Source organism: Alosa alosa, chromosome 11 (assembly GCF_017589495.1).
Source record: "Alosa alosa isolate M-15738 ecotype Scorff River chromosome 11, AALO_Geno_1.1, whole genome shotgun sequence".
NCBI lineage: Eukaryota > Metazoa > Chordata > Actinopteri > Clupeiformes > Clupeidae > Alosa > Alosa alosa.
The window spans coordinates 31,194,787-31,314,270 of record NC_063199.1 but is presented as its reverse complement, the minus strand read 5'-3'; the positions used below and the strand labels follow the sequence as shown (position 1 = coordinate 31,314,270).

Below are 119,484 nucleotides of genomic sequence, written 5' to 3'. Positions count from 1 at the left end.
GAAACAGTATCTGGGCGCTGAGAGCTACAGAGATTTAACAAGGCATCTCTTGTTAGGACGACTCCCCGGGTTGAAAACTTTCACATTTCATAAAATGTGTCTGCGCAGGTAACTGAAGCCCTATAATCCCAATGATTGATGATAAGAAAGCTCAATACATTACTCCTGCTTTAGAGAATGTGTTTAAGCAGCTCACTTACAAAAAACAGTTTATATACAGTGTGTGTGCGTGTCGTGTGTGTGTGTCTGTCTGTATTGTAAAAACATTGGCTTAACCTGTTCTAGTAAGCAGCAAGTTAGCAGCAATAAATGATTACAATCTAAAGTGAATCAGCCAACTACTTGAAAGGCATGCAGAAACCTTGCATCCATCAAAAACAGCAAATTGGCACTGATAAAGGCTCTGCAGCATGCTAACTGGTGTTTGTTGGGAAGATAGGTGGTGAAATTATGCGCTGACAGCTCTACTTACATTTGTGTGTAGGGTTCACAGTCAGACACAGACAAGAAGACATAACTACATAGTTTAGATGAACAAGTGTCTTTCACATGGCCAAATGCCATCAAAACAAACAAACAAACAAACAACACCAAGGGCTGTATTTTGCACTCTGGCACATGGCGTAAAACTTGTTTTCCACCAGCGCAAAGTTTAATTCGGTATTTTGCACGTTTATTTTTTAAACAATGCGCCCAGGGGTGTGGCAATTAACAACCTAGGGAGGGGCCTGGCGCATTGTCTAAAAATCGCTATTGTACACCTGGTCAGAAGTCTATGGTGAGTTGTTTATATGTTATTTTAAGAGCGCATTGTCAACAGTCATATTGGCAGGTGCACGCACCATCCATCATTCATGAACGCACACCAGCACACTTCCATGCAAAACATTACAAATTGCACAATTACAATGGGAAACATAATAAGATTAAAGACATTACGAAATACTGTACATCTCATGATGAGTAGTTATTCACCATCATTTGCAAATTGGTAATGACGGTTAAAAGTGATTAGGGGAGAGGCGAGAGACACGTATGGAGCACAGCTGAAGACGCACTGTCACGAGATATAAGCAACTCCTCTGCAGGATAAATGTTGTTTTATTCAGTATGCAGTAGTTTTATTCAATATTAGGGTAAGTGTTGCTTTTTCCAGCCTATGTTTTCGATGGTAACATTAACATGGTCAGTTAATAGTGAAAGTAACTGCATATAACTGTCTTGTCGTTGACTGACACCTTGGTGAAGTTAGTTTCACTTTGCCAATGAGTTCAAATAATAGACGAGTGCAAATGCGTGAAGGCTATGCTAGGTTTTAGTAAAGCATGGTTTAGGAATGACTATTCCATACGGTCTCGCAAGCAGCCTCCTTCAAATGCACCATTGAATGCCAAAATACCGATGCATTTATTTGACATATCGCGCTTTGCACCGTTAAAGGGAATGACAGATGTCATTCTCATTGGTTTAAATGATGTTACGCCCCAAACACACCCATATGACTGATTAAAAAACCTAGGAACACCTTGTTGCGCCATGCGCTCCACGTTTGATAAAGAAACCCCTCCCAATGTGAATTGGACATACTACTAAATTTGAATAAACTTTTGACGAGTGACGTTGCGCTTTAGAATGTTATGATAGGGCCCCAAGTAGTTGCTTGGAAAAGTACAGCAAACTGTTGCTTAAAAAAGGTTTTGTGAACAAATATCTGTGAACAAACATTGATGGAATAGGAAATCTATGTACTGTATTTGTGTGGCTGCTTGCTTGTCTGTCCATCAATCTATCCACAAGCAGCAGGCTCTGACTGTAGAAAGGGAAAGTGTGATGAATAGCATTATGACCCAGTGCAATCATGGCCGTCACCGAAAAATGCTTTGGGAAAGCCACAGCTGAACTGGCCTTATAGTGCACAGTATAGTCTTACACTGATATGAAAGGCAATCTTCCTATCCGTAAATATGAGACGATTATACATCTGTATGTATACTGTATGTCCACTGGACTTTAAGCAGTGTTGGGGGAGCAGTGAACTAAATAGAAACTAGTTATAGCTTCTAATACATTGTCCTATGTTACTATTCTGTCACTATGAGTCACATATTCAGACAGTGTGTTAGGAGTCCATAAACTCTCTAATTTGATCCATACACCAGTAACCTTAGATCAAGACCAGCTAGTTGCTTATCGTTACCTTCCTAAAATAATGGCATAAGTCATTTTTTTGCCTAAATCATCATTCAATTTTTGGTTAACTTTTTGTGTTTTCTGAAAAACCTGACCTGTGCCATTATTTTATGAAGGTGACGTTATTAAGGATTTACCAAGAATAAATGATGCTTAGTAGACCTTGTTGTATTAGTAATGTAATAATGGTTAACATGCGTTGATTCTAGTTTCTGGAAGGCAGTTCTCTGCCTGATTGATATTGTATTAAAACTGTATAAAAGTTGTCATTCCTTGTATATTTCCATGACTAATGGATTCTTTTTTATAAATAGGTTGAACTATTTCTTGTAGTCTTTATACAACAATATAAAATGCTTTCCTACAGGGTATCTTATGTGTAGTCGTTGTGTGTTAAACACTTACAAACAATTACAATTGGCAGCAACCTTCAAAGTAACTTCTGCAGCACTGACTGTAAGAAACTTTAGATCAAACCATCCTCTAAGAGTAAATACAACAATGTCTTACTGAATATGAATGCAGAGGGTGGCTGACACTTTCTCTTGCACTGGCACTGACCAACTGGAGAGCAGTCACCAGAATCACCTGTTTAGAGTGATGCCGCTATTGGCATATGGAATCTATCATCTTATCTTGTGCACAACTATACACAACTGAAATAAGAAACACACGTGGGTTCAACGTTCTGCAGCTAGCTCATAAATCTTCATGGCTTAGGACCAAAATACATTTCTGAAATGCTTAACAAACATGCCACTTCTAGATGAAGGAAAGATCAGGTTGTAGTGGCTAGTTTAAAAAAAAAAAAAAAAAAAAAACTAACGATGAAGCAAAATGTACTGTAGCTGTTTAGTCACACAACGGAACTTCCCTGAGATCATTACAGATTATTTTTAGGCTAGTATTGTTGTTAATGTACAGTAATTGTTTTTAATTACTACTTACTAAATGGATTTAGCTCTAGATCTTAAAATGGCTGCCCCCAGTTTCTGAAATGCTGACTCTTAGCAGGGGCTTTAACTTGATACATCTCAGTGTCTGTCCTGCTATGTGGTATGTTTGAGTAATGTAATAGCAATGCAATAGCAACATTCAAGAACACATGTTCAAAATCGTAGCCTTACATTTTTAGACTACAGTTCATCTCTCATTTTTAAACATCATAAAGAGAAATCACAACTGTGGACTACTATGCTGTAGCCTACATTTTAGTGTCCTTTAGAATGTATTATTTGATAAGTTTTGTATTCAGTCAGAACCTAATGTCAAAGCAAGCAATAGCACTTCCATTTGTAAGCTTCTAAAATCACTCCCATTAAAACAACATAATGCTGGAATTGATCTCTTCCTGTGGGTTGGTTTTATATGTAACTGGTCAAATGTTATCTTCAAATTCATTTTTATGGGGTATAATTATGAGGGACATTATGCAAATTGTAGTTCTATGGAAAAGCTTCCTTAGCAGTTATCATAATAGAAAGCTTTTATCAGTGCCAACTGTGCTCTTGATGGCTATTGGTCAAGTTTTGGCAAGTTAAAATTTTAATATTTGAGCTGAATATCATCATAAAATATGGTGAGTGAGTCTAATATCATACCTGTAGATCCTCCATAGACCTTCTCCATTTCTTGCATCATAGACTTTGCCCCTCTTTTTTTATAAGATCCAAGAAGGTCATGCAAAGCATCTGCAAATTGGATATATTGCACAGTAAGGGAGGCACTTAAATATTGTAATTTTGTCCACAAAAAGTAGAAAAAAGTAAAGAAACTCACCATTTCAGGATTTTTTGGGGAAATCAAATATCAGGGCTATCATCTACCCCCTGGTAGCTAGTTTTCAAAATAGACTGAATTTCCAATCAATTATGGCAAATAGACTTCAATGCAAGAAATAAGGAACAAGAAAAAAGAATCCCCTTGAATCTTTTATTGAATGATTGTAATCTGTCAGAAACATACACTGGCAAACAGTATAGTGGTAATAATTATATAGATACATAGATATGACATCATCTATGACACCCCATAGTCCAAATGCTAAGAAGCATGTTCCGAGATCTCTTGAACATTGCGGGGTAAAAAGAAAGTCCTGGCAAATGTTGGCCTCAGCGCCCCCAATCTGTTTTTCTTGTCATCAGTGCCAGCCTTGTCCTCAATATTCTTACATCCGTCACCAACATCAGCAGTCTGGAGAGATATGAGAGTAGATTACTATTTAGTGCTATATCATTTGGCATTCAAAAGGCTTAACAATCATTCAAGACAACTCATATGGTTCAGTGTCAATAGTGTCTACTCACCTCTTCCTTGCTGCAGAACAGCAAACAAACAGAGAAAGAGGCAGCAATTGCTGGCTGCATTTCACCACGGAGCTGCGTCTATGTACGTAACGTTTCACTGTTTATTTGAATGTTCTAATTTTTCAATCAAAAACTCACCTCTCAAATTTATGCCTCAGCGCCCTCAAACATCTTCTTCCTGCCACCCATGCCAGCCTTGTCCTCAATGTTCTGACGCCAGTCACCAACATCTGCAGTCTGGGAAGATATGAGAGTCAGATATGTATGTGTGTGTGTGTGTGTGTGTGTGTGTGTGTGTGTGTGTGTGTGTGTATGTGTGTGTGCTGTATGTCCTCAATGTTCCGACGCCAGTCACCAACATCTGCAGTCTGGGAAGATATAAGAATCAGATATGTATGTGTGTGTGTGTGTGTGTGTGTGTGTGTGTGTGTGTGTGTGTGTGTGTGTGCTGTATGAACCCAGAACACTCACCTCCTGCTTGGCCTCCTTCTTCACCTGCTTGTGTGTGTGTGTGTGTGTGTGTGTGAGTGTGTGTGTGTGTGAGAGAGAGTGTGTGTGTGTGTGAGAGAGAGAGTGTGAGTGTGTGTGTGCCCAGAACACTCACCTCCTGCTTGACCTCCTTCTTCACCTGCTTCAGGTTGGACCTCAAGTCCATGGTAACCTTGTGCTTGGAGCCCAGCAGAGCCTGAAGCATCTGATCGGCAGACATACGTACTTTCTTCAGAGCTGGCTTCTTCATGCCCTTCATCTCTGTTACCCTGAACTTGAGCTCGACAATCTGGGATGAGAAACAAAAGTCCTTGAGATCTTTGCCATCTGCAGAGAACAGGATCTCTCCATAGGTAACTAAGTATGTTAATGACAATCACCTCTTTTTCTCCCTTGACGATTTTGGCCTCGGCATCGTACCTCTCCTCATCGGTCTTGTCGATTTTCTGGTGCAGCTCTCTGCACAGTTTCTGAAAACAAAACAAACTTGTACATGAACTCAACCAGCATCAAACTTCCATGGATGCAAATTTCCTACAGCTACATTTTACTTCATTAGAACTCGGCTCACTTACATAATGAAGACCCAAAGTGTCTCTGTTATTTACTGTGATAATAGATGAACACTATGTCATGTCAAACATACTAATTATGAGGGTATGAACCACATCAGAATCAAAACAAGGCTTGTTGTAGATAAATAGCCTATGGTAGTAACCCTCACTGCTGTAGTTCCTTTCACCTGGAACTTGCAGCAAGAAAGCCTATTCCTATATACGTGAACAGGTGTTCCTCTGCTTGGCTTACCAGCAGGTCCTCCAGAGAGCAGGAGTCTGGGATGGGAGGGCAACTGTCACTCAGGTGCTGCTCCTTGGCAGCAGCAATGTCAGCGGCCTCATCTTCCAGCCGCTGAGCGGCAATCTGAAGCATCAGGCTCTGAGGAAGAAGTGGAGGAAACCAATTTGATTAATCAGATTAATTAATCTTTTTAAAGCTCCCATCTCAGGTTCAGAAAGCATATTAATACTTTTACCACAGAGAGTTTCTAACTGAAGTTAAATAAAAGCTTATTATAAGACCTATTTGTGAAATAGTTAGGTATGTCTTCTAAAGCTTGATCCATCAAAAAAGTATGATCTAAAATGACAGGTATACATATCCAGATTACCCCACAGAGACACAGCAACCAAATGTTTATTTGTTTATTTGCCTTATGGCGTAGTCCTGTAAGCTACTAGCTGACTTGTAAGGGTATAGTGTACCATACCCTGCAATAATTCTGACTCAATAATACAAACATAAAGTGAATATCTGAAAGTTTCTCCATAATTTCGCAGCAATTATGTACAAAACATTGGTGCATAAAACTTGTCCTCAGGTAATGTGCTTTCAATATTACCTTCAGATGATGCCTGCGGCTTGATGTCATCTTTTTGCTGTGTGATTACAGAATGCAGAACATTTTGTTAGAGAATGACAAGTATTTAGTATTTTTTAGCAGATTTTCTAAAATAAAGAACAGCTAAATACTTACTCAGACATCTTGGCGTCTGTGGTTGGTCACTCCCTTAAGAGAAATACAAAGAAACAGCAACTATATTTAAGTCATGGTTACAGTTGTTTTCCCTAATCAACACACTAGTACGCATTAAGCTTCACCAAGTATGGCTCCTCTTTTACACAAAGAAAGCTGGCTTCTGCATAGTACATTAATGCATAGAAGAATGCTTAGAAGAAGAGATAAGTACTATTGTATTGTACTATCTTTTGAACTTTTTTCATGAATTGCAACAGCCATTAAGTAAAAGAGCAGTTTAAAAGCCAGAGCCATAATTAGAGTTTCTTTGAGTATGGGCCGAAACTATCTGATTGACACCTCAGCGTGCACAGCGACCTACTCCTGGTAACATTAGGAGTCTTTCCACTGAAGGGGGAAAACGATGCTGCATGGGTGTAGGGTAACAAACAGGGACATAATCCCACAACTTGATGTCTTGGAGCAGCCAGGCAATCTAAAAAATCCAGGTCTAAACTTTTCCCAAAGCCCCAAAAATCTGATCTGCATTTATATTTCTCTCAGATGGTTGGCCCTTGTACTTTGGGGGAAGCATCCCCTGATATATCAAACAACACAAGCAAGTGAAATTCCAAAGGCAGGGAAGGATCTGACCTGAAGCCACAGCATTGTATATATAAAAAAACAATCCTGATACATAGCCCTGTTCAGAAGTAAGGTAAAGTGCAAGACTTGTATGTAAAGTAAAAAACCTCTGGAAAGTACTCCAAATTGCCAATAAACCTGCTCAATTTAAATGTAAATGAATGCAAATTGAGTTATTATTTATAGCTTAACTGGAAAGCTGAGCAAAAATAATTGTCTAAGTGATTGGTCATAATGCCTTTCATTTATGATATTTTAGACATCACCAACCAGCCATTGGAGTCACATAGTATTCCCAAACCAAAAACATCTTAATCCATTTCATCCTCAAACAGCATTAAATAAATGTACTCTGTTCAGTCATATAACATTATTTTATTGATTCTACTCTTAAGAAATCACAAGAGCGGCAGCATTCCAAACCACATACATCTATGAGAACAGACAGCTGCACCATAGATGAATAGCAACTCAGAACACTCAGTACTGCGGTAAACAACATAGCAAAGTGTTAACCCTCACCTATGAGTAAGTGGACGATAGAGAGGCTCGACAGGTGGAGGACAGAAGACGGAGAAGGAGTGGCACGCAAGTAATGGTCAGATCTGGTATATATGGTGGACTTCCTCCGCCGCTACGTAAAAACCTCCCCTCTTTATGGTAACGCTAGACATGCCTGGTCCCCATACATACAATCTTTCTCCGCTTTCCAGAAATACTTTCTTTGCTTAAAATAGACTCGGGAGAATTCTGCATAACCAGATGTGAAGACGACAGACGATGTCATGCTCAGGGAAGACTTGTTACATAATTGCAAAACAGGATCACACTTTGTTAACACCTTGGTCAACAATATCAACCTGAGATCAACTGTGATTTCGGGCATTCTAAAATATTTAGTATTAGGTATAAGTTGCTATATTCCAGCATGTGGCCATGTAGTATATAGCCACAGTACTTGACACAGCAAAGAAACTTCATGACTCATGGAAAATAAAGTAACTTCCTGTCAATCTTTTCAAAGTATTTTGCAAATACAAATAAATATATATATGTATTGTATATAATATATACCGGTATTGTATATATGACATGAAAACAAAGTCTACTATGAAACATAATGAAATATTTATCAATGGTCAACATGGTCAAGTAAACATGAGAGCGGTGTAGGATGTCACCCAAAGCAAAGTTTTCTGCTGGACACAGGGTAAATAACAAGTAACAAAGTTAGTACTAACATGTACAGTATGCACATATGAGTGATTTCCTTACTTATTACGTTGACAGAAGGGTAGGTGGGTGGGTGGGTGGGGGGGGGGCGCTGTGACTGCCATCTTCCTCTTCTTCTTACAGTACCATCTTTGTCAGATCCCAGCTGATTGATGCCACCATCTTTGTTAGATTCAAGGAGATTGATCCTAGCATCTTTATCAGAACCCAGTTGAGTGAATGATCCAGGTCTGCTTCAAGTATAAAAAGATCATGCTTGCCTGATCCCAGCTTCACCTAGGAGATGCAAACATTTTTAGATATGATTGCCAAGTGGGGAGATTCTACAGAGGAAAAACTTACTTACTTCAAGTACTTACAGTACTTGATATGAATTGTGCATGACTGCATACATAGATTAATTAAAAATAAATACATAGATCAAATGTTTTGCATGTTACTGCAAAGTTTGGTAAGTGTACGTGTAAGAGTATTTAGTTGAATTTTAAACTAATTCTGAACATTACATGCAAATGGTCTGTTTTTTGTTTCTGTTTTGAATGTGAACTTACCATTGGAACAATGCAACTGGGACTAGGTGAACATTCTTCGTCGCTTTCACTGACACAGCAAATATGCATTACTAAATAAGAACTCAGCAGTCTCTCATTACCTCAACAAGATGGGCTTACATTTCACTGTCCTTAGCGAAGACCCCACGAGGAGATGAGAGAGCGAGAAGGGGAGGAGGAAAGGGTGTGTATATGTTGGTATGTGTGTGTATGCATGTCAGAGAGAGAGAGAGAGAGAGAGAGAGAGAGAGAGGGAGAGAGAGAGAGAGAATGTTTGAACTCTGTTGACATCTTGTGGTGGAAAGGCCTATAACTAGGCCTATGAAAAGCCAGAAGAGAAAGTGATCTTAAAAGTGATCTTTTAATGACTTGGCTGTAACTGAGGTACATTTGCTATGTACATTTGTACAACAAAATGCATGTTTCAACTCAAAACAAACAAAAAAATGGTGGAAAAAAAATTGTGGAAAAGAAAAGCCTCAATGTCCTAACACATCTTCCTTCTGCCGTCCATTCCGTCCAAACGTTCACAGTTCTGGAAGTCACCAACTTCTTGAGGCTGCAGAACAGTAAACACAGACAGATGCTAGTCTTGCATTCCACTACAAAACTGTCTACATGCACCTTTTACTCCTGAATCTGAACGGCTGGACTTGTAAATGTCTACTTACCAAATTTACGCCTCAGCGCCCTCAAACATCTTCTTTCTGTCCTTCTTGTCCTCAACGTTCTGGCGCCAGTCACCAGCAGCTGCACTCTATACATTTCACATATCATTAATATATGTGTGTGTGTGTGTGTGTGCCTATGTGTGTGAGTGTGTGTGTGTGTGCTGTATGAACCCAGAACACTCACCTCCTGCTTGACCTCCTTCTTCACCTGCTTCAGGTTGGACCTCAAGTCCATGGTAACCTTGTGCTTGGAGCCCAGCAGAGCCTGAAGCATCTGATCGGCAGACAAACGTACTTTCTTCAGAGCTGGCTTCTTCATGCCCTTCATCTCTGTTACCTTGAACTTCAGCTCTTCAACCTAATGGAGGCAACAACATTTATTTTTTTGCCAATCTCTGGCAAGCACATTTTCTTTTACATGTATTTTTCACATCTGTAATATTACCTCCTTTGTCCCCTTTGTGACCTTGGCATCTGCATCATATCTCTCGTCGTCCACTTTGTCAATCTTCTGATGGAGTTCTTTGCACAGTTTCTGAAAAACATATAGAAACATCACAGATAGATACACAGTTCCTTACCAATCACATGTTACAATTGGTGAGCATATTTGGTCTTTTGCACTAATTTTGTAAATACAGTGGTAATATTTCAACTTTTCACAAAACTAACATTTTGCATTATGTTACTTCATTGTGATTAAAATGTGCTGCTTACATTTAAGTTGCAAAATGTATATGTAACAAAACATGGATCATGGTTAAAGTAACTAAGCGGTCCAAACTATATCGGTCACAATGCCATTCAGGCATTAGCAAAAACAGTGTTTCCTAATATTGCCATTAAATAATTATTATTATTTCATAATTATTTCATTAGTACAGGATCCTTGGCCAGCCCACCTGAAGGTCCTCTATGCTGCTGGGGAGGTCCAGGGGGGGGCAGTTGTCATTCAGGTAGGCCTCCTTGGCTGCTGCTGCATCAGCTGCCTCTTGGTCAAGCCGCGATGCAGCAATCTGAAGCATCAAGCTCTGAGAAAAGGAAGACGATGAATGAGATTGATGGACACGACGAAGAATTCCACAAATGTAAAGAAATGACTGGACAGAAAGGGCGAGTCTTGAATCCAAATCCCATTGAAAGAGCAGGTTTACCTTCAGATGATGCTTGCGACTCGATGTCATCTTTTTCCTAAGGGGAAATGCAAAATGCACAGATTAAAACAGACTGAGTGACTATAGGACTACAAAACACCAGCAACAGGCAACATGGGAGAGTACTTACTCAGACATCTTGGCTATTGATGTTTTTCTCTTTACCTAAGAGGGAAAAATAAATATATATAGGCTATTAATCAACTAAGGTAACAGAATGTTTTATCTTACAGATTTGGTTCTTGTAATGTATGTTTGTATAATAAGTGTCTTGATAATGAACATATATTTAAAAGATAGCACCACCTAATCCTATGCAAGACTTGATTCATACTGGATTACAAAGCTATGCCACTTAGAACTTTGTCGATTCAATCAGCTTTTTCACATTTCTTTTAAATAGCATTGACAACTGGTCTAGTAGTGTGCTGTGACTACTGGCCTTGTGTCGTATTTGCTGTGGTATGCAAGGCCCTCGTGAGCTTTTTTATATGGGCATTACCATCAAGAGCAAACCAAAATGACACTGAAAGTGATCGGTTCAGCCTGTCAGCCTAATATCATGTAGCGAAAACTGATCCCGTGACATTTAAGCCGCTGTCACTGTGCTAAGTTGATTAATTGAAATCTTCTAAAACCTCATCAGGGAGGAGATCCACAAATGTTTAATTCCGGAAAATACTTTTTTAAAAAGTGGCTGCCCAAATGCCATTAAATTATGTCCATTAAATGTTAAGCTGATTTTCAAATCTTTTATTAGTAGTCAACCATTCTCAGTAGCACATCAATTAATACAGCTTTAAACATGTTCTCTGTAGAAGTGAGCTGGTTCTCAAGCTTGATTTAAGGCATAGTCACGGGTCACATTACATTTTACATGTGGATCTCTGTGTTTCTATATAGTAGTATGATACAAGGAAGATCAGGAAATGTACATACTTCACTAGGGTTGACTATAAACACATATAGGAACATACTGGAAAGTCATGTATAAATCTTGAAATCCAGAAATGAGCAATGAACTACTATTTGTAGTTAACACTATTGGTATGTGAACAAAAAACAATGACCAAAGATATGTCAGAGTAAAGTGGCAAAGTTGTATAAAATATATGGTATATACTGGTTTGATTACATAGATTTTGCACTTTTGACAAATGTTTTAAGAGTGGTAATTAGGTTTTAAAGTTTTCCCTTAGCTTGTGCTATCTTTTAAGAGTGCAGACGTCCAGGACAGGACAGTTTGTCATGGAGTGTGTTTTGCTTGAAAGATGACAGACACTTGATCCTGGGCATCTGCAACAATCTTTAGATAAGCTACAAAAAGAGACCGACCCAGAGTCTCAAGTAACAGAAAATTAAGCACTCAAGGTAAGATACTGTAGATAGACAGATAGATACTTTATTGATCCCCAGGGGAAATTCAAGTGGACACTGTCTCTAAATGTTTCTCTAACACCTTTTAATTAATCTGATCTGACTCATCTCAACCATCTTTTAATCATTTTTTTAGTTATATGTATTTGTATTGCTTTTTTAAAAGGATCTTTTTTTTATTATTCTTTGTATCTCGTCAGTTACGAACATAGGTTTTCATCCATCTACAGCCTATTTTGCAAGTAATCTTCGTATTCATGTCATTTGTGTGTATTTACAAAAGGAATTGTCTTTTTCCTCATATTCTAATCAAATAATTGTAAGTGTGATCTTACTATAAAAAATAAACAACAGATTAGAAAAAATATGACAGTAAACGAAAGACTTAAGAGTAGGGAAAAGAAGGCTCATGAAAGGAAAGTGTTCATGATGTTTTAATATAATTATTTCCCATATTAGTTTAACCTTTGGAACCCTGTAACATGACCTACACATTAATACACTGAGATACACAGCACAGGAGAAAACAGAAGAATAATCAGCAAGATAGCAAAGGAAACAAATCTCTCACCTGACGAGAAACGTGGACAAATAGCACTGGGTGGTGTGAGAGTTCAAGGGTAGAGGCGGGCAACCACTAGCATCGATGCAATCCTTAGATCTGGTATATAAGGCTGGCAGCATCCGACACCAGAAAAGATCCTTTCCTCTTTATGGTCATGCCTCTCCTGGCAGCACCCACCCACAGCAGCTCTGCTTTAAATAGACAGAATACCGGCATTTCCAGATGCCTGGTTAACGACAATTATTAAAAAGATGCATAGTAGGCTTAAGGACAAAACAATGACCACTTTTGATGGTGGTACACAAGAATAACCCACTTTTTAAAAGTAAAAAAAAAACTACAAAAAACATGATCTGTTTGTTTCCGCAGGTCTTCATAAGTATTTTGTATGTGATTTCCAAGGAAGGGAGAGACACAGCAGAAATCACGTGATGTGTGAGGAGGACGGGCTCCCCACTTACAGACGTTACGTAGCAGCATCCCCAATGCTGCTACAATGAGGGGCGGAGCAAGTACGAAAACATGGATGTTCAATGGGGAGAACCAATATGCTTAGATGTGTATGATTATAATTAGCTTATGTGACAGCTCCAACTAGAAACAACACACATTTAGATTTTGCTGCATCAGGAAGCATTTGCAGTATCCCAGTACTGGCCAATAGCCACCAAGGGAAAATATTGAGAAGTTGAATATGGAAAATGTGGAGTGTGTGTGTGTGTGTGTGTGTGTGTGTGTGTGTGTGTGTGTGTGTGTGTCTGAGTGATAGTGGTGGTGGTTAGGTGGCTAGTAGTGTACCTGTTCTCTGGGGGGTGAGTTCTTCAGGTTGCTGTTCTATGTTTGCTCCCTCTCTGACCTCATCCCCATGTCTTTGCTTTTCTACTGCTGGTCTCACCCATCCTCTTTGGCTCTGTTAGGAGACAACCTCACGACCAAGTTTGCTCAAAAACAAGTCACATGCTTTTACATTAGAATCTACATGCCACAATGTTTAAACATTGTAAATAAGCAGGAGATTGATACAATGTATTTAATTAATATAAAGCAATATTTAAACTACATCCGAACAAAACTTCTCCCTTAGTTAGACTGCTAGAGCATGACAGGGAGAGAGAGAGAGTGACAAAAAAGAATGTGTTTACGGCATGCGTGCTTGTGTCTCTGCATGTGTGTGAGAAAGAGGGGGGGTAAGACTGCGAGCTCTGTCACCACCTTGTGGGTGGAATAAATCAGCTTTGAAGCTGAATGCCAAATATGTGTCAGCAAAAACATTCTGCATAAAAAACCCAAAACAGTAGGTACTTTAAAACACATTGTTTAATGAACATAGTCTGTAAGTGTAACAAGTACTGTATTTTGATAAACAAAGGCATTTGTTTCTGTTCTGTTTCTGTAGGGAACATAAAAAGACATGAAGCAAAAGTATAAATGGCCTCAATCCATCTTCTTGCTGCCTGTTCAATCCATCTTCTTCTGTCCATGTTTACAATATTTTTGAGGTGGAAAACAACTTCTAGGGGACACGCTCTAGGAAAGTATAAAGAAGAGATAACTAACCTTTTTTGTCTAGAATTATTATTCATCAGCAGATTATAGACATGGGCCCTTCAAATCCAACCTTAATGATGTGGAGTTCATAAAAACTCACCTCTTAAATTTACGCCTCAGCGCCCTCAAACATCTTCTTTCTGTCCTTCTTGTCCTCAACGTTCTGGCGCCAATCACCAGCAGCTGCAGCCTATACATTTCACATATCATTAATGTGTGTGTGTGTGTGTGTGTGTGTGTGTGTGTGTGTGTGTGTGTGCTGTATGAACCCAGAACACTCACCTCCTGCTTGACCTCCTTCTTCACCTGCTTCAGGTTGGACCTCAAGTCCATGGTAACCTTGTGCTTGGAGCCCAGCAGAGCCTGAAGCATCTGATCGGCAGACAAACGTACTTTCTTCAGAGCTGGCTTCTTCATGCCCTTCATCTCTGTTACCTTGAACTTCAGCTCTTCAACCTAATGGAGGCAACAACAAACAATAAAACATTTATTTTTTTTCCAACCTCTGGCAAGCACATTTTCTTTTACATGTATCTTTCACATCTGTAATATTACCTCCTTTGTCCCCTTTGTGACCTTGGCATCTGCATCATATCTCTCTTCATCCACTTTGTCAATCTTCTGATGGAGTTCTTTGCACAGTTTCTGAAAAACATATAGAAACATCACAGATAGATACACAGTTCCTTACCAATCACATGTTACAATTGGTGAGCATATTTGGTCTTTTGCACTAATTTTGTAAATACAGTGGTAATATTTCAACTTTTCACAAAACTAACATTTTGCATTATGTTACTTCATTGTGATTAAAATGTGCTGCTTACATTTAAGTTGCAAAATTTATTTGTGACAAAACATGGATCATGGTTAAAGTAACTAAGCAGTGGTTCTACATGAAGTTTGTTAGGGCTTAACAACCTCAAACAGCTTGTATACTATATCGGTCACAATGTCGTTCAGGCATTAGTAAAAACAGTGTTTCCTAATATTGCCATTAAATAATTATTATTATTTCATAATTGTTTCATTAGTACAGGATCCTTGGCCAGCCCACCTGAAGGTCCTCTATGCTGCTGGGGAGGTCCAGGGGGGGGCAGTTGTCATTCAGGTAGGCCTCCTTGGCTGCTGCTGCATCAGCTGCCTCTTGGTCAAGCCGCGATGCAGCAATCTGAAGCATCAAGCTCTGAGAAAAGGAAGACGATGAATGAGATTGATGGACACGACGAAGAATTCCACAAATGTAAAGAAATGACTGGACAGAAAGGGCGAGTCTTGAATCCAAATCCCATTGAAAGAGCAGGTTTACCTTCAGATGATGCTTGCGACTCGATGTCATCTTTTTCCTAAGGGGAAATGCAAAATGCACAGATTAAAACAGACTGAGTGACTATAGGACTACAAAACACCAGCAACAGGCAACATGGGAGAGTACTTACTCAGACATCTTGGCTGTTGATGTTTTTCTCTTTACCTAAGAGGGAAAAATAAATATATATAGGCTATTAATCAACTAAGGTAACAGAATGTTTTATTTTACAGATTTGGTTCTTGTAATGTATGTTTGTATAATAAGTGTCTTGATAATGAACATATATTTAAAAGATAGCACCACCTAATCCTATGCAAGACTTGATTCATACTGGATTACAAAGCTATGCTAATTTTTTTGCTTTTTACATTTCTTTTAAAGCAACACCAAAGAGTTTTTTGTACCTTAAAATAATGTTTCCAAATCGTTTCAGTGGTTCATCAACTCATAACAGGGTGAACGGCACTTTGTGCATTCGCTTCGCAGCCCTCTATCGACTATAACCGCACTATGTAAGTTTGCCGGATCGGGTAGCGGATCTGTAGTTCAATGGAATGGGTCCATAACATTTAGGCTGTTGTCAAATCATTAAAGGAGTTTGGTGTTGCTGTTTTTTGTTGCTTAAATTCAAAAAGACCCAAACAATAGTACATATAAAAATAGTAACAAAATGTGAAGAAACAACTGTTTTGGCGCAATGCCAAATATGTCTATGCTGTGTGCAAACCAGCTAGCACTTCCGGGTCTCTTGTAATACCACTTTACACCACAGGTGGCGCTGTATAATACAGTGCAAGTCCATGGAAGAGAGCCGTCGTACACATGAACGTGCATTCAAGGCAACTGAATACTACACTTCACATTTTTCCAGAACCCCATCAGGCCGAGGATCTCAAATTAACATTGAAATCTGTAAGCATGTAAATCTCTCAGTTTGATTCTGCCTGGTTTCCAGCCTCACTACGTCATTTCAATTTGTGAATAGAGTCTGGCCACTCACGATTGGGAAACGTTTCCAATCCTAGCATTGGGGCGTAGAACTTATATTAACTTTGAAATTATTTGTCCAGCCTAACCAGTCATATTGATCAGTGATTCCCAACGTCATCCTCGTTGCTGGTGGGCAGGGCCAGGCTATCTATACAGCAGGAAACTGAAGGAGGGAACTGGGAAGGGAAGAGTTTCCCAACTGAGCTGTGAGGTTATTTTTGGCTGCATATTAATTTAAGTTGACATGAATGCACATCATGTTCTTGTTAAATTTACACTTGACAATTTGCTGAAATTAAATTTATACATTCATTTTGTTACATTCTTTGTGGTGGACAGTATGATTTTTTATGTGATACAATTATATTGCAATGCTGATGAAAGATATGGAAGGCCGATGTAGCTTGGTTCGGTTAAAATATTGTTGAGTTGTTGAATACTGGATGTTTTACTTTTCCAAACCATGCACCTGCAGTGTTCATTCATTGCCATATAGTATATGTATATTTACAGCAGGGCAATTTGTTTTCCTGGCTTGTGTTGGCTTTCATGAGTGGCCTAGTATAAAATAGTTTGGCATGGAATCGTGGAGTCGGCCTCACTCCAAAGTGAACGACACTTGATCAGGGGAGGCTGGATCAAGTCTCTCCTACCTCAGCAAATCAAATGTCCCAGGTGAGAGCGGGGACAAGATCACTGAGTGTTTCACCAACACCTTTTATTTCAACCTAGCATACCTTAACTCTTACAGTCTAATCATCTCCACAGTTATGTATGCAGATGACCTATTTCTCACAATTTTACACAAATTTTTGGTATTTCATCAATTACAATTATATCAACAATTTGTCATTTAAAATCGCCATTACTAACATAACTAAATTAATCTGTTCCATGTTTTGCATGCATTTCTATACGCATGTCAAATGTGTTATGTCAAGAGGAATTCTCCATTTGCATTTAATCACATTGTTTAAAAAATAAACTGTAAGCAAAAACAAAGACCTATTCAGATTAAACAATCAGGAATGCTGAGTACAAGGACCATGGAAGACATGATCATACAAAAAGGATAAATGTTGACTTTATATAATTATAAATATACCATATATCTGGACCCACTTTATAATTACACACAGCACCAGAGGAACTATAAAATCCATCAGCAAGATAGTAAAGGAAAAATCTCTCACCTGACGAGAAACTGGGTGGCGAGAGATCAGAGGCGAGAGTTCAGAGGCAGAGGCGGGCGACCACTAGCATCAGCGCAAGAGTCAGATCTGGTATATAAGGCTTGCAGAATCCCACAGCAGAAAAAAGGACCTTTCTCTTTATGGTAATGCAAACCGGGACAGCATCCAGACTTAGCAGCTTGGGCTGACAGCACAGGGCTCCTAAAGGTCGTCTAGGCTGGTACTGAAAGGTCATTGGTTCCATCCCCTGTGCCTGGGGGGGAGCAAAAATGACAGGGGGTCAGAATGAACTGCACTTTCCCCTCCCACAGCATCTATGGCTGCAGGGAACTTAATCCACGCGCTGTCGCTGTAGTGATTGCCCACCCATCTGTGAGTGTGTGTGTGTGTGTGTGTGTGTGTCAGGGATGGAAATTAGCACCAGCCACCAGCCAAATGCTGGCAAAATATGAGAGTGGCTGGTCAATTTCAGACACAAAGTAATATTTTAATATTGAGTAGCTTTTAATATTGACCAAAAATATGCAAGTGGCTGGTAGATGTACACATTTTCAAAATATTATTTGTGTATGTGCATTCGCTACCCATACTGCCCATTTTCAAAGTCAAAGTCAAAGTCAAAGTCAGCTTTATTGTCAATTTCTTCACATGTTCCAGACATTTTAATCACTTTCTGATGTTCTGTATGTGTGTGTGTGTGTGTGTGTGTGTGTGTGTGTGTGTGCAGTATACCTGTAATATCAACATGAGTCAGAGGGGGAGATATTTTTTTGTGTTGCGGTCTTGCCATTGACTCACTCTCTGGCCCATTCCCATGTCCTCTTGACCCTTTAAAGGAGACAACTTCAGGACCAAGTTTGCTCAAACACACATGTAACGTTTCTTTACAGACTGAATCAATGTATTTTTCATGTATTTCATATAATCAGAGACATTATTGTTTCATTCAAATAAATAATTGTTTTGTCAGGGAAAGTAAAGTATAACTCACCATTTCACCAACTCATGTTTCCACTTGCACTGCTAACATGCATTACAAAATAAAAATGATATGGCTGCAGTTACATTACATAGAGAGTGTATATATGGTGTGTTTAGGGTGTGTGTGTGTGTGTGTGTGTGTGTGTGTGTATGTGAGAGAGAGAGAGAGTGACGAAAGAGAGCGTAGTCATGATGTGTTTAGGGTGTGTGTGTGATTGGGGGGAGACTGTGTGGGAGGAGATCTGACAGATCTCTGTCGACATCTTGTGGAAGGAATCAGACTCATGACTCAATACTACTGACCGTGTGTAAAAAAAAAGGTAATGCATAAAAAAGTCAAAACTAAGGGGTTCTTTAAAAATCATTGTTTAATGATTGTAGTCTATAGCAAACTATGTCTGCTTTATAAACAGCATATGGAGTACATTTGAGAATGGAAGGCATTTGTTTCTGTCAAGAAAAAAGTACAGGCAACATGAAAGCACAAAAGTTGGTCTTTTTCTTCCATCCACATTGTCCATGGTTACAATGTTTTGAGGCTACTCCTGGTGCCTGTGGGAAAGTATACAGGAGAGATAACGAACCTTTCTGGCTAAAGACAATATAACAATATTAGACAATATATTAGACAATATTAGACAATATATTAGACAATATTAGACAATATCAAATCAGCAGAGTATGGGTGCATATGAACCCTGTAGCTCCAACCTTAATGTCGTGGAGTTAATGATGTGGAGTTCATAAAAACTCACCTCTTAAATTTAATACCTCAGCCCTCAAACATCTTCTTTCTGTCCTTCTTGTCCTCAACGCTCTGGCTTCAATCACCAGCAGCTGCAGTCTATACATTTCACATATCATTAATTTGTGTGTGTGTGTGTGTGTGTGTTGTGTGTGTGTGTGTGTGTGTGTGTGTGTGTGTGTGTGTGTGTGTGTGTGTGTGTGTGTGTGCTGTATGAACCCAGAACACTCACCTCCTGCTTGACCTCCTTCTTCACCTGCTTCAGGTTGGACCTCAAGTCCATGGTAACCTTGTGCTTGAGCCCAGCAGAGCCTGAAGCATCTGATCGGGCAGACAAACGTTAGTTTGGTACTTTCTTCAGAGCTGGCTTCTTCATGCCCTTTATCTCTGTTACCTTGATATTGAGGTCGCCCATAAAGATTTTGCTATCTGAGGACGCAATACAAACACTGATTTTTTTTTTCTTTGTATGTCTAATCTTTCACAAACATATTTTCTTTTTTGGCTCTTGTTTTATGTCAACTCAGTCGATGTTTGAAAATCTCTCCACCTGATTTTAGAGGTTTTATATAGCTACTTCCAATACTATACAATCATTTTGATTCCGGAGACAGATATGCACTTGTTGTACAAAGCATATAATTGCCATATTTCACTCATATTTGGGATTCTTCTCCCAAAAGAAGAAATAATACAATTATGAAGTGGGAACGACTGGTTGAGTTGACACGGGATGACATGATAACAGAATCACCTCCTTTTGTCCCTTTGTCACTTTGGCATCTGCGTCGTATCTCTCCTCATCCACTTTGTCAATCTTGCCGTGGATGTCTTTGATCAGTTTCTGAAGAACATTAGACATCATGAAAACAAACAAGGGATAATGGATGACATGGCGTTCAGGTATCAAGAGTGATAATGCACGTTTGATGTCGGCCACAATACAAAGTGAAGATAAATAACCTAGATAAATATTATATGTGGCCAAACATATTTGGTCTCTTCTACTTAATTGAATTAATACAGCGGTAACATTTTCAAGTTACCATGTCATGGTACCAAAATTGTGCTAAATGGTGTTTGATTGTGAAGACTGTACTGTATGATCTTGTATGGCATGAAAATTATTCTATAAACTATGTATCCTACTATTCATTATATTTTCATTTTGTGTTTGTCACAGGGCTACAATTTTACCGGAGACCGGACTGACCTACCTGAAGTTCCTCAACACTGCCAGGTAGACTAAGGGCAGGGCAATGCTCCTCCAGGTAGGCCTTCTTTGCTATTACAATCTCAGCTGCCTCTTCTTCAAGCCGTGTTGAAGCAATCTGAAGCATCAAGCTCTGAGGACAGAAGAACCATGAGAGAGAGAGAGAGGATGATGGGCCTTCAGAGAATTCAACACATGTAAACAAATGACTGTAGACCAGTGTGCCCAATGTATGGGCTGCACCATTAGTCCTAAACGTATGTCAATTGCTAGGAATTTCTGTCCCAACCAATTTTTAAAGGTTAGCTGCAGTTCATTATCTGACCACAGTTTTAAATGTGGCTATGAGGGGGGTAGGGCGCCTGGGGGGTTGGGGTTGGGGGGGTCAACAGATCCATGACACAAGTGAATACAGCCAGGGTCACCACTCATGAATCGTTGTCCATCACCATGGGGATCAGCATGGAGGCAGTGGCATACTGACAAATATATGATGCATCGTAAAGTCACATAACTTAACATATTTTTTTATCCGCAGCCCTTCACCCAGATGCAACTGAAAGGACTTACCTTCAGATGATGCTTGCGACTCGATGACATCTTTTTGCTGAGGGGAAATGCAAGGTTTAGTACAACAGACAGAAGGACTAAATGAAATACATAGGCTAATACCAGCAAAATGTTCTTGGGATATACTTACTCGGACATCTTGGCTTGGTGTTGTTATCTTTATCTAAGAGGGAATAACAAAAAACAAAAACATCCAGTGTAATCTAAGTGAACTGTCAGGCACATACTGTAGATCATATATGCTTTGATAATGAACATATATTCAGAGAATACAGTGCTATCTAATTATGTGTAAGAATTCATTACTTTTGGATTACACATGTATGGTTATGATTTTGGTTACTTAGCAGACACTTTTGTCCAAAGCAACTTACAGAATATGAACATAAAATAGTTACAAAAAAGTATATATAGTATAGTATATGAAAAATTACAGCTTTTGTTATAAAAGCCTATGTTAAGCAAAATAGTATTAATAACAATTACATCAATAAATGTAAATAATGAAAATAAACAAAATCATAAATATACAAACCATAACTCTAAGAGAATTAACTAAATGTAAACCCCTCTAATGTAAACCACCTAAAGCTTTGTCCATACCATAAATCAATCCAGTTTGATAGCTTTTTTGTTACTTTGTTTTCTCTAAAGGCATTAACTACTGGCCTGGTGTGGCCCTTCCAACACCAGTGTGGTGCCCTTCGATGTATGGAAGGCCCTAGTAGCAATTAGGTACAAACAAAAATTACTTTGAAAGTAATAACACTGTATAACACTGCATAGTAAAAACTGAGCCGGCAACATTTAGGTTGCTGTCCTTTTGCTAAGATCCGATCCTCCAAAACCACCAGGCAGAAAATCAAACCAGTTGGTATCTTGTAATACCAAGTGGTACCACATGTAGGCACTGTATTACATAAAATGCCAGTTGATGGAAGAGTGACGTGGCTGCGTGCAAGACAACTCGAATCCTACTGAATGAGGTTGCAACTAATATAAAAATAATAAAAATAATAACATGTTTTATTTATTCAATTATTTACATCGTTGATTAATGTGTCAATTATTTTTTGATTGGTCAATTAGTTATTTGCTATGCTTATGACATTTGGCAGATGATTTTGTCCAGAGACAATATACTGCATGAACACTAAATAAGTTACTTCGTTTCAAATAAAGTTGAACCTACATTAAGTATAATAGTAACAGTAATAAGCTGTTTTCATATCAATTAATAAAAACTTGAAAATCCCAAAACCATCACAAGATTTGTTTTGTTTTATGTATGACTGATAAAATGTCAGAAAATTGTGAAAAAAATGTAATCAATGTTTCTCAAATATTATGGTTTCAATAGGATCTCATAATTATAACCAGTCCAATATTTCATTAACATTTATGTTTACATATTTACAAGGAAATTTAAATAGTTCACATGATGTTACATGAGATTATTGTTGATGGGATTTCAACTCCCATAAATAAACCAGGTTTTAAAGTTTTCCCTGAGCTTGCACTTGCATTTTAAGGGTCCAGTTGGTTAGGCAATGGTCAGCCAAGAAAATGTGTATCACTTTAAAGATGGCAGACACTTGATTCCTGGGCATCTGAAATAGGGCTGCCTTGTACCAGGCCAGTATTGCAGGAGGACACTGCCTCTGATGCCCCTCTCAGTTATCCGACATTACTGTTAGAAAGTTACCATCTTTAAAGTAATATGTATGCAAACAACATTTTGAACATCTCTTTTTATTAAATTAGTTAAAAACACAGGTTAGCACTTGAAAATGGTTAGAACATGACCAATTCAATCTACTGCATATTTCACATTGATCTTTGCATTCACATCACTTACATGTAGCTATACAAGAGCACAGCTCTTTCTGCATTTCATCAAATCAAAATATTATTTGAATTTAATCAATTAAATGTCTTATTTTGATTATCAAGACAGAAGCAAGATAAATCAACTTTTAAGATATCAGAAATGTCAAGTGAAAAAAACATACATTTCTGTTTTTATATTATAATTGTCAGTCATACTTGATTAACACACATCTTGACCCAATTTACAATGATCCATTGAGATACACAGCAGTATATCTACTACTAAATTACTCAGCAAGATAGCAAATAAAAAAACCCTCACCTGATTAGAAGTTGAACTTAGAGGTGTAAGAGTTCAAGGATAGAGATTGGCAAGCACTGGCATTAGCAGAATAGGCAGGTCTCGTTTTTATGCCTGGTAGCATCTGATGCTACAAAATATCCTTCCCTGTTTATGGTCATGCCACTCCTGCAAATCCAGCTCAATTTAGCTTTGCTTAAAATAGACATAGAAAATGAAACACAGAAAAATGTGTCATTATTCTAGATGTCTGACTAACACGCTTACATCTTACCTCTATCTTAAAGATATTCAAGATATTATTGTGTATCATGTTACAGACAACTGGACCATATTCTCTATCAACACAAGCTCCTGGTGCAAGTAGGGCAACTGGGATGCCAGTGTGACAATACTTGCTGCATCTTTAGGAAGTTGTTGTGTCACAAAATCTAAGGGATTATTCAGGAAATATGGAAAGATGTTGTACATGGAAAGTACTTGAGACTATGAGTGTGTATATGCTGAAGTGACCTTGAAACAGAGGGGAGGAGCATCTCCTCAAGTTGCTGTATTCCATTCGGTCACTCCCTGCCACCATCCTTATGTCTTCAGCTGTCTACTCCATATCCCTCCTCTTTAACCCTGTTAGGAGACAACTTAGGAGACACACATGTAACGTGCCTTTGTAGATTCAATTGATGTGTCACACTTCCATACACTTCATAAAATCAGATATGTGATGTCTTTATACAATAATGACACTGAAGTTACATTCTTTAAAAGATTTTGTCAAGGAACGCAAAATATAACTCACCAATGCACCAACTTGTACCGAAGTGTTAACTTTTGAGTAGGCTTCCACTGCACTACAAATGTGTATATGTCGATCCCAATGAAATGTGCTTAAACTTGTCCCCAATTAAGACTGATGGAGAGCATGTCAGAGAGAGAAAGACAGAGTGGCAAAAAAGATGTGTGTATGGTGTGGGTTTGTGTGTTTGTGTGTGCCTAGGTGGGTGGGTTAGATGGGGGGTGGGCAAACTCGATATCTTGTGAAATAAATCTGTTGCATACTGTAGTTGAATACTAACTCAAAGAGTCAAATCTGTCTGCTAAAACATTATGCACAAAAAGCCAAAACAGTAGGAACTTTAAAGTCCATTGTTTAATATGGTCTAAAACAGTGACATGTTAGCTCTATCTAAATTCAGTGGATTTTGAGAATGAAAGGCATTTGTTTCTGTCAAGGTATAGGGAACATAAAAAGACATTAAGCAAAAAGAACAAATGTCCCCAGTCCATCCATTTTGTCCATGTGTACAATGCTTTTCTTCTGGCAGATGTCTGTAGGAGAGTAAAACAAAGAGTTAACTAAACTTGTTTTGTCTAGAATTCATCAGCTTTAGCCTAAATGTTGTGGCATTCATAAAAACTCACCTCTTAAATTTACGCCTCAGCGCCCTCAAACATCTTCTTTCTGCCACCCATGCCAGCCTTGTCCTCAACGTTCTGGCGCCAATCACCAGCTTGTGCCTGGTAAAAAATGTGAAAGATGTATTTTTGAATGCTATGTGAGACATTTGGCTTTCATGTTGGGATCAACCTCAGTAGCCTATACATTTCACACATTTTTTATTAGTGTGTGAGTGAGAGTGAGTGTGTGTGTGTGTGTGTGTGTGTGTGTGTGTGTGTGTGTGTGTGTGTGTGTGTGCTGTCTGAACCCAGAACACTCACCTCCTGCTTGACCTCCTTCTTCACCTGCTTCAGGTTGGACCTCAAGTCCATGGTAACCTTGTGCTTGGAGCCCAATAGAGCATGAAGCATCTGATTGGCAGACATACGTACTTTCTTCAGAGCCCTTCATCTCTGTTACTTTGAACTTCAGGTCATCAATCTGAGGAAGCATAATAAACACTTATTTTTGCCTTATCTTTTACATGCATTCCGACGGAAGCTCATTGCATTCACATGAGTAAAAAACAATATCACGTTATCTCATAATTAGATAATTATTTCATTATTGAGATAAGGATAGGATCCGTGCTGAGGATCTAAACAGCCTTTCAATAAAAGCAAGCACTTATTTCCTACTTTGAGAGATTAAAGATGTCTTTGAGTGGCATAAAACATAAGCCTGTCAAATCACCAACAACCCCAAGGGCAACAAATCTTTCTTGAATTTCCCCTTGGGGATCAATAAAGTATCTATCTATCTATCTATCTATCTATCTATCTATCTATCTATCTATCTATCTAATTGTTGTAAGTTCACAGTCCAAACCAGTAGGTGGAGGTATGTGCATGTCAGTATCTCCCAGTGCCTCATTCCAAGGAGGAAATAACGGAAGATAGCAGCAGTCATCATTACCCTACTACTTTGTGGTGCCTCCTATCACTGAAGATACTTATCTCATAATTATGAGATATTATGTCATAATGAGATACTAACTTGTAATTAAGTATAAGTAAGTATAAGTATACTGTTTTGATCCTGTGAGGGAAATTTGGTCAATTCCGTGAATATTTCAAATCCCTGAATTAGTGAAACACACTCAGCACACAGTGAACACACAGTGAGGTGAAGCACACACTAATCCCGGCGCAGTGAGCTGCCTGCAACAACAGCGGCACTCAGGGAGCAGTGAGGGGTTAGGTGCCTTGCTCAAGGGCACTTCAGCCGTGCCTACAGGTCGGGGTTCGAACCGGCAACCCTCCGGTTACAAGTCCGAAGCACTAATCAGTAGGCCACGGCTGCCCCCAAATCTCTATATATCTCATAATGCAATGAGCTTCCGTATATTCCACACACATTAATTACATTACATTACATTACATTTGGCTGACGCATTTTTAGCCAAAGCGACTTACATATGTCAACTACAGTATATTACAAGGGATCACATTGTCCCTGGAGCAACTTGGGGTTAAGTGCCTTGCTCAAGGGCACAATGATGGAAGGGAACCGAATGATGCACGCTAGCCCATTTCCTTAACCACTACACTATCATCACTTACAGTATAGACATGTTAAATAAATCACACATTACTTATAGACATGTTAAATAAATCACACATTACGTATAGACATGATAAATAAATCACACATTACTTATAGACATGTTAAATAAATCACACATTACTTATAGACATGTTAAATAAATCACACATTAATTATAGACATGTTAAATAAATCACCTCCTTAGCCCCTTTGGTCACTTTGGAATCTGCGTCGTATCTCTCCTCATCCACTTTGTCAAAATTTTTATGGATCTCTTTGCACAGTTTCTAAACAACATTACAGACATAAAAAAGACACACATCTTAATGTAAAATAATTCAAATGGATCTCTAGACAAATAATCCTTCAAATGTCTCGAGTGTCTAAACATATTTAATATTTGGTCTCTTGCATTGTTTTTGTCAATGCAATGGTAACCCTTTCTCACCCTTGAATGACCAAACATATTGTTTACTAATATTTCCATTCACTGTATTTATTTTACATTCCATGTGAGGCTTTTTACTGTCTTTATTCTCACAACTCTCTAGATCAAAGTAACAGTTGCCATTTTACTGGAGTCCTGACTAACCTACCTGAAGCTCCTCAACACTGCCGGGCAGAGAGAGTTCAGGACACTTCTCATTCAGCTAGGCCTCTTTGGCTGCTGCAATATCGGCCTGTTCTTTCACCATACGCTGCTCAGCAATATGAAGCATCAAGCTTTGTGAACAGGAAAACAATGAGAGAACTGGACACGTGTTCACAAATGCCAGTTGACAGAAGGGGTCAGATACAGAAAGAGCGGGCTTACCTTCAGATGATGCTTGCGGCTCGAGGTCATCTTGTGCGACATCTTGGCTTTTTATGTTCTCCTGACCTAAGCAGGAATAACCAACATAATACATCCCAAGTGAACTGTGTTTTATCTTCCAGATGTAGCTCACACAGATATATCACACCAGTCTTGATAATGAAGATATTATATCTTATTATATTTGAAGATATTCAAAAGATATTCTATGCAAAAACTATACCTATACTATAACTATACTATAAGCAACTAAACTATAAGTATGCATTCATACTGGATTACACATCTATGCCACTAAGAACTCTGGGCCAGGGGGTATTCCAGAAAGAAGGTTTAACAAACACTGAGATAAACTCTAACCTCTAAATTGTCTGAACCTGTGATAACTAAACCCGAGCTGTCGGTTCCAAAACACCGGTTACTAATTAGTTCAATCAACTCCTTGTTGGTTCACCTAGAGTTGTGTGCGTTCTTGGCAAACTCATGGACACATCATCTATGAGAGTTGAAACAATGAGTGAAAACAGCGAAACGAAGAGCACCGTGTTTTTCAGAGGCGGAGCAGCAAGTTCTCCTCGAGGCTTCCGAGGAGGAGAGAGCTGTAATAACAAAAAAGAGCAATACTTGCACGTCTGCCAAGGAACAAGACCTTGCTTGGCAGAGAATAGCCTAACTGACCGCTTAAATACTAAGTTTAGGATAGCCTATTAATGGCAAAATCACAATATATCAAATAATTCAGTGGACATTACGTAGGCCTATTGACTGCTTTGTATAATACTTTCTTAGACTAGAGACTACCTTGTCACAGATTGTGTGGGTCACAGACTCCTTGAGAATCCCAAATGTCATTCCTATTTTAATGCAGGTTCAGCTGTGGGCCAAGTTAAATCTTGTTTGCGCTCCAGCATCAGAGGGTAAGCTACGGGGTGATCGGAAGGTATGGGTATCCTCTATCCCCTAGTCAAGTTGTCCTGTAACTGTACATATAACATTAAGTTAGACACTACACATTAATTAGCCTGTGGTTAATCTGATAATATCCTTCAGTTAGTTGTGATAGCGGATATAGGATAGGAATAGGCCTAATGCACCCTGTTGAAATGTGTTGCTAAAATTAGATTCCCAGTAGGCCTACATCCTGGCATCATGTACTGACACTGGCCATTTCACCTTCACGTTTGTGATAAGATGTGAAGCATCATATATCATCTGGCAATTATTAAAATAAAAATGTGCTTTTAACACCAACACCATTAAGAGAGCATCCAAAAATAGAAGTGGCCTATAGCCTATCCATTAGACCTACTTGGACATGTAAGCTGTAGAAACCTATTGACATAATCTGCCTCATTTATGGATGACACTTTAATGGGCACTTGCATCCCAAGCCGATGATGTTAGGAAAGCCTGAAATAGCCAAGGCCCATTAATTGAAACCTCACCAGCAAACTTGGAAAACTTAAAATAAGTTATGCTGACCTGCCATTTGGAGAAAAAAAAGAATGGGAGAGCGATGAAACATAAAGTTTATCCCAAAGGCCATCAGCATTATTAACCAAACACACTGACAACACACATACCCAACTGAACTGCTTTTTTACAGCCTAGCCTATTTAAATGTATTTATTCATTTTCTATATTTTTCCCTTTTTTACTGTAGGTCTACTTGTTTTAATGATGTCTTCAATGTGTCAGATGTTGTCTGTATGACCATCTGTCTTGTATGTCTGGTGAGCTGAGGAAAAAGGACCACCAGGGTGTAGGCTACATTAAAGATTTATTTTATTATATTCTATTCTAATTGATCTACGATGCGTAACATTAGAAATGTAGGGATGTGTGACAAGTATCAAAGTAGCTGCCTTGCGGAACGTGCACTTAAAGGAGCATTTCACCGTTGGGAAGATGAATGTGTATTTAAATTAAGTAATTTTATGTATTAGAAATGTGGAGTCATCATTGAAGTCAGTGCCTTCTTGACCGAGAAAAAGCCAAAAATGTATTTTTGGTTCATGCTGGATTAAAGCCAACAACTCCCAGAATTCCCTGCCTTTCATTGCTCTTCGCTGCCCTACCAAGCAACTCCCCCAGGAAGTAGCCAATGTAGTCTCCAGAAAATGATGATTTTTGCATCATCTGAGGTTTTTTTCCAGACAAAAAATACAGATATGAGGGAGGGAAGACATGAGGGAGGGAAGAACGGTCATTTGAAAATACAACCAGGTTTCTACTAATACAAAGCTTAATGCTAAATGCTTAATGCTTAATGTTAATGCGGCCTGTTTGTATAGGGCCTACACCTCGCCATAGAGGTCTGCGGGGGACTGATTTTTCAGTCCCTCGCCCGCAATATTCTGTCCCGCTCCTGCATTAATGTGTCATTTTTAGTCCTGCTCCCGCCCGCATCTGTAGCATGATGTCCCGCTCCCCCCACTAAAGCCCGCATGCAGGAGGGATAGCTTATTCAGCTTTTCTTTCTGTCTCACGAAATGAGCACACACACCTGAGAAAGACTTCAGATGTCAGTTTCTTGGTTCTGAATGTAGACTAACAACTGAAGTAGGCCTAGTCTGGTGCCATCGCGAACATGAACGTGCATTCAAGACAACTAAATACTACACTTCACATTTTTCCAGAACCCCATCAGGGCAAGGATCTCAAATTATGTAAAGTATGTAAATCTCTCAGTTTGATTCTGCCTGGCTTCCAGCCTCAACTACGTCATTTCAATTTGTGAATAGAGTCTGGCCTCCCACGATTGGGAAACGTTTCCAATCCTAGCATTGTACCAGGCGTAGAACTTATGTTAACTATAAAATTATTGGTCCAGCCTAACCATTCATATTGATCAGTGATTCCCAACATCATCCTCGTTGCTGGTGGGTGGGGCCAGGCTATCTATACAGCAGGAAACTGAAGGAGGGAACTGGGAAGGGAAGAGTTTCCCAACTGATCTGTGAGGTTATTTTTGGCTGCATATTAATTTATGTTGACATAAATGCACATCATGTTCTTGTTAAATTTATACTTGACAATTTGCAGAAATTATATGTATTCATTCAAACATTCATTTTGTTACATTCTTTGTGGTGGACAGTATTATTTTTATGTGATACAAATAATCATATTGCAATGCCGATGAAAGATATGGAAGGACAATGTAGCCAGGTTTGGTTAAAATATTGTTGAATTGTTGTTGAATACTGGATGTTCTACTTTTCCAAACCATGCACCTGCAGTGTTCATTCATTGCCATATGTATATTTACAGCTGGGCAATTTGTTTTCCTGGCTTGTGTTGGCTTTCATGAGTGGCCTAGCATAAAATAGTTTGGCATGGAGTCGGCCTCTCTCTAAAGGTGAACGACACTTGATCAGGGGAGGCTGGATCAAGTCTCTCCTATAGACCCTTTCAAGAGAGTTCCATTATCAGCATCTTAGTTGGCCCCACAAGGCTTCCGTTTTAACATTCCATATGTTATCTTAATGCAGAGGAAGTATATTGGGAACCAAATAGAACGTTCAAGCATTGTTTTTCCAAACAGTGCTTCACCAACACCTTTTATTTCAACCTACCATACCTTAACTCTTACAGTCTAATCATCTCCACAGTTATGTATGCAGATGACCTATTTCTCACAATTTTACACAAATTCTTGGTATTTCATCAATTACAATTATATCAACATTTTTCATTTAAAATCGCCATTACTAACACTAAATTAATCTGCTCCCTGTTTTGCATGCATCTCTGTACTCATGTCATTTGTGTTATGTCAAGAGGAATTCTCTATTATCTAATTCTCAAAAACAAACAAAACCAATTACCGGTAAGCCTCTAACCTCTATAGTCAAGAGAGAGACCTATTTAGATTAAACAATCAAGAATGCTCAGCGCAAGGACCATGGAACAAATGTTCATACAAAAAGCATAAATGTTGTCTTTATATAATTATAAACTATAAAATATATCTGGACCCACTTTACAATTACACACAGCACCAGAGGAACTATAAAATCCATCAGCAAGATAGTAAAGCAAAAATCTCTCACCTGACGAGAAACTGGGTGGCGAGAGATCAGAGGCGAGAGTTCAGAGGCAGAGGCGGGCGACCACTAGCATCAGCGCAAGATTCAGATCTGGTATATAAGGCAGGCAGAATCCCACAGCAGAAAAAAGGACCTTTTTCTTTATGGTATTATAATCCGGGACAGCATCTAGACATAGCAGCTTGGCCTGAGAGCACAGGGCGCCTAAAGGTCGTCTAGGCTGGTACTGAAAGGTCATTGGTTCCATCCCCTGCGCCTGGGGGGGAGCAAAAATGACAGGGTGTCAGAATGAACTGCACTTTCCCCTCCCACAGCATCAATGGCTGCAGGGCTTTCTAGGAAAGCATGTAACCCACAACTCTTACCCACATGCTGTGGCTGAAGTGGTAGCTCCCCCATCTGTGAGTGTGTGTGTGAGTGTATGTGTGTTTGTGTGTGTGTGTGTGTGTGTGTGTGTGCGTGTGTTTGCTACCCATACTGCCCATTGTAATCACTATCTGATGCACTGTAGTGTGTGTGTGTGTGTGTGTGTGTGTGCAGTATACCTGTAATATCAACATGAGTCAGAGGGGGAGATATTTTTTTGTGTTGCGGTCTTGCCATTGACTCACTCTCTGCCCCATTCCCATCTCCTCTTGACCCTTTAAGGAGACAACTTCAGGACCAAGTTTGCTCAAACACACATGTAACGCTTCTTTACAGACTGAATCAATGTATTTTTCATGTATTTCATATAATCAGAGACATTATTGTTTCATTCAAATAAAGAAAGTAGTTACATTCTTTGAAATAATTGTTTTGTCAGGGAAAGTAAAGTATAACTCACCATTTCACCAACTCACAGGTTTCCACTTGTATTGCAAATATGAATTACAAAATAAAAATGATGTGGCTGCAATTACATTACATACCAGAGAGAGTGTATATATGTTGTGTTTAGGGTGTGTGTGAGTGTGTGTGTGTGTGTGAGAGAGAGAGTTAAAGAGAGAGTGTGACTAAAGAGTGTAGTCATGGTGTGTTTAGGGAATGTGTGTGTGGTGGAGAGACAGAGAGACTGTGGAGGAGGATATCTGACAGATCTTTGTCGACATCTTGTGGAATAAATCAGCCTCATGACTCATGAATACTACTGAGCATGTGTAAAAAATGTAATGTCCCAGGTGATGAAATAGCCAAAACTAAGGAGTTCTTTAAAAATCATTGTTTAATGATTGTAGTCTATAGCAAACATGTCTACTTTATAAACAGCATATGGAGTACATCTGAGAATGGAAGGCATTTGTTTCTGTCAAGAACAAAGTACAAAGCACAAAAGTTGGTCTTTTTCTTCCATCCACATTGTCCATGGTTACAATGTTTTGAGGCTACTCCTGGTGCCTGTGGGAAAGTATACAGGAGAGATAACGAACCTTTCTGGCTAAAGACAATATTACAATATTAGACAATATATTAGACAATATTAGACAATATATTAGACAATATTAGACAATATCAAATCAGCAGAGTATGGGTGCATATGAACCCTGTAGCTCCAACCTTAATGTCGTGGAGTTAATGATGTGGAGTTCATAAAAACTCACCTCTTAAATTTACGCCTCAGCGCCCTCAAACATCTTCTTTCTGTCCTTCTTGTCCTCAACGTTCTGGCGCCAATCACCAACCTCTGCACTCTATACATTTCATATCATTATCATTGTGTGTGCCTGTGTGTGTGTGTGTGTGTGTGTGTGTGTGTGTGTGTGTGTGTGTGTGTGCTGTATGAACCCAGAACACTCACCTCCTGCTTGACCTCCTTCTTCACCTGCTTCAGGTTGGACCTCAAGTCCATGGTAACCTTGTGCTTGGAGCCCAGCAGAGCCTGAAGCATCTGATCGGCAGACAAACGTACTTTCTTCAGAGCTGGCTTCTTCATGCCCTTTATCTCTGTTACCTTGATCTTGAGGTCGTCTATCTGAGGACGCAATACAAACACTGATTTTTTTTTGCTGATCTTTCACAAACATATTTTCTTTTAGGCTCTTGCATGTCAACTCAGTCGATGTTTGAAAATCTCTCCACCTGATTTTAGAGGTTTTATAGCTACTTCCAATACTATACAATCATTTTGATTCCGGAGACAGATATGCACTTGTTGTACAAAGCTATGGTTAGTTTGGTACATTTCACAGGGTTTTTTGTCAGATACATCCTCTCAAAAACAGGAATCAAGTAATTGTGACAGATTGTGAATTTCATTTTTTTCTGAAATCTTAAACCTCCAAGCCTCAAAAGTATAAAACAATCCAACTCATTTTTCATTTGTTGCTGTAAAACAACAGCAGGGTAACTGTGCACTTTGAAGGCCAAAGGTGATTTGGAAGAAACTGGCCCATAAAGATAACAACATGTATATAAAGCTTATGGCACCTCTAAACTCACCCCCAATCCCCTCCTAACTAGAAAAAGATTCTTCTTCCGAAAGAAAGAAATAATGAAAGTATGAAGTGGGAACGACTGGTTGAGTTGACACGGGATGACATGATAACAGAATCACCTCCTTTTGTCCCTTTGTCACTTTGGCATCTGCGTCGTATCTCTCCTCATCCACTTTGTCAATCTTGCCGTGGATATCTTTGATCAGTTTCTGAAGAACATTAGACATCATGAAAACAAACATAGGTAAGGGATAAGGGATGACATGGCGTTCAGGTATCAAGAGAGATAATGCATGTTTGAGGTCGGGCCCGATGCAAAGTGAAGATAAATAACCTAGATAAATATTATATGTGGCCAAACATATTTGGTCTCTTCTAATTATTTGAATGAATACAGTGGTAACATTTTCAAGTTAACATGTAATGGTACCAAAATTGTGCTAAATGGTGTTTGATTGTGAAGTACTGTATGATCTTGTATGGCATGAAAACTATTATAAAAACTATGTATCCTAATATTCCTATTCATTATAGTGGATGGAATCCACTATCTTGAAATCTCCTGGCTTCTTCTTCTTATTATAACCTTTTCTTTTTACCTTTTCAAGAATGAATGCGACTCTAACCGCTTAACGTACAGACATGTTGAAATAACCGTTCTGAAAGTCTGGAGTGGGGCAAGAGGGTTATTATTTCATTTTTTTAAAAGTTTAAACTTTTTGGGAAATAGGGGATTAAAAATGTTAAAAAGCAGTTTTTTCCCCCCATAGACTTGAATGGCTGTGATGTCATAATGGCCTAAAGCCAGCTGCGCTCCCAGAGTAGTTCCCGGGCTAATCAGAACCCTGGCAAGGGTGTCACCTGTGAATCCAACTGTCTCAGCTTCTAATGCATACAATCTGGCGCTCCCTAAAACTACACATCCTGTTTAAGTGTTTCCCGTGTGTCAAAATAAAAGTCACAGCCATATCTCATGCTTTTATTATATATCTCCAGAACGGCTTGACGATATGCTTCAAATTTGGTACAAGTGTTTGTATGGACTCAAAGATGAAGTGAATTGATGTTGGAGGTCAAAGGTCAAATGTCAAGGTCAAAAACACCTTGAGTGTTTTATCTCAAGAACGCCTTGACGCACAAGGTTTTTTGGTACGAGGGTTTGTATGAACTCAAAGATTAAGTGATTCAAAGTTTTTTTTCCAGGAATCTCCCCACCAACATTAAGCCAGCAGCAATCCATCCACTATTGTAATTCCTCTGGCATTACATTTCTAGTTATATTTTCATTTTATGTTTGTCACAGGGCTACAATTTTACTGGAGACCTGACTGACCTACCTGAAGTTCCTCAACACTGCCAGGTAGACTAAGGGAAGGGCAATTCTCCTCCAGGTAGGCCTCCTTTGCCTTTGCAATCTCAGCTACCTCTTCTTCAAGTCGTGTTGAAGCAATCTGAAGCATTACGCTCTGAGGACAGAAGAACCATGGAAGAGAGAGAGAGAGAGAGAGAGAGAGAGAGAGAGAGAGAGAGAGAGAGAGGATGATGGGCCTTTAGAGAATTCGACACATGTAAACAAATGACTGTAGACCAGGATGCCCAATGTATGGACTGCACCATTAGTCCTAAATGTAATTGTCAATTGCTAGGGGAATTTCTGTCCCAACCGATTTTTAAAGGTTAGCTGCAGTTCATTATCTGACCACAGTTTTAAATGTGGCTATGACGGGGGTAGGGCGCCTGGGCGGTTGGGGTTGGGGGGGGGGGGTCAACAGATCCATGACACAAGTGAAAACAGCCAGGGTCACCACTCATGAATCGTTGTCCATCACCATGGGGATCAGCATTGAGGCAGTGGCATACTGACAAATATATGATGCATCGTTAAGTCACAGCCCTTCACCCAGATGCAACTGAAAGGACTTACCTTCAGATGATTCTTGCGACTCGATGTCATCTTTTTGCTGAGGGGAAATGCAAGGTTTAGTACAACAGACAGAAGGACTAAATGAAATACATAAGCTAATACCAGCAAAATGTTCTTGGGAAATACTTACTCGGACATCTTGGCTTGGTGTTGTTATCTTTATCTAAGAGGGAATAACAAAAAACAAATACATCCAGTGTAATCGAAGTGAACTGTCAGGCACATACTGTAGATCATATATGCTTTGATAATGAACATACAGTATATTCAGAGAATACAGTGCTATCTAATTCTGTGTAAGAATTCATTACTTCTGGATTACACATGTATGGTTATGGTTATGGTTACTTAGCAAACACTCTTGTCCAAAGCAACTAACAGAATATGAACATAAAATAGTTTTAAAAAATGATATATAGTATAATATAGTATATAGGAAATTACAGATTTTGTTATAAAAGCCTATGTTAAGCAAAATAGTATTAATAACAATAATATCAATAAATGTAAATAATGAAAATAAACAAAACCATAAATATACAAACCATAACTTTAAGAGAATTAACTAAATGTAAACCCCTCTAAGGTACAAACAAAAATGACTTTGAAAGTAATATGACTGTATAACACTGCATAGTGAAAACTGAGCCAGCAACATTTAGGTTGCTGTCCTTTTGCTAAGCTCAGATCGTCCAAAACTTAGTTATTTGCTATGGTCATGACATTTGGCAGATGCCTTTTTTCCAGAGACAATATACTGCATGAACACTAAATAAGTTAAAAATAATAGTTTCAAATAAAGTTGAACCTACGTTAAGTACAATAGTAACAGTAATAATAGCTGTTTTCATATCAATTAATAAAAAACGTTTTGCTGTTTTGTTTTTATGTATGATTGATAAAATGTCAGAAATGTTCAATCAATGTTTCCCAAAGCCCAAGATTATGGTTTCAATAGGATATCATAATTATAACTGAGCTGGTTATTAACTACTCAAGTCTAAAGAACAGCCCAATATTTCGTTAACATTCATGTTTACATATTTACAAAGAAATTGAAGTAGGTCATGTGATGTTACATGAGACTATTGTTGATGGGATTTCAACTCCCATAAATAAACCAGGTTTTAAAGTTTTCCCTTAGCTTGCACTTGCGTTTTAAGGGTCCAGTTGGTTAGGCAATGGTCAGGACAATTTGCCAAGAAAATGGGTATCACTTTAAAGATGGCAGACACTTGATTCCTATGCATCTAAAACAGGGCTGCCTGGTACCAGGCCAGTATTTCAAGTTGTATACAAGCAACATTTGTATCATCTCTTTGTATCAAAATTAGTTACAAACACCTGTTAATCTACAGCATATTTCACACTGATGTTTGCATTTACATCACTTACATGTAGCTATACAAGAGGACAGCGCTTTCTTTATTTCAAATATTATTTTAATTCAATCAATTAAATGTCTTATCTTGATAATCAAGACAGAAGTAAGATAAATAAACTTTTAAGATATCAGAACTGTCAAGAGATGGAAGAAACCTTAAAAAAAACATATATTTCTGTTTTTGTTTTAATTGTCAGTCTTACTTGATTAACACACTTGACCCAATTTACAATGATCCATACAATGATCCATGAGATACACAGCATTAGAGGAACTACTAAATTACTCAGTAAGATAGCAAAGAAAAAAACCCTTACTTGATTAGAAACTTGAACTTAGAAGTGTGAGAGTTCAAGGGTAGAGATAGGCAAGTACTGGCAGCAGAATAGGCAGGTCTTGTTTTTATGCCTGGTAGCATCTGATGCGACAAAATATCCTTCTCTGTTTATGGTCATGCCACTCCTGCAAATCCAGCTCAATTTAGCTTTGCTGCTGACATAGAATGACAGAAGTCATTTTTCCAGATGTCTGACTAACAAGTTTACATCTTACCTCTATGATATACAGATATATATATATATATATATATATATATATATATATATATATATATATATTGCTGCATCTTTAGGAAGTCACAAAATCTAAGGGATTATTCAGGAAATATGGAAAGATGTTGTACATGGAAAGTACTTGAGACTATGAGTGTGTATATGCTGAAGTGACCTTGAAACAGAGGGGAGGAGCATCTCCTCAAGTTGCTGTATTCCATTCGGTCACTCCCTGCCACCATCCTTATGTCTTCAGCTGTCTACTCCATATCCCTCCTCTTTAACCCTGTTAGGAGACAACTTAGGAGACACACATGTAACGTGCCTTTGTAGATTCAATTGATGTGTCACATTTCATAAAATCAGATATGTGATGTCTTTATACAATAATGACACTGAAGTTACATTCTTTAAAAGATTTACGCAACATATAACTCACCAATGCACCAACTTGTGCCGAAGTGTTAACTTTTGAGTAGGCTTCCACTGCACTACAAATGTGTATATGTTAGATCCCAATGAAATGTGTTTAAACTTGTCCCCAAGTAAGACTGATGGAGAGCATGTCAGAGAGAGAAAGACAGAGTGGCAAAAAAGATGTGTGTATGGTGTGGGTTTGTGTGTTTGTGTGTGCCTAGGTGGGTGGGTTAGATGGGGGGTGGGCAAACTCAATATCTTGTGAAATAAATCTGCCGCATACTGTAGTTGAATACTAACTACAAGAGAGTCAAATCTATCTGCTAAAACATTATGCACAAAAAGCCAAAACAGTAGGAACTTTAAAACCCATTGTTTAATATGGTCTACAACAGTGACATGTTAGCTCTATCTAAATTCAGTGCATTTTGAGAATGAAAGGCATTTGTTTTTGTCAAGGTATAGTGAACATAAAAAGACATTAAGCAAAAAGAACAAATGTCCTCAGTCAATCCATTTTGTCCATGTGTACAATGCTTTTTTTCTGGCAGATGTCTGTAGGAGAGTAAAAAAGAGTTAACTAAACTTGTTTTGTCTATTATTCATCAGCTTTAACCTAAATGTTGTGGAGTTCATAAAAACTCACCTCTTAAATTTATGCCTCAGCGCCCTCAAACATCTTCTTTCTGTCCTTCTTGTCCTCAACGTTCTGGCGCCAGTCACCAACCTCTGCACTCTATACATTTCACATATCATTAATTTGTGTGTGTGTGTGTGTGTGTGTGTGTGTGTGTGTGTGTGTGTGTGTGTGCTGTATGAACCCAGAACACTCACCTCCTGCTTGACCTCCTTCTTCACCTGCTTCAGGTTGGACCTCAAGTCCATGGTAACCTTGTGCTTGGAGCCCAGCAGAGCCTGAAGCATCTGATCTGCAGACATACGTACTTTCTTCAGAGCTGGCTTCTTCATGCCCTTCATCTCTGTTACTTTGAACTTCAGGTCATCAATCTGAGGATGCAATGCAAACAGATATTTTTTGCCAAACAGAAATAGAAACAATTTCTTTTTAATTTTTTTACAAAATTATCTCATTCATTCCCTTCTGCAACTAATATTAACATATGCAATTAATATTTTACTTGCTGCTGTAAAACAAACTTTTGAGGGTATCTATGCAGTATCGGGGTCAAGGATGATTTAGAAGAATTGGCCTATAAAGATATAAAGCTTATGAAACCTCTAAACTGTAATTTAGGTGTTGATTGTAAAGTCATGACACATGAAACCTAACACCTAACCCTAACCCTAATCCTAACCTCTAACCCCAATAACCGAATCACCTCTTTTTGTCCCTTTGTTGCTTTGGCATCTGCGTCGTATCTCTCCTCATCCACTTTGTCAATCTTGCTGTGGAGTTCTTTAATCAGTTTCTGAAGAGCATTACAGACAACATGAAAAAAATACATACCGGTAATACATGATCAAAAAGATACATACTACATGACATGCATCAAGATAATCAATATACTGAAGCTATGTTGTGAAAAATCCCAAGCAGTCAAAATGTCCCCTTACCTGCAGTCCCTCCACATCACTAGGCAATGAGGGTTCTGGGCATTGCTCATTCAGGTAGGCCTCTTTTGCAACCTTCAAATCAGCCACTTCTTTGTCAATCCGATCTGAAGCGATTTGAAGCATCAGACTCTTGAGAGAGAGAACAGAATCAGTAAGAAGTGTAAGATTGTGACCACTAATTAACAAAAACAAAATCATTGTGTAATGTCTATAACAGTATTGATGATGATACAGATAGATAGATAGATAGATAGATAGATAGATAGATAGATCGATAGATACATACATACATACATACATACATACATACATACATACATACATACATACATACATAGATAGATACTTTATTGATCCCCAGGGGAAATTCAAGAGGTTATGATGAAAAAGAAAAATGATCACAGTAAGACCAACCATTTTCAACCATGACACGTATTGCAATTATACAGTGAAAGCATTGTGAATAAGCATTACTGTATACCTGTGTGTGCATGTACTTGTGTATTTCTTGTGTCTTTGGTCTGTATGCAGAAGAGTATCCTTGAATGGTTAGAATTCAATGGGAGCCTATCTAGAGACCTTTTGTTTATTCCCAGGTGTGATTCTAATTAACTTTCTCTGTGGGGGCCTTTTTAGTATAATCCTTGTATAGCTTGTCTCTCTCCATTGATGTGCATCACTGAAGAAAAAACCCTGTTTCCTGATTGACTTTCATCCTGACTGAGTTTCCAGATAAATGTGGTAGTAAAAAAATTGCTATCAACAGTTTCATCATTTGAAGACATTAAAGGCCAAAGAAAATAGATGGGTCTTTAAATTTGATTTAAAGCTACTGATAGTGGTACAGGACTTAATTTCTATAGGGAGATTTTTCCAGAGTCAAGGGGCAGCAAAAGAAAAAGCCCTATCGCCGTTCGTTTTTAGGATTGCATTGGGGACTGAAAGAAGATGTTGCGAGGAAGACCTTAGTGGCCTAGAAGGACAGTAGGGACTTAAAAGGTCACAGATATACTGTACTGTGGTGCCATCCCATTTAGGGCTTTCTAAAGAATAATAATAATAAGAAAATAATAAGAAAATCCCTTGTAACTCATCTTAAACTGATGTAGAATGTAGTTAAGTAGAGTGTATTTTAGCTTCTATAACCTATTTATGGTTTTTAACTCTTTTGCTCGCTCAGTGTTTTAAGCCCCCACCATCGACTTCAAGGCAGCGCTGTTACCATTGACTTCAAGGCACCTAACCCTAACCCTGTGTAAGGGTCCTGTCGTGTTTTGTTTTCCATGTTTAGGGTTTTCCTTCATGTCTGCTCCTCTTGTTTACTTTCTGTGTCCTGTTTCATGTGTTCCTTTGTTTGTTTTGCCATGTGTTTCTGTTCCCTGTGCCTGTGTCTCCACCCCTCACCTGATCTTGTTAGTCTGTTAGCTTAATTATGGTTTCCACCTGTCTCTTGTTTTACCTTGTTCATTGTCCACCTGTGCCCTGTTACCCCTGTGTATTTAATCCCTCAGTCTTCGTCGGTTGTTAGTCAATGTGTGTTGTGTTACACATGGTTTGTTCAGTTGGGAATAAAGATTCTTGTAACTCTAAGATTGCCTTGCTGTACTTTGCCCTGCGTTTGGGTCAAGCCCTTGCAACCCTGACACCCTGACCCTAACCCTAACCCTAACCCTAACCCTTGCCTAACCCTAGTGCCTTCCATGCAGCGCTGCCTGGAAGACGACGTTGGGGGCTTAAAACACCAAGTAATCTTTTGCTCAGGCTGTAAATGCTCATGTATTTCAGGTTATGTGGTGAAACTGCCATGTGAGTATTAAATACAACTTGAACATAATTTTCAGATTCTTACAGAAAATGAGGATTTACCTTCAGATGATGCTTGCGGCTGGATGTCATCTTTTTGCTAAGGTGTCATGCAAAATACATACCATAAAACAGAATTAATGACCGCACAAAACAAAACTGACATAATATCATACTTGGGACAAATACTTACTCGGCCATCTTTGCTTTTGTTTGTTCTTTTTTTTTATCTGTGATGGAATGAAAGACAAAATCCCTTTACATTTTCTACAAAATAGATCCGTTATTTAAATTTAAAGAAGACAGTAACAAATAATGACTTCTGACATGAGGATATATTTGAAATATACATGTAAAGAATACTGTGAATAAATAATTGCTGGTCAGATATTACTACATGCTGAAACAAATGCAACAATGCAATGCAACCTAAAAAAAATGTCAATTGCTTTAAGATGTATTTACTCCAGTAGATTGGAATACCATATGTCAGCAGTGGAGCGAGTGAATTGAGTGCCAAACTGCATGTCAATTTTAATGGTGGTGGAAGATATAACATTACAATATTGTTTAGTCCTGAATGAAATATTGCAGGTTTCTCAGCAATGGATACACCCCCATGCATGCAATACTTCTACATAGGATTCCATTTTGGTTGGATGCCAAAGAGTATCATGCTTCATTTAGCCTCATTAGATTTGGGTTGGGTATCTAAACCTATAAATCTCAGCTGGTACAGAAAGCAGGAACACTAGTTAAATATAGTGTGTGGGTTTCACTACCAAGGTAACGGGCACATGACCCAAAACTTCTGGAAAAGTCTGGACATGACACTAGGGAACAGGTCCAAATGTCTCACATAATCAAAATAAGTGGGTGACACAGGTGTCTCCTTCAAGTGTATCTTAGAGAATTTCTCATACACATTTTTCAGCGCATTTATCAGACACTATTTCACTGAACTATCCCTTCAGTAACACTGCATGATATCATAATGATTTTTATTTAGAGTTAAAAATAAACTGACTGGAATAACAAATTACATATAACAAGATACTGTGCATGCTGCAGATTTTGTGTACTCTTTGTGGAAATATATCCTTATTTTATTATGGTTATGATCATCTTATCTGATTTGTCATATCAAGATATCAAAAGCAAATAATAATTTCATCACTATTTTCTGAAACGCCAAATAATTTAGCGATCAGTTTAGATCAATTCCTTTAGCACTACTGCACAAAGATACACTATAGAGGAGGAATTCGAAAGACAATCAGCAGAGTGTGCATATTGAGCATGCATATTGTATTTGAAGGGGAAAAGGCAGGAAAAAATAACTCTCACCTGAGAAGAAATCTGGACTGGAAGAGGAGCTCTTGGACAGGGGGAGGGAGAGCAAATCTGTCACTGGCACTGACAGCAGCAAGTGAGTGGTGAGGTCCAGTATTTAAGGCTGGCAGCATCCAATACCACAGGCTATCCCCTCCTCTTTGAGATTCTTGCCAATGTCCAGTAATCCTCTTAAAATAGAAGAATATCCATATTTTGACAAGACTTTAAAGGAACACTAAGCTACACTTAGCTAACTGGGGTAAACCCACCTCCAGTGATTTATGAAGCAAGGTTAACTTTGTCAGAAGGGGTTATTGCACACAAACAAAAGGGAACGGTATGTATTGTCTTACCTAATTCTGGGGTAGACAGCATGTACGCTAATTTCCCAAATAGTTGACATGTTCCTTTAAGCAAGAGACACAGAGTGAATAAATTTTCTATAACTAATTTCTACTTCCAATGACTAGTCACACAACAGATTCATTTTTAGATCTTTATAATGTACTGTAACATAATATCAAGACATCAGTAATAAATTATATTACTGTCAGGAGATGATAGGCTAGACCTGCTCAAAATCCAAACCTAAAAGCTGGTGGGCAGAACATTAATGTTAATGTGTGTGTGTGTGTGTGTGTGTGTGTGTGTGTGTGTGTGTGTGTGTGTGTGTGTGTGTGTGTGTGTGTGTGTGTGAGAGAGAGAGAGAGAGAGAGAGAGAGAGAGAGAGAGAAAGAGAAAGAGCACAATTTAATGTATTTATATCTATTTAGGACATTTTTTATTTTGACTGGATATGCATAGAAGCAGAAGGGTGAGCATGTGTCTAGACGTCTGCTTTCCATTCTTTCTACGTTGTAAACTGTTGTTATCAAATTAAATTTATACACAACTGAACATGTCAGGATTTCGCAGGAGGACCCAAGTGCAAGACTCGACAAAGGCAGGTGTACAGTCAAACTATTCATTTGTTTGTAGATCCACACAAGAAGCAAAAAGTAAACGCTGAAGACAGGCTGATGAATCCAAGAAGATGGACAAGAGAAGGCCCAATCCAAACAATGGGCCAAATTCAAAAACAGAACACAAAAACTAACACTTACAGACTTCACTTTCAACTTACACAGCCAGAGAGATGAACCAACAAACAGGACAGCGAAACAGAGGGGGTTATAAATACACAGGCCAAGGAACAGATTGACAGATAACTGGACAAGACCAACAAAACAATATAGGGAACAGGAGCAGAAAATGGAAGAAAAACTAACGCAAGTGCAGACCAAAGAAGGAAAGGGCTGGACACAGTCACCTGACAGCAGACAGGTAAACACAGAGCACCTGGGGAACAGCACACAACAAACACAGGACGATATACAGAATGGCCACCGGGGTGGCACAAAGACAGTCCAGGCCAGATCTTCTGATCATTCCAGGCAGGGTCCTGACAGAGCAAATCAGTAACCACTTAATTAACGTAATTAACTCATGCAAACTGAGAAAAGCTTATTACACTGCAATAGGGCTGCAACAATTAATCGAATAATCAATTAGTTGCCAAAATTAGTCATATAATACTTATGATTTAGTATTTTCTGTTTCTATTTATATTCCAACATGTTCGTATTCAACTGTAATCAGACTCCATGTCCCATGAAAATGGGACAGACTATCTACCTTGACCCCAATTTAACCAGTCACCACTACCAAAGTGCAGCAGAAGCAAAGTGTGTGGGTGTGTGTGTGTGTGTGTGTGTGTGTGTGTGTGTGTGTGTGTGTGTGTGTGTGTGTGTGCACGTGTGTGTGTGTGTTTGTGTACTGTACATGTATGTGTGTCTACATGTGTGTGTGTGTGTGTGTGTGTGTGTGTGTGTGTTTGTGTGTGTGTGATTGATTTGCAGCTTGTCAAAAGGCAGAAAGACAAGACACAGAACACACCTAACAAACAACTAAACAACTAACAGCACAGGACCAGGTGCCATCAGCAACAGGCTGTGGGTGAAGTCTTTTGTGGTTTTGGACGTTTACCTGCAATACCCACTGTGACCAGAGGGAGGAGTGCTTTCCCATGTTCCTGACTTACTTTCTTCCTCTCCTTCCTTCTGTCCTATCCCTAGCTCCTCTCCTGGCCCACCCTCCATGGCCTTCTGCCCTGTGCCATCCTCTCTGAGCCTGTAAAAACAAAGCTTTAGCACCGACTTGTGAACATTTTTCAAAACATTGACTGAAAAAGAAGTAACGTTACCAGAGAATTGACACCGACATTACTCACCAAAAGTAACAGAAACTAGTGAATTTCTGCAAAAGTTACACCCGAATCACCATTGTCACCAAAGTCATAGGGTAAGGTAGGGGGGAAAAAGTAATCTAAAAAAGACGAAAGATGCATAATATGCATATCCTCTGTCTGACCTGATGTCATTGATAGATTTGATCTAACTGAGAGTCCATTTAGTGTTGCATTCAATATCAATCATAAAGCAGTTAATTATTATTAACACTCTAATGTTTTTTAAGAAATGCTTGCACAGTCACACCATTCTCTCAACCTTAAGCTTATGTGTGTGAGCAATACATTTTTTTTCCTTTGCATTTTATCTCTAACTCTGCAAAATGGCATACCCACTTCATGACACAAAAAAGCCAAGTGACAAGGAAAGAGTGGAAACCTTCAGGATGTTTATTAAACCACACAGCGCAAACAGTGCAGTGACACAGTAAGCAGTCTTGCAGACATGGACATGAAGCTGTATGCCTTATGTCAGTGGTCCCCAAACTTTTTCTTCTGAGGGCCAGCTTACTATGCCTGGCTCTAAGAGAGGGCCAGAGACAGTAACCATAAATAGCTTAGTGCTGTGAACAACAGCAGTCTACCTTAGTCGAATATTCCATTACATTTAATCTATAGGCTATTGCAATTTAATACCATTGTTAGCTGTGTTTATATTGCCATCATGCCATATCAGTGTAAAACGTAACTCAAATTAAATAATACTAATAAAAAGACTTTTGCATTCCCAAAAGTATATTTTATTAAAAATGGGTGAACTCTGAACTCTGAAAATGTAAAGTTCTCAAACTATGAGAATTTTATGAAGCGCTGAAGTGGTCTGAAATGACCACCATTCTAACTTTCACTCACCTGAACTTGTGACCTCTTTGTAGGCCTATGAACATTTGAACGAGTGAATACAAAATAGAAATAATTATCCCAGAAAGTCCCAGAAATATGACTTGAATAGAAGTTAGTTAGTTATTAACAATTAATTGATAAACTTTTACAATACTTTGAGCACTGATGCAGTCAGCATAGGCCTCTTACAATGTTTGCAGGTAGGCCTACATTTCATTCCGTTTTTGATGGCAAACGCGAAACAGCGCCAAAATAACCACAAGTGGACAAAAAGAGTATTACATGTGTACTGTTAAGACTCGCCATAGAGAATGAATGGGGGAAATTGCGGAGGTTATAGTTTGACGATGTCGTACTCCCGTGCGGGCCGGTTGCTATATAACCACGGACATGTTTTGGGGGGCCACCCAAAATGAGGTGGCGGGCAGTAGTTTGGGGACCACTGCCTTATGTACTGCAGAGTTATGCTACATTCCCGACTGTCTTTAAGCCACCATAACAAGCACCAAAGCAGGCTGACTAGGTTTATGCCTGGTCTCTCTCGACCATCTTCTTCCTGTAATCCATGCCAGCCTTGTCCTCCTTGTCTTTTTTATGCCAGTAACCAATCGTCTCCTTGTCCTTCAAAAGATAAAAGGAAAGTGCTTATGACCACAGAGGAGTGTTTGGTTAATGGAAAAGATATGAAATATGTCCCTTGTGCTGGAACATGTTATATCATGCTTCAATTAAATATGTTCAACTCTCCTATGGTTCTAGTATTCAACAGTACTTTTTGTATGAAGGTTAACTCGTCAGTTGGAAATCTCTGCTCACCTCTTCTTTGAGCTTCCTCGTCATCTGCTTCAGCTTGGCTCTCATAGGCCTATCCAAGGTGACCTTGTGATTGGAGCCCAGAATTACCTAAAGCGTTAGATCCAGCTTCCAGCTCTTCGGTTGTGTAATTACATCATCAGGTCCTCTATCTGAAACTGGGAAACAGACACAGAAAACATACACTCCAATCCAGGGTGGAAAGACAGAGCCATTGGTGTGCACTTTTAAAAGCAAGTATAAACTAATGAAGTATCAACTAAATATCTGTTGAACATTTTCCAACATAGCTTGCAATGGCATATCTCTCCCCATTATTTTAGTTTTTGCATTAAGCATCTTACAGTTAAAAGTAAAAGTATGTTAACGGTTAAAAGTAAAAAGGCAGGTTAAATTGGGGTACTCTGAGGGCCCTATCTTGGTGATCTGAAACGTCTGGTCAAAGGCACAAAGTTTAAAAACATTAAAGGCGGCCAGTCCAGATTCACAAATTTAATGGCGTTATTTTGTGATCAAATGCTGCGGGCAAAGGAGTTGTTCATATGTTTCTTAATCAGTCATGGGTGTGTTTTGGGCATAAAATCCTTTAAACCAATGAGAATGACATCTCTTATTCCCTTTAACAGCAAGCGGGCAACTTCAAACAGCACATCTGTGTTTAGAAAGTCAGCACTGCATTTGAAGAAATCATGTATGGAATACAACCTTGCTTTGCTAAAACCTGTTTGTGATTAGCAAAGTATAGCCTTCATGCATCTGCACTCGCCTATTATTTGAACTCATAGGCAAAGTGAAACTAACTTGACTGACGCACAGACAAAGTGAGACCAACTTCACCCTGGCCCATTAGTCAACGACAAAACAGTTCTATACTTGCACTGACTGACAAGGGGTTAGCATCTAAAACATAGCCTGAAAAAGGCAACACTGACTCCAGTGTTGCCTTTTTCAGGCTATGTTTTTAGAATGTTTATTATCATTTTAGAATGTTTTTAATGTTCGAATGACTGAATAAAAATCCTAAAGATATTTATCCTACAGAAGTTGCTGCTCTCAGTCAGTGGCGTAATGATTTTTAGAGGGTAGGCTATAAGATATTCTAACATTATTGGGGTAAGTGTTGCTTTTTTCAGGCTATGTTTTCGATGGTAACCCCTTGTCAGTCAATAATGAAAGTACTTAACTGTGTAGAACTTGTTTGTTGTTGACTATGAGACCACAGTGAAGTTAGTTTCACTTTGGCTATGCGTTCAAATAATAGACAAGTGCAGATGCGTGTAGGCTGCTAGTCCCAAACAGGTTTTAGTAAAGCATGGTTTAGTGGAATACCTGTTCTCTCACGTGCAAGCAGATTCGTGCAAATGTGCCGCTGACAAAATTCGCCTTATTCGCCCAGCAGCCAGAACGAGGCTAATGGGTACACTTGCCATTACACCTCAGTCCAGCAGATGGTGGTGGTAATGCACTCCATTTGCAAACTGCCAAAAAGAAAAAGCTCACCGAAAAAGGGGAAGGGTTCACTGGCATTAGAGCCCATTTACGGAGAGCCGGATCACTCCCGATTAACTCCATTGTACCTGCAATCTGTTGCAGTTCCACTAGGGGGATCACGAATAAGTGCAAAAACAATGGGGGTATATGGAGCTAGACGGCTAAATTTGTCTCGTTCACCTGGTTGTCGTTGAAAAATCGAAGATTTGATTGTGGTTTCTGCAAGCTCCCTATGGATTATAGGTCAAAAGTCGAATGAACGAGTACTTAGGTCCTTTCGATTTCTTACAGGTTGGGTCGTTGTTGCCCACAACACACTAGCTTTCTGCTAATGAATGACGTCATTGACGCATTTGAAAGGCTTTTTAGAACAAATAAGTGACTCAAAAAATATAATACTCAGCGGTGTGTATTTTCTCTGTCCCCTCTTTTGCATGCAACATTCAAATTTCTGGGCAAAAAATTATATCCCGAGAAAAGTGTATTTGAGGGGTACAGCTCCATAGACCTCCATCATGTGGAACCAGAAAAGGAACTGCAACCAGTTCAGAAACCGGAAGTTTCCCGAGAGTGGCGGTTCTCCCCTTAGTATGCCAGCAGAGAATGTCTAATATGTCCAGAGCCCGTCTACGGAGAGTCTGGCCACTCCGTATTAAGTCCCATTGTACCGAATTTTGGTTGCAGTTCCACCAGAGTTCCACTGGGGGCGATCGCCATGAGTGCAGAATGAATGGGAGTCAATGGTGCTAGACAGCTAAATTGGTCTCTTTCACCTGATTGTCGTTGACAAATCTCAGATTTGATTGTACTTTGTATAACTTCAACATGGGTTATAGGTCAAAAGTTGAATGAACGAGTACTTATGTCCTTTTGATTTCTTACAGGTTGGGTCGTTGTTGCACATAACACGCTAGCATTGTGCTAATGAATGACGTCATTGACAAATTTGAAAGGCTTTTTAGAACAATTAAGTGACTTTAAAAAATATAATACTCCACCAAGTGTATTTTCTTTGCCTCCCCTTTCGATTGCAATACTCAAATTACTTGGAAAAAAATGATATCCCAAGAAAAGTGGATTTTGAGGGGTACAGCTCCATAGACCTCCATGCATTCTGCACTCGTGGACGAGCGCCCTCATGTGGAACCACAGAAGGAACTGCAACCAGTTCAGAAACTGGAAGTTTTCCGAGAGTGGCAGTTCTCCCCTTATTAGACATTCTCTGCTAATACCGATGCAAGTTGCGCTGCTTGCTGTTAAAGGGATGTTACACCCATGACTTAAGCACATTTTTTGTAACTATGGCTTTTTTTGCAAAACTCTACACACAAATGGCAAAACCTCTCACCCAATCAGCAAAACATTGTAGTTCTCTTGCAAAAGCTAACACACCTTGCTTAACTCTTCACACCTTCGTAAAAATGGTGTTTTCGTATCTAACAGTAAACACAAGCCATCACAATAGTAAGCACACAATGTGCCAACAACACACTGATGGTATGAATAAAAAAACACATCTGGCTTTTGCTTTCTCTGTGCACAAGGTAGACTATGTCAGTTTGAGGTCATACTTTTGTCATAGTTCTGTAAACATACAGGGATCCCAACTTCAAGTACTAGTGTTTATTTACACACATCAAAACAAACACAAGTGTGTTTTTCCAAGTCAAAACACAAAATAGCATTTCACTGAGACAAAACAAATCAGTCTACATCGGGTTGTCTCTCTCAAAATTCTGTCTACATCACATGCAATGTCCTAGTCCAAGGCACCGGGAAAAATATATTCTGGAATGACGTATCCAGGCCTGACATGACAATATCCCCACATGTAGACTGTTTTTTTGTCTGTTTTTTTCTCTTCTCACTCTTCCTGCTCACTCCATCGTACCCATTGTACATTACCTGTGGCTTATTTATAGTGCTTAGAACTAGAACATAGAACTAATTATCTAAAACAGTTTTCACATGAGAAAGTGTGCCAGAGAGTTGGCAAAATAGTGTAAATAATAGCCATTGTGCCTACAGTTGTGCAAAGTGTGTGTTACAAAATTGCAAACTGAGTGCAAAGCAGTATTTGTGCTTTTAGTTTTGCGAACTCAGTGAGTGGTTTTGCCATTTGTGTAGAGTTTTGCAAAAAAAGCCATAGTTACAAAAAATGTGTTTAAGCATTCAGAAAAAACTGTAAGAAACATAAGAACAACCTGTTTGCACCAAGCGGCCGACGTTTGATAACAAAACCACCCCGAATGTGGACTGGACACACCCCTAAATGTATTTAAGTTTTTCGCTACTGCGTTTTAGATCGTCAAAATAGGGCCCAACGTTTATTAAGGCTCACTAGACTAGTGATAATGGTTTACTAGCTAGGCAAAACAGTAAAGCAAAATGATTGATATGTGAACTAGAATTCACCTGCAGTTATCCAGCCCAGGGTAGCACCGCTTCCCTCCATGTGAATTTTCCCCTCTATACAGTACAAAAAGCATTAACAGATATAGCACATAGTTATGCAGGCCTTGAATGGCCAGCTCTAGGTTATACAAAAATAACAGAACTAGTGGACACATTCTAGCATGTGTTTCAGCCATAGATTTTTTCTTCAAAATTGCTTGGTGTATTTTTTCTTTTAGAATGTGGGTCATTCAGTACTAAGTAATAACAACAATCTCAATAACAAAAGAGTGTGATCTTGCTCACCTTCACGATTTAAAGGCCAATTAATAAAAACAAATCAAACATGCATCAGCTAACCTATTTCAATGATTGCACAGATCAAAGTCCGATCCGACACCCAGAGTTCTTCTGTACCACAATTAACAGCATTATCAAATGTTGTATCACATCAACAAGGCGGAATTGTTTTATCATGAGGAAATAAGGCACTACCAACGTGATGTATAATGTAAAAGGAAAATCAAAACCACCTGAGAAAAAAATATGGCAATGTATGCACGCTTAGTTATGAACAATTTTGTCAAAAACAACAAATACTTCTTGATTAAATTTGCATAACCCTTTAACTGGCACACCATGATAAAAGTGATGATTTTTTTATATGAACCTCTACCAAACGGTTGAGGTGCCAGTTTATGGTAAAAGTCAGTTATCTTACTTTGGCATGAGATTATTGTGTTTTACTGAAAGAAAAAAAACAAATTCCCAGAAAAAGTGGCATTATCTTGTAGCCCTGGTCCCAGAGTTTAAGAAAAATCATGTCAAAAAGAAATTAACTCATTCCCACTGTACCTGCAGTCCACTTTAGTAGTAAAATAAATTTTCCATTGAAATAAATGGGATTTTATGAATTTAGGTGAAGAAAGTGTACACATAATACATTTTGGTCTGTACCATGAAGAGAAAACTGATTCAACTATATAAACCATATATTTTCTGAAAGCTTAGACCCTCAGGATGTGATCTAACACTACATGAGACATGTCCCACCCTCCTCATTAGTATGCAGCCCATGCATAACACATTGGGTATTTGTAAATTAAGCGTATGGCTGATACATTTTGGGCTGTATCATGGAGGACAAACTAATTAAACCACCTAAACCATACATTGTCTGAAAGCATATACCCTCAAGATGTGAACTGACATGGGTTTTGATATTTGTCACCCTCCTCATAACATGATAGCCCAAAACCGTATTAGCCATATACACTATTTACCAATACCCAATCTTTAATGCATGGGCAGCATACTAATGAGGAGGGTGGGACATGTCTCATGTCATGTTTGATTGCATCCTGAGGGTCTAAGCTTTCAGAAAATATGTGATTTATATAGTTGAATCAGTTTCCCCTTCATGGTATAGACCAAAATGATGAGAAGGTGTGGCCTTCGACATTACAGAGGTACTGAGCTAATATTTTGTGCTTAACATGTAGTACACAAATGGTAGATATGGCTCCATATGTTTAAACTCAAAACATTTGGATTTTTTGGTATGGTGTCTTAAAGTGTGCTCTACCAAACGGTTGAGCAGACAGTTTTAAGCAGGAAATACCAGTAAATCAAAATGTTTGCATTAAGTTACTTATTGTCGACTATTAATTTCACAATATATTGTGTATACAGATTATCTGAATAATTCACTGAAGTCTTACAGCTTAATCATTGACAAGATTCCACATTCCTCTTCACATCAAAATAATTTCAAATGAATCAAGCAACTGACTGATACATTTGCTTCGATGTAAAAAATGTTATCAAGACCTGACTGACATGGTAGAACAAGTCACAGCAAATAGCACTTACTCGTCCATCCTGACCTGTTGATTATCGTAGACCCTATGAAAATAAAGGAAACTGTCAGTAATCATAACTAGAATGTCTTTACAAAGGTGAAGTAACTAACTGTATAGAATCCATCTGAAACTACCCTTTGAATTTTACTGCAAAATGGACTGAACAATTCGATTCTTTCAGGAGCAGACAGCGATCCTGACCACATTCCAAATAAAATAATTTTCAAAAGTAAAAATCGACCCTAACTATGGCGGATACCTCAGCAGTTGCTATTTAAGGATGCCTCTTATGATACGCTTGTTTTCAGTAGGTCATTTATAACCTAACACTTCAGCATGTACTACCAAACATGCCATTTGAGATATCATAGACATGGTTCTCAAACGGAGCGAGTTATAAATAAAAACAAATCAATGATGAATGGAACGTAAACTCTGAATGTATATTATTACCCATGTGTTCATATTCAGACTAAAATTAATTAAGTTATAAAATCAAAGATAATTATTTTCAGACTTGGATTGGATTTTTATTCCAATTTTAAACAATGAGGTGCTAATGAGGAACTCTCTGTTTGTCTTATTCATCGTCTAATGAATAGTTTCCACCCCACCTATTGCCTTATTAGCCGGTGTATAGAATGGTGGCATGAAGGCTGCTATGGTGCTTCAATGATTTAACCGTATTTATGAGCAATAGACAATGTAAGTCACATTTAGGAAACAAATGTTTGTAATTGGAGCAGTGAACGTAAATCAATACAAATACATGTACACTGACACACTGTCAAATTAAGAAGGATCCCAGCTCCAAATGAAAGGCTTGAAGACAGGTTAGGTTTCAGGAAAGACACATCACCAGGTCATATATTAAGACTCTACCAAGGACCCCTTATAGTGCTGGACTTCATCCTAAAGCAATCTTCGCCTAACCTGACAAAGATTTGTGTCATATTCTAGGTGTTATTTGTGCCTATTTCATAAATCTGGGAGTTTATAAAAATCCCTTGCAATTACTTAAATGACACAATATGTCTTCAATTCTTAATTGCACACTACACTAAAGTCAACATTCTAGTTTTTAACTTTACTGAGATTATTAGTATTAACTAAACTCACAAATGCTAAAGATGAACACTTGCATTTCTTGTGAAAGGGCACAGTAATAAGTTAATGTCGGCACTTGTTCAGAAATGCATACAAAAAAATAATAATGTATTAATTTTTACAAACAATAATAATGTATTCATCTTTACAAACAATAATGATGTATTAATTTTTAAAAACAATAATGTATTCATTTTAACATTCAAAGCTTACATACTTGTTGGGTAAACAGTGCATCATCAGTTGGAACTGGAGCTAAGGCTTCCCGTTGTGGCAGAACACCAAACCCCAAGCATCTGAGAACAGTTGTGAACATTCATGAGTATCACTGAAAGACATCATCTGGGTGTAATGTAGGCCACAAATCTTCCTGTACTGCATGATGCAGCATGATCCTTTATGATGAAGGCATGTTAAACATAACATATGGACCCTTTCAAGAGAGTTCCATTATCAGCATCATAGTTGGCCCCACAAGGCTTCCGTTTTAACATTCCATATGTTATCTCAATGCAGAGGAAGTAGATTGGGGCCCAAATAGAACGTTCAAGCATTGTTTTTGTTTACCTTGTTGAAAGGGTCTATACAGTATGTATTTTCCACATGGGTGTTGTTCATTTGGATGGGAGCTTCTCTCCCGGCCTGAGAGAGATGGAGTACTGGTAATGAAAAGGAATCCACCAATAGAAAGTGAGAAGAATAAAAATCCACTACAGTTTAATCCCATTGATTTCCAGAGTTGTTGTGGAATTGGCTGAATTGATCTCCGCCATTAACAGAGGCCGGCAAGCAATGGTACTCAGTCGAGACTCCACGGACGTCTGAGGCACTACTAGAGTTTTAATGACATTGTGTGATGGCTCAGCGAAACTCTCCATTTCTCTTTATGGAATTGGCCTCTTGCTCAGACCAATGGATCAACGAGTTCCTGAAACTTGACCCACAGATAGCCCTCCCTGCTCCCTCCTTATAAATAACCATAAATAACCTACCCTTCAAGATTGTTAGTCTTGTTTTATTGCATATTTATTTAGTGGTCTTCCTCATGACAGGATCGATTACACATACAAAAGCAGTTGAATGTTACTTTCACTAGAGGTTATGTTTGTATTGAATGGATTGGGAAAGAGAGCATTCAACTTTGCAGAAGTCTATTCATATATATACATTATAAAATTAGTGTTTAAAGCAAAGTGAGTGTGGTGAGCACAGAAAAGCCATTACCTGTTGAACACTGATGTGGAGCAGTTTTCAAAGATGGGCCAAGAGGATATCACAACTATAGTCTTTTAAAAAAAAGAAAAGAATTGAAATGTAATTTTGCATCTATTGGCATGGTGTACTGTAAACAGCAAGTATTAAGGAAAGAAAGCACACTTACCAAAACGCTGTTGATGAATAACGATTGGGATTGATACAGCATAGTACACAAAAACATTTCCTCAAATATTTTATTTTAGAAAACAATGCATTGCACACTTTGAGTGAGTGAAAATAAGAGACAAAAGTAAGCAAATTACAGACTGTGGATGATAACGTTTCAACTCAAGCTTGTAGAACAACACCCAGAGTACCCAAACACAGTAGCACAGGCTGACACGCTGACAATGAATCACAAATACCAGTTTGATAGACCCAGTCAGGGCATTAAGCAGTGTCTGAGATTAGCTAATTGACATAACTGACATAAAACTAATTATCATAGTAAAGATGTGACATCTCAGAATCCCGATGGACACATTAATTAGCACCCTCAAACATTTTCTTCCTGCCACCCATGCCAGCCTTGTCCTCAAGGTTCTTACGCCAGTCGCCAACATCTGCAGGCTAAGAAGATTTTACAAAATCCTGTTTTAGTATGTGGCATCTAAATGCAATCTGAATATACAGCTTAGAAAAAGACTTGTTTTGTGTTCATGTTTTCCTATTGAGTTCTCACCTCTTCCTTGACCTCCTTCTTCACCTGTTTCAGATTGGCTCTCAGGTCCAAGTTCACCTTGTGCTTGGAGCCCAAGAGAGCCTGAAGCATGGCATCTGCAGACATACGTACTTTCTTCAGAGGTGGCTTCTTAAACTTTCCTTTTAGGTCCACGATTTTAATGTTTAAGTCCTTAACCTAAGGTTCAATGGGTGGAGAAAGAGACAGAGTGGTGGATAACAGGAAGGGGAAAAAGGAGCAGTAATGGGTGGTAACTCATGGTTGATCTAAAGACAAAGATTCAGTTGCCTCACCTCATCGATAACTCGATTTGCTGTGTGCTCTAAAATGTATCTCTCCTCATCGATTATGTCTATCTTTGTGTGCAGCTCTCGGCACAGCTCCTGAGGAAAGAAAAAAAAAGCCAATTATTTTACAATTATTTATATTATTTTGTCAAAGCACATTAATTATAAACAAAATGCAGGGGAAATGTTCTAATCTTTGGGAAATCGTCTATTTGTAAAAATATCATTGGTATAGGATCAACACACAATATACAAAACTGGTGAACGAGTGCTTTCCAGTGGTTGCAGGTACCTGCAGTTCATCTTTGCTGTGTGGCAGGACGAGAGGTGGGACGTTTTCCTCCATGTACCGCTCCCTCTCCTCCACTTTCTGAACCCCTTCCGCCTCAAGGAGATCTTTTGCAACCTGGAGCATCATGCTCTGGAAGAGAATCGGTGAATTGCTGATACATAATGGCTAATGTTGCATCTCAAATCCATTTTGGCTTGATCATCATCTTTTGAGCCAGATTTAGGACAAAAGCAAAGCACCATACCTTCAGGTTGTGTTTCCGACTCATAGACATCCTTTTCCTAAAAAGAAGTAGAAAATTATAATAACCCTCAAAACCCTCAAGTGGACGATTGGTGAATATAATGCATGAAAAGAATGATATAAATCTAACACACAACTAACAAGAAAATCACATAGTGGCAAGAAGTATACCTAACTTTTCCAGCAAATAATAACTGGCTAAAATTAACAAGCAGGCTAGTTATACAATAGCAATAGAGATTAAAATAAATTGAGAAATGAATGTTTCAGGCACTCCACGGTCTGTTATGAGCAAAATGTATGTCAACTGAATCAGAACCAGCTAGGCAAGTAACCCTACAACCAGTTATTTTAGATTGTAGGCCCTGCACAGCATATTGAAGAAGTTGTGTGGCCTAGTTCTGTGGTGTGTGCAGTACTAGCAAGTTCAAGTTCGCACAGTGTGCAAGTCCTGACCGCTCTACTGCCCCTTCTTTGCTGACAAGGCTACAGCAACAGGGAAGAAGACATAGGACTGTCTTGCAAGACACAGCTTAAACCTGTGAACTGCTAAACTTAACTTACAAAACTAAATCAAAGTTTCTACTCACTCTGTCATTTTGCCGGATTTGGTTCCTCACTTCCTGCAAAAGAAGAAAAAAGAATAGACTGTTATTTTCCAAACATAAGTGGACTTAAGTCTCTCATACCTAGACATTTACACAGTTTAAGCTATGAATGAGCACAGGGTGGAACAAAACACTTGATTTAACAGCTCATGAGAATCTATTTCAGCTCGCCTACATGGTGGAACATACTGTAAGTAATGCTCTATAATGTGGTACCACAAGAAAACTGTCATGAGATCAGGTTCTTCAAATGATAAAATGCTATTGTCAATTATCATCGTCCTACAGTTGTTTTATGTTGATTACCAAAGTTGTTTCAACCCAGAGTTTATTATTCAGGGGCTCTCACATGCTACATCCATCACCACCTGCACTAGAGTTAGAAATTCGGAGTGATTTGGGGTTGCGTCATGTGACTGGCAAATGTATTATTGTGCCAACATTTGCCCTTGTAACTCTAAACTTGGGGTTGTTGAGCCCATGGAGCTAGGAGGCAGACGGAGGGAGCCTTGAGCCCTTTCTGAGTGGCGCTCATGACAGCCCTATCTGTGGAGTCGCTGCAACTCGACACTCCTAGTGGGATCAATGTAGAGCCAGCGCTGCCTTCTTGAACATCCTTCAGATGACCAAGACATCGGCGAAAGTCACTGAAATAACCTGCCGCTCTTCTCTTTTTTTCTACCCTTACTGTCTACACGTGTCGTCTTTTTATAGAAGGCATTAGAGAAGGATGATGTTCTACACGTCTTACATGATGATAACACAACCGTTTTGATATGCCTCGAAACCTAAACTTCAGGTATGGGTATGAACAGGTGTGAATGGCTGGAACAAGTAGGCCTACAGTGCACATAGAATAAACAAACTCAATCTTAGCGGAAAACGTTATACAAGATCGTTTCACAAGAAATACCAAGACTGATAACTCCATTGCGCTAACAAAGAGGAATGAAGGAGCCGATATATTTGGAAACAGACAGGGTATACCACTCCGTCAGCTGCTCAGATTAAGGTCCCAGTGGATCATGGTTAATCCCTCCAGGCCTTCGGTGATTTATCCATGCCAGTCAATCCAACGGCGTGTTAGCGTTCCCAAGACATAGGGCAGTTTCCATCGAAACATGGTTACAGCTATCCTAGAAATCTAGACGCACCCTAGCGGCAGCAAATTACATTTGCTGCCAGGGCTAGGTTACAGCTACAGCAGCAAACTGCCGCAAAGTAGGCTCCAGTTCTTGCCAAAAGCACAGTGCTGACAGGAAGGTAAACATTTGAGGATCCATTTCAGGCGTACTGCTTGTCGTGGTATAGCGTTTCAGTGTCAAATCATCAGTCCATAGATCATCCTGGTCGCGAGAGGTCACAGTCCATAAATCAACACCATCCACAATGTTTTTTTGTTTTTTTTTACTCTCACTAATCGGTTCAATTTCTTTGAAAGAATGACATAGCAGAAAACTATCGCAATAAAACAACCAAATACTCGACAGGATAGATTTGTATTTAGCCTAACTGTATCAGTAGGCTATGCTTGTCTTAAGTAGCCTAGCGCATGAGATGACAGCTGTCAAATTAATGTTTTTATGAGATTGTAAATCACAGGTGATTAAATGCTTATCAATACAGCATTATACAGGAATAGTAGGCGTATAACATCCTTATCGGAGTAAACAGCTAAGCAACAGTTCAAAAGCAAATGTCTTAAGACAAGAACTGCTGTAGGCTATGTTAAAATGTGCCATAAGCCATTTCTCATTCACAATGACATTCCAAAGAAAAGTTGTCTAAGCTAAAAACCTCTCTATTCACAGCTGGTTTCCTATAATAATGAAATAATCTGTAGATTTGCCAAAACATCAACAATCTAACCCCTGAAAGTCTCCCTGAAAATATGACATACAATACTTCTTACCTCAGAGAAGAACAGGGTTGCTCTGTTGGAAGATGGAAACAAGTGAGCAGAGGCAGGCAGAGGAAGTGTTAAGAAGGTATATATTGCATTCTCTGATCACTCTGTAAATCCTGCCTTTCTCTTTATGGTAATGGATTACCCCCTAAACCAATAGGCTGACAAGGTCATGAAATACAGTCCTGTCCCTCCTTGCCCACTCCTTTATATAAATAACTACGTCCTTCGAGATTGTTACGTTATTATCTTTTATTATCTATTATACTAAACAAAGAGCACAAAGACATCTTATGTTATGTTCAGTACGACAGATGTAATGCTGACTCAAATAACCAACATTCTCTCAGCTTTAAAATTTCACAAAACTATTTTTGCATGGAGAGTTTGTTGGAGTAATGGTATTCACACAATAATTCTTGCTCAACATGTCAATAAATCATAAATAAAAAACAACCAAAACATCAATAAACAGGGCCTTACCTTAGATGAAGCCAAGTTCATTGATTATCCCAGACAAATGGCAATACTTAGAGGAATACAGTATCTGAATATCTGTTAAATGCGACCAACAATGAAGTGAGTCAACTCAAATAAAACAGACATTCAATTGATAAAAACTCTCAGACCAACATCTCATTCTCAGAGAAACATGTTTTAGATTTATTTGTATTGGCCTAACCATTAGCAGCAGATAATGAGCAAACCTGAAATGAGCAGTATTTACTATGAGATATGAAATGATCTAATCTCCTCTAAAGTTATGTCATTAACATTGAGAAAGATTTCAACACAATACCAGTACTTACATGACACCCACACAGAACCCAACCAATGCTGTCAGACGTAAGGCCAAGGGAAAGGTCAAACTGCCTCAGCCGGCCGGGGGGGTTAGCCGAGGGAAGACTGGGAACAGATGAGATCTATCTTTCCCTTCACTCCAGGGAGGAGATGGCAGAGGCAGACCAGACGAAAATGTACAAGGAGAGGTTGAACACAGGTCAGTGACAGTGACCCAGTTATAAGGATGTCAATCATCTCAGTTATCTCAATCTTTACCAGTTGTTTTCTGGTATACATTTAAAATAAATTGCATGGTATACATTAATATTGACTGGAATATGTACTGCTATACTCACATTGTTTAACTTGTTTTAATGCCTTTGTCCCTGCTCATTGTCCATTTGTGTGTGTGTGTGTGTGTGTGTGTGTGTGAGAGAGAGAGAGAGAGAGAGAGAGAGAGTTGTGTGGCTATGTATTTACAGTCAATTGAATTTAAGTTAGTGTAACATCATTTCAGCTAAGCATGTGATGACTTAAAATGCATTACTTAAAATTAGTCACCCATTTAAAATTGCAAACTAAATTAACAACAACCGGGACCATCAAGTAAAGTATGTATATAGTTCTGTAGAAATAAAAATAGAGAAAACATTTTTTTATTTCAAAGTTATTTATTCAGATCATTACAAATGTAGATGAAATGCCATTCATTCTTAATGTCTTGCAAATAAGAGTTATTCTGACTGTCATCACTAAAAGAAATGCCATACCAAAAAAATAACAGACTGAATGACTCATCAAGACATTGACTTTCAAGAAATTGTCCATCAAGAAATGATTTAGGGTTGAGCCTAAAGGTAAAAGAAGTTCTTTCAGACATTTAGAGATAGCAGAATTGGATTATTGAAAGCTAAGGCTCTATAGAAAATCTCTTTGAAAACAATCTAGCTGCAGGGAGGAAACTTATGCCTCGCCTCCCTCGAACATTTTCTTCCTGCCATCCATGCCAGACTTGTCCTCAATATTCTTACGCCAGTCGCCAACATCACGCAACTCCTTCTCCTGTAAGGACATTGAGTTTATTAGAGCGACACATCCACTGCCAGTGAATGAAGGAGCACAGGCAGGCAAACCAAACTACTCACCTCTTCTTTGACTTCTTTTTTGACTTGCTTCAGGTTGGCTCTCAGGTCTAAGTTCACCTTGTGCTTGGATCCCAGCAGAGCCTGCAGCATCTGATCAGCAGACATACGTACTTTCCTTAGGACTGGCTTCTTGAACTTGCCCTTCAAGTCTTGCACCTTGATCTTGAGGTCATCAATCTGGAGAGAGAAGACAGCAAAACAGCAGTGATTTAAACCTCTTAAATATGTAACAGAGGAAATTACAAATAGTGTTTAACTTCATGTCTGGTATGATGTTTAAAGCTAGAAAGTGATGGAAACTTACATCTCTGACACCTTTGTTAACTTTAACTTCAAGGTCATATCTCTCCTCATCAATGGCATCAATTTTATGATGTAGCTCTCTCAAAAATTCCTAGAAACAGAATTACATTAACATTCCAAACCTTACACAATCCAAAGCATGCAACAACAATGTGCTAAAAAGACTTTAACACTCAACACTATACAATGAGGTAAGTGTTACAGCTGTTTAGCAAAACTTTAAATGATGTACTCATAATTTCATGGGTTGCATACTACTACTAATAACTATGATGACAATACATAGATCATAAGGCACAAAACAAAACACATATTTTACTCAGGTTTCTGGTTATTCTGGCTACTTAGAACATATTTAGGCTGTAATGTTTTTTTAAGTGGAAACAAATTACATGTTTTTCTTACACACAACTGCCCATTTATAGGTGTAATGCTTTACACCTAGGGTTCCCAAACTTTTCAGTCTGCGACCCCCAAAATAACGGTGCCAGTGCCGCCACCCCCACAATCCCCCGAGATGATTATACAAACGTCGCCTGCACTAATCAGGCTATCGAAACACAAGCATAATACCACAAAAGAACATAACAGCCTCAAACATAATATTATTTATAATTTCACAAGCATAATATAATTTATTCAATACTTTTATTAAACTATACAATAAAACAATTACAATTTTTATACAATTTTATACTATCACAATTTTTATCAAATGTTTAACTATTTCTAATAGATAAAAAAAAAATATATATTTTATTCTTCTGAAAATCATCTCGTGTCATTCCCTTTAACAGCAAGCAGCACAATTTCAAACAGCGCATCAGTATTTTGATAGTCAGTGGCACATATGGAACATGTATTCCAAACCATGCTTTACTAAAACCTGTTTGGGACTAGCAGAGTATAGCCTACACGCATCTTCACTCGTCTATTATTTGAAAGCATAAGCAAAGTGAAACTAACTTCACCGTGGTCTCTAGTCAATGACAAAACAGTTCTACACAGCTAATTACTTTCGCTATTGACTGACAAGGGGTTACCATCAAAAACATATCCTGAAAATTCACCACTGACCAAGTGTAAGATAACAATGAGCTTCACGATAAGAAAAGCTTTGTGTCACATTTCTGATTGTCAAAATAGAGCCCTTTATGTATATAGAAAGTCCAAAAATGCAAGTAACTTGAAGAAACACCCTACAGGATGTAAATAAGAATGTGAATAATTTAGTTTTGACAAAAATGTCAGATAGAACCTTACAATTCCAACGGGGACGCTGTACACCCGTTACGCTTCTGTAAAACTCAGCTTTGGTACCTGTAAGGCTTGTGTACCACTGGGCAAGGAGAGAGAAGGACAGCTTTCTGACATGTACACCCTCTTCTCCTCTTCTCCTCTTATCACCTCTGCCTCCAGCAAGCCTTTGGCAATCGAGAGCATCAAGCTCTAAGGGATGGCACAAGGCAAATTGGTCAAAGGCCTCTTACCTCAAAGACAGTCATCTGTTCCATTTCTAACCAGTGTCAAGGCTAAATATGTTTTAAACATTTCAGAATAAAGAGTGTGTCATACTTTAACATTACGTTGTGCAAACAAAATCAGTGGGTTTGTACCTTCAGATGGTATTTGCGACTCGATGACATCTTTTTTCTGAAGTGTTGCAGGGAAATAATTAGCATATATTAAAGGCAAAAACTGCATTAAAGATAGATAGATAGATAGATAGATAGATAGATAGATTTATTGATCCCCAAGGGGAAATTCAAGATATGGTACTGATATCATTGTGTGTATCCCACTAGCACTGTAACCGTGATATATAATGCAATGTTTGATTCAACTCAACACAACCAAACAAGGAAAAGGTATGAAATGATCCCCAAAACTGACACCTAAATCAAATACTAACAAATACAGTAATCAAATGCAATAATCAAGAAAGAAAGACAGCAAAAAAGCAGGAAAGAAATACAGGAAGACAGAACAAAAGGAAGAAACAAACACACAAACAAATAAACAAACAAACAAACTTACTCTGACATCTTGGCAGAATATTGTTCACGCTCTGCAAATAAGGAAAGTCAGCATTACTTCTATAAGAATAGAATTGCCCTCACTTATATAAGTGCAATTAAGCCAAGACCAGGAAAGCTGAATATCAAGTACACATTATTTGGAGACTGTGATGATTAGTTCCTACTCAAATACACAGATTGCAGCACAGGATAGCAATAACATTTGAAAAACAATATTGTGCTGAGTGAACAAAATCCACTTTACACCTTCAAAGCAGTTACGAATAAGGAATCACTTTGTGAAGTACGTTCCTACAGAGTGCTCATAATTCCAGGTCCAGGAGGAAATCTTATCCAAACACAAGATTAGCCATTTGGTCTTAAGTGGATGTGGGTATCTATATTTGGAGGAGTCCATCTAGTCCAGCTGTTGTGGTACGGGTGGCACTGTTATGGTAAACTTGGCTCTAGACGATTATCAAAAACCTGATACCACCAGTGTTAGGGCTTACACGACCCTCTGGAAAAATCTCTGAGATGTCTCAAACATGAGACCATGCTGCAGTAGAAATTAAGTGATTAATGCGGATAGTAGGTCTAAATGGATATAGGATAAATAAAGTGATTTTCACATACACACACAACGGTACATACACAAGCAGGGGCGCTGCTAGATAATTTGGGCCCTATGACAGACGATAATTCTGAGCCCCCTGGTAATGTATAGTATTATTGGGAGGGCTCTCTGGGGGCCCCCTGTCAGTGCTGGGCCCTTAGAACCGTCCTAACCCCCCCACACACACACACACACCCCACCCCAGAGGGGCCCCTGTACACAAGAATAAAAACGATCATAAATAAGTGCAGTCATTACGTTTTAGGAATTATTGTTGCATTTACTGTAGTCATATTGTACTGTATCAAACTGAGGGTGCATCAGGCATTCAAGAGTTCAAAATGAAAATGACATTATTATTGTTTTTGCAATAGAAAGGACTGAGCAACAAACACTACATTTACACAAAACCATTGCAAAGAAGCTACAAATATCCCAGCCCCTAAGTAATACCCCTAAGTTTGCTGCATCTCAGTCTGAAAGAACAATTACATACACACACACCTCACACACAAACACACACACACACACACAGACCACACACACGCACGCACGCACGCACGCACGCACGCACACACACACACACACAACCACACTCCTGGCTTGACAAAAGTGTTAGCCGATATAACTGGTGTGATAATGTGGTGTAATCTATAATGATCTCCTTTCTCGCCCAACAAATGCCTTTGTATATTTTCCCTCCATAAATGTCTTCCAACTACCAATACAGATTCATAAAGATTAAGAGTTCCCCAGTACTCCCTGTGCCAGAGGAGTATGCATGATCAACTGCTGTGTTGACAGCTAAATAAACACAGGTGTATCACCTTTTAGAATCCAACTATCTAAAAAGATTATATTTCATGCCACCAGGCTCATTTTCAAACACAGCATGCTAACATTTAATGAAGAGTAAACAAACGCTCATCATTTTGTCATCAGTGTCTAACAACATAGAGATGGTTCAGAAGGTTCAAATGATTCCAAAGAAAAGCTAAAAGTAACAAATCTACCTGTTCAAATTCTGCACCTATTTAAAACACAAGCTTTACCATACAAATAAACCTGATTAACTTCAATGGACCCCATATTCCTAAATCAAGATGAACAGGATGTGACATATTTTCAAGCATAATTTTCATGTCCAAATAACCCGGCGACCACAGCTTCAGATCAGATCATTAAATCTTAGCGCAGCACACCGACACATGCATGGTACCCAAAGCCGATAAAGTCCAAAGCATTTTGAACGGTCAAGGTGTTAATCCCGCCAGCCAACAAAGGCTTTGACAAAGGTCAGAACGGTACAGCTCTTACCTATGCGAAGAGGTGGAGGAAAGGACAGTGGACTGAAGGGTGGAGAAGAACGAATGGCCACGGTCAGACCTGATTATCAGATGGTATATATGGCATTTCCCAATGGCCAAGTAAATCCCATCTTTCTCTTTATGGTAGCAGACTCATTGCCAGACCAATTGGCTAACAAGCACCTGAAACTCTATATGGAACCTCCAACTCCTCCCTTCTTCCCACAATATAAATAACCCTTCCTGCAGGAGAGTGATGCTCATTATCTTGCTCCTCCAGACAACACCCCTTATTTAGCAGGAGCAGGGGCACCCGTCCTCTGAAAGAATGAGGAGGAGACCGTTCCAATGCCTTGTTCCTACTCTAAGAAGGGGGTGGTGGTGGTGATGTGTGTGTGTGTGTACATGGGTGGGTGGGTGGGGGGAGGGCTATAGGATTGGGTTCAGCTGTGGTGAGTGGTGTTCCAAGACGGGGGGGGATGTGTAGACCAGTGCTTTAAGGGGAGATGTAGACCAGTGCTTTAAGGGGAGGTGTAGACCAGTGCTTTAAGGGGAGGTGTAGACCAGTGCTTTAAGAGGAGGTGTAGACCAGTGCTTTAAGAGGAGGTGTAGACCAGTGCTTTAAGGGGAGGTGTAGACCAGTGCTTTACAGGGAGGTGTAGACCAGTGCTTTAAGGGGAGGTGTAGACCTAGAGGGCAGCAAGTGCTGGGTCGGATCTGGCATGGATCTGGCAGGGCCTGTTCTGGAGTCAGTTGCATGCCAGCATGCCCGCTGCCCGCGTGTGATCGTGTGCTGGCACAGGCACAGAGGTTTATCCAGGCAGAAGGAAATAATCTGACCTCATGAAAAACGAGAGATGACTGACGGGAATGTGTGAAAGAACGGAAGAGGAGAAAATCAACCCATTAACCAACCCGTATGTTCATGTCCAGCTGATGCAGAGTCCAGGGCAGCCTCCCTTTTTTTTCCCTTTTGGCCAGCGTGTACTTTGTCAGTCGTCAGAAGGGAGAGAAGAGGGACGATTGGGTTACGCCTTAGAGAGGCCTGAGGAAACCACACACTCGCGGGGGCCACCGGGTGCCCGTTTGGAGTGCCATTGGGAGACTCCACAGAGGAGTATGAATAGAACCGCGTCACTTCAAACCAGTTAGTCTCTGAGAGAGGGGAAAGGGAGGAAAAATGTGCAGAGATCAACGTGTTGACAGATGGAGCCCAACAGAGGCACTAAGTGGCTAGCCCAGCCAAAGCCATTTGCACTGTGAGAGAGTGTGCTAGAAAGCTCTACCCTCATCATGCTGAGAGGCCTCACATTCAGTAGTCATAGTCATTCAGCTCCACTGAATACAAAAAAAGCATTTAAGAAAGAATGACAAAAAAAAGATGATTTGTCAGTTTATCCACTGGCCTACGCTCGAACGGAACAGATTTATGTTGCAAAAGGAACACAAAGGACGTTGTCCCCTGTAAATGGGTGTTTGATTGTACTCTCCTGAACAGGTTGGTAGGAAATGCTCCAGTACTTCTCAAGGATGTATAACAAGTGAATGAGGGCATCCAAAATCTAATTTGACAAATGAAACAATGGGTTTAGGGCATTAAAATAAAGACCTTAGCCATGGAGTCAAGTCCAACATTTGATTGAAATAAAAACACTGCTATGGATTAGGGATGAATCAATTACATCAGTTACAACCATAACTGCAGTATAATCATATGAACATACGTTTATGCATTGTGATAACAAAATAAGTCCAGATATCCCAAGTACATTTTAAAACTTTGCATATTTGCATGTATGCTCTGCTTTTTCTAATTTTGTCTTTGCACGTAGGCCTACATGTTGCTATATTAGGCCTACTGTGGTTCCATGGTATCATCTACATAGTATTCAAACAAAATCAATGACACCCCAGAATAAGTTATGACTTTTTTTAACTGGATGAGTCCGTGTTTAATTGCAGTATCAGTATAACTACCAATATATGATGCTTTCCTAACTCGCTACAGTGCAAAATGATTATGAACATAAACATTAATGTTACGTTTTCAGCCACGTCCTTGCTGAAGTGAAGTGTTTGTATTGGTATAGTGTTCCTGTCATCAGCAACTGATGGGAACTTAAATGGATCCTAAGTTTACACTGTTGGCTAGTTACATATAGAATGTATACTAGTAATTAGTAAGTTTAGTTAGCTTAATTTTATTTGTGAATTATGCGTTTTGAGCATCTTTGAATATTGGAGGGGTCCATGTCAAAGTATACATGTTTACAGCCTTGCATAAAACGCACCAACGGTTTCTGTTAAATAACGACTTCTACACACAGTTGGGTGTTCCCGACGGTAGCTATGCAAATGACTTGAAGTATAACCGTAATTTGATTGTTGGTGCCGTCCGTCGATCGGCTTGATTGGCCGGTGCCATCTGTCGGTGCAGCAACAGCTGAACTTCTCAACGAGAGCGACGGGAGAAACGCGATGTAATGGACCCACAATTCAGTTCGGCAACGGATGACGTGAGCCCATGTAAAGTGAATGGGATGCGTCTCCAGCACTGCAACGCACGCAACTGTGTGTAGGAGCCCTAAGCCCTTGAAATACTACTCTTGTTATCACAGATGCAGTATATGCATCTCTAGTATCAGAAGTAAACAAGGAAAAAATGTCATGAATATCAGGTAAACAATGGAAATAAAAACATCTACTCAGGAACATGCTGGCTTAAACTTGGTCTTTAATATCTACATAGAAATGCATATGACTAAAAACATGATACAGAAAATACATTATCACATATTCTGGTTTGAAATTCATTGAGAACATTCTAGGCCAATAAAGTTCACCTGAGAGATCAAGTTGTTAGACCTAAAAGTCAGAGAGCACATCACTCTTTCAAGGAAGAAGGAGAAAACAATATTTAAAAAAAAAAAAAAAAAAAAAAAAAAAAAAAAAAAATTAACACCACAATCTAACCAGGCATAAGGACAGCCAAAGCTGACCACTTTGGAATTTTGGTGGCAAATTTACCTGATTCGAAGCCTGACCTTTCTGTAATGCCCAGAACAAGAGATCGCTGGAGTGCCTCCGATGGCATACATGTCAAACATGTTTACAGAGAAATGTAGGTTATTAGCATAGATTGACACACACTTGTCACCATCACTTACAAAATATACTGCCACTGCTCACAGCATGATCACTGAAAACAAAACATTCACATATGACGAGCAAGTACTAATATCAAACTGTATTTTGTCATATGCCAGAAGAGGTACATATGCCACACAGCACATCAATAGCACTTATAGATAATATTCTCGCATCAAATAACCTCATTGTTAATGCTCAACCGCTGCATCCAGATTGTGTCAGTGTAGTAATGCTGACTCGAGAAAACTTCAAGCAAAGGCACCAAACTTTGAGCATCCATTTCCATTACATTGGCCACAGAGTAACAAAATAGAACACCACTGTTGACAAGCAAGAGCAACACCATTACTATTAAAGTGTCCAGTGAGTGACAGCATGATGGGGGAGAACAATATTGCAATCACTAATGGTGTTCAGTACAGCTATTAGAGCGATATTAATCTACAGCACCTAAAAGAAAACAAGGAGCCTATGGCCTATATCTTTGCTGTATGTGGCCAAATATGTCCTACCATTGTACCAAAACATCAACCATCACCTGTGCGCAAGTACCTTGTAAGTAGTGCAATGAATAACCGTGCCTAACAGTAGACCACTGCATCACAATTAGACTTAGTAAAACTAATACTGGCAGTCAGTAAATAGATACCACTTTTTGGCCACTTCCAGTTTCACCACATACACAACAGCTCACATTTTCAACAGGGCCAACGCAAAAAAAAGGGAAAAAAAATCAAATAATCCTCATAGAGGACAACTGTTCACCACTCATGGCACTCCCCATTCTGTACCAAAGGCCTGTGGCTCTGACTGTCACCGGGTGTTCAGAGAGAAGTTCTTTAAAAGCTGGCATCAGGCTGGCCTACACATAGGGCTCTGGGATGCCAGCCTCGTGGTCTGATTTCAGTCAGCTGGACGCTGGCGTCTTATATGGCAGCCAATGGGGTGACATCACTAGGTCTCCTGAGATCCTCTGTTAGCCCAACCCTCCCCACCCCACCCCCAATTTTACAAAACACAATGTCCAGACATTGATAACAGTTTCAATTTAGGTGAACGTACTTTATGAACGGTTTAGCAGCTGTACAGAGAACTTTTTTTCCAACCTGAAAGCGAGCAGGTCTGCATCTTATGTTGAGTATGCCACCAGGCAAAATTCACAAGCTCTGTGCCACTACCACTGGGAGAGAAAGAGAGGGAGGGGAAATATTTAGCATTAACTCACAACCAATAGACAACCAATATTAACCAGCTGACTAAACCTAAAAAAAGCTGCCTCTTCAAAATTCTTCATTGACCATTTCATTTGAATAGAACAAAAAAAAAAAAAAAAAATATATATATATATATATATATATATATATATATATAGCTGGGGCCTATAGTGGGTTAGAGTGGTCAGGTCCAGGCAACCTTCCGAGAGATGGCTTGTTTAAAGCCCTCGGGTTCCATATTGCCCCCCGGCCGGAGGGCTCTCTCCAGGCTGACCAGCACGTTCTGGTGGCTCTCCCGGATGTTAAGCGGGTGCTTGGCCCTCAGCAGCTCATATGCGGCGATGAGCCGCATGTTCTGCCGAACCATCAGGTACTGGATGATACAGGTGGGCGCCAGGGAGAATCCGTCACGGCAGTGCACCAGCACGCGCTTGCGCTTCTCCGTGGAGGCGTCGATGCACTCGTTGATGTCCTCAAAGCAGCGCGGCTTGAACGCGGGGCTCTCCGGTGCCGACTCGGGCAGCTCGCCGATGTCCACCTTGAGCCGGGACCAGCTGTGCTTGGTGCCACGCGAGCACGTGCACGGGATGAGGCTGAGACTGGCCTCGCCGGGCAGGTTGCTCATGTCGATGATGCTGTCGATGTTGTTGCGGCAGAGCGTGCGCCCGCTGTATGCCGCGTTCAGGTTGCCCACGTAGATATAGTCCGTCACCTTGGAGATCACCGGCTCTGAGTACTGGAAGTGCTCAGGGCAGCCGCCGCCGTGCTTGGCCTCAGGCGCGTCGGGCGCCTTGCCAATACAGCCGCCAGATGCCATCACCCCTCGCCGGCTGTAGTTGCGTAGCTTCTTGGAACCGGAGCGCGAAGGTGGGTTGGAGTCGGACTCGGAGCTGCTGTTCCAGGGTGGGGAGAAGAGTGAGAAGCGGCTGGACGACTTGCTCTTGGTGAGGGTCTCCACAGGGCTGGACAAGCCCGAGCTGGAGGTAGTGGTGGAGCCCGAGGCGCAGAAGAGAGACGCCCTCTCCAGGGAGCCCGTGCTGCTGGCGGCACCTGCACTGTGGGCCTGCTCCATCTGACAACACATGAGCGCAATACCAAGAAATTAGAAGGCTGAAACACCCATCAACCGGCCTTATCCCAAATAAGGTCAAAAGCAAAAGAACTGACAATAAACTAACAATATACTGTAACTGACTAAACTAGGGTTGTCATGATTCTCCAAATCCTCTATTCGATGTCATTTTCGATTTTAAAGTTACGATTTAATTCAATTTTAGATCTTTTTTTTTAAATATTACTATTATTGCATTCCTTATATGTTATTTACTTTTTTTTGGCCTTTTCCTTTTCGGGGGGCTTTTATTTTGAAACCGTTCCAACCGCAAGGTTGTAATGTAAACAGAACTAACATTAGGCTAAAACAGAGACGTGAACATAGTGAAATGAAACAACACAGAATGATAATTTTAATTGTTTCAGCATGTACTCCGAAGAGACCCAAGGTTAGTGTTCATGGAATATGTACTTATCAATGTGCATTTTAAATTAATTTTGGACTGTAATTAGATCATCTTTTCACTTGCTAAGTTGACTAGGCTAAGTTAGTGTTAATTGACGTGAATGAACGACAAAATACTTCCACACCGGTGATTTCAAAGTAGCAAGAGGGGCCTCGATTTCGGTAGGTTGGTGTGTATATATGAAAATATATTTTAACTGGCTGCAGCCTAAAATTAGAGGAGTTTTGACGCTGCAGTGTGGCTGCATCGTCGATTCTACTTTTGAGTTCGAAGTTTGAGATGTAATTTCGATCGATTTCGATATAAAATCGAAATCGTGACACTCCTAGACTAAACTGACTAAATATACAATGCAATAGGGATGGGCCATCAATATACCAACAGAATTCCTCCCCATTATATAGGTGACAACATGTTTATGTGTGCATGAGATGCACCGATATGAAATTTTAGGGCCGACAACAATAATCAATATTTATCGGTTTGTTGTGGCTGATACCGATACGATAACCGATATTATTACTCTTGAAAACAAATTGGGGAAAATTAATTAGGGACAGCATTTATTCACAGCATTTGTTCACAGTAATTTTACCTACCACCAATGATGGACAGAACTCCTAATAGTCCCCAATGGTATAGCAGTCAACAAAATAGCAGTAGCCTAGGCCTATGTAAGTGAACGTGAAGTCAGTGAGTTGCGAGTGGCTAGCCATAGATATATATATATATATATATATTGACAGTATATCTATGGTAGCCAGCAACAGTGTGTGAATCATTTTCATATCTACGAGAGTAAACACTCAACGAAGATAAACGGCTAGAAGCTGGGAAAAAGCTAGTGACCAAATCAGAATTCATGAGGGAAATTTAGTTTCAACTGAGGGGTAATTCCATAAAAGCTGCAACTCCTCTGGGTTATCCCCGAAGGTCAATAACTTACAAAACCCAAAGTAGCAAAATGCAAATATAATAGTAAAATACAACTTATAAACTACTTATCTACTGACTCATCCCACCAAAGAGTTTGTTTATTTGTTTCCCCAACTAGCATGGTAAAGTGCAGACACACTAGCCTAGAAGCCAGCCGAACCTAGCCCCGCCCACAACATTTGAGGTCGAGAAGTTCGGTCTGGACATGTTCCATTTTGGGCAACTATGCCCGAACCAGAGCTGTTCGGACCAATCAAGTTGGGCTTTGTATGATGATTCGGTTGATTTTGTTTGCAACAAAAACACTGTGGTTATAAGCTAAACAGATGGCTTATAAGACCATTTTTACACATAGGAAAAATGCTTATTCCATGTGGTTTTGCCTTTCATTAACAACAAAACGGAGGTTTTATCACTGAAAACGATTACTTCTGAAAACTCTGACGTGGATATGTGTGAAAACTCCGGTTTCACTTTTGCATGTAATCAAGAGAAAACAACGTTTTTGCATTGTGACATGTTGTTCCCACATTTAGTTTGAAATCTCTGATTGGTCACCTGTTCGCTTGAGGGGTTTGGACACCCTTCCCCAGCTGTTTTTAGCATCTGTGTGAACGCAATTATTTTTAAAACTAAGGAGGGGAAATATCCGTTTTTCCAAATAGCCTACCCTGCTACATATTTCGTGGTTTTAGATTTCCCTATCAGGTGTTGTACAAAATATTGACAGTATAATAACAATGTGAAGGCATTAATGGAGAAGAAGGGTGGTTCGGGTGTTCTTCCTACAGCTCATGGTAAGCTACTTTGTTGCTCTGATTGGTTAGGTCTATCCAATTGAGTGCAGAGGCATTTCCTCTCTGTATCGGTTGAAACACGCCCCATAATCACGTCCCAATGGAGCAGTATCAGACTTAAATTTGACTACAATTGAGTATGACGATGTCAGGGCAATATCGGCCAATAATAAATCGGCTGCCGATATACCGCGCATCCCTAGCTGCAAGATGGACAGCATGCCACATGCAGAATGAGAACACAGATGACTGAGTGTGGAGCTCAAACTCTACAGTAGATGAAGTAGAGTTCATTGCTGATGATGGTCAAGTTTGACTTTTTTTGTTTCACAGCTCTCAAGACTGTAAGCTGACATGACTTGTGGTTACTTCTACTGAAGTGTGACAGAACCACTAAAATTGACTGAGTATCAGTGAGTACTACCTGAGCTTTGAGGTTGTTCTTCCACTCCTGGGTCTCGAGGGCTTTGAAGCGGCCATTGCTGTCGGAGGAGACAGACAGACAGAGGGGTCTGTGGGACCGAGGGGGCAGCTGAGGGGTCAGTGCCACTGGGAGAGGCCTGGGGTCCGCGTGCTCGTTCCTACTCATGATCAGGTTTGGGCAGGAGCCTGCAATACACAGAGGCACAGAGAGAGGAAATGTCAACATCACATCTATAAAAAAAGACATTTTTCATATACATTTTGCGGTATACACTACATGATTTCAGGTCAGTGATCACAGATGGGCTGACAATTAGACTGGAATATGGTCTGGTGACAATATGTATACATATCATTCAATCTGAAATTTAAAACAAAAATAAGTCAAGAACATCTATTCATCAAAAAGGGGAGTGGGCAGGGGTAGAAAGAAAGACAGTTAATTTTGAACAAATTAAAATGAACAAATGAATAACAATCAGCCAACAAAAATTAGTAAAAATATTTAAAACAAAATGAGAAACACAGAGCGAGAAGTACACCCTGCCTCCCACCAACCACCACCACCACCACCACCACCACACACACATGAAACAGCCCGCCTCCCTCATCCAGGGCCCACACTGGCCAGCTTGCTGCATCAGCGGAAACCCCTCCCAGCAGTGTACTCCACCAGGACACTCACTAATGGTCCTGGAGTGTCTTTAGCAGCGGCACGACTCAAGCATTAGCGCTCCCACTTCCATCACCCCCCTCTCTCCTGTGCATCATACCTGTCCGCTCGCTCACTCCCAGAAAAATGTCTCGACGCGGCAGGCTATGCAGCTGACACTGGAGCATTCCTCTCCACAGTGAAAGTGGAGTGGAGTCAGTGCATTACAGTGACGGGAGAGTCGTGAGGGAAGAACATTGTAATCTGATTGTCCTTCTCAAAGGGCAGTCATTCTTCAGGAGAAAGCTGCAATGCTTCCACCGCGTCAAACTGTATTTGTTTTTTTAAATGCCTCCTGAAGATCTACTTTCTCCAAAGAGAAATAATGACTTGCTGAGTTTAAGGGGAATGGGGATGGTGAAGAATACATCAAGCATCTAGTGATGCATTTTTAAATATTAGGTACACATAAAAAAACTATGAGGCTATCACATACTACAGAAATAGGCCTGGCTTTGCTTTCTGGATAGTGAACAGTTTGCTTGCTGTGTGGCTAAACATTAACACTACCCCAGAGCACTAGGAAAAGAAAGGCTCAACATGATTAACAAAGGACAGCGAAAATGTCAATGTTTGTCAGTGTCACTAAATGTAATTAGTGAAGATAAGAGACAACCTTGCTGGGCACACAATAGACTACAGAAAGCCCCAGAGAGCTGGATCAGATGGTCATCAGACTTACATAGCCCCCAGTCACTATCAACAAAAACGTCAGATCATACAGGGCTGCAATTATGCCATCAGTGCCTGCTTTCAGTTATTATATGCGGAAATTATTGCCTTAGCAGGAGCATATCCATCAGGTCTGACCGGTAAAGGGTAATTGCTGTGGAGGAAGGAAGTCAGACTTTCTTACCTGTAACACATTCTGAACGGGTGATGGGCTGGGAATGTAAACGATTGTGTGCTTTGAATGAATTGAGACGTTTAACGATCATGCCTGGAGGAACAAAAATACATGTGTTAATATTAAGTAAGATGCTGTGATAATGATTATGTCCTCTCTTGTTTAAGCAATAAATAACATCTATTTCCACATAAGAACTAAGGATGTGAATTATGACATATATTTACACATTTCCTCTTTATTTCACACATTTTACAACTCAGCTGGCATACTAATACCTGTCCTGCCATTTTGTTTGGAGTTTATTTTCTTATCCAACAGCCTAAGCGCTATGAAGTCTTTGTTCCATTTGTCAAGGGCTTCCATCGTCTGCCCCCTGTTGGGAGACAAATCCAAAGATACAAATTAGTTGAGCGAGACGCTTGAAAATCTTCAGCGTGTCCTTGTTTCAACAATAATGCAACATAGTAAGCATAACTGAATGCCTCCATACATACAGAGAGAGAGAGAGAGAGAGAAAGTAACTTAGATTGCGGGCATCGATCATCGGCTACACCACCCCCGCACTGTAACCATATAAAGTACCACGAACTGAGAACACAACATTCCTTAGATCGATTCAAGCAAATGAGACAACTGCTGCAGAAGACAAGAAAATTATCTCACCATGATTGACAGCACTCAATCTGGAGTGATATTGGCACGAATGGCTAAAGAAACGAGAAAACGTGCATTGGATGCAACGACTCATCGCTGCTGTTATAATGTTTTTATCTCTCCAAAACGCGAATCATCACGGCGCAATATATGCACCATTATATGAAGCTACTGTTTGCTGGCAAACTGGTGCAGTATCCACCCTGGTCACTGTCAGTGATACAACCAAATAAATCACGGAGGCATACTGAACGGACACGAAAACAAACCCCCTCAAAATGGATTCTCTTTTAATCACTTCACATCGACAGAAACGAACAGAAAAGAACTGACGGAATTTAGCAAAACGAACCCCTCGCCATTCACTCCCTTTCTGTGGCTCACGGCTGAATGGGACTCACGTGGGCTTCAACCTCAGAAGAGCGACAAAGAAGTGTTCTCTGGGAAATGCAGTCATTAGTAGCCACTACTGTAGTTCCATCAGAATTACTAAGGATTTACCAAAAAAACTTAAATTTCACCCAGCCTAATATTATATTTTACAGAAATGACAACGGCAATTCAGATGCCGATATTGTCGTTTTCCGAAAAATTGAAATGATAGGCTACATTTTTTCAGAGTGCCTGGGGAGGCTATGGATACACAACCCAACCAATAGTGTTTTGGGCATGAAATGCAATATCAAACTGCATTGTAGGATAGCCTACTTCAGAAGAACTACATTATAACTGCATTATAACTTTTTTTGCCTAGGCCTACTGTTATTTTGTGTAAGGGAAACTAGCAATGATAATTCTTTCAAATGGAACGAAACACGTGTTGGAATAGTTAACCCAACCGAAAATCATAGGCTAATCATAATGAGCCAACACTCACCTTTGAAAATGTGTTCGTCGCGTGCGTGAAATGTAGGTGTTCTGTTCTCGAAAGGTAACGTCCTCCCTCTCTGGCTTTTAGCGGCAACTTGTTGTCGACACCATCAGCGCTCGCTGTGTGCTTTCACTTGAGAACTACTGCGTATTCGAGTCGCTCCTTAATTGGAGTGCGTTAATGCTTGTCAGGTATCCTGGAAACCTCAGCAGAGCGTGATGTCATGGGTCTATGGAAACAGAGGTCACATCTGGATCGACTCAAGTAGCTCAGACAGCTGTCCCTTTTACTCTTGTGTTGCCCCAGCAGTGGTCTCTTCGGAGGCGAGCTCGTTGTCTGAGGTGGCCTAAAATAAGCTAGTAAAGCCTTCAGCACCCTCTGTTTATGCTTCAAAGTTTGGAGTTGGGCTAAACTCCTAACCTGACCAGTTGGGAGTGGGGCTGGACACATTTGCTGGACGTTCGTATGGGCTACTAAACTCCAACACTCCCCACAGTAGGCTACAGAGGGTTTGGTAAGGCCAACTCAAGTGTAGCCTATGTTTAATATCAGCAAAATGAGTCTCCATACTGTATGTGGTGTTGTTCGCGGAAGCTGTAACGCAGACAATCTTACCGGTAGCACTAAGTACAGTAATCAATGCTAAATATGTGTCCACAAACTCAGTTAACCCCATCAGTAAATGTCCTACATGCTTCTCTGTCAGAGAAAATGGCACTCTGTTGGAAGTGTGACATAAGAAAACGTTGAATAGGAAAGGAGCACTTGAGCAGAGCTGAGGAGACGTGTGTGAATACGCAACCTCCAAGGCGAAAGGGTACTTGTAGCGCTCTCATTTGTATATCAAAGAGCCGCGGCGTGCCCCCCTGCCTCTCAGCAACACACAGAAGACTCATGTCCATCCACGCAGGCGCGTTGACGATGTCTCCCTGCCACCTCTTCTTCCTCTCTCATTGTCTTACACCTGTCCAAGGCCCTCTCCAGCCAGCACTCTGTGAATTAATCTACAATTATAATCACCTATATGCTCAATTATGCACCAAGACAGACGCAGCTTGTGAATCAGGGTGAGGTTGGTTCAAGGCATCGGTTGTGCCCATGTATGGGTGTTACTGCCCAGTGTCTGGGACAGTGAAGGGATAGAAAGAGAAAGACTTTGAGTGTGTGTGCCTGGGATAGAAAGGAAGAAAGACTTTTAGCATATGTCTAGTGGTGTGCATGTGTACACAAGCATTGATATCTGTGTGAAAATCAATGTAATATTTCTTGTGTTTGTGAATGTATTGGAAGTATGAGTCTGTATGAGTGTGACATTTGTTTCTGTGTGTGCTTCTGTGTATGTGCACAGAAGTCTGTGTGTGTGTGTGTGTGTGTGAGAGGTTAGAGGATCAGAGGATCCTGGTTAGAGGATCAGAGGTCCCTGTGCTCTGTCTGAGTCACAACCCAGAGGCTGCCTCTGCTGTCCACACCATGTTACCATGGAGATACAGGTAAATCCAACACAGCATTCACTCGATTCGCTGACAGCCAAAATTTACGGCATCTCAGCCACCAGTTAGTTAAGATGGAAATTCCTCCCCAAAACAGTCAGAAAGCTTCTTCCCCTGGACAATAGTACAGTCAGTAGTTACACATAAACAGATCCTTTAAAAAGTGTTACTACTGATATCAGATTAAATGTAACTGTGATTTTTGCACCAGATATTTTTGTAGGATAAAGGGTCAGTTTGAGGCCAATGTATTTTAAATAGGCAAAATGAACTTTTGTAGGAACATTTTTGTTTTAATTGTCCTTGGACCCAATTATGAAAGCACCTACAACCAACTCCCCAAACACTACAAAAATCTGGATGTAAGCATATGAATCTGCACAATAATCACACTTTCCTGTGTTTTGTGATGTCGCAGACTCTCGTTATAGTGCATTAATTGGCCTGATGCACATGTGTGCTGACACAGAATTATCTCATCTGAATCTGACAGGTGTTGTTTTCACCCTTACGAGACTGGCTCTGAAATGCTTACGCTGTGAAGCCACAGTGTTCCCATGTCTTACTCAGCTAATTTCTCTCCTAAGAGAGAGGGAGACAGTGAGTCTTTAATTGGAAGGGGAAAACATGGATTTTAATCAGCAAAGCATCTCCACTTTGAGCCCCTTCTCAGAAAATGAGGAATCAGTTTTTGGAATCTATTCATTCAATGGATATGTCTCCTTGCAGAGATAATAAGGTTTGCACTTAAAAAATATCTGATGTGTAGTAATTATTTTATTTTCAGATTATTTTCAAAACAGAGTTAACTACTAAATCATTTTAGAAAATTGATTTACCCATATATGTCATGAACTACAGTAAAAACATGAAAGAACCTTTCCTGAGAGTTCATATGTCTGTGCTCATTTCCTCCTGAGTGTTTGTGTGTATGTTAGTCCCATGTGTCATGTTTTCATCGATTACTATGGGCATCTTTCAGGTCCCTATTTGATCATTATCAGGTATCTTCTGTTTCTTCTTCCTGAAGCGCCATCAGAAGGTTTTGCCAGTGAAAGGAATATTGATGGTGTGCTTGAGCGCCAGAGTGCCATCCACCTGCTCGGCAGGCAGGAGCGTGTGCCACTGGGCCATGGGCCTGCGCGGGTTGGACAGCATGTCCGCCCAGTGCCGCAGCTGGTTGCCAGTGGCATCGCAGCCCAGGAAGATCTTGCCGATGGCATCGTTCCTGCTGACTTTGTCATGGTCCCACACAGATATCACCAGCTGGACCCTCTGGATGGAAGGTGAGAGGGACAACAGTGGAGAGGATGGAGAGCAGCCAGGGAGGTGACATTAGACACAAAATGCAGCATATACACTACACAACACACAGAGTTATTTAGAGCTTATAGAGTCATTATAGACTCTGAATTATTTTAACAAAATCTTATCTTTATGACTTATATTTTGTGTCCTTTTGAAGCAATGAATCAAATGGTCGTACATAAATCTTACAAGCTTCATAGCATATTTTGTTAACTCGTCCAAGATGTTCCAATAGCAGTGCTAGCAGCCTGAAGCATGGCTTTTCACACCCTTAATGTACTGACATGTCAGAAACAAACCCAACTGACCTGAATTTGGTCGAAGGAAACTTCAAAGGTAAAAGATTCATTGAAATAAGGATTAAGTGTTCTCTTTTTCACTGATGTTTTCTTTTTCTTCCATTTTTTCCTGTCCAGTACCAATTGAACCTTCACATAAGGATCTATAAAAATTAAGGTTAGAGCATTAACACATCAAGACATTGGAAAAGTCAGCCCAAAACAAGTTTGACCTTAATCTTTATGTTAAAACATACACAAGTTACACCACTTACCAGAAGATCCTCCTGGATCCATTTGTTTCAAATTCTTTCCTTCAAGAATGACAACAGTAAGCTTATTGGCCGTTGGGACATAGCGTAGCGAGAAACAGATGTCTCCCAGATTCTCTTGCTATGACAGAAAAAGGAAGAACCAAGTAAATTAACACTGAAATTCAGACGTGTAATTATTGGTTAATTGATTAAACACAAGCAACAAGTTTTGAATTTCCCCTGGGGATCAATAAAGTATCTATCTATCTATCTATCTATCTATCTATCTATCTATCTATCAATGTAATGGCTTGTGCCATGCAAATCATGCAAATACTCTGAGGAGAGGCACAGTGAATTGACCATAATTTACTTTAAGCAATTATGCAAAAGAAACAACCAAGCAAACAAAAACACCCAAATCTCTGGCCCCCCTCACCTCAAACTTGGAGGCCTCGGTCAGATCACGCCACTCTTCGATCACATGGTTCCAGTCTACCGAAGACAGTGTTAATCTGAGCTCTCCAATCACATCATGTTTGGAGAACCGATTGAAATCATACACCTGCATCACCAGTGTCGACTCACTCAGTTCAGATTGGCTGATCTAGAGAACAAAGAACACATTAAGCACTAAAACAAATACTGTAATAAAAAGGTTTGTTTACATATATATATATATAACGTGATGTGGAGTTTTACCTGGAACTTGAAATGCTCGTTAAACACAGGTTGTAGTGTTTTCCGGAAGACCTTGGTCTCATATGTCTTGGACTTGTTGGGAAGAAGATACATTTTCACGTAGGGATCAGAGGTTCCCCCAAGGTCCATGGCCTTCAGGGCAGCCGCCTGCTTCACTCCTACTGTCAACTACAGGAGAGGAGGGAGAAGTGAGCAGACCTCTCTAAACAAAGACACCATGCTGATTTTCTGGGAAGTCTACATCTGATTTTAAAGATGTGTTTTAGTGATGGCCTTTATTTTTGCTGCCAGCTGCAAGTCCAATGTACAGATAGGCGGCCTTGATCAGCTGGATAATTCGGGGATAACTCCTGTGCCAAATGTTGGCATGTTAGTGCTGCACGTGATGGAGATGCAAACGTGTGATCCAAAGCCTGACCTCAGATTTGGGTGCACTGTATTCCAGTGAGTATAGAAGCCTTCCCCTGGGGTCATTTGCTGAGCCGTACTCCACGTCATTCACATCCGGCTGGACCTTGGGGCCAAAAGGTACAGCATGAACCCAACAAGTCAGCCCATCATGCAGAGCTCGGTCTTCACCAATTTTCCATTTGATGCCAGGTGGCACATGGTGGCACATACTGTGCAGCACCCTCTACAAGATCAGGATTAAATGTTTCTAAGAATCTAATTTGGCAACCCAAATAGGAGGAGGCGCTACCCCATTATTAATACGCTATTCTAGAATTAATCGTTCAAAGCATAAACGAAAATTCCAAGAGATTCTCATTTTTTTTCATGGGTTTTACGGGGTTTTACGGGTTAGAGTAATGTTGTAAAATAAGCCATTACTTCAATTCATCGTGTTTCCTTACTCTCTGACAACATATGGTGATCATTTTTGGATTACAGTTTATTTTCCATTATTTCCTACATACTGGACCTTTAAATGTTTTTAAGAAATTTGCCTTCAATTATCTCAGCATGACAGAATGAGATGAGTATCATTCCCATCCTGAGGAATGACATAGGCACTTGGCGTGCAGTATGTGTCACCATATTTTTACTCCTTAGTGAAACCGGAAATCATTGATGATTGCTGTTCATAGACACCCTGATTACCTTATAGAAGTTAAATATAAATGGAAATATGCCTGTGTTACATGCTTATAAGATTGTCTTGGGGTGCAAATTTGTAATTTTTATATGAATATTTAATTAATAAAATTATGTTTTTCCTGCAGAATAACTTTACTTCAACTGAAGGTTGAATGATGAAATATGGGTGGAACAAGATGCAGCATTTCTATCCAAAACTGAAAGTACGGTAACATACATCATTTTATGAGTCCGTAAAGTGGCTGTAGTCTTGTTAGCATTGTTGCAAAGGTGCTGCCAGTCCACAATTTAAACGAGTCGCCTCCATACTGTGAATGAACTCTCATCATCACATAGTGTTGATATTGTATCTGACCTCTGTGAGACAGACTCACAAGTGCCGCGGTGGTGGAGCCGTTCAGGCCCTTCAGGTTGACCTGCTGGTCCAGCCTTTTCTTCCTCTTCTTCTTCCTCCTGCAGCAGCACTTGACGCAAATGCACAGCACACAGATCAGCACCACCAGCAGAATGAGAGCCAGTATGGCATAGATGGCCCATCTTGGCACTGTGGGAAGAGATCAAAATGACCGGAGTAAGAACGAATTGGGATTGAATTGTCCCAAGTGGCAGGCTGATATAGTCTTGGTCGGCACGGTCGATACCCATCTAAAAGCATGAGGCAAGAGCACAGCCAAGAGGATTAAGGAGAGATGAACTTGTAAGAAGTGAAAATTGAGATGTAAGAAATGTGCACTTGGTGTGGAATTAGATAGGGCCCCCAACAGGTGCGGAGGCAACCTCCATCAGAGTAAGTGGCATGGGAGGGATAGAAAAGAGAGAAGGGGTACACTGAAAGAGAGGGGATGGCAGGCCAAGCAAGTTGTTTTGAGCCTAAGGGTGAAGGGGGACCACTGAGGGAGAGAGGGCCTATTACTCACAGGGGATCTTGTTCAGCAGGCTGTCGATGAAGCCAGGCCCAGCTGTGGTGCCAGCATGGACAGTGCTATTGGTGGTGGCAGTGACAGTGCTATTAGTGACTGGGATGGATGCCACAGTGCTTTTAATGTCTGCCTGGGAGTGTGCTAATGGTGGTTTAGTAGACATGATCAGATGAGAGATGGGTAGAAATGACCAGACCTAGAGCTTAGAGAGCAAAGCACATTACATCACATTCCTGCAAACACACACATACACATAAACATTAAATAAAGGCATACAAAGTCAAAAACAGACCATGTTAGTGGTTTGATAGTGTATATAAGAGCTGTCAAAGTAACTTTTAATTCACAGCTCTCTCTACTGGTCAGTGTAAGGACTGCACCTGCTTCTCTCGTCATCATGTAATAGCAGTGATAAGAGAAATTAAATAGATAGTTTAATAGAACAGTTTGGGGCTTTCAATTGTTAATGCGTTTTTGCTTTTCTGCAGTGCCCCCTCAAAATAGAGACAAATTCATAGTTAACTATGCTACATTATTCAATGAACTGAACTGAATTCAAACAGGGCAATTTAACCAAACAAATATGTGTTATTGTGAATTATTCCCAAAACAGTTACAAAACGTCAAAGACTGTACACTGACGTCCTAGGGTGGTCATGACCAAGAGTGGATTTTTAGCCACCACCATAGTTAAACAATTGCAGGCGGTGTTGACAGCTAGGCAGTAGCTCATTAAACATTATGAGTCAGTCAGGAGAGATAACATTCTTTTCCACTCTGGCTCACTTGAAAACTTACGCAGAACTATAGATTCATCAATATCTTGACATGATGGCAAATTTGGACCATACACATAAAGTCAGAGTGAGTACTGTGAATGAACACAGGTTCAAATCCAAAGGCTAGCAGGTAACAGTAGTGATCAGAGAAGGATTGAAAAAGCTATACGAATGAATACAGGACAATGCCAAGTTCCCATTCAGAACTAATTGAGACCTTATATTTAATAATTATATAATATAATAATATTTAATATCTTTTATATTTAATATATTTCATATAATTTTTCCAAATGTGGTACACGTACCAATTATCTGATATTGCACATAACTAAAGCACAATAAGGAAAAAGAACAACAACAAATTAATTTAAAGAAAAGTAAAATAGTGAAGTTATTTCTACAAGAGATTGTCAATGAAGCTTCAAGACTCACTTCTTCAGTTTCAGCTATATTCTTGTGTTTCAGATTTGATTCAGACTGAATCTGTTTTGCTGTTGTATCTGTAGTCTCTAGTCCGTAGTGCATGGAGGTTGGCTTTGCACAGAGGAACTACTGATGAAGGAAGGAAGTTACTGCCCATGGAGACTGGCAGGAATAGCCAGTTAAAAAACTATAAAAGCTTGTCTTGCTTTGTTGAGGGAAACTGGGGTTGTAGATAAACAAGATCAAAAGGATCCTTCTCCTTACTTTAATGTCCCGGAGGAGAAGAGCATCTTGTCAGCTATAATGGCATATGAATTTAGATGTAGGAATATAATCAGCAGATGTCCCAACTGAAAAATGTAGAACAAACTTAAGCAAACACTTGGAAGTGACCACATATTGTCTATCCTGACTGCAGTGTCCCTGTGCCCAATTTGCATTGATGAAGCAGATTCACTTGGGGAATTCTGAACTGACAAATAGCAGAGTGTCATCCTGTTGGATGACTTGGACAACATTGAAATGCTCTCTCACCACAGCCACTGTATTTGTCCATGACAAACACATTTAGTTAGTCATCAGTAGAAAACACTGATACAGATGAGAGAGGGTGTGGGTCTCTGAAACCTGTTACCCAACTGGCACTGTTACCATTTCTGTTACATAGTCTGTAGACCCATTTGTACATATTCTAACCCAACTCTGCTTGTATCTGTATCATTCCTGTTTCTTTCGGGGAAAAGGAAGTCTGGACAGTAAATTGGGAGCAACACTGAAAACATACCTGGATGTTTGGCAGCCAAGCTCAGCTTCCTGTACTTGGTGGTTGGAGTGTAAGCGTGGAGCAGAGGCCACTGCTGAGCTGAATCATTGAAACTCTCCACAGGTTGGACATTCCACAGGTGGAGGAGAGATCACAGTTACATCCACAATCAGAAACAACCACCTTACACTGAACCACTTGCTACTGCTGCCACACCTCTTTAATACACAGTTTCACCTCTGTGTGTGTGTGTGTGTGTGTGTGTGTGTGTGTGTGTGTGTGTGTGTGTGTGTGTGTGTGTGTGTGTGTGTGTGTATTCGTACATGTGCAAGCATGCGTGTGTGTTTTAGTTTGTGCGTCACAATAAGGAACCTGAGCATGGACAGTAGGCCTACTTAGACAGTATAGGCTCAAGATAAGTTAAAAAAAAATAATTCCTAGTTTAATCATTCAAAAATAAGGAAACATGGACAGCATTTTATTCTTTTTAATAAAGCACAACCAGAAAATACAGGAAAAACACATGAAAAAGACACAACAAAGAAGGCATTTATAGTGACCCTCCCTAGTCTTGGGCAGACTAGATGGGATTTACTGTGATTTACTGTTCTAATCTTTATCTTTAACATGATGCACTAATATGGTCGTTTAGGGCTGCATTTCAGTGGAGTTGGGGATATCCAAACTGATGAGAACATGAATGTTGAAAAGCACTGACAGGTCTAAATTCATCATGCCATTTCTTCTGAAGAGACTGATTGGGACTAGTATTATTGTTCAACATAACATTCTGTGTTCTAGAATCTTTGATTTCAACTTCTAGCCCAGAGCCTTATAGCTATGTTCTAGCCTACAAGCAGCAGACGCGGCTTATATTCTACGTCGCACCTATGCTACTTGTTTTACTACTCCGATGCAGAAGGTGGCAGCTAGTGTTTTACTAACACAGAGAGTTGGCAAATCTGGAGCAAGAAACAAGCTTCTGAGCAGGCAGGCAAGGAGAGATTGAGGAGAAGGAATTCAAAGCGCGAACTTCACAACATCACCTGTAATTGCAAGTCAGGGTGTAGTCTATGTATCCCATTCTGTATTAGTCGGGTTTACCCGTAATCCGACCATAGACGTGGAATTGAAATGACCTCGCCTTTTTTTCCTTGAAAAAAAGAAGTGACCTCGCTTCCAATTGATATGCGACGTGCGCAAGCAACGAATGGTGTGTGCCTGATAGTATCTGTGGAAAAACACTTAAGAATAGGTTTGTAGCTGTACCTAGCCTACTTGTCAAAGATTGCCTACAGACACCGGAGATATTGCACCAGACAGAATTTTCGTAATGAAAGCCATCACACTTGCCCATTCTCACCGACAAGCGAGCGAGCAACTTTAGTTAAAAGTACACGGCAGTCTGCGTAATGCTGTGGTCTAGGCTACTCTTACAATTTGTTTTGCTATTCTGATCACGGCTGTAAAACATGTAGGCCTACTTGTTTTCATAACTTAATCTTTACTGTACAGAGAAAAATGTTTTTTCATTTTGTCCATCAGCACAATTGTTCACAACTTCCGCGTCTAAGTAGCCTAACCTATGCAGAATGGATCCAAACATTATCACCAACACGGACGTGGTACAGGTGAGAGTCTGCATGCTGACATTCCGACAGTTTTTACTTGGAATTACAGAATTCGTCCATTCTTTTTTCCATCTTTAAATTGTTGTATTTTCATTTCACAGCTGCCGTCCAGCGTCATTGTAATTGCAGTTTCGTGCCATGGAATTTTTGATCTGGACACACCCACCGAGTTGGATACTTTGTCGAAAGGCCCCACGTTCTCCTTCATTAAGGTAAAATAGGCCTATTCCTAATGACTTTTAAATTATATTTTTCAAAGAGATTTCCAATTTTGACTCATTCACTCAGTACTCATCACCCTGCAGGCTATTCAAGCCATGAATGAAAAACTGACGGGCAAAACTCCCAAGGTCACTTTGTTTGATGTGATTATATTGGCCAAGGATTTACAAGGGAACCAGGCAAAGATAGAAAATAGCATTAAACATTACGGTAATGAATATTGATGATCAAGTCACGCCTTTGTCTATCAGAATTTACAATAATAATTTAAAGTACAAAAAAGATTTGTAAATGTACACTTTATTGTATCTTATGCAATGCTATAATATTCCACAGGTCTTCCAATAAGTAGATGTTGGTTTTTCAACAATGAAGAATTTACGCAAAGCCTTAAATCCACAAATGCAAAATTATTCCTGTCCATGGACTCCAGTGATGTCTGCAAGGCCTTGCAAGAAGGTAGCTCATATGCATTAATGAATTCAGTAACCTAAAGAAGGTAGCTCATATGCATTAATGAATTCAGTAACCTAAAGAAGGTAGCTCATATGCATTAATGAATTCAGTAACCTAAAGAAGGTAGCTCATATGCATTAATGAATTCAGTAACCTAATGACAAGTTCAGTGAAGAAAACCTTTGTGACACACTTTTAGGAGCCTCCGAGGAGGAATACACAAATGTTGTGGTCCCATCAAACCTTTGCTGTTTTAAATGTTGTGTTTCTGTTTCAAATGTGTTGTGTGGGGTGAATAGGAGTTCCAGCTGCACTGCTGTGCCCTCAGACCCAGGCCGAGGGGGATAAGGAGCAGGTTGCAAACCCATTCAAAGTCCTGCTGTCAGGGGATGTAATGGGCCTGCCAGAGGAGAAACTGTCCGAGGCAGGATTGAGTCAGCCCCAGCTCCAGACATTTAAAGCAGCTAAGGTAAGAGCCACCAGTCAGTGGAGAAAGATCTCTGAAGTTAAATATATACACAAGCACATACATCTTATCACTAATAGTCCATGTTGGACCATCTATCCCCCCCTACATCTCCTCATTTGCATAGGCCTACTTGTTTTTCTTTTTGCTGTCCAATGACTTTTGCCGCCCCTTGCCTGCCTGCATAGGCCTCCATGGCAGAGTTTGCTGCAGTGATTCGGGAGATGAGGAGACATTTTGCCAGGGAGGATAGCCCCCTGCGGGTGACGCTGATGAGCGTTCTGGGCTCCAGCAAGGAATGGGCCAGTGCCCTGTTGACGGCACGGGGTTTGGGGCTGGAGGTGGATGAGGCCTACTGTTTGGCTGGCGCCTCCAGTGGCCCCATTCTGAACTGCATTCAGCCTCACATTATGTGCTATGATGGACTGTACAGTGTGACAGAAGTACCAGCATTGTCCTGAAAAATGAATACATAACTTGTTGGGAGGCTGTGGTTCCCTGATTATTAATGACATTGAGTGACGCATGAGTCCAAAATATTTGAGATCAGGATTCAGGATTATCTTGATATTTTGATGTGCCAAAGCATTGTGATAGATATCATTGCCAATTACGGCTTGATATAGATAGCTATAATTGCCAGTTATGAGTTCTGTACTCTAAATATTCTAAAAAGTACAAATGAAATGCTGTGGGTGCTATATTTCTCCTAAAGATATTTAGATCTCCGTTTAGGGGAATGGTTTTGTTTTGTTTTCTATGCTTTTGCTTTTCTTTGCAAAAGAACACTCAAACATTTACACAGGTGCTGTGTTGAGCAGTGAACAAGTGTCTTTATTTATAAAACAACTGAGCAACTAAATAAATAAATACTCTTAGGTATCTCCAAACAACATGGTGAAATAGAGTCATGGCAATTTTAGCTTAGCTTTAAAAGTCACCTACATTCCTTGCATATATGCAGCATGTTATGAGGAAGCCAATATGAAGGAGCATTGGAAACATTACACAGCAAACACAAAAGTGGCTTAATCATGCAGCAACAGATTACTTTGCCAAATGAGACACAATAATAATAGTACATAATACATTGATGACGTGGCCCACACACATCCTATTAAACAATGGTAGATACACAACAAATGCTCAACACAATCGTTGCATTGGGGTTTTTAAGAAATATTATGTAAGGATTTACTATATGCTTAGCAGTGGTATAGCTTAGAGTCAAAATGTATAATACAATTATGCAGTACTGCTAATGATATGTAAGAGAGCATGTGGGTATACTACAAAGCAGACAGAGCCTGTGGGTATACTACAAAGCAAGGTTAGTGATTTGTAGAGCATGAAGCCAGAAGTGTGTTCACATTTGACAAGCAGTGGTGAATCTTCTCAATGGACTTTTTTCTTTGTTCTTTTCAATTTAAATATTTGTATGTAACAATTTTCAGTTGTTTGCTTTAAACTGTAAACAAAATGGCATGCAACAAGGCCACAAACCTTTGCCTCTGCCTCTTTAATATACCACTGTTCATAACACATCCCTCCTGAGTTTTGAAACAAAATGCTTATGGGGCTTACTGTACTTAGACTACTGTACAGACTCAATACTGCAGAGGTTTGGAAACGTGCTTTGTTTTGCCAAATGAATGTCAGAGCTTTTCAAAATAGCCTTCATCTGCTACATTGTTCACTAATCTAAAAATGACAATTGTGTAATACTGATTTGATTTACTCAAACATAAGGCACTGAATGTGTTGCAGACTGATTACTAGAGCCTTGAAAATATTTAGAACTCCACTGCAAAAACACAGAGAGCAAACCAATCACACACATTGTTTATTGCTGTTTATCTGCAAGTATGCAGTTGGATATGGCTTACGGATATATAAACATTAACACTTGCTTTCCTTGGTCTTTGGCCTGATTTCATTAAGGACAAGTGCACAAGACAGAGCATTTACACAATCACATTCTTCTGAAAATAAATGAGACAATTTCCTCTAGGAACTGTGTTTTCTGTTCTTTCAACTGCATTATTATTAGTCTGCATTGATTTAGTATCTGAATTCTTCTCTGTAGCTTTGATGATTTGAAATACCTCTCCATGATTCAGTTCTTCCATAGAGTGAAATAGAGTTTTATCTGAGGTATTTCACATATTCCACAGTTCCTCATTTGTAATCCAGGTGAGCCTCTCATGCTTTCAAGGTCTCAGCAAGTGAGAGGAATGTTTTGGTGAAAATGCGGTAATGTGAACTATGTGCTTATTACCTCCATCTCAACCCATCACCTGCTGTGGTGATTGTATGTGGTCATATAATGTGCAGATTAAGTGGATAAACAAATGTAAACAATGCAGCAAACAAAAAGAGCACAAGTTAAAGGACGATGAGATGCCCTCATCAACATCTCTCTCAGAACTGGGCGTGTAGCAAACAGAACCCTATACACTACAAAAGGCTGGACTCTGATCACTGTGGCATTCCCATGAACGCCACCACCTCCAAATAATACATGGCCACCGAGAGGACTCAATCGTCTGTGGTGTTGGGGTGTAGGCTGGTGTCTTTTGAGGAGACTGGGAGGGGTGGATGTGTCCTCTAGCCCTCACACATAGATACCCTCTGGGTTTAGCGCTGACCTTAGACCACTCTGCAGGACACGCAAGTGTCCAGGGATGGGGTGGGCTATGCCAGGACGCTTCAGGGAACCAGACAAGGCAGCAAAATCTGAGGGTAGAGGGCAAGACAGACAGGTTTAATAAGGACATTTCAGAGACTCAGACAAATTGGTAGAAATCTACAAGGAGAGGATCATATAAAAAGAATGGGATATAGGCTAAGAATTTGTCAAACAAAGCAGCAAAGTCAAAAGTGTTAGTCATACATTAAATGAATGAAGGTGCCATTATAAGAACTGATACTTTCTGGTACTTTTTGTGATAAAAAAAAAACAAATACTCCAGTACACAATTGCTCAGGATATGCAATTCCATGTCCAACCACTGGTTGTCAGTCTGGAGTAAAGAGGCAATGCAACTGCCAGTGGGAAGTTGCCTAAACAACAATGACATCATCTGATATAAAACATATTTCCTGCCAGACCATTAGAAGCCAACGATCCAAAACACCAGAACATGCTTCCTTGATGACAATGTTTGGGTTTATACTGGGGACAGTTATGACAACCTTACCTCAGGAAACAGACCATACACTGCATATTTGCACAGTTAAAAGCTTCATCTAGTTTGGGAATGAAGCGTATTGCTGTTCATGGCAGGGGACATGTAGAGGGTCAACAATTCAATATACCAATCAGAAGAGCTAGACCTATTTCTGCTTTCAACAGGACTCTTTTTCCTTCATCTCTCTCTCTCTCTCTCTCTCTCTCTCTCCTCTCTCTCTCTCTCTCTCTCTCTCTCTCTCTCTCTCTCTCTCTCTCTCTCGCTCTAAGCTGTTCTTATCCCTCTTTTATGTCTCCCAAAGTCAATCAAAGTAAGTGCTCCGTGTCTCTGATGAGGACCAGTGAGGTGAGTGACCGTTTCCTGGCAGCCGTTGCCAGAGAGACCAGAAGTCACACAGGAGGAGGCGGGAATACATGTTACGCTTTGGCGGACATGCTAACTCGCGCTCAGCAGTGAGCCGGTGGGAGGGTTGGCAGGGAAGAACGATTCTCTTGATATAAACCGGCGGTGCTGCAAGCACAGATTGAGCAGACTTCCTGTAGGTGTGTGTGTGTGTGTGTGTGTGTGTGTATGTGTGTGAGTTAGAGTGAACGTGGGTTGTGCTTAGATTCACCTAACATCACATCTTTTCAGAGTTGCACCAGTCCTTTGTGTTTGTAATATCCCAAATAACAGTGGCAGGAAATTTCAAAAGAAGCTAAGCAAAATCAAAACTTTTTTTTTTTTTCGATTTTACAGAACCTGATGCATAAAACCTTCATATAATCAGGCAGGTTATATTTGCAAGGTGCAAAAAAATAGTCACAGACACCATCCCACGGGTGTCCTGAGATGACTTCAGGACTGTCCTAGACTCTGACCTTATGTTGCAGTACTGTCCAGCTATAACAACAAATGAGGATACCAATAAAGACACAACAGTGGCATAATGTAGGCTTTTCAACTTTATTTTAAGCTATAATTCTTAACTGATGGTAATGTAGTGTTCATATAACGTGAGTCGCTTTGGACAAGTGTCTGCCAAATGCCATAACCATAAAAATCTACCCCTGCACATACACAAGGCTTGTATGTGTGCATAGTAGGAAGGGAAGTGTGTGAGGTGTTGGGTGTACCTGAGCTCTCCGCAGCATGGCCTCCCTCCTCCTCACCAGGCTCCACGGGCAGCACGGTGACCTTGGTGCCTGTCTGTTGGATGAACTGCTGCAGATTGACCTGCCTGAGCTCCTTGGTGAGCTGCTCCAACTCATGCTGCTTGTCCTGGGCAGATAGAATGAGATGAGAGATGATGTGAGGAGAGTGAGCTCAAACATCTGGGGGAGTGAGGCCTTGGTGGGGGGGGGGATATTTACTATCTCTTTGTGTATCAGCACTGTCCTTCAGAATTTCAGTGGTGAAGTGTGTATATTTTTGCTGTATGTGTGTGTGTGGGTCTTTCTGTTTGTTGGGACATGTTAGGATGTGCACATATTTTGGGGCAGCCGTGGCCTACTGGTTAGCGCTTCGGACTTGTAACCAGAGGGTTGCCGGTTTGAAAACCCCGACCAGTAGGCACGGCTGAAGTGCCCTTGAGCAAGGCACCTAACCCCTCACTGCTCCCCGAGCGCCGCTGTGGTTGCAGGCAGCTCACTGCGCTGGGATTAGTGTGTGCTTCACCTCACTGTGTGCTGAGTGTGTTTCACTAATTCACGGATTGGGATAAATGCAGAGACCAAATTTCCCTCACGGGATCAAAAGAGTATATATACTTATACTTATACCTGTGTGTATACAGTGCAACCGGAAAGCTTTCAGACCCTTTCAAGTTTTCCACATTGTGTTATGTTTCAGACTCATCTTTAAATGCATTCAGTTCATTTTTTGTCTCATCAATCTACACACAATACTCCAATGAGATCCAGAGTTCCTTTGTGAGAATGAGAGAAACATACAGAAGGACAACCATCAGTGCAGCACTCCACCAATCAGGCCTTACATCAGTGCAGCTCTCCACCAATCAGGCCTTTACATCCGTGCAGCTCTCCACCAATCAGGCCTTTACGGCAGAGTGTCCAGACGGAAGCTATCTCTTTACGGCAGAGTGTCCAGACGGAAGCTATCTCTTTACGGCAGAGTGGCCAGACGGAAGCTATCTCTTTACGGTAGTTTGCCAAAAACCACCTGAATGCCTCTCTGACCTTGAGAAGTAAAATCCTCTGATGGTCTGATGAAACGAAGATTGAACTATTTGGCCACAATTCCCAACAGCGTGTGTGGAAGAAACCAGGCAATCAGCTGCTGACCTGGGCGGCCAGATCTAAGAAGACTGTTGGTTGTTCCAAATCTTTTCCATTTGAGAATGATGGAGGCTACCATGCTCTTGGACCATCAACTGTGAGACCTTATAAAGACAGATGTGTGCCTCTCCTAATAATGTCCAATGAATTCATTTAGGCACAGGTGGACTCCAGTCAAGTTGTAGGAGCATCTCAAGGACTATTGACAGAAGTAGGATGCACCAGAGCTCAATTGCAAGAGTCATAACAAAGGGTCCGAATACTTATATAAATGGGATAATTCAGTCTTTTATTTTAAATTTACAAAACACTCCAAACACCTGCTTTTTTCCTGGAGTATTGGACTATTTTGTGTAGATTGATGATGGAAAAAAATAATTAAATCCATTTAATTATTATAATTTCAAGAACATAAGAAAATGTAGAAAACTTGAAAGGGTCTGAAAACGTTCCGGTTGCACTGTATGTGCAAATGTATGTATGTACTGTATGTATACAGCGTGTGTGTGTGTGTGTATTTACATTTCAAAGTGTTCTGTTTGTGAGTATGCACGCATATGTTTTGGTCTGTGTGTGTGTGTGTGTGTGTGTGTGCGCGCATCCTCCTGACCTGCAGCCTCTTCCCACACTGACCCAGCGAACGTTCCAACGCTCTGCAGCTGCTCTCCAGGTGGACGGCGTGCTGCGTCTGCACCTTCAGCTCCAGGGAGATGCGCTGCAGACGCACACGCAGCTCCTCCTCACTCACCTGCACAGGTAGGACACAAACAAGAGAGTTGCTTTCCTTTTTTTCTACATTTAGTGTTTTTTTTTCTCTGTATGAGTGAAATTGAAAAGATCTCAAAGCTTCAAAATATTCATATATTCAAATATTCAACTGTTAAGGGATATCAGGTCCTAATATTGTTTTTTATTACACAGCTCTTCACAAGACAAGTAGAACGCTCCATTGGCTTGAATGGGATTTCCCAAAGTTCAACGGGTTTTGTGCTTCTGATACGTCTTTCATATCACTACGCAAGGACTGGAACTTCATTCAAAAGTGAAAGCAGACGGTTGATCAGCTGTGTTCTAAAGAATGTTTGATTCAAGTTCAGCGTTTGTTGATGCGAACTATTTGTTTCTCAGCAAATGCCATAGTCTAGGCTATGTAGGCTAAAGTCATATTGTGGGGAGTTTAGTAATTCGTTTTGGCAAGTAGCCGTGTAATAAGCGCGATAATATATAGAACGCCAGTCATTACTGGGAAAATAAGTCCCTTCAGAAAATAAGTCCCTTGCGCATTGGGGTCCGGTTCGCCCTGTCGGGACTTATTTAAATATAAGTATACTTTTTTGATCCCGTGAGGGAAATTTGGTCTCTGCATTTAACCCAATTGGTGAATTAGTGAAACACAAACAGTACACACAGTGAACACACAGTGAGGTGAAGCACACACTAATCCCGGCACAGCCTGCTGCAACGGTGGCGCTCGGGGAGCAGTGAGGGGTTAGGTGCCTTGCTCAAGGGCACTTCAGCCGCGGCCCACTGGTCAGGGCTCGAACCGGCAACCCTCCGGTTACAAGTCCAGAGTGCTAACCAGTGGGCCACGGCTGCCCACAATTTATTGTGCCTTATTTTCCCAGTAATGACCGGCGTTCTATACATTATCCCTTACATATTTCATAAAACAACTGATTTTGATAGTTTAAAAACAATGATCAAAAATCTGTTGACCACCCTGACCACCTTGTAATAGAAGGTTTACAATTTAGTAAGAATTCCAAAGCTATTATGAAAACGTGGGAGATAAGCTCTCAGGGCTTGGCCTGTGCAACCCCAGAGTTAGGAACTCCCAACAGGTTGACCAAACTCCCACAAGTGTGATACGTCCCAAATGTGCGTTTCCTCCCTATTCTTACTACTTATGTAACCGTATTAGTATGCCACTGAGTGAGGCAAACATTCGGATACACACCCTCAAGTCCTGAGGTAACTCTAAGGGTAACTAGACTAAATATGTAATATGAAGGGTGGTGGTAGCATAGTGGTTAAGGAGCTGGGCTAGCATGCCATGCAGTAGCCAGAAAGGTTGTGTGCTCAATTTGGCTTCCACAGTTGTGCCCTTGAACAAGGCACTTAACCCAGAGTTGTTCTGGGGATAATGGCTCTTGAAATAAGAGTTGACATATATAAGTTATAGAATTGACATATATAAGTTGCTTTGGATAAAAGCATTTGCATTATTTTTAATACTGATACAAACTCTTAAAAAGATATACTGGAAGACAATTAATTAGTAATTAACTGACTGAATAATGTATTCCCTTGGCATTATTAAAAATGGGACACTACGATTCATTTCTCATTTTCAGATATCAAATTCAAATGTTGTAGAAGTGGGAATCAGATCTCCGATGGCTCTGATATCAAAACATCAAAGTGGTATTTTATCATATTATTCCACCTACATTAAGGCTGAAAACACCATATCTCTATTAAGAGTTTTTTTCCTACCTGCTGCAACTCTTTCTGCTCTAGCTGCGTCCTCTCGGCCTCTAGTCCAGCCTCCACACTCTGCAGCCGCGTCAGCCGCTGCCTGAGGTCATCCTCGCATTCCCGCACGCGGCCCCGCATCTCCTGCAGCCTGTCGTCCAGCTGCCGCTCGCTCTCCCGCTCGATCTCCAGCTCGCTCGCCCAGAACTCCTCCTCCTCCATCTCCACCTCGCTCCTGCGTAGACGCTTCTCCAGGCACGCTATCTCCTCCACCACCTCTGCCGCCGCCACGCCCGCGGCATCGCAGCCCCCACCACCGCTACCACCGCCGCCAACACACTCCCCTCTTTGCCCCCAGGTCCTGAGCTCCACGTCGTAGACCTCCAGCCTACGCCCGAGTATCCCCAGCTTCTCCCCCTGCAGACGGATCAGCCGGGTCAGGTCCTCTGCACGGCTCCCGGAGAGCTGCAGCATGCCAGACGCAGGCGTGTGTCCGTTACTCAACACGACAGCCTGCCGTTTCAGTTCCACCTCGTGACCGCCGCTGCCGCTGGTGCCAGGCAGCCGCCCCCCACTCAGGATGTCCCGGAGGCTCCGTGGGGCTCCGGCGAAGGTCAGCGACTTGCGTCTGGGCTCCCGGCGCCGCAGCGAGAGGCTGCCCTGCGGTCGGAACTTGGCCATGGGCGGCAGGCTCTGTCTGTGGGGGCCGCGCTCGGGCAGCCTGGAGCCCGGCCCTTCTGACGGGGGCCGCTCGGTCAGCGAGGGCCCCGTGCGGTGCAGGACGAGCTGCACGTCGCCGGCGTACTGGCCCCAGGTGTTCAGCGAGGCCACGGGGCTCTCGTACGGGGCCAGGAAGCGCTCTGCGTCCCGCCATTTCTCAATCAGAGTGTACCTCCCGGTGCGCCCTATGGAGACAAAGATACACAGGTTAAGGTTATGGTCTTTAGAGGGAGCTGAACTGATTTATGCAGTACATCATTCAAAAAAGAAAGGAAATTATCTCAGCAATCTATATGTGGCTACTAGCCTCTATTTGTGGCCTGGTTTTGTGTTATTATGTATGTGGTTAATATGTAATCTGGCCATAATTAAGATATCAGAAAATCAGGGTATTAAAGGAACAGGAAGCCATTTTGTAGGCCAAGCATACATGTATAATTGAAATACTGCCAACTTTATAGCTTCTGAGGATCTAAAAGACTGAAAGATTGATGTTTTAAAGCCCTAATGTGCTTGATCTTACTTCTTCTCTTCTACATGCTGAAAGATTTGAAAGATAAAATGTTTTCATTTAATTTAATTTCCATAATGGCTGGTGAGTAAGTGCCGACTTTTGGAATAGCAACGGGGTGTCTCAGTATGTGACGGCCTTCCTGAGTTAGAGAATGAGTCAGATTTTCCATCTCAGCTGGAACTCGCAGCTCAACGGCTTCTCTTACTTTGAGCGGGAGGGGGGGGCACATAATCGCATTTGGACCAGAACCACTATTTCAGTGGAGCTCCACTTTCCCCCCTGATCTTATAGACGACCGCAGACTCGGTAGATGATGACGGCTTTCCACTGCCATTACAGTCTCATTTGGAATTTGGCTTGACAGAGAACCTTGCTTAACCAAAACACATTGTCTGCAAAGTAATTGAATCAAGTACCCGGAGTTTATATTATTGATGTTTTCGGAAAATTCAACATATTTAAAAGGTCAGAACACCAGAAACAAACCACTTATATTAATGATCAAAGGCATGGTTAACGTTCGGTGGCTTAATATCATTTACAAAAGGCTCAGTGATCTCATAAATAAGGAAACAGTGAGATAATCCAATAACAACAACCAGCACAACTACAACAGCTACCACTGGCAATAGTAATCCTTGTCATCTATACAGTACCTATAGCCTGGGCCAGGGCAATGACCACCTCCTGGCAGGTAGTGGCCTCTGTGACACCACAGACGACACGCTGGATGCCATCCACCCACACTTTGAGCTCCATCCTGGGTCAGGGCCTTTGGGTCTTCCCCCTCCCCCCTCATTCCCCCATGATTTCAGTCAAGGCCTCAGGCCTGTGCCAGCGGCCCTTCCCCTCTTCTCCTTCCTGACCCCTCCTCTGGCCAGCAGTGAGGTCAGGGATGTGTCGGCAGCAACAGCAACTGGAAGTGCAGAGGAGTCATAGACGTATCATTTACAAACATGTTGTTACTCATAATTCACATCCTGCAGGGATGTCTTTGGTTTGATACCATCTCCAGACACATTTTCATATACTCTTAGAAGTTGTCAAAGCACTCTGAGCAATTCACTTTTGACTGTGTATAGAGGCATGTTAAGATTTTATGTATCCTTGAGTTTAACAAATGGATTGGGATTAGTTGACAATAGGTGTGTTATGACTGACTGTGTATTGAAGTTGGCTTCAGTTGCTACAAATGGCTGCTATGGCTTTCATGTTCGATGGAGCTTGTACTTGAGAGAAAAACAACCACAAACAAAAACAATAGTGAAGACCTCATCTGTCCCCGGGTAACAAAAGCCCTTCATTGTGCATCATCCACCTTTCCCATTCAGGAAGTCTCTTTTTTAAAGGAAACTCCTCAGCAGTCTTAACAACAGACCTCTGTATGCTTTCAGCCCAACAGACTTCCTTCCTCACATTTCCTCTAGGATTTAAATCACAACAATGAGGAAACTTTCTTGAAAGAGAGCAAACACCTCCCAGCTGTCATCAGACCATTCTGCTGCGTGGTGAAAGAAAAACAGAATCTATCCTACAGTGGCCTTCAAAACATGCACAGAGCCTCACACTAATCAAACCTGGCTCTATTTATAGGTGAGGCAGAGGGGAGAGAAGAATAGGTGCAAACGGTTGGTTGGAGCTGGCAAGGCCAGGCCAGCCGAGGCCTGCTGGGAGACCTGGGACCAGCTGGACACGGCCATATTGTCCCTCCCATCTTTATGAACAGGAAGGTTTTAGGGGCCTGGGCCTGAGCGCCAGTGGGGGTACTCTGAGCCAAGTTTCCTCTGGAGCGCTGGGCGTGGGGGAGGAACCCCAGGGGCACTGGGGGAGGAAGCAGTGGGAGGAAGGTGTGCAGGGTAGAGGGACCTGGGATGGAGAGCCCCAGCTCTCAGGGCACTCACTGACAGAGTCCGCTGGTCTCCACAAGTGCACGAGGGAGAGGAGAGGAGGGAGAGGAGAAAAGACACTTGATTTCCTTGGAAAGGGTTTCCCTAAGAGGGTTGATTACAGCAAGTGTGATTACCAATGTGCACATAAACAATGTGCAGCACACTGGAGTTAACCGACTGCCAACTGTCATGTATTCGTCCACACAAAGGCAAGATTGATGGCGTAATATTTGAAAGACATCTGATTCATTTTAACTTTCAATGGACAAGCCAAGAATACATAAAAACTAAATGTTTAATGTATTTATGTATTTCAAAGTACCAGCTGCCTATTTAGTCGTGAGGTTTCTTGGTTGCTGACATTTAATAACATTTCCTCTGCAAAACAGAGCATGCACCATTGAAAGTAGGATACCGCAGAAGCAGGCATATAAACACCCTTCAGGTAACATCTGACCGCAAACAAAATTATTCCACTCAGTATTTTAGTCACAATGAGTGAAAAGAAAAAAAATGTCGGACAACATGGTGTTCTAAAGTCTTCTGACATTCATGGTTTCAAAAGTTGTACCCCTTTCGTTTAGCAGGACTGACGGTTGTAAAGAAAAATCTGGTTTTGGGCCTCCTTCAGAAAGCAGATGGCAGAGTGCGGCACCACCTCCTCCTCACTCTGTTTATGGTTTCCAGCAGATGATATCTCTATTCCTGGGTTTCATGGCGGAGAGAGCCGCTGTCGTCCTGTCCTTCATTCAAACACATGCACACACTGCCCTTAAATGGAACGGGCCACAAGCAGAACGAAACAGAGCGGCTGAGTCACACCAACAGCATTAGGGGAATTTCTTTGCACAGAGCGACCATTGACCATTTGACCTTTTTCCATCCATAGTTAAAACAAAGACCCCAGTGGCCCAATGAATTCTACCATGTATGTACAAAGAGTGTGAAATGAAGTGTGTGTGTGTGTGTGTGTGAGAGAGTGTGTGTGTGTGTGAGAGAGAGAGAGACAGAGAGAGAGAGAGAAAGCATGTGTGTGTTTGTGTGTGCATGTGTGTGTGTGTGTGGTAACTGAGCTCCCGTGCATTACTTGTGCTATAAATCACAGTTAGTCACCGTGAGTTTAGGGGCACGCGACTCAATCAAACTAGGCCATGGTCATTCCAGCTCAACTGTTCTCGAACAGAGCTGCGAGCGTAATCCTGAAAACACATACATCTCAATGACACACCATCTCACCTGCTCTTTCTCCCGTCAGTCCATATATCAAAGCATGTAATGATATGACGTGGCATAGGACTGCCTTTTCAGTCAAGCTCCTCTTTTCTGCATATAGAGTTTATATATAGGTATAGGTTATCTAGAGTGTGCAAATATGACCTACCCGACAAGCTTATTCTGTCTGTTTGCACCTGAAAATTAATATCTTATGTGTAATATGATATTTTACACTGTGACAATAACTGAAAATATAATGAAAAGAAATAATACAATTTTAATAATGATGATTAAATGCTTTGCAGCAGGATGTTTGAGAATGAAGTCCAATACGATGTGTAACATGGGATATGAATAAAATTAATCCTGTGCCTTTCCCCATGTTGTTTTTCCATAAGGGGTCTTTTCGACCAGTTTAGCCTATAGTTTGTCACAGTCAGACATCTTATTATATGTCTAAAGTCAGCTATGGCAGAAACTGGTCAAAAAGTGAGTGGATCAGCACGTCTCATGCTGAGTACCCATTCCAAATCAAGCAGAATACAGGCAGGCAGAGAGAGCAGAAGCAGCCTCTGGATTTCATCCATTCCTGCACGTGGGTGGTCTCGTCCCTGAAGGCAGTATGGTCTATGGTAAGACAGGAACAGGAGGGGTAGCCTTTAGAGTTCTTTCACACCTTTGCATCACACTGACTGAGGAACAGATGTCACTGACTGCTACCACAAAGTTTACTCTAGTCTAAAGGTCTAGCACCCGTCAAAAAGGGCTGTCTATCCCTGCCCAAAATGGCTCCTGCTTCAGAATTTTTGTGTCCAAGTGTGTAGAGATCAAAGTCGTATTTTCACATATATCACTCTCTGCTCAGAAGAGTAGTGGTGGATTATTTATCCTGAGACATGCATAATTAACCCTCGGGTTCCATAATACCTTTCAACCTCAGAATAAACAAGGAAATTCCTCTTGAGCAACACACACGGAGATCTAAAAGAGTCCCTCGCTACCTGTCAGAGAAACTTACCCACGGGGTGTGGACAGAGAAATCTGCTCCCACAGCTAACAGCCCCGACGCAGACGGCAGCACCCCTGATCACTGGCAAACACTGCGCAGCCCCTGATCACTGCAGCAAAAACAACTAACCATATGCTCCGGCAGGCTGCTCTGGGCTCCTCACTGTGTTGGCATGCAGTCAGCATTAAGGATATCCCAGCTTCCAGTTTAGCACTCCATACATAGAGATATTTACCTAAATGTATTCAATATCTTTATGGTACAGGAGCATTGAGATGGAGTATCCATATCCATGTATTTTAAGCATTACCTGTGGCTGTAATAAACAAAGGCCCAAAAAAAAAACATCAAGGAGGACAATAACACCATTTGGGCTTTGATTTGGAGGAAGCAGTATGGTGGTGTTGTGTCTCAAGAGACAAACACTGCATCAACACAGCCCTTTAATTACTTGGTCCATGAATAGCTCCTATTACTTCTTTCTCCTATCAGAATAAACACACCTTTGTTTTTTCTCCAACAGCAGGGCACCATTTAAGGAAGGGGGTGGGGCAGAGGGGTCCGTTAGAAAAACAGCAATCCTGTGGAGGAGAAGGTCAGTGTAAATATCCCCTCCCATACAAACTAATGCTTATCCATCCAAAATGTTTTTTGAAAACTATCATAGCTTTCTGTTTTTGCAATCAATCTATTTTCAGAGATGCATTAATTCCAATTGCCCCTCCTGCTGGGCTACATACAATTACCCGCCTTTTATGCACTGCGCCATAATTGGTTGCAGACGTCTCACAAAATGGATTCATGCACACAAAGAGCCGCCTCTGATTTTAGGGTTGTGGTACCCCCCACCCCCCAAAGCGGAGCCTCTGTAGTTTTACGAGCCTCCGTACAGTCCAAGTCCCTCCCTCCCTGCGTGGAGGCTCACATTTATTGACTTTGGACACCTGGATTTCTTTAATCGCTCACAGTGCGTTGACTACTCAACTGCTCGAATGTGCATTAGGCCTAATTATTGGTGAGACTGTGGCCTACATAGTAAAAGTGTGTTTATAAAAACTGAATGCTCCTAAATAAATCCACAAGCTGAATTCCACTTTTTCCAGAAGTTCATCAATGCCTGCTTGTTTGGTTCTTCATTCTACATCATTAAAAGCATTGCTTGTCTTCACGAAGATATAAACCAAGGCATACATCATTGCAGAGCAGTGAATGAGGTAGACAGTGGCGTGGACAATAAGGTGGGGATCACATTGGCCAGTGGCAAGCAGCAGGTTTCCTATTGTTTTCTATGTGGTTCTGCAGCAGAACCATGGCAGCGCTAGCGTAGCGCTAGGATTGAACAAGCTGAGCGTTGAACTTGGTTCAACTTTCAAAGCGCAACACGAGCGTATTCAATTGTCAGTTTAAGCAAACCGTTTGTGTTCCTTAGGAACGAGATAGAGCTAGAGATATGGTCTGAGCGTTGCGTTACGCTTGCCGCTGGCCAGTGTGATCCATGCCTAATATGGTCTCTATGCTTCCGCTGCCAAACCATAGAGAACAATAGAAAACCTGCTGCTTGCCGTTGGTCAGTGTGATCCATGCCTAAGACAAAGAAATGTACCCTACAGCACTTCTCTTTAGCTTCATTATGGACATTTTGTCCACTACAGAGCAGCACAGGTTAGTCCTACCCATTTTGGGAAAGGACAGTTCCTGAGAGATGTAGTATATACGACACCCCTTTCACCCCCTGAGGTGACTGGAAAAGTACACTCGTGAACTAGCCGGGTTGGATGCAGTCATAACTCTGATCCAGCAGTGCTCCATTGGAAAGAGTTTCTATACATGTCATTTTCACAATGGACACTGAACTGTAGGAAATTGAAAGTGACCGAATAAGCCTTTATCTAATCACCGAACTCAAGTGCCACCATGTTAGTCCCTGAACTTCTAGACTACATCTTTTGGATAGTTTTACTTGCTCAAAGGTGATCAAGAGGTGCTCAAAACTGGTGAACTCCATGCAGTGTTCTTTAGAAACAGTCTTTGATCCATTTCTGGAGAAAACTGAGCAGGAAGCAGTTATCTGTCTGAGTCAGGCTAGTATCCTTGACTCTTCTCCCTGGAATTACATGTTTAAGCCCAACAGGGAATGAGATACAACAAAGGGTACATCAAATGTGCTGGCCCCTGCAAGGCCCTTGCATATGAAATGATACAAAATCCTGTTATTATTTATGAAGAGGGCATTTCACATACCATATGCTCTACAACATACCGGTACATCAAGTAGGGCTCCATTAATTAATATCAAAATGTAAATGGAAGATTTTCCAAACATGTCAGGTCCTTATCAGCAATACAATACAAATTAAGAGATTTAAGATGTATTTGGACCAAGCAAGGTGGGGCCGTTCCCTTCAATCTGACAAAGTGTGACATCTGACCTTGATGTTTAAGATCTTTGTAAAAGACAACTCTTTTTAATTTAGGACAAGTACTGCCTAACTAAGGACAGTCAGAGTAATGCTAGTTAGCGATATCAGTAACATCTTTCACTACTGCAATAGAAGGTGTGATGGATCCTGGAAGGGTAGATGTGATCCAGGTAGCAAAACTACTGGACAGGCTGTTTTCAACATCTTTGCCTATTTATATTCTTGAGCATGATTGAGAGGATGCAAGTTATCGATTGGCTTAAGAGCCAGTATCGCTTTAGGAAAACCTACATCTTCTCACATCAAAGGCAGAGAAAAAAGAACGAGAAGAGAGAGGAACCTACACATGATGGCATAGATAATCTCTCTGGACATAAAAGGTGTGGGTTTCACTGTCAGTCAAGGATGTTAACAAACATGCACAAACTGGTCTATCTATCAGCTTACGCCTTGGTCTTGCACCGTATAAACTGACAACAGTAAAAGAATGCATTCCTGCCCTGTACAAAAGCCGTAAGCCTTGACACAGATAAGAGAATTCAGTCATTGGCCTAATCTTTAGGGTCTGATTTCATGGGAAAATGAACAGAGATGTGAATCATGGCCAGTCTAAAAAGGCCAACATGCAGCAACTACATCAACCAGTAAGACGCTCAAAGGTTTACTATATAGGTTTACAGTGCTTTCAGGAGTAGAGGATTGAGAGGTGAGACTAGTGATTGAAGTGGCAGATAATCTCAAAGTAAAGATCATTCAAATGTCAAATATATGTAGATGTGAATGACACATTTTTACTGTTGATATGTATTACTGTTTACTATTGATATCAACTCATTGCATTTATTTGAATCCTACAGGCAACTTCACTGTGAATATTTGAAGCAAAACAGACAGCTGAGCTTTAGTACCAGAAAACATGACCCTGGCAGCCAGGTGAGGGTAAACTCACATCTGCTTCATGTTTCAATATGGCACAGGCAGTAGTCTACAGCCCAATGCAAAACAAAACCTCCCTCATACAGCTAACTCCCTGGATGCTGTACTGAAGGGGGAGGGATAGGTGCTCTGAATATCCAAAGCTCTTCAGTGAATCCTCATCCTTTATCTTCATGATCATCCCTCTATTCATGTTAAGGCGCTAAACATATGTGTCCAACACCCAGGGATCAAGATTGTTTCTCTTTCATGAAGTTCACACTGTAGGGCAGGCCTACCATTTACTCACTTGTGTGTGTGTTTAATATGAAGTTAAGGCTTTGATGGATGGGGATACTTTTCTCAGGGAGCTCACAGTAATCTAGGAGAGACATGCAATTGTGCACAGCATAGTGTATCTCAATATCACAAAGTTGACCATCCAAAGCGGTTCTTTTGGTTTATCTGTTCACATGGGAGATTGGAGTCAACAGAGGTGCCTAGCTCATGTTGATCTATCCGGTCCTGTTATGGATCCCCTTATTGGCAGAAATGTTTTAATAAACTATCCCTTCCCAGATTCGGGAGGTCAGTTATGGCAAAATGGCTAACATCTGGACAGCATGTTTAGCAAAGGCATAATGCCCTTTGTTCTCTTGCCATGGCTGGGAGATGCAGACTGACTTTGAAATGCCAGCCTCAAGAGTGGTATCATACAAACACATCATCATGCCGAAGTGACATTGGAATCCACCAAAAAACATTGAACATGAGTTTAGTGTGCATTAACTGCTGAACTTATCAAAACCATCCATCCAAACATTTAGCTGGTGGCTGGGTCCAATGGGGGCTTCAGATCATTTCTTTTCTAGACTGTTGGGATTTTCTGGAGACATTGAACTATGAAAATGATGTACGCTACTATTTTCATGAATACAGTCAATGGCTGTAATAATGCAATGATCTTTAAAACCACAATCAGTTCATAACTAGTTGCAATATTCGAAAATTCTCTAATCCTTCTGTACAAATAGTTACATGAAATTGACAAAACAGAAATTTACTGTTTAGGAATCTTATTTCAAACACCAAGCATAACACTATTCTTTGATAATATGAAGTAGCCTACGCTATGTTTTCATAATACCTCAGTGCACAGGATTTCCATCAATGAAAAAAAAACTTTTTTTCTAAGATGGCAAAGTTTTCAGCGAAAATGTCTTTTCTCTAGTATCCTACCTAGCTGGCCCTGAAGTTGTTTTTCAAACACATCTCACTAATGGGCATAACATATGCTGTACTGTGTGATATATAGGTTCAACCATTATAATAAGACACGAGATATAATCTTACCTTCGTTTCTCCAAAGACGAGGAAAACAACCAGCCCCGTTTAACGTCGCTCTTGATTTAGTCACTATACTGATTTAACGTGAACACAAATTCTGATCTTGGTATCGACTTTTTTAGCCTAAGTTGTTTGTTGATTCCATCACGAGAACTAGTACAATTGCCGAGGGGATGTTTCAGCGTCTGACCACAGCATATGACAGACGACTTTCACGCGAGCGAAGTTTCTGCCCATCGCAGTTGAAAAGGATGCAGTTCCACAATCTGCCAAGCAGCGGAAAAAACTGTCCTCTCATTTCGCTTGTCTTTAAAGAGACACCGCAAGGCATTATGGACTATTTTAAAGTTGTAGGCTAATGTGCCGTTCTAAGCACATTCTCCCAGATTGATTTTTAGTAGCCTATACATTGGAGACATCAATCAAAGCCTGAGGGTCTGTGTCCCAGTATGCTAATTATGTGAATTCATATGTTTTACTTAAGCTCTGAATTTAGTGAGCCAACCCCATAACACATTTCGTTTAGCCTAATGGCTTTATTCTCGATTTCTCTGTAGCTTAAAAAACATAATAGAGCGGAAATATGAAAACCTTCATCCTGAATTGACTAAATCGTGTCAGTGAGTGGTTTCTCCTTGTTGTAATAGGCCTATACTAGTTCCTCAAGCATTAGTGGTGTAAATGTGATTTTGTGAGAGATTACTTTTGAGGGATTCATTTTCCCCGTTCTCTGACCTTCAAAGATAAACTCACCGTTAGCATTTAAAATAAGGATACTGCCTTATGTCTAATAGGCCTACTGCATGAGTGCTTCCTCCCTGACAACAACCCCGTCCGCATCTGAGTAGGCTATAGCCTACATAAGCAAAACAGTAGGCTATGCTTACAAGAACCAAGGCTACTTTTAAAATGAAACATTAAGATGAAATGTACAAATGTAAGGCCGTTATCTGCAAACCGGCAATTCAATGTGCTTTGCATGGACAAATGTAGGCTACAACACCTACTGCAACCAGATTTGGTGAACAAATGTGGGATTTACTGCAACTACATTCATCCACAGGAGATTTTTTTTTTTTTTTTAACCACAACACCCATGTAAATGTGACCTGTGTGAAGTTTCAATAGGCCTAGTCTTCCCAGTCAGCTAAGATTTGTGAAATTAACTGTGTGCCTATACTGACCCCTTGTGACATAAGTTTGAAAAGACCCGACACAACTTAGTTTTTCTCAGTTGCTTTGGTGCATTTCTCAGATCAGAATTGAAATTCTCAAAACTGTTTGTTCAAACTTCATATCATCTTATCACTTGTGCAAATCATTAAAGCACTTCCCCCATCTTTAACAAATAGCAGTGCTTTTCACTGGTGCTTTTCAATCATGTCTGCTGTTTTTTTTTTATCTTCAATTGCTAATGGCATGTTGCTCAAAATGCTGCTATACTGGTTCTCTGCTGAATAGCTCTACCCCATAAAACAAATTGGCCTTTTTTCATAGCTTGTGTCATTACAAATTACTGCATCAATGTGGTGTGGTATGGAGGCAATCAGCTGTGCCACAGCTGAGGTGTTATGGAAGCCCAGGTTGCTTTGATAGCGGCCTTAAGGTCGTCTGTATTGTTGGGTCTGCTGTTTCTCATTTTCCTCTTGTCTGGCCAATCAAGCACAGTAGCTAATACCATGGCAAGCAAACCAGTTCGTTTTGCACTATGGGCAGATGCCAAGTCCTGCTGGAAAAGGAAATCAGCATCTCCATAAAGCTTGTCAGCAGATGAAAGCATGAAGTCCTGCTGGAAAAGGAGATCAGCATCTCCATAAAGCTTGTCAGCAGATGAAAGCATGAAGTCCTGCTGGAAAAGGAGATCAACATCTCCATAAAGCTTGTCAGCAGATGAAAGCATGACATTCTCCTGGTAGAAGGCTGCATTGACTTGACTTGATAAAACACAGTGGAACAACACCAGCAGATGACATGGCACTCAAAATTATCACTGACTGTGAAAACATCAAACTGTTCCTCTCCACTCTTCCCCTGCAGACTCTTCCTTGATTGGACCCTGATATTCAAATGAAATGCAAAATTTGTTTTTGTGAAAAGAGTTTGGACCACTGAGTAACAATCCAGTTCTGTCTCTCCTTATAGCCCAGGCATGACACTCTTTTGTCTCTGATTCAGGAGTGACTTGACACTAGGCATGAGCCACTTATATCCCACTTCCTGGGCACATCTGTGCGTGGTGGCTCTTGATGCAGACTCCAGGCTCAGCCCATTCCTTGTGAAGCTCCTCCAAGTTCATGAATCGACTTTGCTTGACAATTCTCTCAAGGCAGATAGATAGATAGATCGATAGATAGATAGATAGATAGATAGATAGATAGATGGATACTTTATTGATCCCCATGGGGAAATTCAAGGTCTCAGTAGCATACAGACATCACACACAACATTCACTAACAGCAGAAAAAGTAATTAAAAGTATATAATATAAAAAACACAACTAAGCAATAAGGACAGTAAGATAAAGAATATACTAAAATACAAATTATACTAAATAACACTAAATCTAAGTCTAAAAACAGTATCCACATAGTGGGTGATTAATTATGAGGTGCTTGCAATGATTGCAGGGACTGAGCCTGTGATTCTCTGTGCATAGTAAGGTAAGGTGCTCTGTGTGAGTGGGTGTCATGGTGATGGTGCAAATGAGTAACTATAGACTAAACTATAGAAAAAAAAATAAATAAATAAATAAATAAAAATATATATATATAACTATATTAAAGCAACACCAAAGAGTTTTTTGTACCTTAAAATAATGTTTCCAAATTTTTTTCAGTGGTTCATTAACTCGTAACAGGGTGAACGGCACTTTTGCATTCGCTTCGCGGCCCTCTATCGGCTATAACCGCACTATGTAAGTTTGCCAGATCGGGTAGTGGATCTGTAGTTCGATGGAATGAGACATAAGAAACTACAAATTTGACTTCCATGATGTCGCAATACATCGTACTTTCATAAAATCATGCAACATATTCTACCTTGTTTATGGACATAGTTATTTGCAAAGCCGTTGCTGGATGAACAAATAGCGTGCGTGCGACAGAGGAAAAGTTCTTTGGTGTTGCTTTAAGTAGAGGTATAAGTGTGGCCACAATCCGGCTGTGGGATGGAGGGAGGGGTTATGCATATGTGCTAATATAGCATGCAAACAGTGAGGCAGTAAGACAGACAGTACCCAAACATGGAGAGGCAGACAGACTATGCGGAGAAGTCTATCTCTCCTCTTCCCTTAAGTGAAGCATTGAAAAGTTCAATGGCCCTGGGGACAAATGAGTTCCTCAGTCTGTCTGTTGTGCAAGGCAGTGAGCGAAGTCTCCAGCTGATCAAGCTCTTCTGCTTTACAATAGTGCTGTGGAGTGGATGACACTTATTGTCCAAAATGTTGATCAGTTTGTTCAGGGTCCTTTTGTCAGATATTGAAGTGATGCACTCCAGTTCAGCTCCCACTACAGAGCCAGCTTTCCTTACCAGCCTGCAAGTTGCCCAGCATCCTTCTTCTTTGTGCTTCCTCCCCAGCATACCACTGCATAGAAGAGGGCACTGGCAACAACAGACTGGTAGAACATCCTGAGGAGCTTGCTGCACACATTGAAGAACCGCAGCCTCCTCAGGAAGAACAGCCTGCTCTGCCCTTTCTTGTAGTGCGTCAGTGTTGGCTGACCAGTCCAGTTTATTGTCCAGGTGGAGACCCAGATACTTGTAGGTGCTTACCACCTCCCCATTGACCCCATCAATGGAGACTGGTAGCAGAGCGGGCTTAGACCTGCGGAAATCCACCACCATCTCTTTGGTCTTTGAAGTGATGAGTTGAAGGTGATTGAGTTTGCACCATTGCACAAAGTCCTCCACCAGGTTCCTGTACTCCTCCTCTTGCTCGTCCCTGATACACCCCACAATTGCAGTATCGTCAGAAAACTTGTGTGTGGCATGACTCGGTGTTGTGTTGTAGCAGAAGTCAGATGTGTACAGGGTGAACAGGACTGGAGAGAGCACAGTTCCCTGTGGCGCTCCGGTGCTGCTGATCACAGTGAGATGTCATCCTTGTTGCTTGCATACCATTTGCTACCACACATTTCCCTTCCAGTCAACTTTCCATGAATATGCTTTCATACAGCACTCTGGAAACACCCTGCCCACATTCTGTGGCTTATACCCTCCTTGAGGGTGTCAATGAGTGTCCTCTGGACAACTACCAAGTTTGCAGTCTTTCCCATGATTGTGGCTGTGTTTACTGAACCAGACTAAGAGTTTTAAGGCTCAGGAAACCGACATTTCTGTATTATAACTTCTTTATTTTAATATTTTGAGATACTGTTTTGGTTGTCATGAGCTGTAACTGTAAAACTGTAAAAACGGAACATCCCGAAGAAATGGTATCAGAGAATTAACACTGAGAGAGATGGTCTGCACACTGTATATGGGCTCCAAGAAATACTTTATTTAACGTTTCAATCTCAACAGATCTTCATCAGGCAAAAAGTTTTATGACCCCCAACAAATGAATAATAGAATGGGTGAAACACACACAAATAGACAGACACACACACACATACACACACACACACAAAAAACAAACACACACACACACACACAAACACACACACACACAAACACACTCACACAAGTAGCCTACTCAAATAGAGTTGTCACCCCCTTCCTTCTCCCCCAGCACACACATCAGTCATTGCACAATTCACATTGTGTTATGATTGTGTGCTTTAACAATAGGCTAAGGCAATTGGAAATGCATCAATCTTGCACACACCATAGGCCTACTGTCTCTTTCATAACCAAAGACAAAATTAAAGTGATAAAAACTAGGACTTAGAAGTCTGTCATATATGTGTCTGTAGGCTACTGTTTTGCAATGACATTGAGTTATTCGACACAGACCTTATAGCCTAGGCTACACTGTAACCCACCTATAACGACTTTGGCTTGCCTACACACAACCATAGACAGTAAAACAACTCAACATCTTTTATAAACTAACATTAACCTACCCTTTCGTTGCATGCATAGGCCTAATAATACGTAGGATATTGATAGTAGCCTAGATTATTGACTGACTGTTGGCCAATCATTTACTCGTCTGGCTGTGACGTATTTCGCCGCTTTCCAGTTATATTTAGAGCCTATTTATACCCCGCGAAGTAGTCAATGGCCGCCGCCAACAGTGTGCCTGAGCTAGCTAGCAGTGTGTTGGAGGTGTGAGGAAAATTAGCAGTCACTTTACCAGCTAGGCCTACCAATTGTCGACTAGTTAGCGATACAATTCACATGCATATCTCTTTGTCTTGTCAGTGATGATTTAGAAGAAACTCCTTAGTGCACCGTCGATTTTAATAAACTGTTCAAAGCATCCACCCGCTTGTCATGACTTCCCAGTGAAAGAATATCGACTAATGGTGTGAATATCCGCAGGCTGCCAATAGAGGCACTCCTCACAATGAAAGACCAAGCTCGTTTCATGTTTAGAAGAAGCAGGACGGGGTAGGCTAAAATCCCTTGGTGTATGAAGCATATTTATGCAGTAGACTGTTATATCGCAAGTAGGCTATTTGGAATTAGGAAGCTCGGATCTCTGGGTAAGTGGTCTTTGCTCTGCGCTACGGTGTATCCGCCCATATTTATGTACAGGCCAACCTCCTCTGTCGTGCCGAAAAAGAGAAAGCAGGCCAAATGGGGGAGTTCTAGCGAGGGGGAAAAAATCAACTATCTATGTGATTGTAGGCATATAGGCCTATGTGTGTTCTGTGAATCTTCAAATGTCAAATTCGCGTTTAAGAAAATCTTATTGTAATAGTTTACATTTATATTCAAAGATGGCGAGATCGTGTCAAAGAAGACGACTGAGGGCTTGAGTTATTGGTTCTTCGGACACGGAACTTGGAACAGCAAAGGTAAAGGAAAGAGGACAGTGCATTTTTATACGCGATCTTTCGATTGTTGCATTGCAGTTGGTTACAGTGCTGTTGTGCTACATTTGTATTTGATTGGCTACGTTTTGTTTTGAACTATTATGTGCAGCTTTGAAACAATTTAGTTCTGATGTTACGCCCTGATGTTAAAAGTCCGGCCCTGCAATGCAGTTCAATGCAGTGCTCATGGCGGTGGGCTCAACATATGATTTAACTAGCGTCGAGATCTGACATGAGCATGTCAAACTCTTGTCTTAAACTCTTTGTCTTTAACTCTTTTAGGCTATTGACTTAATGGCACGTCGCAGTCTATTTCCTATTTTACATAGGCTAAAAACAAAGCAGTCATGCATAGGCCATGGATCTAATTCTACCAGAGAATAGGCCATTTCCTTCAATTTCGCACTTTGTTTTCTTAAATATCTTAAATATCTACTTTAAAATGTTCACGAGCAACGGCGGAAGTAGGCTAGGCTGTGTGAATGCGTAGGATATCGAATATTAGAGTATTCTGCAGATATCTGAGGGTGGTCAAGATACTGTAGCCTAATATGAAAGGGCATAACCTTGCTGGCGAATAACTACTTAGTGTAAGAGTGTCATTCAGCCAATCAATGGTTAGCTTTCGATTTCTCCACTCTTAGAACTTTGGGGTGCATGAAGGCTACATTTGAATAGGTGTAGATTACTGTATCTGGTGCAGGCAACACAGTTGCTTGCGATTTATCCTTAAACTAGTTAAGCATTTCCTGAAACTCATTTGGTTAGCCACGAATTCTCGAGCACGTTCTTTGTAACCGGTGTATTGTAAGGAGTCGGCTTACGTAAAACATATAGGCCTTGGTTCTACCATTGAGCATTTAGGGTTCTCTAGTATTCAAAGAATACAACTTGACACTATATAGCCTACTTAGGACAGGATAATTAAATTTAATTCATGAGACATATACTCGAGATTTAGTGTTTTGCTTTAATTTTAGACTTGTAGGACCAGGGAGCATCATATCAACTATAGGTCACATTGCTATGCACTGTAATGATACACACACATACACACACACCTTTCAGATGTATGGATTTTAGGGGTGTAACAGTACACAAATATCACAATTTGGTACCTACCTCGGTGTTGAAATCAATATTGCTGATGCTTAACACATAAGCAGGATTATACAACAATTGGGTTCTATGGAACTATTTATTTGTTTCTGAGAGACGTTCCATGAGTTGGAATATCCCTGGACATTTCAACTCAGACTTTGCACAGCTAATAATAAATCTCTCCGCAATACAATGCGACGATTCAACACCATGTTATAGTATTCTGAATAGGTGTAACTGTTTTGTTGTTGTTTTTTTTGTGTGTAATTAACTTAACTGACATATGGTCCGCCACTTACCGGTAATAAGTTTGTGCAAGAACTCAAATTTGAAACATGGTCCGAACGCAAAAAAGCCTAAATAGTTTATTACTATTTAAGACTGCATTTCCTATATTTGGTACACTTCTGTATGGAATATAATGTCCAGCACCTTAACGGTTCAGTATGAATACTTGTACCGTAACACCCCTAATGGATTTAGCTGGATAATGATGATGGACGCTGTTGTAGGGTAAATGCAAACTGCATGTCTGTGTCTGTGTCTGTCCCTCAGGTGAAAGATGACAGAGTACAAGCTGGTGGTGGTGGGAGCTGGTGGCGTTGGCAAGAGTGCACTCACCATCCAGCTCATCCAGAACCACTTTGTGGACGAATACGACCCCACCATAGAGGTAACGTGTGTGTGTGTGTGTGTGTGTGTGTGTGTGTGTGTGTGTGTGTGTGTGTCTTTTGGTCTGTCAGTGAGTGAGCAACTCGCTCTGTGTAACGCAGGCATGGGAATCTCATCCTCATGTAGCTATTCAAAAAATGTGTTGTAAAAACACCAATGACGGCCGGTTTTTCTGGTTGAAAACAGGACAGGTGCCAAGCCGGCCCCACTTGAGCTTTTGCCTTCAAAAGGGGATTGTCTCACCTTTCGCATTAAACTAGCCCACACAACGTGATAACATCTCTGTGTATGTTGGAACCAGTTTCAACAAGTAGTCATTTCCCTTTCACTAAAAAAACCCAAAATCTGACAATTCCAGTGATGTGTTGTTTCTGAAGCATGCAATGCTCAAAATGTACAAATTTAAGGTGTCTGAGACAAACAGATTTAGCATAAGTCTCCAAAGATCATGGTAGGGGTGGAGTGTTCACCTGCTGGGGAAAGATATTGTTAGCACCTGGTAGCCAAAGACATGTTGATCCATGATTACTCTGGATCTAGGTTCTGACAACCAACCATTACCCTCCAGCTAAATGTAACACCTCATTATACTGTATATTGTCTCTGTAGTATTTATTTCTCAAAATAGTCTTACTTGCTGGCACTGAGGTAACCACTAGATTGCAAACCCTAATGCTCAACCCCCCCCCCCCCACCTCCATGACCACAACACAGGGATGTATGGTATGGAAGGAATACTGGTATGGATCTGTGTGATCTCATGAAGGTTGCATGGCTATAGATTAGTTAGGAAATTGATATAAGACCACTCGTGAAAGAGGCAACAGTTTGACTTGGAAACAAAAACATTTGCATAGTTTACAGAAAACAAAATCTGATTGATGTCACACAGAGTCTGAAAAGCAGACCCAGGCCACATTCCTCAAACAGTTTATCCATACCCTAAGATACTACGATTCTATAACACACCAAGTGTGTCGGCAACAGTCAACAAGTAAAGCATTTCCTTCATTCTGCTGTCCCTGAATGCCCTTCCCCTCTCTGCAGGACTCCTACAGGAAGCAGGTGGTGATTGACGGGGAGACGTGTCTGCTGGACATCTTGGACACTGCAGGTCAGGAGGAGTACAGCGCCATGAGGGACCAGTACATGAGGACAGGGGAGGGCTTCCTCTGTGTCTTTGCCATCAACAACACCAAGTCCTTTGAGGACATTCATCACTATAGGTGAGGTGCTACCCGCGTAGATACTCATGGAACAGATGAGAGAGATGTCACAAGAATGTGGTTAACATGACGGAGACTATGCTCTGCAACTGCCTTAGAATCTCAGTTGTTACACTTCAAAACAAACAAATTGTGCACGGATAAATTTGCATACCCCCATTAATTGGGGGGCATATTGTCATCTGTTGTTCAGCATGTAAAAGAGTCATGGTAAATGGAAATTCAGTCAGTTGCTTCACAATGTGAAAAAGTTAGAAGCACAACCCACAATAGCTTTTGTTTGCTAAGCCATTTATTTAATATGCCTCCAACAAGCACAGCCAAAAGCCTTCGTTATATAATTGCTTAAAATAATGTACAGTAAGGTCAGTTTGAGCTTAAAAGAATTGAAGTTTGACACATAGAATTAGCGTATACAATGCAATACAAAAACAGTTTTTGTTAGCAAAAGCCAAGCCCCATGGCCACTTAAAAGAAACTGTATTGACTTTAGGGGGGTCACAATTCTCCAAATCTTCGATTCGATTTAATTTTCACGATTCAATTTTCGATTTTTTAAAAATGATATTATGCCTACTATTAATGCATTTCTAATGTTTACTTTTTTGGGCTCTATCTATTCTGTTTTGGGGGACTTTTATTTTAAAACCTTTTTTTTATTTTTAAACCGTTCCTACCATGAGGTAGTAAATTGAACAGATATTATACATAGACGTCACGTGAACATAGTGAAATGAAACAACACAGAATGAAAATTTGATTGTTTCAGCACACTCCGAAGAGACACAAGGTTAGTGTTCATGTGCACTTATCAATGTACATTTTATGCCTTAAAGTTGTTTTGGACTGTAACTAGATCTTCTTTTCACTTAAGTTGAGTAAATTGGTGTTAGGCCTAATTGACGTGAATGAACGACAAAATACTTCCATACCGGTGATTTCAGAGTAGCAAGAGGAGCTTCGATTTCGGTCGGTTGATGTTTTTTTTTTTTTTTTTTTTAAACTGGCTGCAGCCTACAGTTAAAAGAGTGTTGATGCGCCGCAGTTCAACGTGTGTGTGTGTGTGTGTGTGTGTGTTTTTTGCCTGTTGGCATGCATGCTGGATGTGACATTGTGGGTGTGGCTACATCGTCGATTCTACCTTTGAGTTTGAAGTTCGAGATCGAGATGTAATTTAGATCGATTTCGACTTAAAATCATGACCCTCCTAATTGACCCATTCCCTTACCTTTGAAAGTGCATGTGTGATGTGTAGTTAAGACTGAGAACTCAGTCGCTTATGTTTAGTCATTTAGTTTATTGTTAAGTCTTGGATGTTCTCATTTCTCATTTTCCATTTCCCACAATGTTAATGTAGAACATAGACCAGAATGCAATCCGCCATTAAGAGGGAATCTTTGTGTGTCTGTTGTTTTGCGGTGTAGTCTAGGTAAGTTTCAAATAGTAGTTCGGGTGTTCAGATCTTTTAAAGGCTTCTGGAAACCTGGATGTGTGAATGCCTGCACTGGAGGTCCAGAGAGGCTGACAGGCTACTTTTGTCTCTGTTGAGAAATGGGGAGTGTAATGCATTACATGCTAACAGAATAAATTAATTTGACCTTCTAATGTTTATTAACTTACAAGGCTGAAAATAGGTTCCAGGAAGTTATAAAGTTCAAGACATGGCCCATAGACCTAGTCGTGTGATTAACCGATGCAAACAGTTGTTCCTTTTTTCTGTTTTCTATATGCTTTGGTTCCCTGTTTCAGGACACCTCAGGGCATAGGTTTGAATTTTGAAATAATAATGAAATACGTGTAATGTGAAATAAAAAATATTCTATTGTCTTATCATTATCCAAGGTATAGAAACGTGACTATTTTGACCACAAGAATTCCATGTAACACCATGTAACATTGTAGCATTGTTGCTTTGGAACACATTACTGCTTTGATAATACACATTGCAGCTTTGATAATGCACATTGCAGCTTTGATAATGCGCATTGCAGCCTTGATAATGCGCATTGCAGCTTTGATAATGCACATTGCAGCTTTGATAATGCATATTGGCTTTGATAATGTGCATTGCAGCTTTGATTATGCACATTGTAGCTTTGATAATGCACATTGCAGATTTTAAATATCCGCTAGTACTGCGTCTCTGCGGCTGCTGAGATGTTTCAAGGTGCAGTATGATGTTCTCGGCGTCAAAAGGTCTGATGCTGATTCCAGACATGAAGCATGTCTGAATATGATCTAATTGAAAAGAATCGGATGTAGTGGACAGTGGTGAAAACTTAGCTATAGTCAAGTCGGTGTGAGGGTGTTCTAAAACTATGCCAGATGTGAACAGACAGACCATAGTCATGTGAATACGGTATGATTTACTGTGTGTGTGTGTGTGTGTGTGTGTGTGTGTGTGTGTGTGTTGTCAGAGAGCAGATAAAGAGAGTGAAGGACTCCGAGGACGTCCCCATGGTCCTGGTGGGGAACAAGTGTGACCTCCCGTCCCGCACTGTGGACACCAAACAGGCCCAGGACCTGGCCCGCAGTTACGGGATCCCGTTCATCGAGACGTCAGCCAAGACGAGACAGGTATGAGCAAACACTAAGTGATTCACTGTAGCTAAATGAAAAAAGAAAAATAGACAACATAAGTGTCATTTATTGTGGTAGTGTGGCATATTTAACCCACATACTATTATAGTCAATGGATGCAGTTGGTTACTCCGTAAGCCTGATATGAATTTTGTAGGTGAATAGCTTTACTTGCTAAGTGAGCACCGAACTTACTCGCTCTGTGCGCACGTTTGTTGCTGTGGTTTTTAGGGACAGTGGCAATTTATTCCTGCACCCGTAAACAGTGCCGGCTCATTGTCCTCCCCCAGTCCTCATTATCATGGTCTCATGGTGTCTGTCATTTTCCCACACACAACGCACAAGCCTAGTGACACGACATGAATAAACATGTGAATATTAACTATTTCAAAATGCTCCTGGCATTTTGTAGTAATTGAATCTGCAGGGTAATTTCAAATTGAATTGAGTTTATTGAGTTTTCGACAAAAACAAAACTCATTAGGGTAGCAAAGTATTTGCAACTTTTTAAAGCATTATATTTAAAAAAAAAAAAATAAACTCAGGTGGAAGACAGACTTGGTATGGTGGTTGGAGGTAACATAGCAGTGGACCGCTGGGCTGGCTGATTTGTGCTGCCAGTTGCACTGGGTGGCTGTCGGGGTGGCCTACTAGTAATTGATGGGCGCAGAGCTATCGCTAATGGTGTGTTTTTATTCATGGCCTGTCGTTATGCTGGTGCATGCTCTTTTCTCACAGTCATTTTCAAACACTGGTGTGACCATTACAGTTCTGTAACGACCGGGGGTATTGATAAATCAAGCAAAACAATCATAGCAAGGAATGGAAATAAAAATCATATTCATAGCCATCATTTCTCGGGGTGATCGTTGTGCTATATAAATAATCTGGGCTTGGGGTGTGTCTGTGTGTGTGTCTGTGTGTGTGTCTGTGTGTGTCTCTGTGTGTGTGTGTGTCTGTGTGTGTGTAGCAGAAATGTCATTCAGTTTGGGGTTATAATGGTGGTGCTCCAGCTAGTTATTGCAGCAGCCAGATCTCTCTCTCTCTCTCTCTCTCTCTCTCTCTCTCTCTCTCTCTCTCTGCTTGTCTGCAGTGTTCAAAATCTCATCTCTGTGAGATGTTGGGGACATGGCGATCCATCTCTCTAAATTTCTCTTCTCACGACTGCAGACACCGAGGTGTCATTTGCAGCTGCGGCTACACTTGGCATCAGAATAATCTCCTTTGCCCTTTAAATGCCAGTCCCTCTGTCCTCAGCTACGAGCCTAAGCATTTAAATTGAAAATCAGTCGGCCTGTGTTTGGGGATGCCAACAAAATGAACAGCTCCAGACATTTGGTTTCTTTTCCTTCTTGTTGGGCTATGGTGGACTGCTACATGGTGGCACTGCTTGAATTCCTTGGAAATCGTTTGCGATCACTTTGTATGAGTGTCAAAAAATTGCACAAAAATTGCCTAGACAGACTATGGTCATGTCAATATGGTATGTCTCTAGTCTAAAGTAAGTGGTAAGTCACTAAACATCAGAAATAAAAATTGTATGCCATAAGATCATCACCCTGACAGATGTTGTTTTGGTATTGATTACACAGCGTAAATATATTCAAATGAATATTTGAACATGTACCAGTTATTCCCTTCACTCAAGTCCTTGAGGTCAGCATCCCTGCTCTAAACCTTTCTTCTAAGACCTTGCACCTGGCTGGCCCTTTCCTGTAAAATCCCTGCCCTCTTGCCCGGAGGCCATAGCGTGCCGCTGGGTGTCCCCTAACATTGAAGGGAGTTGTGTTTCGCACTGCAGAGAGTGGAGGATGCCTTTTACACTTTGGTACGGGAGATCAGACAGCATCGGCTGAAAAAGCTCAGCAAGGAAGAAAAGACTCCACGCTGCATCAAGCTAAAAAAATGTGTTGTGATGTGACAGGGGGTAAGTGTATGCAACCCCCTCCCCCACACCTGTCAGGTGACAGGGGGAAAGACCCAACTTCAACTGGGGAAGGGGCAATTTTGGGGCATCAGGTCGTGGGGCTGTCTTCTTACTCAAACAATCTACTGGGATCTGTGTGGCGGTGATGAGGTGGAATGGATCTTAATGATTTGGGTTTTTAATTTGGTTTCTTCTTCTACTGTTGTTATTTTCTGGGGTGGAGGGCTACTGACCTGAGTTTTCATTCTGTCTCACTGTTCCCCCTCCATGTTTTTCCCCCCTTCTCCAGGGTGTTGATGATGCCTTCTACACATTAGTTCGGGAAATCCGGAAACACAAAGAGAAGATGAGCAAGGAGGGCAAGAAGAAGAAGAAGAAGAAGTCCAAGACAAAGTGTATACTTATGTGAATAATGCTTCCCTTTACAGTATGGCATCAGATGAAATATGTTAAAAAAAGAAATGTATTTTGTACATTACACTAAATTATTATCTTCTTCGGAATACTTCAAGGAATCTTTTTTTTCTTCTTCTTATTTCATTTTGCCCCGTTAATTGTTTTCTGGAAACAAATAAGCGTTATCTCCTGTTTGGTGCCAGTTGCCCCAAAGTGTTGGTCCTTCATCTCTAGCATAACTGGTATGATCTAATCTCATGGTTGGAAAAAAGGGCATCGATTTTATTTGTCTTCTGAGTTAACACAACTGATGCAAGTTAAATTGTGATTTAAACAAAAGAATGACCTTAACTCAGATGTTACCCAGTGTCACCCTTTGATTGGAAATGGGTGTTTTTGTCTTTGAATTTGAACACGTCTGTATTTTGTACTGCAGGAAGAGGACTTTTTATAATCAGATTGAGGGGGTAAGGATACATGTGGGGAAGGACCAGCACATTCATGGGTGCATTCTTATATATCTAGCACTGTGGACTGGATACTCCCATTTCGGGAATGTCATGGACTCATAATGGCCTGCTGTTTTATCTAATAACTAACTTTCAAGGCTTTGATAATTTGTGGGTGGTGATTTCTTTTTTTTTATTATTATTGTTATTATTTGCTGAAACTCTTCAAATGCATGTCCTCTTGGTGGACATGTTTTTAATACTGTATTGCGCAGCCTTGACATTGTCCAGTGATGGCAGTGACTTGAGTCTCCAAGGCCTCAAAGCGATCACGTGATTGTGGCAAGTATTTGACGATGAGCATGATGAAAGACTATGGAAGTGATGA

At 40.5% G+C, this 119,484-nt stretch overlaps 12 protein-coding genes, 1 long non-coding RNA gene and 1 pseudogene across 26 annotated transcripts in view; 2 read left to right on the top strand and 12 right to left on the bottom strand.

Moving 5' to 3' along the window:
- Nucleotides 1-4,108: 4,108 nt before the first annotated feature.
- Nucleotides 4,109-12,819, bottom strand: LOC125302983 (troponin I, fast skeletal muscle-like). Of its 3 annotated transcripts, none has more exons than XM_048256412.1 (8): nt 7,669-7,789; nt 6,520-6,552; nt 6,385-6,421; nt 5,793-5,921; nt 5,366-5,455; nt 5,101-5,274; nt 4,635-4,733; nt 4,109-4,383 (listed from the first exon to the last, which is right to left on the bottom strand). In XM_048256412.1, the coding sequence occupies exons 2-7, from the start codon at nt 6,525-6,527 to the stop codon at nt 4,644-4,646; spliced, it is 528 nt and encodes a 175-aa protein (XP_048112369.1). In that variant the 5' UTR covers nt 6,528-6,552; nt 7,669-7,789; the 3' UTR covers nt 4,109-4,383; nt 4,635-4,643. The 3 variants fall into 3 exon arrangements, with proteins under 3 accessions (XP_048112369.1, XP_048112368.1, XP_048112370.1); XM_048256413.1 differs by lacking the exons at nt 4,109-4,383; nt 4,635-4,733; nt 5,101-5,274; ... (3 more) ...; nt 6,520-6,552; nt 7,669-7,789 and adding exons at nt 9,273-9,489; nt 9,602-9,687; nt 9,786-9,959; ... (3 more) ...; nt 10,886-10,920; nt 12,704-12,819; XM_048256411.1 differs by lacking the exons at nt 4,109-4,383; nt 4,635-4,733 and adding an exon at nt 4,740-4,864 and having other exon boundaries at nt 7,669-7,791.
- A 1,177-nt stretch (nt 12,820-13,996) lies between these two features.
- LOC125302984 (troponin I, fast skeletal muscle-like) lies at nt 13,997-17,863 on the bottom strand. The gene is made up of 8 exons (XM_048256414.1): nt 17,741-17,863; nt 15,685-15,719; nt 15,555-15,591; nt 15,303-15,431; nt 14,801-14,890; nt 14,528-14,701; nt 14,346-14,435; nt 13,997-14,224 (listed from the first exon to the last, which is right to left on the bottom strand). The coding sequence occupies exons 2-7, from the start codon at nt 15,690-15,692 to the stop codon at nt 14,355-14,357; spliced, it is 519 nt and encodes a 172-aa protein (XP_048112371.1). The 5' UTR covers nt 15,693-15,719; nt 17,741-17,863; the 3' UTR covers nt 13,997-14,224; nt 14,346-14,354.
- Nucleotides 17,864-19,698: 1,835 nt separating this feature from the next.
- LOC125302988 (troponin I, fast skeletal muscle-like) lies at nt 19,699-23,500 on the bottom strand. Its single transcript, XM_048256417.1, has 6 exons — nt 23,402-23,500; nt 21,380-21,412; nt 21,250-21,286; nt 20,684-20,812; nt 20,221-20,310; nt 19,699-19,787 (listed from the first exon to the last, which is right to left on the bottom strand). The coding sequence occupies exons 2-6, from the start codon at nt 21,385-21,387 to the stop codon at nt 19,740-19,742; spliced, it is 312 nt and encodes a 103-aa protein (XP_048112374.1). The 5' UTR covers nt 21,388-21,412; nt 23,402-23,500; the 3' UTR covers nt 19,699-19,739.
- Nucleotides 23,501-24,808: 1,308 nt separating this feature from the next.
- On the bottom strand, nt 24,809-31,293 carry LOC125302835 (annotated as a pseudogene).
- Nucleotides 31,294-32,553: 1,260 nt separating this feature from the next.
- Nucleotides 32,554-35,717, bottom strand: LOC125302987 (troponin I, fast skeletal muscle-like). The gene is made up of 7 exons (XM_048256416.1): nt 35,695-35,717; nt 35,565-35,601; nt 34,978-35,106; nt 33,760-33,849; nt 33,004-33,177; nt 32,807-32,896; nt 32,554-32,603 (listed from the first exon to the last, which is right to left on the bottom strand). The coding sequence occupies exons 1-6, from the start codon at nt 35,700-35,702 to the stop codon at nt 32,816-32,818; spliced, it is 519 nt and encodes a 172-aa protein (XP_048112373.1). The 5' UTR covers nt 35,703-35,717; the 3' UTR covers nt 32,554-32,603; nt 32,807-32,815.
- LOC125302986 (troponin I, fast skeletal muscle-like) lies at nt 32,554-42,749 on the bottom strand. The gene is made up of 8 exons (XM_048256415.1): nt 42,642-42,749; nt 41,488-41,524; nt 41,358-41,394; nt 39,492-39,620; nt 39,257-39,346; nt 38,751-38,924; nt 38,563-38,652; nt 32,554-32,603 (listed from the first exon to the last, which is right to left on the bottom strand). Exons 2-7 carry the CDS (start codon nt 41,493-41,495, stop codon nt 38,572-38,574), a joined length of 519 nt encoding a protein of 172 aa, XP_048112372.1. The 5' UTR covers nt 41,496-41,524; nt 42,642-42,749; the 3' UTR covers nt 32,554-32,603; nt 38,563-38,571.
- A 3,338-nt stretch (nt 42,750-46,087) lies between these two features.
- On the bottom strand, nt 46,088-54,092 carry LOC125302989. Its single transcript, XR_007194997.1, has 6 exons — nt 53,994-54,092; nt 53,644-53,722; nt 52,330-52,362; nt 50,479-50,532; nt 46,576-46,730; nt 46,088-46,380 (listed from the first exon to the last, which is right to left on the bottom strand). It is a non-coding gene; the product is annotated as an uncharacterized LOC125302989 (long non-coding RNA).
- Nucleotides 54,093-54,863: 771 nt separating this feature from the next.
- On the bottom strand, nt 54,864-58,768 carry LOC125303805 (troponin I, fast skeletal muscle-like). Of its 3 annotated transcripts, none has more exons than XM_048257729.1 (7): nt 58,708-58,768; nt 56,778-56,810; nt 56,189-56,225; nt 55,945-56,073; nt 55,659-55,748; nt 55,366-55,542; nt 54,864-55,253 (listed from the first exon to the last, which is right to left on the bottom strand). In XM_048257729.1, exons 2-7 carry the CDS (start codon nt 56,783-56,785, stop codon nt 55,167-55,169), a joined length of 528 nt encoding a protein of 175 aa, XP_048113686.1. In that variant the 5' UTR covers nt 56,786-56,810; nt 58,708-58,768; the 3' UTR covers nt 54,864-55,166. The 3 variants fall into 3 exon arrangements, with proteins under 3 accessions (XP_048113686.1, XP_048113687.1, XP_048113688.1); XM_048257730.1 differs by lacking the exon at nt 58,708-58,768 and adding an exon at nt 57,783-57,875; XM_048257731.1 differs by lacking the exon at nt 58,708-58,768 and adding an exon at nt 57,774-57,801.
- Nucleotides 58,769-60,135: 1,367 nt separating this feature from the next.
- Nucleotides 60,136-63,071, bottom strand: LOC125303804 (troponin I, fast skeletal muscle-like). Its single transcript, XM_048257728.1, has 6 exons — nt 62,970-63,071; nt 62,549-62,585; nt 62,253-62,381; nt 60,934-61,023; nt 60,630-60,806; nt 60,136-60,546 (listed from the first exon to the last, which is right to left on the bottom strand). Exons 1-6 carry the CDS (start codon nt 62,975-62,977, stop codon nt 60,448-60,450), a joined length of 540 nt encoding a protein of 179 aa, XP_048113685.1. The 5' UTR covers nt 62,978-63,071; the 3' UTR covers nt 60,136-60,447.
- A 6,330-nt stretch (nt 63,072-69,401) lies between these two features.
- Nucleotides 69,402-76,224, bottom strand: LOC125303691. 3 transcript variants are annotated; one of them, XM_048257568.1, is made up of 5 exons: nt 76,007-76,224; nt 74,748-74,848; nt 74,482-74,565; nt 72,915-73,099; nt 69,402-70,309 (listed from the first exon to the last, which is right to left on the bottom strand). In XM_048257568.1, the coding sequence occupies exons 2-5, from the start codon at nt 74,836-74,838 to the stop codon at nt 69,422-69,424; spliced, it is 1,248 nt and encodes a 415-aa protein (XP_048113525.1). In that variant the 5' UTR covers nt 74,839-74,848; nt 76,007-76,224; the 3' UTR covers nt 69,402-69,421. The 3 variants fall into 3 exon arrangements, with proteins under 3 accessions (XP_048113525.1, XP_048113524.1, XP_048113526.1); XM_048257567.1 differs by lacking the exon at nt 76,007-76,224 and adding an exon at nt 75,139-75,515; XM_048257569.1 differs by lacking the exon at nt 76,007-76,224 and adding an exon at nt 75,139-75,515 and having other exon boundaries at nt 74,751-74,848.
- A 2,025-nt stretch (nt 76,225-78,249) lies between these two features.
- On the bottom strand, nt 78,250-84,243 carry syt8 (synaptotagmin VIII). 3 transcript variants are annotated; one of them, XM_048257109.1, is made up of 10 exons: nt 84,040-84,243; nt 83,265-83,605; nt 82,048-82,283; nt 81,505-81,674; nt 80,451-80,546; nt 80,033-80,200; nt 79,770-79,937; nt 79,352-79,469; nt 79,107-79,240; nt 78,250-78,765 (listed from the first exon to the last, which is right to left on the bottom strand). In XM_048257109.1, exons 3-10 carry the CDS (start codon nt 82,211-82,213, stop codon nt 78,526-78,528), a joined length of 1,260 nt encoding a protein of 419 aa, XP_048113066.1. In that variant the 5' UTR covers nt 82,214-82,283; nt 83,265-83,605; nt 84,040-84,243; the 3' UTR covers nt 78,250-78,525. The 3 variants fall into 3 exon arrangements, with proteins under 3 accessions (XP_048113066.1, XP_048113065.1, XP_048113063.1); XM_048257108.1 differs by having other exon boundaries at nt 82,048-82,252; XM_048257106.1 differs by lacking the exon at nt 83,265-83,605 and having other exon boundaries at nt 82,048-82,252.
- Nucleotides 84,244-85,001: 758 nt separating this feature from the next.
- Nucleotides 85,002-88,807, top strand: LOC125303497 (cytosolic 5'-nucleotidase 1A). Of its 3 annotated transcripts, none has more exons than XM_048257271.1 (7): nt 85,002-85,066; nt 85,564-85,649; nt 85,751-85,861; nt 85,955-86,081; nt 86,208-86,330; nt 86,627-86,796; nt 86,982-88,807. In XM_048257271.1, the coding sequence occupies exons 2-7, from the start codon at nt 85,611-85,613 to the stop codon at nt 87,252-87,254; spliced, it is 843 nt and encodes a 280-aa protein (XP_048113228.1). In that variant the 5' UTR covers nt 85,002-85,066; nt 85,564-85,610; the 3' UTR covers nt 87,255-88,807. The 3 variants fall into 3 exon arrangements, with proteins under 3 accessions (XP_048113228.1, XP_048113227.1, XP_048113226.1); XM_048257270.1 differs by having other exon boundaries at nt 85,008-85,231; XM_048257269.1 differs by having other exon boundaries at nt 85,008-85,273.
- Nucleotides 87,600-105,038, bottom strand: LOC125303496 (ras association domain-containing protein 8). 3 transcript variants are annotated; one of them, XM_048257267.1, is made up of 7 exons: nt 104,771-105,038; nt 100,586-100,663; nt 96,626-96,885; nt 94,757-95,640; nt 92,871-93,008; nt 91,100-91,244; nt 87,600-89,529 (listed from the first exon to the last, which is right to left on the bottom strand). In XM_048257267.1, exons 3-7 carry the CDS (start codon nt 96,726-96,728, stop codon nt 89,408-89,410), a joined length of 1,392 nt encoding a protein of 463 aa, XP_048113224.1. In that variant the 5' UTR covers nt 96,729-96,885; nt 100,586-100,663; nt 104,771-105,038; the 3' UTR covers nt 87,600-89,407. The 3 variants fall into 3 exon arrangements, with proteins under 3 accessions (XP_048113224.1, XP_048113225.1, XP_048113223.1); XM_048257268.1 differs by lacking the exon at nt 96,626-96,885; XM_048257266.1 differs by lacking the exon at nt 100,586-100,663.
- A 5,436-nt stretch (nt 105,039-110,474) lies between these two features.
- The window catches only part of kras (v-Ki-ras2 Kirsten rat sarcoma viral oncogene homolog), a 10,204-nt gene continuing 1,194 nt past the window's right edge, over nt 110,475-119,484 (top strand). Inside the window, exons 1-6 of one of the 2 annotated variants that reach the window (XM_048256888.1) lie at nt 110,475-110,727; nt 112,402-112,519; nt 113,566-113,744; nt 116,162-116,321; nt 118,126-118,251; nt 118,541-118,639. In XM_048256888.1, the coding sequence (XP_048112845.1) occupies nt 112,409-112,519; nt 113,566-113,744; nt 116,162-116,321; nt 118,126-118,245 (570 nt within the window). In that variant the 5' untranslated portion in view covers nt 110,475-110,727; nt 112,402-112,408 and the 3' untranslated portion in view covers nt 118,246-118,251; nt 118,541-118,639. Of the gene's footprint in view, nt 110,728-112,401; nt 112,520-113,565; nt 113,745-116,161; nt 116,322-118,125; nt 118,252-118,540 lie in introns of both variants that reach the window. The other variant, XM_048256887.1, reaches the window with a different exon arrangement.

Coding starts and splice junctions, on each gene's coding strand:
- LOC125302984 (XM_048256414.1), bottom strand. Junction 14,891..15,302: donor GCAGCATAGAGGACCTTCAG/GTGGGCTGGCCA, acceptor TATGTTTTTCAG/AAACTGTGCAAAGAACTCCA. Junction 14,436..14,527: donor AGAAGGAGGTCAAGCAGGAG/GTGAGTGTTCTG, acceptor TGAAATGTATAG/GCTGCAGCTGCTGGTGATTG.
- LOC125303496 (XM_048257267.1), bottom strand. CDS start 96,728: ATGGAGCTCAAAGTGTGGGTGGATGGCATCCAGCGTGTCGTCTGTGGT. Junction 93,009..94,756: donor AGCAGAAAGAGTTGCAGCAG/GTAGGAAAAAAA, acceptor CTACCTGTGCAG/GTGAGTGAGGAGGAGCTGCG. Junction 91,245..92,870: donor AGTGTGGGAAGAGGCTGCAG/GTCAGGAGGATG, acceptor CTATCTGCCCAG/GACAAGCAGCATGAGTTGGA.
- LOC125303804 (XM_048257728.1), bottom strand. Junction 61,024..62,252: donor GTGGTACACAAGCCTTACAG/GTACCAAAGCTG, acceptor TTCTGTTTCTAG/GAATTTTTGAGAGAGCTACA. Junction 60,547..60,629: donor AAAAAGAAGTCAAAGAAGAG/GTGAGTAGTTTG, acceptor ATGTCCTTACAG/GAGAAGGAGTTGCGTGATGT.
- LOC125302988 (XM_048256417.1), bottom strand. Junction 20,311..20,683: donor GCAGTGTTGAGGAACTTCAG/GTAGGTCAGTCC, acceptor AATGTTCTTCAG/AAACTGATCAAAGACATCCA. Junction 19,788..20,220: donor TGACAAAGGGACAAAAGGAG/GTGATTCTGTTA, acceptor CTGCCCGATCAG/ATGCTTCAGGCTCTGCTGGG.
- LOC125303497 (XM_048257271.1), top strand. CDS start 85,611: ATGGATCCAAACATTATCACCAACACGGACGTGGTACAG. Junction 85,862..85,954: donor CCACGTTCTCCTTCATTAAG/GTAAAATAGGCC, acceptor ATCACCCTGCAG/GCTATTCAAGCCATGAATGA. Junction 86,082..86,207: donor AAATAGCATTAAACATTACG/GTAATGAATATT, acceptor AATATTCCACAG/GTCTTCCAATAAGTAGATGT.
- LOC125303805 (XM_048257729.1), bottom strand. Junction 56,074..56,188: donor GTCGGAAACACAACCTGAAG/GTATGGTGCTTT, acceptor ATTCTCTTCCAG/AGCATGATGCTCCAGGTTGC. Junction 55,543..55,658: donor CAAATCGAGTTATCGATGAG/GTGAGGCAACTG, acceptor ATTGAACCTTAG/GTTAAGGACTTAAACATTAA.
- LOC125302986 (XM_048256415.1), bottom strand. Junction 39,621..41,357: donor GCCGCAAGCATCATCTGAAG/GTAAATCCTCAT, acceptor CTCTCTCTCAAG/AGTCTGATGCTTCAAATCGC. Junction 38,925..39,256: donor CAACAAAGGGACAAAAAGAG/GTGATTCGGTTA, acceptor TTGCATCCTCAG/ATTGATGACCTGAAGTTCAA.
- LOC125302987 (XM_048256416.1), bottom strand. Junction 35,107..35,564: donor GTCGCAAGAATCATCTGAAG/GTAAGTCCTTTC, acceptor TTCTGTCCTCAG/AGCGTAATGCTTCAGATTGC. Junction 32,897..33,003: donor AGAAGGAGGTCAAGCAGGAG/GTGAGTGTTCTG, acceptor TGAAATGTATAG/AGTGCAGAGGTTGGTGATTG.
- LOC125302983 (XM_048256411.1), bottom strand. Junction 5,275..5,365: donor TCGTCAAGGGAGAAAAAGAG/GTGATTGTCATT, acceptor TTCTCATCCCAG/ATTGTCGAGCTCAAGTTCAG. Junction 4,865..5,100: donor AGAAGGAGGTCAAGCAGGAG/GTGAGTGTTCTG, acceptor ATATCTTCCCAG/ACTGCAGATGTTGGTGACTG.
- LOC125303691 (XM_048257568.1), bottom strand. CDS start 74,838: ATGGAAGCCCTTGACAAATGGAACAAAGACTTCATAGCGCTTAGGCTG. Junction 73,100..74,481: donor CCGTTCAGAATGTGTTACAG/GTAAGAAAGTCT, acceptor TGTGTATTGCAG/GCTCCTGCCCAAACCTGATC. Junction 70,310..72,914: donor AGAACAACCTCAAAGCTCAG/GTAGTACTCACT, acceptor ATGTGTTGTCAG/ATGGAGCAGGCCCACAGTGC.
- syt8 (XM_048257109.1), bottom strand. CDS start 82,213: ATGTCTACTAAACCACCATTAGCACACTCCCAGGCAGACATTAAAAGC. Junction 80,547..81,504: donor GCTCCACCACCGCGGCACTT/GTGAGTCTGTCT, acceptor TTTGGCCCCAAG/GTCCAGCCGGATGTGAATGA. Junction 80,201..80,450: donor ACAGTGCACCCAAATCTGAG/GTCAGGCTTTGG, acceptor CCTCTCCTGTAG/TTGACAGTAGGAGTGAAGCA.